This window comes from Phodopus roborovskii, unplaced genomic scaffold, assembly GCF_943737965.1.
Source record: "Phodopus roborovskii unplaced genomic scaffold, PHOROB, whole genome shotgun sequence".
Lineage (NCBI taxonomy): Eukaryota > Metazoa > Chordata > Mammalia > Rodentia > Cricetidae > Phodopus > Phodopus roborovskii.
Window position 1 is genome coordinate 4,684,772 of NW_026126599.1, and position 104,835 is coordinate 4,789,606.

General features: G+C 49.0%; 2 protein-coding genes across 2 annotated transcripts; both read left to right on the forward strand.

Annotated features, from left to right (window-relative positions):
* Positions 1-17,081: 17,081 nt before the first annotated feature.
* On the forward strand, positions 17,082-84,215 carry Foxk1 (forkhead box K1). Its single transcript, XM_051205533.1, has 9 exons — positions 17,082-17,635; positions 57,478-57,663; positions 69,995-70,151; positions 71,630-71,776; positions 73,013-73,206; positions 74,819-74,985; positions 75,069-75,353; positions 76,725-76,949; positions 77,689-84,215. Exons 1-9 carry the CDS (start codon positions 17,118-17,120, stop codon positions 77,967-77,969), a joined length of 2,160 nt encoding a protein of 719 aa, XP_051061490.1. The 5' UTR covers positions 17,082-17,117; the 3' UTR covers positions 77,970-84,215.
* A 2,327-nt stretch (positions 84,216-86,542) lies between these two features.
* Positions 86,543-100,107, forward strand: Ap5z1 (adaptor related protein complex 5 subunit zeta 1). Its single transcript, XM_051205539.1, has 17 exons — positions 86,543-86,651; positions 89,157-89,291; positions 89,414-89,600; positions 89,994-90,138; positions 90,345-90,454; positions 91,301-91,469; positions 92,265-92,405; positions 92,988-93,025; positions 93,096-93,258; positions 93,913-94,094; positions 95,970-96,112; positions 96,441-96,581; positions 96,993-97,104; positions 97,797-97,894; positions 98,795-98,927; positions 98,999-99,213; positions 99,321-100,107. The coding sequence occupies exons 1-17, from the start codon at positions 86,611-86,613 to the stop codon at positions 99,589-99,591; spliced, it is 2,424 nt and encodes an 807-aa protein (XP_051061496.1). The 5' UTR covers positions 86,543-86,610; the 3' UTR covers positions 99,592-100,107.
* Positions 100,108-104,835: the final 4,728 nt, after the last annotated feature.

Consider the following 104,835-nt stretch of genomic DNA (forward strand, 5'->3'; position numbering starts at 1 on the left):
GCCTCTGTCTCCCAAGTGCCGGGATTAAAGGCATGTACCACCTCTACCAGGCAAGAAAATAAATCTTAAATTAAAAAAAAAAATGTAAAAGTTCTCCTTAGGAAGCCAGGGCTGCCCTCAAATTTACTGTGTAGCCTAGGCTGGCCTGGCACTTACTCTGCATCCCAAACTGACCTTGACCTTTTTGTTTCCCCCTACTAAATCCTTCCAGGTGCTGGAAACTCAGGTGTACACCACCACACCTGGGATGGGACAAACATTTGCTCTTTTTAAATAGTTTTAGTTTATTACATTTTATTTGTTTACGGAGGCTTTGTGACATGCTTTGCCCATCTCCATGGGACAACTTTAGGGAAGCAGTTTTCTTCTTCCAGCATGTGGGTCCAGGTGATCAAAACCATGTCATTAGACTTCCCAGCAAGCACCTTTACCCATTGAGCCATCTTGCTGGCCCAAACATTTGCTCTTATTCCATGCCCTTCCTCAGTACATAAATAAAAGACATGGTGGATATAAGAACAGAAAGATGTTGCTAGCCAGACAGTGGTGGTTCATGCCTTTTATCCCAGCACTTGGGAGGAAGGGGTGGGTGGATCTCTGAGTTTGAGGCCAGCCTGTCTACAGAACTAGTTCCAGGATGGCTAGGGCTACACACACACACACACACACACACACACACTGTCTCAAAAAGCCAATATATATGTTGAAATAGAGATCCATGAATAACCTGTGGGACAAATACGTGACACAGAGGATGTGGATTTTGCTTGGGTTTGTAGCCCAGGCTGGTTTGAAAGTCGGCATGTAGCAGAGGATGACTTTGAACCCCTGATCTTCCTGCATCTATCTCCCCAGCGGAAAGGATTCCAGGATCCCACTAACAGACAAAGTTCATCTTGTTTTCATATTATGGACAATGAATCTGGTTGTGGAGACTTTCCCTCCTTTGTTTGGGCTCAGAACTGTAAGAGCTGGATTTGTCTGGAGGCATCGGGGGTTATGTTTTGTGCTGATTTTATCCACAGATTAATTCTAGTGTTTTCAGTCATTATTTACAAGTTATCCAATTTCCTTTTACCAAGTCGACTTTTATTTTGTTGCGTGCATAGGTCTGAGCAAGTTACCACAGACCTTTTTTTGTGTGTATGTAGCTTAGCTGAACTCAGACATTGTGACATAACACCAAAGTCAGACTGTGGGAACCTCTTAATGAACAAATGACCCAGTTTCTTAAATAAATTGAAAAAGGGGGGTGGAAAATGGAAGAGAAACAGACTCAAAGGGATTAAGAGAATGTCGGCCCTCCATGGCTGAGAATGTCACAGCTTGCAGCCACTCGGGAAGACAGTCGGGTTATTTCTTTCATGTTAAGCATACACTTTGCATGTAACCTAGCAATCCCACCCTGAGGAGTCTGCTAGAGAGAAACGAAAACACATGTGGAAGGCTCCACAGAGTGACTCACAAAGTCAACGTTGGAAAAGCAACCCGTGTGTTTATCAACTGTGGGTGGATGGTTTAGAAATCTGTGGAAGGCCAGGGAGATTGTTCAGCAGCTGAAAGCACTAGTGTAAGTCAGGGGATCTGAGTGTGATGCCCAGAGCCCACCTAACAAGCTCGATGTGATGGTGTGCATCCATAATTCCAGAGGCAGAGACAGGAGACTCACCAGGAAGCTCCAGAGCCAGATCGCCTGGAGCTTGCATTGCATTGCAGCAGCCGAGGAGAGCTGTGAAACAGTCTTCTGCTCATGATGAGTGCACAGTAAACTCACAGCAGCTGTGATTCCTTGCGCAAGGCCTGAACAAGATTGGAGAAGGGCTTGAGAGGTCCATTCTTCCCTCAGGGGCAATTGACACTCAATGCTATTGGCACTGGGTTGTTGGGGGTGGGGGGACCTATATAGCCATATTCCTCTCTGGTGTAGTCATGATAAGTTGCCCTTTGCTGAAGCCAGTAGCCTCCCCTCCAAGGCCAGCTCACACTTACGTCAGCAGTCCTAACTAAACACAGTGAGCCAAAATGAAATCAGAAAGTAGAAAGGAGAGAGATTTGGGGAGATGAGTGGTTAGTGGAAGCGGGGGGTGGGGGGTGGAGGGGGGGGGACAGGAAGAGAAGCTAATGGGAGGTAAGATTAAAGTGCATTGTGTATGGATGAAATTATGAAAAGCACCAATTTAAATCTGTGGAATATTCACCCAGTAAAGTATTCTCAGCCATACAATGGATTAATTGCTAACACATGCAACATGAGTGAGCTCCCAGAACTTGTTCTTAGAAAGCAGCCGATAGGGACTGGGGAAATGGCTTGCTGGGTAGAGTGTTAGCACACAAGCATGAGGAACTGAGTTCAATCCCCAGGGCACATGTAAAAACCAGACAAGGTGGCACACATCTGTAACCCCAGCATTAGGGTGCAGCTGGAGGCAGGTGGATCCCAGCTACTCTCTGGCCAGCCCATCTAGCTGTTTAGTGAACTTCAGGTTCAGTGGGAGATGTTGTTTCAAGTGAAGTAGAGGGGTTAGGCCATTAAAAGCAATACTGTTCTTTCTTTCTCTTAAGATTTATTTCTTTATTATGTATACAGTGTTCTGCCTTCATGTATACCAAAAGAGGGCATCAGACCCCATTATAGATGATTGTGAGCCACCATGTGGTTGCTGGGAATTAAATTCAAGACCTCTGAAAGAGCAGCCAATGCTCTTAACCACTGAGCCATCTCTCCAGGCCCCTGCAGTACTGTTCTTAAAGAGGCCACCTGTCCTCCTACTGTTATGTGAGTTGTGGGGATGGAATTCAGGTCATGAGGCTTGCACAGCAAGTGCCTGTACCCACTGAGCCATCTTGTTAGCCCTCTAGCATATAATGTGTAACGTCTATGTCTTGTGTGTGTCCATGACCGGTGTGGAGGCCACAGATAAGTATCAAGTGTCTTCCTCATTCACTTCCTCACTCCCCCTGAGTTTTTGTTGTTGTTTGTTTGATACACAGTTACTCTCTGAGCCCCGGTCTGAAAAGGATGCTGGCCAGTGAACTCCAGGGATCTACCAGCCCCTTCCTGGAGTGCTGGATACAGACACACACCACACATACTTGGCTTTCCTCAGTGCTGGGAGTCGAACTCAGATCCTCAGGGGTACATGGCAATCACTTAATCGACTGAATCCTTACTGCTTTGGTTTGTTACTTGTTTGAGACAAGGTCTCATGTAGCACAGGCTGGCCTTGGATTGGCTGTGTAGCCAAAGGAAACCTTGAATTCCCGACGCCCCTGCCTCCACGTCTCCAGTCTTAAAAGTCTGTAGTCTTAACGCTGTAATCCTGAGCCATCTTGCCTGGCTCTTTTGTGTGTTTTAAATGTTCCCACCACTAAAGGTTCTAAGAGATGAAGTTGAAAGTCTTAGACACGAAGACAAAAGATGTACTGCTGCAGCTCTCCACAGATTACCAAGGGAATCGAGTCAGAACAAGGCCGTGGGCAGCCTTTGCTTTTGCCTGCTCAGCATCCCCTCCTCCTTCAGCTAACAGCAACCAGACTTTGCTTTGAGCCTGGGCCAGCCCTCTGCATGTAGCCCGGAGGGGCTTCGTGCCAAGGCGCCTGTCCACTTCCCACCTTTGGAGGGGTCTGGGCTCAGAACCTCCGCTGAGACAAGGGGCCTCTCTCCCCTAGAGACTGATGCAAGGGACGGAAACCTCGGAGCTGATTAATCCCAGAAGGGCATCCTCAGTGGCCAGCTGTGGGAATTGCTGTTAAAAAATCTCACAGCAACCCTGGCTCCTGCCTCTTCCAGAGCCTGGATCTTGGCTTTTCTGTGCTGTGACTACCCATCATCGAGCCAATGAATTTCCTTTTTGTTTAAGTTGGCCGCATTTGATGTCCATGGCTCAAAACCAAAGCACCCATCAGCCATCCACAGTTCCATGTTGTCTTCCCTGTCTGGGACTCTCTGAGCTGGTATAAACTCAGTATCTCTGGGGGCATTCACAAAATGGCAGGGAAACTGGGAATGTGACTTGGTTGGTAGGGCACTTAGCATGCTTGCCTGCATCCTCGAGTTCAGTCCCCAGCACCTATGGATCAGCCATGCTGACAGAGGCTTCTTGTAATCCTGGAGACAGGAAGATCCGAAGCTCATCCTCAAGCTATTAAAAAAAAGAAAGAAAGAAAGAAAAGAAAGAAATCCTGCCTATCCCAAAAAAAAAAATCCTGCCCCCCAACCAAAAAGAGAGAGAGAGAGAGAGAGAGAGAAAACAAAATACAGAATAAAACAGACATAAATCAATCTGATTCGCCTAAAAGTGGAAACATAGACAATGGGAGGAAGCAAGCAGACGCCTCTTAGACCCCACTCTAACAAAACACAAACCAAGAGGTGAACCAGACAGAAGCTTGGATCAGCACAGAGAACTCCCATTGATTTATACCAGCACTGCCCATTAGAGACAGGCTGGACTGGAGAAATGGCTCAGTGGTTAAGAGCACTGGCTGCTCTTCCAGAGGACTAGGGTTCAATTCCTGGCACCCACATGGCAGCTCACAACTGTCTAAAGCTCTGATTCCAGAGGATCCGACACCCTCACACAGACATACGTGCAGGCAAAGCATCAGTGCACATAAAAATAAAGAAATATTTAAAAAAGAAAGAGTAGGGTAACAATCACATTTGGATGCCTCTGACATTTTCATATTGTACTTCTTTACTTTTTTCTTAGTTTTACTTTTTATTTAGTGTGTGTGTGCACATGAGCTCGTGTGTGTGTGTGTGTGTGTGCGCGCGCGTGCGTGCGTGTGTGTGTGTGTGTGTGTGTGTGTGTGTGTGTGTGTGTGTGTGGGTTTATGCTCATCACGTGCACACTGGAATCCACAAAGCCCCACAAGGGCATCAGATCTCCTGGAACTACTGATGGCTTCCAGTCCTTGCTTCTGAAACTTCTAGATAAGCAGCGCTGAGAGCCACTCTGTAGCTCAGCCCTTCTCATTGCACCACTGTGCTATGAGACTTGTACCAACCCGAGAAGCCCAGGGTACTCTGCTTCCCATCTCCATCTAAGCTGAGTACAGACTTCCTCCGGTTGCTTTCACTATTACACCAGTAGATTGCCATCTGGGTGCTGAGCAAGTGCATGGGATGTTAACCCTGAACTGACTCCCCTCAGGCATCCACATGTCCTCCCACAATGAGTTGTGCTGGCCTCCATAACTACTATGGTTGGCAGAGTCCAATTTCTACATGTCCCTCCCTCCCTGAGACAGGATCTCACTGCCTGAAACTCCCAGATTCCTGGGTGACCTTCTAGCTTGAGCAGCCCGAGTGCATTTTAAAATGACAGGAGCAAGCCAGTATGCTCAGTACAGAACCTGACTTCTGAGGCTATGTCATAAAAGCCTGTGGCTGCTCTTCACTCTTCTTAAATCTCTCTCTCTGAACGTGTGTGTGTGTGTGTGTATGTGTGTGTATGTGTGTGCGTGTGTGTGTGTTATGTATGTAGCTGTTTGTGTATGAGGGTGGGCACACATGTGGCATGGCATAGTTGTGGAGGTCCTCACCTTCCACCTTGTTTGAGACAGTCTCTTTGCTGTTCACTAGTACATACGAGCCATTTCTGCAGTCTCCCTCTTTACTCTTGCTTGCATTTCTCACTCTGGAGTCAGCAGCCAGCTGCCACAGTGAAGCTTGATTGATCAATTAGAGAAATCACATGGCCTCCTTCATAAAACAACACAGCCTGCAGACAAAGCCTCCAAGTTCAGGCAAACTCATTGCCAGACCCACCTACCAAGGTCATTCCTAAATCCCTGACCAACAGGGGCAGGGACAAGCAATATTTACTGTTTAAGAATTTTGGAGCTAGCCAGGTGGTGGTGGCATATGCTTTTAGTCCCAGGCAGAGTCAAGTAGATCTCTGTGAATTTGAGGTCAGCCTGGTTTATAAAGTGAGTTCCAAGACAGCTAGACCTGTAACACAGAGAAACCCTGTCTTGGGGTGGGGAGAATTTTGGAGCTGAATGAGGTGTTGCATGCTTATAATCTTGATACTTGGGAGGTGGAGGCAGGAGAGGACTTAAGGACAGCCATGGCTCCACGAGACCCCTTCTTGAAGAAAGGGAAGGAAGGGGGAGAGGATGAGAAGGAAAGAAAGTATTGTTATTGCTACTATTATTTTTAGACTCACTGTGTAACCACCTTTGCTGGTCTGAGCTAACTATATAGATCGAGCTAACATCAAACTCACAGAGATCTGCCTGTCTCTGCCTCCTGAGTGGAGTTAAAGGCCTGTGCTACCATACCTGGCAAGCTCGGTATGGTGCCCTATACCTACTCACCCACAACTCAGGATACAAAGGCAGGTGCATTGAGAGTTTCAGGCTAGCCTAGGCTACAGATCAAGACCCAGTCTCAAAAAGAAAAGAAAAAGGAGGGCTGGAGAGATGGCTCAGTGGTTAAGAGCAAGGTCTGCTTTTTCAGGGGACTCAAGTTCCTAGCCAGTGTCAGATGCTTCACAACAGCTTGTAACTCCAGCTGCATGGGATCCAAGGCCAAGAGCACATGCATAAACACACACACACACACACACACACACACACACACACACACGCACACACGCACACGGGAGGAGGAGAGGAGAAGAGTAAGATTTTTTAATGAAGCCTTGTGTGGTCTTGGAGGGGTTGAAGTAGGAGGGTTGAGAATTTGAAGCTAAAAAGCAGAAGAAAGGAAAAACAATTTTGGAGAGAACTATCACACAAAAACATTGAAGCACAGCTCTTTCTCTGAGTTCTAACACATTCTGGCAAGGGTATTTTCCCTTCAGTTTGAACACATGCCCTGTGGTGTTGGAGTCAGACATCTCCTCTTGAGCAAGTGTTCAAAAATCCATTTGAGTTCTAAATGCAGGGTAACTGTAAAGAAAAACAAGTGAGCAACAATGAGGAAACAAGCCGAATAGAAAAATCTTCCAGCTGTTCTCTAGTAGGTAAGGAGTGTTTCTGTGCCGAGTTATTCTGTGCCTTACACACAGGGGTGGGGGATGCCACACACATTGTGGCGGGGACGCATGCACACACACACACACACACAGACACACACACACACACTCAGTGCTCTTAACTGTCAATCATAAAAGGAGGAGGAGAAGAAGAAAGAAAAGAAAGAAAGAAAGAAAGAAAGGAAGGAAGGAAGAAAGGAAAGAAAGAAAGAAAGAAAGAAAGAAAGAAAGAAAGAAAGAAAAAGAGGGGCTGGTGTGATCCCTAGCACCATGTCAAAACCATGGCAGGCATGCCTGCCAGCTCAACACTTAAGAGGTGGAAACAAGAGGATCAGAGGTTCAAGACTATCCTCTGCTACATAGCAAGCTAGGGCCTAGCCTGGGCTAGATAAGACTTTGTCTGAAAAATGAAAACATAGAAATAAAGGACGGGGATAGAGAGGAAAGGAGGGGAAGGAAGGGCACATGGAAGGAGAGGATCACACAGTCCCGAGGGACTTCACACAGTGACAGAATCTTCTTGATTTGCACTGACCACTAGTCACAGGTGTCTGCTCATGCCATGGAAAAATGGACTGTGCTTTGTGGCTAGGGACATCTGAACTTGACAGCATAGCTCTTAAGCCTTATGTGGGATCTATCAACACAAACGCTCCAGCTCCTTTAAAAAATATTCATTAAATGAAGGTGAGATGTAAGTCAAGCTATTGTGTTGTGTGTGAGAGTTTTTTGTTTTCTCATTTTCCTCCCTTTCTCCTTCCTCCTGCCCCCCCTTTCTTCCAGACAAGATATCATATAGCCGATTCTCCTGTCCCCACCTCCCCAGTGCGCAGCTACACCTGGTTTATGCTACTCTGGGGGAGGAACTCAGGACTTCATGCATGCCAGGCAAACTGCTACCCACTGAGTGGCATCCTCCAGCCCCAGTAAAATTCCTTTTAGTGCAAAGCTCTGTGTGTGTGAGGTTGGGCTAGTCCTGGTACTTGAACTTAGGACCTTGTGCATGCCTGGTAAACATTCTACCATGAAGCTACATCTCCAACCCAATTCTCCTTTTGATGACTATACACAGACATATAATTATCACCATAATTACCTCTCTACCCCCACCTGCCGGTTCCTGCGTGTCATTTTGTGGTCAGCTTGTCCCTAGACCTCCAGCTGCTGCTGCCTACCATTCCTTTATGTCCCTGCTGTCTTGCTTCCTCCAGAAAGTCACAGAAACACACAGGGTGCCTGTGGGATATTCATCCATGTGGCTCTGTGAACCCATATTTGCTACAGTGTACTCCATTGCATAATACAGTGCTACACTTTGTTAATCCATTCCCCTGTTCAGATGCGGTTGGGTTGCTTCCTGTTTGGGGTGATTATGAATTAATAGTAATTGCAATATTTGCCTACAAGCTGTTGTGTCAACCTCTCTCTCTCTCTCTCTCTCTGTGTGTGTGTGTGTGTGTGTGTGAGTGGTATGTGGCCACATGGATGAAGGTACGTGTGCCTGCAAAGGAGGCCAGAGAAGGATGCTGGGTGTTTGCTCCATCACTCTCCACCTTATTCCCTTGAGACAAGGTCTCTCAATGAACCTGGGGCCAGACTGGCAGGCACCAATCTCCAGGATCCTCCTAACTCTATCCTGGCAGCACTGGGGTTATGGGTGTAAACATGGTCACACCCAACTTTTTAAATGAGTACTAGGGATTCAAACTCAGATCTTCAGGCTTGCACAGAAAACATTCTTATTCACAATCTCCTCAATCTTTGACTGTTGTTGGAAGAAACTGCCAAGCTGCATTCAAAGTGCATTTTGAATAATTTTGTTTAGATTTTACTTTTTTTTTTTTTCTTATTTTATGTGTGTGAGCAGTTTGCCTCCATGTGTGTATGTGCACCATGTGCATGCAGTGCCTGTAAAGGCCAGAAAGATGGCGCCCGATCCTCTGGGCCTGGAGTTAGAATACCAGTGCTGGAAATTAAACCCAGGTCCTCTGGAGGAACAGCAGTGTTCTTAACCATGGAGCCACTCCAAGAATCTTTTCAGGTGATGTTTGTATTGTTATTGTAGTCATTTCTTTGGAAAAAGTGTGTGTGTGTGTGTGTTTCCTGTGTGCATGCAGGTACACATGCTATAGCACACACATGGACCTCAGAGGACAATTTTTCAGCAGTCAGTTCTCACGTATACTGGGAAGGAAGTTTTTCTATTGTTTCTTCTGCTTCCTGGCTGGTCTGCAAACTGCTGGCTAGCTTTCCTACCTCTCTCTGCCTTGCCTCCCATCTCACTAGGAACGCTGGGATTAAAGACCAGGCTTTTCAATGTGGCCCTTAGGGGGTCAAACTCAGGTGGCCAGGCTTGCATAGCTTTTACCTGCTCCCTCATATGCCTGCTTGCTACCCAAATACTTCCTCAAAGACATGCCTGTCATAGTCTTTGTTGGTTTTGTTGTTGCTGCTGGAGTTTTGTTTTTATAATTTTTCTGGCTATTTTACTATCTCTTTGACCCAGCCTCAAAACATTTCCCTAGGCTGGGGGTGTATAGCTCTGTTGGTAGAGTGCTTGATTAGTATGCACAGAGCCCCAGGTTCCACCATAGCTCTTCATGAATTGGGTGTGGCACAGCACGCTTGCAATCCCAGCACTGAGGTGGTGGGGGCAGGAAGATCAAGAGTTCAGAGTTCTTCTTGGCTACATAGTGAGTTTGAAGCCAGCCCGGGCTAAATGAAACCCTGTCTCAAAGAAGTATACACAATAAACAAATATCATCTGGCAATGTAGTACGGTTTTCTTGTGGATGGCTCTGTGGTTGGACTTAGGTCTGCTTCTTTTGGATCCTGCTGTGAGCTTTGAAGGTAAGGTGCTGGGTATTGTGGGGCTCTTTTATTGGCAGCAGGCCTTTTCTCTTTTCTTTGTGAGACGACTTAAGCAGGTTCTCTAGACCCAAAGGGATCCAAAGAAGAATTCAGCTTCCCACATTTTCATTGTTCAAGGACCCTTTTTAAAACGGGCTCTTTTCTTGCCCTCTCTATGGTAGCTGTCAATATAGCCAATGAATCACTGTTTAAGGAAAAAAGAAATCGCAGACAATTAAATAGATGTCTAGACTTGCCAAGGTCAGGGTGAGCTGGCTCTGCAAGCCCTTGATATCATTACTATACAGTTTCTTCCTCCTCTGTAGAGGAGGGGGGGGAGGGGAGGGGAGGGAGGGAGGGAGGGAGAGAAGGAGGGCGAGGAGGGAAAGAAAAAAAGAAAGAAAATTATCTTTTTTCTCCTACTTCAGCCCCTTCTGTGTTCAGAATCAGTCCCTGTAACTTGTCTTGTGTGCCAGGCCACATTGGCCTTGAACCTCTGGCCATCCTCCTGCCTCTGCCTCCCGAATACTAGGATAGTTGGCATATACCATTACATCCAGTTCCTAAATCCTCATAGGACCCACCACACTCTCCTGTCCCCTTTAACCTTGTCTGGTTCAGCTATATTGATGTAAAATATACAAAAATATGTCATATTAGCCACATCTAAGTGTGTGGTTCAGTGGCTCTGAAATATTCACATTAGGACTAGGGAGATGGTTCGGTGGGTAAGAACATTTGCTATACAAGCATGAGGTCCTGAGTTCAAATCCCCAGCACCAAATCTAGGCATGGCTGGACACACACTTGTCACCCCAGTACTATGGGGGCTGGGGCAGGAGATGGCTGGGGCTCGCTAGCCACCAAAACGGCTCCAGTTTCAATGTCTCAAGGAACAACATCAGACAGTAATAGAGTAGGACCCCAGTGTCCTTCTTTGGCTTCTTCCCATGGATGGGGTGGGGTGCATGCCTACACACACAGGTGTACCTACATCACCCCCCCCACACACACACACACAAACTAAAACTTTTAAATTAACATTATGGTGCAACCATCAGGCACATCAGGCACAGTGGCCAGTAATTCCAGCACTGGGGAGGCTGAGGCAGAAGGATTACCATGAATTCAAGGCCAGTTTGAGCTACATGAGGAATTCCAGATTAGTGTAAGAGCCTGTCTAAGGAAAGTCAGATAGCAAGCAAACAACAACAAACCACTGAACAGCCACCAACACTATCTATCTCAACTCTCTAGCCTTCTAAACAGAAGTTCTGTCCCTACTGAAGCACCACCCCCCTGTCCCAAGCCCTTGCCTCCCACCATTCTGTTTTTATCCTTAGTGAACATGACCAGTCTTTGGGCTTCATATAAGTCGAAAGGTAGGAGCTTGGGATGTGGCTAAGTTGGTAGAGTTCTTTGGTATAGGTATGAATACTTTGCCTTGGAATGGATTTTCATTTGATACAATTTAAGTTCAATTTTGTGATATGTATATATTTCTCCTCTTGTTTAGGTATTGTGTTTATATAACTCATTTTAAAATGTATAACTTAGTACAGATTATAGATCGTTACCTATAATAGTCAAAACCTCTAGTTAAGTTACTTAGGATTTCTAGATATACAGAGATGTATTTGAGATAAATAGTCATTCTTCAAACCTTTTAAAGACCTACAGAATATGACATTTAAAATGGTTTAGGGTTTTTCTTGACAATGAGACATAACTGCTTCTGGCAACACTACCTGCATCAGAAAGAAAAAAGGACCTTAAAGAAATGTGTTATGGAGTTTGCTTCCAATATTGCAAGACTAGCCATTTGGACAAGATACTGCTCTTGTCTGGACTGTTTGACTTTATGCTGTATAAACTGGACATGCAGGACCCCAGGAAAGTGACTGCTGATTCAAGATGGACATTGCTACAGAGTTCCTGCTTCATGGAAGAGTCTGCCAGACAGTCTGCAGGACACAGAGAAAAGTGACTGACAAACTGCCAATACCAGAAGACAGCTTAAAGTTTCCTGCTTTGCTGAAGAGTCTGCCAGACACACTATGGCCTATGAGCTCAAGATGGAAGATTGCAGAAGAACTTTGGATGACTGACCAGGCAGTGAGTTGTCTCTGTCATTTCTAGAGTTTATATACTAACCTTCTGTGGTCTTTGAAGGAGTTGAAGACAGATAGTTATGGTTATAGTTTTCCTTAGTTAGGATTAAAGATAAGTTACATATAGGATTTTAGACTCACAAAGATAGAATAGATGGTGGAATATTTTCTTAAATCTTACTAAATGTTAATGGACTAAATATTGTTAACTGTGATTCTTATTTGATAACTATTATGTGATATATTTTGCTATGTTAAGGTTAAAACCCTTCTTTTTATTTAGACAGAAAAGAGGAGATGATGGGAGATGTCATTCTGTAAACATGTTTCTCATACTGGTTAATGAATAAAGCACTGTTGGCCAATAGGAAAGCAAGATAGGCAGGACTAGGAGACAAGGAGGATTTGAGGAAGTAGTAGGGAGGAGTCAGCATGTAGAGATTGGAAGAGCAGATGCCAGCCCCACTCTCTGGTAAGATGAGACCACATGGAAATACTTAGATTAATAGAAATAGGTTAATACTAAAGACAGAGCTAGCCGATGAGAAACAAGTAACTGGCCAACAGCGTTATATCAAATACAGAGTCTCTGTGTGTTAACTGGGGCTGGCGCCGCAGTGGGTCCAGGCTGGCAGGGAAAACCTACTTGTAACAGTTCTTGCCTAACATGCACGAGGTCCTGGGTTCGATCCCCAACACTGTATTAACTGGATGTGATGACACATACCTGCAATCTTAGCACTCAGAGGTGGAGGCAGGAGGACCAGAAGTTTAAGGTCATCCTCAGCTACATAGTTAAGTTCCAGGCCAGCCTGAGCTACATGAGGCGCTATGTCAGATCTGGCATATTTCACTCAACATTGTGTCATCAAGATTCATTTGTGTTGCAGCAGGTTATCACATTTTCCTTCCTTTTTCAGGCAAATATTCCTTTAGATATATGTAAAACGTGTGTGAATTCTTTTTTGTTTGTTTGTTTGCTTATTTGTTTATTGAGACAGGGTTTCTCTGTGTAGTCCTGCTTGTTCTGGAACTTGGTCTGTAGACCAGGCTGGCATTGAACTCAGAGATCCACCTGCTTATGCCTCCTAAGTGCTGAGATTAAAGGCATGCACCACAAACGCCCGGCTTGAAGTCTAGACTTCGTTCCACGTTCTAGCTATTGTGAGTAAATCTGTCAGGAACACAGCTTTACTCCCTCACAACTTGCTTTCAGTTTTTTTGGATATGCTCAGAAATGGAATTTGGTATCCTATGGTAATACTACATTGGAGTTTTCATGCAAGTGAGCACAGGTACATTATGTATGTATATATGCATGTATGAGTGTATGTGTGTGCACATGCGTCTCTCTAGGCTAGATTGGCCAACAAGCTCCAGGCATCCCCCAGTCTCCATCATCCCAGAGGTTGGATTACAAGCACATACCACCATGTAGTCTCTTTTCTCTCTCCTGGGTTCTAGGAATCAAACTCCAGTCTTCGTGCATTCACAGAAAGCAGTTTACTGACTATGCCATCTCCTGAGCACTACATGGTTGTGACAGGCTCTCACTATGTAGCTTGGGCTGACTTTGTACTCTTGGGAGATTCCCCTGCCTCCACTTACTGAGCAATGGGATTACAGGTGTGTGCCATGGTTACAAGCCGTTTTCCCACCAGCAGCAGCCCCGAATAACAGAGACACTATTAGATATAAAGCTGTTGGCCAGTTATTGGCATTTCTTATTGGCTAGCTCTGTCTTAAATATTAACCCATTTTTTATTACTCTAAGTGTTTCCACTTGGTTTTATCTTACTGGAGAGGGGGTCTGGACATCTTCTCTCAAGTCCCTACATCTTGAATCTCCCACTGCATCCCCCAGAATCCCCTTGTCTCCTAGTCCTGCCTATTTTTCTTTCCTATTGACCAATAGGGCTTTATTCATTAACCAATAAGAGAAACATATTTATAGAATGACATCTCCCATCATGTCACCAACCTGGTGTGTGTGTGTGTGTGTGTGTGTGTGTGTGTTCACTATTTCTGGGACCCTTGGCTTTCCCCCATCTTTCTCCTTAAACCTGGTTTACCTAGTCTAGCAGTTTCCTAATCAGCTTCCCACAGCCACTTTGACCCCCATTTTAGTCAAACTCCATGGCATCCAGGGTGACTCCATTAGTAGCACATGGGTGTGTTTTCCAGGGCTCTGGAGGGGGGTCCTACATAGATCCTCAAGACTCCAGCACAGTCCTTCACTCTTCTAGTTCAGATGAATTGGTTGCTCTTTCCCTGCCACAGTGACCTTCTGTCCATCCCCCCTGGGCACAGGACTTCCAGTGTTTAGCATGTACATTCCTTGGCTGGAAGCTGTCCTCCCACACTTAGCCTCCAGCCCCAGCCAGGGTTAGCTCATCCTCTGAACTCTGCTTCAAGAATCCTCGTCTGGGGAAGAGGCTCCTAGCCTCTCTCACTGTGCTCCCCCTCGATCAGGTTCTTTCACCACAGTTCCTCAGACAGTTTGTCTCTGAGCCAGGTCTAGTGGCTCAGGCATGTAATCCTACCTAGCTACCGTGAAGGCTGAGGCAGGAGGGTCTCAGGTTCAAGGTCTGTCTGAGTTACAGCATAAGAATAAAGCCAGTGTGGAGAACTAGGTGAAACCCAGCTGAAAATGGAAGCTGTAAGAAGTGGCGGCAGGCAGGCAAGATGGCGGGGTGGGTAAAGGGGCTTGCCACCAAGGCTGAGGACCCAGGTTTTATTCCTCAGGTCCCACATGGTGGAAGGAGAGCTGCCCCCTGACCACACATAACTAATAGCTAGATAGATATTGTGTTAAAGGGGTGGGGCACTTACAGCTCGGTATCAAAGCACGTGCATGCACGAGGCCCTGGACTCAACCCCAGTACTGAAAAAAAAAATGAAATGAAAACCTGAGCAGGGCATGATGGTACCCACCTGTAATTCTAGCTATTGGAGGGGTTGGCAGGAGGACCAGGAATTCAACTTTAGCTATAGAGCAAGTTTCAGACCAGCCTGAACTACAAGAAACTTGATCTCAAACAAACAAACAAACAGACAAACAAACCCAAAAGACCAAGGTAATACAAAACCAAACCTACATCAAAACCAAAAGCTCTGTCCCATGCCTCTCAAAAATGCTTAGCTCTAGGTGTAGCCGTTCTTAAACTCTGAGCCATTTCTCCAGCTCCTTAGTTTTAGCCTAACAGTGGTTCTCAACCTGTGGGTCCTCTTGAGCTTACATATTAGATATTTACATTATGATTCATAACAGTAGCACAATTACAGTTATGAAGTAGCAACGAAATAATGTTTTTGGTGGAGTCACCACAACATGAGGAACTGTGTTAAAGGGGCACAGCATTAGGAGGGCTGAGAACCACTGCTTTATAACTGGGTGATTGCTCTCCTGTTTAGGTCCAGAATGGGACTTTGGTAGGCAGGGAAAACTGATCGTAAGTAAGCCAAATCTCCCTTCTAGCTGTCCCTCCCCACGCACTCTGGCACACACCCCACACTTGCACCCTGTCAACACATACCTTGTATGGCTGTGAGCATTATGCTGGATATTATGGGTCTTATTTCATATCTGTATCTTCATTAGTCCTGAAGTTCACTGAGGGCAGGACCTCTGTCTCTATTTTCATGATCATTGTTTTCAAAAATTCTTTTGTGTGTGTACATATGAATGTTTGCGTGCCTGCATATGTGTGTGTATGTATACGCACGCGAACGCTGGAACGCGATCGGGCGTGTCCGTGTGCACTTGTGCATATGAGTGCACAAGTATGTTTTTTATTACTTGTTTGGTATTTCAAGACAGGGTTTCTCTAACAGCCTTGGCTGTCCTGGAACTCGATTTGTATATCAGGCTGGCCTCAGATTCGGAGAGATCCGCCTGCCTCTGCCTCCCAAATCCTGGGATTAAAGGTGTGCATCTCCACAGACCTGCTCTACCTTTTTTGTTGTTCTTGTTGGCTCGGCTTTGTTTTTGTTTTTGTTTTTGTTTTGAGACAGTGTTTCTACTATGAACGTGGAGCTCACTGATTGGCTAGGCAGGCTGGCCAATGAACTTCAGCGATCTGTCTGTCTCCACCCTAAAGCACTGGGATTGTAGAAGCTCTCAATGGCTTTTGAAGTCGGTGCTGGGGAATGAACTCCAATCCTGGAGGATGAATGAATCATGTACTTTAGCAGCTCAGCCAGCTCCTTCCCAGGCTCGCTCACGTGTGTTCCTGGAGGAAGACTTGGCTGGATTAGTATCCCAGTGCAGGACTGTGAAATTGCTGCCAAATTCACCATTTAAATGTTTTCAACTACAGTCCATCTCCAAGGTGTCCACAGTCTCTAGGATCCTGCATAGCTGTTCACCTTAAAAGGAACGGAAATCAGGTGTGGTGGTGTACACTTGGGACTCCAGCAAGAATCTGGGAGCTTAAACCAGGAGGGTCGCCAGTGGAAACCAGTCTGAGCTACATAGCAAGAGACTCTGTATGAAAAATGAATTAATTAAAAGGGTTAGGTTTGATGGCACACACTTGTAATAGTCTCTCTCAGGAGGATGGAGCAGAAAAATCATGAATTTGTGGCCAGCCTAGTCTAGGCAGACAAACCAGGCCATCTTGGGAATGAGACAGTATCTCAAACAACAACAAAACAAGGACCAGCAAGAAGGATCAGTAAGTTAAAGGAGCTTGTCACCAAGCTCGACCTGAATTCCATTCTCAGAATAGGCAGGGCAGGAGAAAGAGAATAGACTCCCGAAAGCTGTCCCCTCTAACCCCCCCACACACACACACAGGTATGGGGAAGAATCACAAGTAAATACATGAATGAGTAAAATGTAATTTGCAACGATATATAAAAAAAAGCAAAACATAAAAAGAACAGCCGTGCAGAAGCAATCGGCGATGAGCTAAGACATCACATGCATCCTTGGGCAACTTTGACCTGCAGAACACCATCGCACGCACTTCGGGGCAGGAGAAGGGGGCTCTTTGCCTCCCTGCCTCGGCCCCCAAGGTGGAAGCTGCGCGCGCAGCGACAGGGGTCCCGCAGCGCTCCGGCTCCGTTCCGCGCCGTGATCCACTCCAGGTTTCCGCGCGTGCCGCCCCGCCCCGCCCCGCCCCGCGCCGCCTCGGCCGCCGCCGGAGCCGCTCGGAGCTGCGCGAACATGGCCGAAGTCGGCGAGGACAGCGGCGCCCGCGCCTTGCTGGCGCTGCGCTCGGCTCCCTGCAGCCCCGTGCTGTGTGCCGCGGCCGCGGCCGCCGCCTTCCCGGCCACCGCGTCCCCGCCGCCGCCGACACAGCCTCCGCCCGGGCCGCCCGCCCTGCCCGCTGTGCCCGGCCCCGGCCCGGTGCCCTCCACCGCCGCCACTGCCACCACTGCCGCGCCCGCCTTGGTGGCCGCGGCCGCCGCCTCCGTGCGCCAGAGCCCTGGGCCGGCTCTAGCGCGCCTGGAGGGCCGGGAGTTCGAGTTTCTGATGCGACAGCCCAGCGTCACCATCGGCCGCAACTCGTCGCAGGGCTCGGTGGACCTGAGCATGGGCCTGTCGAGCTTCATCTCCCGGCGCCACCTGCAGCTCAGCTTCCAGGAGCCTCACTTCTATCTGCGCTGCCTGGGCAAGAACGGTGTCTTCGTGGACGGAGCCTTCCAGAGGCGGGGAGCACCAGCCCTTCAGCTGCCCCAACAGTGAGTGCGGCTCCACCCCCGATCACCCCTCTCCGGATCTGGCCTGACTCTCCTGGCCACCCGCTGATCTCGACCCCACCCAGCCAGGTCCCTTGTCACCCGCTGATCTCGACCCTGTCCGGCTTCAACCCCTTGGTCACCACCCCCTGAGCTTGACTCCTCCTGGCCTGGCCTCTGTTTGTGTCCCCCCCCCCCCCCATCCCATCTCGTTTTTGCTGGGTCCTAGCCCCTGGTCCCACCCCCATCTCGACCCCTCCAATCTCGACTCCACCCGGCTCTGATTACCTAGTCATCTCCCAGTCTTGACCCCACCTAGCTCTAACCCCCTGTTTACACTGTTCTTGATCCCACCTAGCTCCGGCCCCCTGGTTACTCGGTTTCTCCACCCATCTAAGCCTGACTCTAAGTTACCAGTGATCTCGACCTTCACCTGGCTCTGACCCCGTGATTACTTGATGTTAATCGCGACTCAACTAAGCCTGATCTCCCTGTTACCTCACTGGGCTCTGATCCTGGGTGGGCTCTGACTGACTGGTAGGGCCAATCCAGACCCACTCAGCCTGAAACTCTCTGTCACCTCGAACCTGGACAGGCCTAAACACGGGTTCACTTTAACCCCCTTCCTCTGTCTGTTTCTCTCCCCTACTCTATCTGGCCCCCACCCCTCCCATGCTGGAGTTGGTTGCCTGTGATCTCCACCCTTTATTTTCTGAACCCAGGTCACCACTAAACCCACCTGTCCTCAATACCTGGGGTTGCTCTTGACCCTTATCTTACCAACTAGGAGCCGTTACCCCTGACTTTACTTAACCTGAAAGCCCTAGGGCCACCTCTAACCCTTTGTCACCCTGCCTAAACCTCACTCTGACCTCCATCTTCACCAGTCTGGACTCTGGGTCACCCCAGACTCTTCCAACCCTGAAACACTCCCCAACTCCCCGCTTCAGGATCACCCCCTGCCTAAGTCCATGGCAGCCATGAGATCTCACTCAGCCTGGTTGACCGTAACTCCTTCCCCCACGCATAGCCCTCAACCCTGATTCCATTTAGTCAGAACCACCAGGACTACTTCTGACCCTGTGATCTGAATAGTCTAGGTACACTCCTGTCCTTGACTCCCATAGGTCAGGACCCCAGTGTTCATTCCCTTGGCCTGGACTCGGAAGGACTGATGAGCTGCCCTACCCCTGCCTGGGAGGTGTTACCTGGGAGATTAGGTCCAGGGAGCTGCCTTGGGATTTGGGGTACAATCCATGCCTTAAGAGCATGTCTGGAAGCAGAGGCTTTAACACCATGCCTACTTTACCCTCTTCCAAGCTCCCATTATTCCCAGTCCTCTGCCACCAAGAGGTCTCAGACCTAAAGATCTTGTGTACGAGGAGAAAGCCATGTTAATTACTTCCTTCCCAGCACTTTCTTTTTCTGTCCAGTAATTGCTTCTAACTGTCACTAGTGTTCCATTGACAAGGTTCACGCCAGGTGTGAGTATCTCGTTACTTACATTTATGAGCACCCTGAGTGTGGAGTTTTTGCTAGGGTCATTCCCAAGTCTGGAGTACTCTTGTCTGCCTTCCAAGGGTCCACATGTGTTATAGATTCCATACCGAGTAACTTTGAATGCCAGCAGTGACTCATCTTATTAGGCTGTGGGAGGGAATGTCACCTTCTTTTCCCAAACCTGAAAGCTATGCCCCTGTAGAGTGTACAAGGGCTGGACTGTAGCTGGGAGGTAGGACAATTCCCTAGCTCCATGCAAGACTCTGGGTTCCATCCCCATCACTGAAAGAAAATAAAGCCAGATTGCCTGGAGGGACAGTTGTTCAGGCAATGGGTTATTGAAGGCATTCATGGGCCTGAGAAATTGACAGGTGGCCATTCTTTCCACCTTCCTAGCACTCTTTCCTGTAGCTCAGATTCTGGGAACACCTCAACCCACAGTCATCATCATAGGGTCCTTGTCCCAACTACCCCTACCAGTATCTAGCTTACTTACTGTATTGTAGGGATGGGGCTACCCGTGCAGAAATCAGAGGAAGAGGCCACTGGATATCTTGCTCTGTCACTCTCCACCTTATTTCCCCAGGAAGAGTCTCCAGCTGAACCTGGATCTAGATTGGCAGCCAGTGATTCCCTGTCTCCATCCCCACAGCACTGGGGTTGCAGCATTGCAGGAAACAACACCTGTCTTTTTATATAGATGTTGGGGATTCAAACCTCAACACCCTGTGTAGCAAGTGCAAGTCTTACTCACTGCCTTTTGAATAAAAGGCTTTACTTCACACAGGATTGTCTTCTCCACTGTGGGCAAACTTTCAAACCACAGGGTCCTGCTCATCTACTGAATAAACCAAAGCTGGTATTTTTGAAATTATGTTGGTGTGTGCAGTGCCTGGAAATGTGTCTCTCAGAAGCTGGCATGTGTAGTGGGTACGTGTCTGAGCATGGTGGCTTTAGCTGGCTGGGAAGTGATTTACCACTGAGCCCTGCAGCCCTTTTGATGGGCGCAGAGTGCCCTGTGCTCTGTGTGTGTGTGTGTGTTCATGTGTGGAGGCCAGAAGTTGACTTTGGATGTCTTCATTTACCCTTCACCTTCTTTATTGTGACAGGGCGTTTCACCTAATCTAAATGTCTAGGTTGGCTAGCTGGTAAATCCCAAGGTTATCCTTCTTCCTGCCTCCTCAGTGCTGGGATTATGATCCCTCATCAACATGGTTTTGTTTTGTTTTTTGTTTTTTTAATGTGACTTTGTTTGTTTGTTTTGTTTTTCAAGACAGGGTTTTTCTGGCTGTCTTGGAACTCACTCTGTAGACCAAGCTGCCCCCGAATTCACAGAGATCTGTCTCTGTCTCATGAGTGCTAGGATTAAAGACATGTGCCACCGCCATGTGGCTTTATGTGACTTCTAAGAATCGAACTTGGGTCTCAGGCCTGTGTGGCAAACACCAGCTGAGCCATTTCTCCAGGCCACCTGTGCATATTTGACTTGAGGGTTGTCTCTGAACACAGTCATTGTCAGCAGAGGCCATAACCAGCTTGTGTAAGGAAAACTGGCAAATGAATGTCCTATCTGTACTGCTTCAGAAAAGTCTGTCAGCAGACCAGCTGAGCAATTCCAAGGGTCTCCTGTTGTTTTTGACTATAGGAAACTCCAAAAGAAATGGTCTCATGCATAGGACAGGATGTTGTCAAGTTGTGGGTTAGAGTGGTGTTTAAGCATGTTGACATTGGAAATAATCCGATATTCCAGTGAGTTCAGACCAAGACAGTTGTAGGTACAGTGTGTGTGTGCGTGCGTGCGTGTGCGCGCGCACGCGACATGCATGCGTGCATGTTGGGATCAGAGGTGGCCTCTAGTATCACAGTACCATGCTTTGTCACTCTCCATCCTATATTTTGAGAAAGGGTCTCTTATTGAACCTGGAGCCTGCTAGCTTGGCTAGACTGACAGCCAGCAAGCCCTGAAAACCTCTTACCTCTGCATCACTGGGGTTACTGGAGTGTGACACTGCAATCATCTTTTGCTTAGGTGCTGGTGATATGAAGTCAGGCCCTCATGCTTGCTGACACTTTGCCACCACAGCCCTCTCTCCAGCCCCAAGGCTCCCTTTTTTACCCTCCAATTATTATCTTGAAATGAAAAAATTCAGTAGTGATTTGGAAATAATAGCAATTTTTTCTGTGCTCGTTTTTTGTTTTGTTAGTCGGTTTTGCATCAGTTTGCCTGCCTTCAGCAAGCTCCAGTAGTTCCAGGCTTGGCAGTTTTGTCCCTTGTGGACGCCCACACTGATTCCCAAAGCAGCCCCATCCTCAGCTGCCTTCTACTCCACTCTTAGGGTAGATGACAGTGACAGCCATATGGGTGACATTTGCACACACCACACACTCTCCTAGGCATCTCCCACACAGGAGGGAAACCAGAATCCAGCCCTGATGGTTACTAGAAGTATGTCTTCAAACCTTCAATACTTTCAGTTATCCTTGTTGGGAAAGTGTCTGCTCACATAGCTGGTCTTGATATGTTGTGTTTGATCCTTGGGTGGAGAACCACCCAGAGCTGCCAGGCATGCAGGCAGAGGGAGTGTACCTCTGTGGTACCAGGGATCAAACCTAGGGCTTTGTACTTGCTAAGTAAGCACTCTACCACTGAGTCACACCCCAGCCCCTCACTGGGGGATTCTAGGCAGATGCTCTATCACTGAGCCACACTCCTCAGCCCCCTCACTTGGGAATTCTGGGTAGGTGCTCTACCACTGAGTCACACCTTCTAGCCTCTTTTCGTTTTTTATTTTGAGCCAAGTTCTTACTAAGTTGCCCACAGTTGCCTTGAACTTTCAATTTCCTCGCTCTGTCTGCAGAGTAGCTGGGATAACAGGCTTACATTGCTAGGTCATATTTGTCCCTGGGGTTTGACTCAGCCTCTTATTTGGTTGGGCTTCAGTGCATGTGCACTCAGTATATGAGCATGTGTGTCTGTGTTGGTGATGGTTTCTGTATGTTTCTTTTTACTGTTTACTTTGGAATTGATATTGAACTTGAAAGATGTATTTATCCCTTCCTAGCTTTTCCTGCTCCTCTGCCACAGCAGATCACTTGCCTGGAGTCCCTGGTTGGGCTCAGTAAAGGATCAAATTTGAACCCCAGTACTGAAGAAACCAAGTAAAAATAAAAACACTTGAGTACTGAGCTCCCATGTGTTCAGCACCCAGCATCCATAGTTGCTGTCTTATGGCCATTCCATATTTTCCTCCCTAGTTATGCTTAACCTAGCAAATCACAGGCATTATGTTGCCCAGTGAAAGCTAAGGATCCTTTAAAAGGAGTCACCACAGTGGCTCATCTCACCTACAAAATAAATAGTAAGTTCTCTTGTTGGCAGTGTCCACTCAGAACCCCACTGCCTCACAATGTTCTGATTTCTCACCCAGGATTTACTAGAATCACAGTCCAAAGAAGATCCAGGCATGGGGCTGCTGTCTTCTGTCTTTTGTGTGCTCTTGTGGCTATGTAACTATGTGGGGGGTACATTTACATATGTGTATGAGTAGATATAGGGGACAGAGATAAATTTGGGTGTTATTTCTTGGGAGTTCTCTCTCTCTTTCTCTTTTTGAGACAGGGTTTCTCATAGGAGCTGGAGCTCATCAATTAGGCTAGCCTGACTGCCATTGGTCCTGGGGACCGTCCTCTCTCTGCCTTCCTTGCTCTGAGATTACAAGCCCACTCTGACTTTTAGGTGGAACTCAGGCCCTCATGCTCAGACAATGGGCACTTTCCCACTCGTCTACCTCCTCAGCCCTGAAGGATGTGTGTCATCCATCACATAACCCACCGGCTCCATAGGTCTCACTTGCTCCCTTGCTGGGTGAAGCCCTGAAGGACCAGGGCCATTTGTCCCCAGCGGGTCCCACAGCTCCTCTTAAGATTGACTTCGAGAGACACGAGCAGACCTTCCCTTTCTCGTACCTGCAAATGGGTATTGGATCAAACCCAGAGATTGGATCGCGTTCCAGTTTGATCTTTATCTTTTCTTTTTTGGTCAAAACTGCTGCATAACTGGTTTTTGGTAAGGCAATCAGGAGATAAACTGTCTTCTTGATCAGATTAGATTGTTTGTGCTGTGCGCTCTGGAGCGTGTGTGTGTGTGTGTGTGTGTGTGTGTGTGTGTGTGTGTGTGTGTGTGTGTGTGTGTGTGTGTGTAGGTCAGAGGACAGCCTCCTGCATCATTCATCAGGAGTGTTTAGAGGCATGGTCTCTCATTGAACCTAGTAGTTACCAAGTAGTGTAGGCCAGCTGACCAAGGAACCTTGGGGATTGTCCTTTTCTTCACCTCCCTAAGTGCTGGGATCTTAAGCCTTTGCACCAAGCCTGGCTTTTATACATGGATTCTGGGGAGGAGACTCAGGTCCTCATGCTGTTTTGGCTGTACTGACTGAGCTCTCCCCATCTCCCACTCCCCACCCCTTTACGTTGGCTAGCCCCGAACTCACCATGTGACTCAGGCTGGCCTCAAACTCCTGATCTTCCTGCCTCCAACTCCAAGTGCTGGGGTGACAGGCGTGTGGCACTGTGTTAGCAGCTTTTGTCAGTCACTAATCAAGTTCATTCTCACTAGGACTTTTCATGGTTTATTTGGATGCCAGCATCTGGTAAGTCAGAGGGACTGAGGGGCTTTGCCTCGAGGCAGGATGGATGGTCAATGTTACAGATCACAGCCATCAGACTTGCATCCTGGTAAAATACAACCAATTGTAATGGCCATTTTGCTACCCAAGGAATTGCTTCAGACCTAATGAAAAGATACATGACCATTCTTTGCTGTTTCCAGCTGGTCACTTGACAGTAGCCAATTAGTTGTGACTCATTGAGCAACTAGTTAGCAGCTGGGTGTTATGTTGAAATCCATTTGAAAATGCTTGGCTTAGTTAAGACGTACAGTTCCTCTGACTTCTTCCCATCCACAAGCATCTTTAAGGCTGCTTATAGCATTACTCTTCTCCTGGATCTCCCTCCCAATTCCCCCTCCCCCTTCCTCCCTCACTCCCCAGGATTGGTCAGGAATGGGTATTGGCACACAGCTTCATCTTGCCCATTAGCATAGGAGAGGGTATCAGGTCAGCCCATCCTGGAGTCAAAGCTAGAAGATGCAGGAGCTGGCATAGCACAGAAGAAAGGAGATTGGGAAGGACAGACTCTTATTGTTGGGAGAGCTGCAGATGCCACCTGGAAGAGGAGACAGTCACACTGGTCCTAGGGCCTTGGAGTGGGGAAGATTCTAAAGAAAGACCTGAGAACAGGTGTGGGGTGGAGTGATTGTTGGGTTCATGGAAGAGGGCTGGAGTGCAGCATGCTGGGAGGTGCTGGGAGAGAGCTGTTGCCTGGGCAGTTCTGAGGTCAGGACAGAAATACAGCCCCTCTACAGAAGGGCTTCCTTCTATTTGTTGGGAAGCACCTGCTGTTGCATGTCAGGCTTGTCAGCTTTACTGTGGTCTGGTTACAAAGTTGCTTTCAAAAGGTGTGTGGGGGCCTGGGACTGCAACTCTGAGTAGAGTGCTTGCCGGCATGTGCAAAGCCCTGTGCTCTGTTCCAGGACTGCATAATGGTGTAATGGTGCACACCTGTAATTCCAGCATCTAGTGGGTGGAGGCAGGAGGAACAGAAATTTACAGCCAGCATTGGTCACATAGTGAGTTCAAGGCCAGCTAAGACTATGGCATACCCTGTCTAAAAATCAAACAAACAAACAAACAAACAAACAAACAAACAAAAAACCCAAGAAAGTGGGAATGTAGTGAATTGGGTACTGGCATAACAATTCTTCATTAAAAATGTAATTCATTCAGTTTGTACTAAGAGCTCAGGGTCTGTGGCCTAAGGAACAATGTTTTTATAGATTCTCTCTCTTTTTTTATTGCTGAGAATGGGATCTTATGGAACCTAGGCTGGCCTTCAGTTTTCACTGTAGCTAAAGATGACCGAATTGATCCTCCACCTCCCCTCTGCCGAGATCACAGATGTGCATCACCACAGCCAGCATTTCATGTCTGTCTGTCTGTCTATCGGACATATATAGTAATTACCTAATATGTAATTTTGAAGGACAGTCCATAGGAAAGATATTGTTGGTCATGTAGCACATCCTGAGTTTTACCAAGCTTATGGAAGCCGTTTTGAGCTGATATGGACCATGTAGAAAGGTAACGGGGGTCTGACATGATGCTTTAGAAGAAGACCCAGCTCCACTTTAAAAGTGGGAATGAAAGCAGAGGAGCTAGGGTTTGCAGACCGAGTGATTTGCAGTTTGTTTTTGCATCTTGTGAATGTCGGGGATAAACTTGCTAAATTAATGACAACTCAAATTGCAGCCATGCCTCATTTCCATAATTACCCTACATTTAAAGTATTTCATATTGAAATGAGAGGATTGTAGAAAAAAATGCTTTTACTTTGATCCCTGGAAATGGGCCCTGTTTATAACTGGCTTAAAGAGTCTGTACTTGGTTTTCAAAGTGTCCTTTCTCCCAAGTTTCTAACTTCCTGGTAAAATGTTGCTGGTTAATGTGGTGTGTGTGTGTGGGGGGTGAGAGAGAGAGAGAGAGAGAGAGAGAGAGAGAGAGAGCAGGAAGCTAGGGATAGAGCAGCAGGAGCCTGAGTCCCAGCCCTGGAGAGGTAGAGGTAAGCAGAACAGAAGTTCTAGAACATCCCTGGCTACATAGCAAGTCTGAGGCTGAAAAGTTACCCAAGACCTCAAAGAGAAAAACATACAAAAACCAAAAGGACCTTTCCTATGAAAAAAAAACCCAAAGCCTGTATTTGGTCAGATGTGATGGAACATGGCCGTTGCTTCATCATTTGGGGAGCTGGAGGAGGATCTTGAGTTGTAGGCAGCCTGGGCTTCATAGGAGCCTGTCTCAAAGAAACCCCCAATTTAAACAAGATGTGTTTATGTTTGGTTGTGTTGTCACTTTTGGGGTTTTATATTTTATTTATTACTAGTGTGTGTGTACATACAGTTTTTTTTTTTTGGTGTGTGTGTATGTTTGTGTTTGTGTGTGTGTGTGTGTGCATGTGTATGTACAGGTGTGCACACCACCGCACATGTATGGAGGACAGAGGGCAGTTTCCAGCCATTGCTTCTCTCCTTCTCTTATGGGCCCTGGCAATAGAACTCAGGTAGAGAGGCTTGGACGGTGAGTGTATTTTACCTGCAGAGCCATCTCACCAACCCAGTTATTTGAGTTTATCGTAAGCCTCTTGAGTGTCTACCATAACAAGCCAGCTAGACTCCCCGCTGCCTCTACCCTCAGTCTGTTGCATTATGTTATTTTGGCTGAAGGACATGGGGAAGATTTGGCTACATAGCACCATAACTGGAAACCAGAGGAGCATTCAAGTGGCTTGCCAGATAGTTGTGCCTGCCTGGCACAGTTTGACAAGTAGCTTCTTTAGAGTTGGTTGCAGTGCAGAACCTGAGCTGCATCTATGAGCTGGTGTTCAGTGCTCACTTTATGCTTGAACCCTCACTGTGTCTCATATTGAGAATCAGTCTCTCCCTCACCTACACTCGGGGTTTTATAACACCATACATTGGCGTTGGGAGACATTTTGAACTGAGTCATGCAGTGTGGTGAGATCCTGGTTCATCCTCCAATCTTCAGGCAGGCTTTATTTGTACAAGCAAGGCATCACCACAATGCAGTCTTTGCAGGTTTCTGCACATGTCACTGAATAAAGAAAAGGCTATTTACCCTTAGGTTCCTTGCATAAACTTGGTTACAGACACTTGTGAGCTGCCATGTGGATTCCGGGAACTGAACCTGGGTCCTCTGAAAGAGCAGCCAGTGTTCTTAACCACTGAGCCATCTCTCTAGTCCCAGTGTTTGTTTGTTTGTTTTTTAACATAGATCTTAATAGGAACCAGCTCTTTGATACAACTTAGTTTTGTTGTTCTTCTTTCTGAGACATGGTCTCTTGTTGTCTGAGCTGGCCTCAAATTCACTGTGTAGTTGAGTCTGACCTGGGGGCTGGAGTGTGGCTCAGTAGTAGAGTGCCTAGAATCCCCCAGTGAGGGGCTGGGGTGTGACTCAGTGGTAGTGAATGTGCCTACCATATAGAAAGAAGATGCTAGATTTAGTCTTTAACACTGAAATTATTTTTTAAGAAAATGTGTTGACTTCCTTATGTATAGTTGAAGCTGTGTACAGCCTCCTGTATAGGAGGCTATGTAGTCCTGCATGGTGATGGGCAGCAGGTAAGCCAGGCTCATAGGCAATACAGGGTGCTGGGACCAGAAAGCCTCTCAGAAGTGCCACTCCACCATGTGATTGGCAATGGCTTTGTGACACACAGGGAGCCTCCTTGTGTTACCAAGAGGCCTTGGCTGTAAGGCACTGATTGAGAGTGACTGGTAAACTTAGCAGCACTTGGGGATGTCTGTAGAAGGAGTAGGGCTGGAAGCCACCTGCCAGCCACCTTGGCCTTAGGTTGCAGAAAAGGGAATCCTCAGAGGTGAGGGGGCTCCTCCCTGGGAGGCGCACACCCAGTCTGCCTCACAGGTAGGGCCCTGCTCTGGGAATGAAGAATGACTCATAGAAGCTGGAAGAAAACATCCTTCCCCCAGGAATACCCAGGAATATCCAGCCGCCTCTGGTTTCAGCCACATCAGCCAAGAAATGCTGGCTCCTTCCTTGGTTTAGTCCCAGCACATAGAAGACTGCTCGATGCCCAGCTTCCCTTTCCTGAGCGGTTTTCTCTGTAAATCATAACGTAGGCACATTTCCCCCATTCACTTACCCTTAGATTGACTAGCCAGTGATTCCATAGAGAATCTAGATCTTTCTCCAGCTGCATTGAGCTAAAATAAGGCACTGGGGTTTTTTGTTTGTTTGTTTGTTTGTTTGTTTGCTTGCTTGCTTGCTTGCTTGCTTGCTTGCTTGCTTTTTTATTTTTTCTTGAGCAGTCACAGGTGCAGGCTGGTCCCCTGTGTCCTTGATGTAGCTCCAGGGCCACGTGTCTCCTGGCTAGTAAACACACAGCCATTGTATCAGTTTATCCATATTACAGCAGAGGTTTTCTTTAGTGTGAGGATTCTTTTGTCTTGATCTCCTATTTCCCTATAGGAGCTCTGGAATTAGAGGTGCATTCTAGACTCTTTGACAGGGTAGATAGCTGTTGTGTGTCTGCCTGTCTCTTTCAGCTTGCCATGCCAGGTACATTTACCTAACAAGCTGTTGTTGCTGCTGTTATGTGTGTGCTTGCTTTTTAGGTAGGTCTCTTTCTAGATCGGGCTGGTCTTGAACTTAGGATTCTCCGTTATCAGTCTTCCAAGTGCTGGATTATAGGTGTGTACCTCCACGCCCAGATGCCTGACAAGCTCTCACGGTGCCCTTGCCCTGCTATGGCAGGTGAGTAGGTGTTGGGATGAGTATTGGCCATTGCACAAGAGTCTCTTGAGGTCAGAAGCTTGCTGCATCTGGAGGTTGCACCAGCCCCAGCTTGCCCTGTGCAGTTCATCGGAATCTGCATGGCTGGTGACAGACAGAGGGAAGAGAGCGGCCGATCTCACTTCCACTCATGACTGTGAGCAGAGTTCAGTTCCTGGCCTCTCCAGGGAAGGGCAGCATGCCCAGACAGACGGAAACAGCAGCTCACTGACTGAGCAACTGGCCAGTCTATCTGAGATCAGTGTGGCCAGCTGCAGCCTGGGTTCCAAAGCCTGCCAACTGCCTATGTTTGTAAATAAAGTTTTAAAGACAGGCATGGTAGCACCTGCCTGTAATCCTGGTACTTGGAAAGCAGAGGTGGGAGGATGTGAATTTGAGGCTAGCCTGGGCTACAAAGTGAGACCCTGTTTAAAACAAATAGATAATTTTATAAGTGCATACTGCCACCTCTGAACTGGTGGTTGTTGCTTATCTGAGAGGGCTCTATAGCCTTGGAGACACAGCTATTTAGGCTCTGCTTTTGGCTCCACCCCCAATTGCTCTTGACTCCACCCCTATCACAATTCATTCCCTTCAGGCCAGGACATTATACTGAAACTCAAAAGCCTGGAAAGTACCAGCTTTCTTTATACACGGCTCCCAATTTTCTTGTCACACTTGAAACCAGATGTTTTATGCATTGGTTTGGGGATACGAATGGTTTTTTTTTTCCCCTGTTGTTTTCTGTTTTGTTGTTGTTTTATTAAAAACATACTTTTCTCATGATTACACTTAGTTTAGCGTGTGTCAGCAGAGAAACATGTGCCTGGAAATCAGAAGACAGCTTTTAGGAGTCAGTTTTCTCCTTCCATCTTATGGGCGCCAGGCTTGGCTGCAGGCACCTGGACCCTCTCACTGAGCCATCTTGCTGACACATTTTTTCATTGTCTTATAGATGATTTATGTTCCTGTGTAGAAAAGGTAGGCATTTGGATGTTTGTGCCTTTCTGCGGTATGTTATAATACTAGTTTATTTTCAAAGTTTTGAGTTTGAAAACACTGGAGCTTACACACAGACAGTTGTAGGGTGAGTGCTGATCCCTCCCTGAGTCATCTGCCAGGATTTTTCCATGTGGGGCTTCTGCTTTGTGTCCTCAAGCATTTCCTGTATATGCAGAGTGAGGTATTCTGTAGCCAGTGCCTCCCCGCCCCCTTAATATTGCAACATACATTTTTCTTTGAGTAAGAATTTTTATAGAATTTCAATTTCCAGAAATTGAATATTGATAGGAAACTGACCCAGTAGTCTGTATAGCAATCTTTTAAGCTGTTTTATTAGCACATATCAACTATACATGTTAATGGGTAATATTATGATGGCTTCATACATGCATATAATGAATTTTGGTCATATTGACTCTCCATTCTCCTCTTTCCCCTTCCACTTCTCTGGCTCCCCCTTTCTCTTCCAAGTTAGTCTGCCTTCTGCTTTTGTGCCTTTATTTATTTATTTATTTATTTATTTATTTATTTATTTATTTATTTAATTTGTAGTGACCCAGTGCATTTCATTAGTGTTTTCTCTGTGAGTGTGGATGAGGGATTGATTACAAGAACATGGGCACCTTGCCTGTGGCTGTACCACTGAAGAAAATGTGTTCCCCACAAGCAACCAGTAATGTGTAGATCTCAAGGAGGAGCAGAGCCTATGAGCCCCCCCCATACCTTTTTTTTTTTTTTCCAGCTGTTCCAATAGCATCTTTTAGAGTGTTCTGACTAGATCTCTGTCTCCCTGTCTCTCTGTTTCTCTCTATGAATTGATTCATTTGTACTAATAGGGATTGAGGCCCAGGACCTCCCAAACCCTAGCCAGGAGATATACTTCTCAGTGGCCCCTCTTGTGCTCCTGTGATGGTAGGCATGCATCACTTTGTTGTCATGTACTTCAGTTCCTGTAACCCACAACAGATCCTCAGCCTTTTAATCTTTATTGACCATGACATTTAAAAAAAAAAAAAGAAAGAAAGAAAGAAAGAAAACAGGCCAGGTATTTTATAGGATTGCCCTCCGTTTCAATTTTTTCTGAGTTGATAAAAATGCCAATTAGAATCAGTATAAGCATCTTCAGCTTGCACACCTCCTCAGGATATGGCTGATAACACTGGAGTGTGTTCCCTGGCTGCCAAGTTACTGTGTCTTCTTTTGTAGTTAGTAAGTTAGTAATGTTTGGGCATTAGCTCAGTGCAGAATATTTTGTATCTGTCTAGTCACATTTACCTGCTTCTAGTAACAGTTTTACAGTCTCCTGCATGTGTTTCCTAGTCTTTATCTGCAAACTGTGATATTTTGTCTCTTTCTTCCACTGTTCCTTTTGGTTGTTCTGGTTGAATGAGCTGGACCTCCAAAACCCTTTTGGGTAAACAGCATGAGAGAAGGGACTCCTTTCTTGCAGCTAGCTGGAAAAGGAATGCATGAAGGCATTCCACAGTCAATGCAGATTTCATGGCTTAAATTCTGCTTCCTGCACTGGGGTGCTTACTGCACCCACCAACACCTGGGTTCAGAACCCCACAGCTCATGTAGAAAGTTAGATGCAATAGTGGATCTGTAACCCCAGCACATCTGTGGGACGCTGCAGGCAGACACGGGACAATCTCCAGAAGCTCATGGGCCAGCATGGCTTGTACAGTGCTGAAGAGACTCCTGGGTAGAACGGAAAGGGCTGATACCCCAAGATTGTCCTTGGACCCCCACATCGAATGGATCTTCACAACTAACCCCCCCACACACACACACATATACAATTAGTTAATTATATAAAATAGACATTCCAAATTGGGCTTGGTGGCAATTGCAAGTGATAGCCCAGCACATGGAATGTGAAAGCAGAAGGATAAGGAATTCAAGGTTACCCTTAGCTACAAAGTGGATTGAGGCCAGCCTGGTCTAAAAAAAAAAAAAAAAAAAAAAAGGAAAGGAAAAAGAAAACAAAGGAAGACAAACCAACAAATAAAAAGCTTGCTTCCTAGAAAGTTACAATATAACACATCTAATGTCCTAGCTACTCACAATGAAAAGGCAGGAGGATTGCTTGAGCCCAGGGATTTGAGGCCAGCCAGGACTATTTATTATACAGCAAAATCCCATCTTGGTAATAACTAGCTGCTTTGTTCAGGATGCCCTTGGTTAGGTCCCTCAACACCTACCAACCTGGTGATGCCTTGCAATTACATGTATCTGATGCGCATTTCAGCTTGGGTGCTGTTAAAGGACCACAGTGTTCTTGTCCACTGGGGTAGTGCCTGGCACACAGCCTGTTAATACTTTACCAATTCTCTTTGGCAGGGAGAGCTCACCACAGAGGCTATCTGGAAAGTGGTGTGAGGTTCATTCACTTTCCTTCTTTCCTTTAGATATGGTCTCCATAGCCTAGGCTCCCTTCAAACCTTGATGTTATAGCCCAGGCAACCCTTGATTTCCTGATCCTCCTGACTCCATCTACCAAGTTCTGACGTTACAGGCATTCATAACCACACCTGGCTTCCCTTAGTGTTTGCAAGGTCCAGTTGATGAAGGAGAGAAAGGGGCCAGGAGTTGCTGACCCAGTGTCTGTAAGACCTGGTAGAGCCATAAGCAACAAGACCCTGTCTCAAAAGATTCAAGTTACAGCCAGGTGTGATGGGAGTACATGCCCACAATCCCAACATTACAGAGACAGAGGCGAAGCCTGGGCAGGTATGAAGACCTTGTCCAAAAAAACTGAAAAATGAAAAAACATCTATGGTTCAGTTGGCAGAGTACCTGTCTAGTATGTGTTAAGTTCAGGGTTCAATCCCCAGCACTTCATTCACTGGGCAGAGTGTGCCTCTGTAGTCCCAGCACTCAATGGAGACAGGAGGATCAGGTCATCTTCTGCTACATAGTTCAAGACCAACCTGGCCCATGGGACACCTTGTCATAAAAGAGAAGGAAGGAATGGAGGAGGAAGGGAAGGGCGGTGGGAGAAAGGAGGAAGGGAGGGAGGGTCGATTAAAGATTTGGCTTAGTTGGGTGAACTCGGGTGTCCTTGGGCAAGTATCTTTCCCTCAGAACCTCTATTTCCCTGTCTGAGGAATGGGCACACTGCCTACTGTTAAGAGGATTACAAGAACTGCAAGAGGTATTTTAGACATATTCTTGTGGGTGTTTGGTATGTAGAAAGTACAACACTCCCTCCCCACATCACCACCACCTTGTTCTAATGCACCAAGAACAGTGACCTGGGTATGCATGCTAAGGTCTGGAGTGAGGGACGTATAGCCATACTCAGTGTGCCACCACGGGAGACCACCAGTCTGCTGGCAGGGTGTCTGTCCTGGGGTCAGGTCAAATTCTTGGATTGCCTGGAGGAGGGGCTGAGCTTCTTCTAGCTCCCTGCTGGCCTGGAAGCCTGAAGGTTCTGGAGCAGTTTATATGGAAGTGGGGCCTGGAGTACAGTGGGTTTGAAAAGACAATGACAGTTTACCCTGAGTTAGTTGGAAGGGCTTTTCAAAGGTTCTGGAACTTTTCAAAGGTTGGGGCCTGGGTGGTGCTGAGTCGGCCAAGACGTCCTAGAAGGTTCTGATAGGTGTTTTGTGAAGGAAAAGTTGTGCTAGTGAGTCAGAGACAGAAACAAACTTGACTCAACCATTCATGTTTGAAGGCATTTTAAAGCCAGCAGCACGATGGCTTAAGAAGTTTTGATTCCTCACTGGAGAGCTTATGCTGCTTTATGTGTGTGCACATTTATCAAGCCTTTATTTTTGGTGTGTGTGTGTGTGTGTGTGTGTGAGAGAGAGAGAGAGAGAGAGAGAGAGAGAATATGTGTGGTTTCTGTGAGATGCACATGTGTCTATATATATATATATATATATATATACGCGCACACACACACACACACACATATATATATATATATGGAGATCAGAGGATAATCTTGAAATGGTTTTTCCTTCCACCTTTATGTGGGTTCCACGGAGCCAATGTAAGTCGCATAGCAAGTGCCCTTATCTGCTGAGCCATCTCAGTGGCCCAGGCCTGCTATCCTGGGTGCTCTAGGATGGAGACTCTGCCCTTTTCCAGGTCAGATCCAGAGTCCTTTGCCCACTCCAGGGCTCTGTCTCCACCTTCTTTCTGAGTGTGGTGGCTCTCAGGCACCTCTCTGGAAACTTAGCAGTCTCTGATACCATCCTGTGCTCCTTCCCTCTCCCCTGCCAAGGATGCAGCTGAGCCCACCCCAGCACGTGCTTCTGGGACAGGAAACGAGGGCCCTGTCAGCTCTTCATGGGGATTTCAGGGTGGGTGGGGTAAGCATCTTTGAGGAAGTGACACTTCAACTGAGATTTTAATCACCAGGCCCAAACTCTTGGTGCACCAGAATATGATGCCAAGGTTAGGGACACAGGTCAGTTGGTAGAATACTTCCCTAGCATACACAAAGCCCTGAGTTCCATCCCCTTTACTGCATAAACTGGGTGTCAGGGTGCAGACCTCTAATCCCAGCACTCTGGTGGTGGAGGCAGAAGGATCAAAAATTAAAGCTTGTCCTGGGCAACATAGTATGCCATTCAAAGACATCCAGAACTACCTGAGACCATACCATAAACAGCTGCATAAAAATGGGAATAAGCAGGCATGATGATGTAGGCATGCCTGGACCACACAGGGAGACCCTTCCTTAACAAACCAAATGTGGGGTTTCATGACCTAGGGTTTAGCCAAGCAGGGGGAAGTGGCAGTCGAAGAGCAGTAAGCACGTGAGGAAGATACACTTGGGCTCTGTGAGCTCATAGCATGGAAACACTGTAGGAAGGCCGGGTGGGCACACACATAGACTAGCTCAGGTCCAGCTGCTCAACCCCTGGCAGGTGCATTACCTCCCTGGCAGAATCACGGATTTCACCCTGCTGTGAATTACTCCTTTATTCCAGAGACTGGGAGGCTGGCTCACGTGGCAGAGACCTGGCTGTCCAGCCCTGAGAGAGGCTGGCCTAGGTCTTCATCTACACCCACCCATTCTCCTCTGTCCAGCGCATTTGTGAGTCCTGTAGGATGTACAGAGGAATGCCTGGGGTTCCTGAGACTGTTCACATGGGGGTGGTTTGGGGTCCTGTGGCCGAATCCTAGGAGCACAGCCATCCCCACTCTGACAGCTCCACGTGTGGGCACTAACAAAGTCAAAAAAAATGTGCCTTGAAGCTGGGTGCAGTGGTATAGGCTCGTAAATCCCAACACTTGGAAAGCTGAGGCTGGAGGATGTCAAGTTCTAGGCTAGTGTGGGGTTCATAGTGAGACCATGTCCAAGAAAGGGGGGGGGGGGAGAGACTGAAAGACTGACTAGCTAAGAGCCGTCCTCTACAGTGACAGCTGGTAGCCATTGTCCTCTAAAACTAAGGGAGATAGGGTCCCTGTGATGCTCAGTCAAGCAGGAGTATATGCAAAGGCTAGCAGAGGTATGCAGACTAGGGTTGCTGACCTTGGATTGGGCTGGGGGCCTCGCAGAGAAGGGCACTGTTGCCAGAAGGTGAACATGCGGCACGTGAGTTTTGGCTGAGTTTTCCTGTCTCATCCTTCCATCTCACAATAGATGTGATGGTGTGTGTGTGTTGTATGCTCACTACACCTGGGAGGCCAGAGGTTGTCATCATGTATTCCTTAGTGACTCTGTAGGTGGAGTTTCCCCATCCCAGTAGCCGCTTGCAAATAACTACTCTGAAGCTTATATTATTTGCAAATGCTTGGCCAATAACTCAGGCTTATTGCTAGCTAGTTCTTATTTTTTAGCTTAATCCATATTCCTTATTTACGCTTTGCACATGGTGGTACCTTTATTAGCATGGCACATTTATCTCCTGCTCCCTCTGCGTCTGCCGGTGACTTCTCTGACTCCTCCCTTCCTCATCCCATCATATTCAGTTGGCTTTCCTGCCTAACTCTATCCTAGTTCAGCTATTAGCCAGTCAGCCTGCTTATTAAACCAATCACAGCAACATATATTCATACAGTGTAAAGGATGTAAAGGAATATTTCATTGCAGATCTCCATCTTACTTTTTGAGTCAGGGTCTCTCACTGAACCTGGAACTCATCTGTTTGGCTAGACTGACTGGTTATGACCTCCTTGGCACTGCCATTACAGATGTGTGATGCCATCTTCTGCATGGGTTCCAGGTTTTTGGGTTTTTTGTTTGTTTGTTTGTTTTTGGGTTTTTTTGTTTGTTTAGGTTTTTTTGTTTTGTTTGTTTTTCGAGACAGGGTTTCTCTGTATTGCTTTGGAGCCTGTCCTGGAACTCGCTCTGTGTAGACCAGGCTGGCCTTGAACTCACAGAGATATGCCTACCTCTGCCTCTGGAGTGCTGGGATTAAAGGCAAGTGCCACCAATACCCTAAGATGAGACTCTTTGTTATCTTTTGTTCTTCTGTTTTTTTTGAGACAGTTTCTGGTTCCCAGTATTGAACTCAGATTGAATTTGTGTGTCAAGCATGTTACTAACAAGACATCTCCCCTACCCTTTTCTTTCTTTTTAAGTGTTGGTAAAATTTGTGATGCATGTCTTTGGGTAGTGTGAGCCTAACTGTCCCAGTTCAGATCTAGCATCTGCTAGTGAAGGCCTGGGTGTGGCTCATCGGTAAAAGATTTGCATAGAATCCCCCAGTGAGGTGCTAGGGTGTGGCTTGGTGGTAAAGTACCTGTCTGGAGTCCCCCAGTGAGGGGCTATGGTGTGGCTCAGTGGTAGAGCCCCTGCCTAGAATCCCCCAGTGAGGGGCTGGGCTGTGGCTTAGGGGTAGAGTGGTAGAGTGCCTACCTAGCATGCATGCATGCAGCTTTGGGTTCAAATCACTCCATCACATACATACATACACACACACACACACACACACACACACACCAACCTACCCGTTTGTGCAATCCCTTCTGGCCAACTACAAACACTCACTGACTCAGCTAATGCTCATCAGAAGACAGTAGGTCTTTCTGAGTTGGCTTCACAGTGGTGCTGGAGGGTTACCTACTCACCATGTGGATAGAAGTAACTGGAGTGCTAGGCTGGGGCCTTATATCCTCTTGGGAATGTCCACTCAAGCATCCTTGACCCCCATAAGCCATTGACTCTCCCTGGTCAGTCTGAGTGTGACTGGGTCTGATTCCCTTGTGCTTTTTTGTTTTTGTTATTGTTTTACATTTATTTGCTTTCCTTTGTGAGCAGAGAGAGGTGAGTGTGTAGAGGTCAGAGGACAATGGACTGGTGGCAGTTCTCTCCTTCCACCTTGTGAGTTCCAGGGTTCAAACTCAAGTTCTGAGGTTTGGTATCAGACACCTTTTACCCACTGAGTCATAACAACATTTTAGTGGTTTGTGTGTGTGTGTGTGTGTGTGTGTGTGTGTGTGTGTGTGTGTGTGTTGTTAGTGACTGAATCTAGTGCTAAACACACATTCTACCTCTGAGCCATATCACTCTACCCTCCTTTTGCTCAACAGGGACTCCTTATGTAGCCCAGGCTGGCCTTGATCACCTCATGATCCTTCTGCCTCAGTTCCCCCCAAACGTGCCTTCATACCTGGTCTCCTGTCCTCCTGCTGCTTTCTGGAAGGAAGGCTATGCCCAGTTCTATAGTGAATGTCCTCTGTGTTTCAGTGCTCATGGGGAAAAGTTGTTGAGACCATAACTCAAGCTGCTTTAGAGGCCAGAAAACTATTGCCATTGCCACTTGACATTGAAAACACAAACTCATTGGCTTTCTGCTTCAGTCCATGGAGATGCTATGTGAATACCCAGGGTCTCCAATAGATGTAATACTAGGAGATTGGAGCAAGTTAAAGGAAAAATCATGATTTCTGGGCTGTGATATCCAGGTACAGGACTGTGATGTACAGGACCACCTAGTGAGGAGGGGAACAGATACTAAGGACAGGAGGCTCCTCAGGTATATTGAGTATTTGGGTGGGCACTGATAGCCAGTCTCTGGCTAGGGTTTCCCCCCCCCCCCCAGTATTATGGGTGGAAATCAGAGTGCTTCACTGGGGGATTCTAGGCAGGTGCTCTCCCACTGAGCCACACCCGAGCCCCTCACTGGGGAATTCTAAGCAAAGGTTCTACCAATGACCTGTGTTCCTAGCTCATATTTTTTTTTTTTTCTTATTTGGAGTTAAGATTTTATTAAATTGTCCAGGCTGGCCTTGAACTCTTGATCCTTAGCCCTCAGCCCCCTAAGTAGCTGATATTACAGACCTTCAGGCTTCTGGAGCTGTTTTTATTGCAGAGCAAACCATGCTGACTAATGGGCCATCAGGGATAAATCACAGGACCAAGGATGCGATTTACATAACGGTTAAACCAGTTTAGTGCATCCTGAGAAGCTGGAGCCAGCTTCTCCCCAAGCAATTATTCAGCGTTATTAATCTGCTTTATGGCCCGGTTTCCCCAAATGGGTAATTGCTCCTTCATAGTATTCAAATCTATTTAGAAACCTGGGTATCTATCTGCAGAAGAGGAAGATGACTTGACAGCTGTTGCAAAAGGATTTTCTCCCCTGATGCAAGCTCTCTCATTTAGTCCAGGTTAGCTTCAAAGTCACTGCAATCCTCCTGCCTCAGCCTCCCAACTGCTGGAATTATAAGCATAGGCCACTGTACCCTGTGTATTTGTTTATTCCTTGTGCCTCTCCTTGCCAGTTTATCTTTTCTGATTCTTCCCTTTCAAAATAAAGTTTTCCGTTGACTTTATTTATTTATTTATTTATTTATTTATTTCTTGTCTGGGAAGGGGATAAGTACTTTGAGGAATCATGGGAGTTCTAGAAATCTAACTTAGATCTTTAGGCTTTCTTGTAATATCCTACCTGCATGGAGCCATTCCGTCCTCCCAGGATCTTTCTAGGCCTTGTGGGTCTGGGTGGCATCATGTCTTGCTGAGGTTGCAGAACTGTGGCTTAGTGCTGGTTCTCAGGCTCCGGGAGCTTGAGAATTGGGTACCAGGAAACTAGCGGAGGGCCAAGCAGACCTAGTTCCACGTGGGACCGCCTGTGATTCCCAGGAGTGAGTTGCCTGTGCTGTAAGAGGTTTAAACCAAATAAAAGCTCTTTCAAATTCCCTAGTGCAGGCCGATAAGAGGCTCCTTTGTTTTGTTTGGGTTTTTAATCTGGGCTGGTGTAGCGGTCTCTAAACTGGAGCTCCTCCCTCCCCCCCCCCCACTGCTTTGTAAACAACTCGGGCTGCCAGCTGCTGTCTCTTCCCTCTGGAGAACTGGAGGCTTCCTTCGCCTTTGATCAGATCTTATCAATGGCTGCTAGTGTGGGCCCTTAGCCCACAGGCCAAACAGACCAGGAAGAAAAGAGCTCCCTCAGGGGGGAGGCTGGGTTAAACTAACCCTGACTCTCTTACTAGGTTACATTGGGGCAGGTCTGTAATCCCGGCATGGAGGAGGCTGAAGAGTATCAAAAATTTGAGATCAGCCTGAGTTACATAGTAACTTTGAGACCAGCTGGTAATTCCATAGTAAACTGTTTCATAACACAAAAAAAGAGAAAGCAGCAAATGTTTAGAAATCTTTGTTTCCTAGTAGGAGGAGTTAAGAGGTTACAGTTCTGAAATGTGTCAAGGGCTGCGGTTGACTGCTGTTTTGGGACCACAGCTTTGTCACCCTAAATTTGATCCCTCTGAGAAAAAGGCAGCTGCTGCTCCTCAGAGAGCCTGGGATCTGCAGGTTGCCTGGCTCCTGTCCCTTTGAGTTATGGATGGCTGTTTGATTTTTTTTAAAATTCCATTTGTTTATTGTGTGCATTTTTGTGCACACATTGGGGCATGTGCAAATCAAGACACATGTGTGTAGATCAGAGGGCAACGTATGGGAGTTGGTTCTCTCCTTTCACCACATGAGTCCTGGGGACAGAACTTGAGTCTTCAGTTTTGACAGCAGGAACCATTACTCACCAAATCGTCTCACTGCATCTCCTTGGATTCCAAAGAAATCAGTGCTGCTGGGGCCCTGCTGTGTGTTCTTTGTGGTATGGCAGATGCACCGGCACTGCTTCTGGAAGGAGGAAATGGAGGGGCTGAGGGCTGAACCTCTTCAAAGCAGTGTGGGAGGCACAGGTTGCAGGTCACCGTGACAGGTGACTGAACGCTGGAGGAGCCCCGACGTCCACACATGAGGTCACAGCAGGTCCACAGCTTAGGTTCTTTTCTACATGTTGGTGGCATACTTGTAGGACTATTGCTCATGCTATTTTCTGGCTCCATGTAGCTCCTGGTTGGTTTGCTTGTTTCTGTCTGTCTATCTATCTATCATTCATTCATTGTGTGTTGGGGAGGGTGAAAGTGTGTTCATGAGTGGGCCAAAAGTGTGCCATGGCACCCGTGCACATGACAGGAAAACTCTCAGAATTCAGTTCTCTCCTTCCACCGTGTAGGCTAGGGGATTGAACTCAGGTTGTCAGGCTTGATAGCAGGCATCTTTCCCCCACTGAGTCATCACACACACACACACACACACACACACACACACACACACACACACACACTTATTTTTGGATCTGGCCTCAAACTCACAGTGTAGCCAAGGATAACCTTGAATTGATCCTCCTGCCTCCACCTCCCAAATGCTGTCATCACTGGTGTGAGCCACCATGCCCAATTTGTACAGTGCAGGGGATGGAGCCCAGGACTTGGTGCCTGCCATGCCAGCACTTTACCAGCTGATCTGCATCCACACTCTGGGCCTTGAACTTGTATCCTCCTGCTTTGAACTCTTGAATGGTTGAGTAGAGAGAATTATCAGCCCTCCTAGGAGACACCCATTTAAGTCTGCTTCCAGAGTCCCTGTGTTTATTGCTATGCTCTTGAGAATGCCCTAATCACTGCTTGCTATAGATGTGCTGTCCATCTCCCTTTCTAGCCCCAGGGCCTGCTACCTACCCTTTCACTTTGCTGATCTCTCATGTTAGGGACTTCGCTCTGTTTATACTTCCAAGAACCTTCAGATCCATTGATGATTAAACCCTGTATAAACAGCTGGGGTCGGATTACCAAGAGCCGCATGGGTGAGGCTGCTGCAGGTTTGAGAGTGAGGCATGTGGCTCCTGCCCGTCTGTTCTATTTATTTCCAGGGGATGAGAAATGTTATTTAGAGACAGGTTTGCAGGCACATGCCTCTCGTCCCAGCACTCAGAAGACTGAGGCAGGATGGCTGTAGGTACAATGCAGCCTGTCTACAGAGACCCTGCCTCAGAAAACAAAACACAGCATTTTAGGATGGACCTGAGTTGGTGGAGTGCTTGCCTAGCATGTATAAAGCCCTGGGTCCCATCCAGTATTGCATTAATAGCAGCACTCGAGTGGTCCTCCGTGTGTGTGTGTGTGTGTGTGTGTGTGTGTGTGTGTGTGTGTGTGTGTGTATGCAAGTGCCAAAGAGCCTCTTACTAAATCTGGAGCTTGCTGGGTAAGCTAGACTAGCTGGCCAGTGAGCCCCAAGGAGCCTCCTGTCTCTGCCTCCAGCACTGGGATCACAGGCACATACTGCCACACCTGGCTTTTGACTTGGATTCCGAGGACCCGAACTAATGCTTGTGTGGTATTCGCTTTACATGCTGTGCCATTACCCCTCCCCTCCAACTGGCCCCCACCCTAGGGACAGAGAAAAGTATAACTATCACACAGTTCATTATATAATTTTAAAGTAATGAAAGCAAAGATTCTTGTTGGTTTTATTTTATATTTCACTTTATTTCTCTGAGGTGTATGTGTACATGTGTGTATACATGTATATGTGAGTATGTGTGAGTGAATATGTGTGTGTGTTCATAGAGGCCAAAGAAGGACCTTGGGTGCCCTGCTCTATTTATTTAATATATATGTATATATATGTATGTATGTATATATTATGATTCTATATGTATACATACATATATACATACATATCTCTTTGAGCCAGGGTCTCTCACTAGGCTGGTGCTCAGGAAGTCCAGGTATCCTCCTGTCTCTGCCTCCCATAGTGCTGGGGTCTCAGCCACGTGTGAATGGCCATGCCCAGTGCTTTATATGGATGCATGAATACAGATTCAGGTCCTCCTGCTTGTCTAGCAAAGTGAATCCTACACTGACCATCTCTTTAGCCCTTTGGGGCTTTTAAAATGCATTTATTTGTTTTGTTGTATGTTTATGGATTTAGTTGTTTTTTGTGAGACAGGGTTTCTCTATGTAGCCCTCTCTATCCTGGAACTCAATCTAGAGACCAGGCTAGCCTTGAACTCAGATTTGCCTGCCTTTCCCTCCCAAGTGCTAGGATTAAAGGTGTGAGACACCCCCACTCCCCTCACTGTCTATGTGTGTTTATGTGATGAGAGTGTGCATACCATGATATGGATAGAGATTAGAATACAGCTTTCTCCTTCCACCCTGTGGGACCTGGAAATGAAGCCCAGTCATCAGGTTGGGCAGCAAGTGCCTTTACCATCCCACTGGACGTCCAGCCCCCTTTTTTGTTTTTGAGACAAAGTCTCATTCTGTAGCCTGGGCTACCCTGGAATTCACTATGTAGCCCAGGCTGGCCTCAGGTTCACTTCAGTCTTCCTGTCTCAGCCTCCCAATGCTGGGATTATAGGCATGTGTTATCACACCCAGTGAAAAATGTTCCTCATCTGTAGTTAATTCTGTGGTGGTGTGCGCTGGCCCTCAGTCCTTATGAAAAAACTAAGACAGAAAAGAACCAGAACACAGAGCCAGGCACTGTGACACATGCTTGTCCCCTCAGTATTTGACCAAGAAAACTGAGGCAGGAGATTGTGATTTTGAAGCCAGCCTGGGCTAGGCCAGCCCCGAACTCCCATCTCCACCCACCCATCCACACACAGCTTTTAGAGGCACCACCAGGGTTAGCCAGCTACCTAGAGAAGCAGAGTTTCATAGCCACTGTCCTTCCTTCTGAAGCTTTGCCCACCCCCTGTGTGTGGTTGTCTAGCCTGCATGTATGTCCGTGCCTGGTGCCCATGGAGGCCAGAAGAGGTTGTGAGATTCCCCCAAAGCTGTAATTACAGGTGGTTGTGAGCCACCTGACCTGGGTACCAGGAGTACTTGGGTCACCAGTCCCCTCAAGAGCATTGAGTACTCCCACTGTTGGGACATCAGACCCTCTGCCTTTTTTTTTTTTTTTTTTTTTTTTTTTTTTAGGGTAAGTGTTTCAGTAAACCCGGGGCTCACAGGTCCAGCTCGGCTGGCTGGCCAGCAAGTCCAGGGACCCTCAGGTCTCTCTCCATTGCTAGCATGACAGGCATGAGCTGGCTTCCTCCAGTTTTGTTTTGTTTTTAATAGAAGTTCTGATGGTCTTAGGTCTTCATGCTCATGTGACTGACAGAAACGTCTCCCGTGCTTTGGTTTTGAGGGGTGTATTTATTATTTATTATCATTATTATTACTGTGGGGAATCAGGACAACTTTCTGGAGTCAGCTCTTTCCTCCCCAGTTCCAGGGCATCAGGCTTGTAGAGCAGGTGCTTTTACATTGCAAGCCGCCTTGAGGGCCCCATTTTGTTTTGAGAGGAGGTCACACCCTGGACCCTGGTTGGCCATAGAGTCTTTACAAGGTAGGCCTTATATGAAGCGACTGGAACACTCTGACTCCACCAGCCATTCCCAGAATTCTAAAGTCCTGTCTACAAGACAGGTTTGTTCACCTTACGTCGCTTTCCTTCCTCAGAGTCAGATTCCCACTGCCCTTCTCCCTGGAGAGCCAAGTCATGGCCAGCTTCACACCTGCAGGAGGTATAAATGGGTGTGGAGATGGCCTTGGGGTGGGTAGGGCCAGACCAGGCAGGCGTAGGGTCTGTAAGTGTCTGGAGTGTGTGGTGTTTAATCTTGGTGTCAGTTTAATGGGTTTTAGAGACCCTGGAGGGCTCAGTTGGTAGGACTTGCCTGGAATGCAGTCCCTCACCACGCAAACCCTGTGTAGTGGATCTGGGCCCGTCATCGAAGTACCTGGGAAGTGGAGGCAGGAGGATCAGGATTTCAAAGTTAGGCTAGGCTGCATGAAACCCTGTCTGAAAAAGAAAAACAAAACAAACAAACAAATAAAACCAGTAGAATCACCATGGAAACCTGTCGTGTCCACAAAGGAGTTCCCACAGTGGGTTAACTGAGACCCACCCTGGTGGATGACATCATTCCACAGGGGGCACAGAGCCCAGTGGCAGCATTCAGCTCCCTCTGATGTCTGAGAGCACCTCCTAAGCCACATCCTGGTCCTGGGGACACTCCTGCCTGGGTCATTTGGGGTTTATCTACTCATAATCTTCGGTCTTAGGCCAGTCTTTTCTGTTGCTGTCAGCTGTGGAAAGCTGTGTAGCCACCATTTCTTTGACTGCTCTTCACCCCCATCTTCTGTCTGCTGAGGGCTGACTGTGGGCAGTGAGTACTCCGGCTCACTTTCAGTTTCTTTATTCTGTTGTTGTACTAGCTTCACACTCGTTGCTTCTTTTACTTCCTTCTTCTTTTTTAACGCTTGTTTCTTGGGCATACACATGCTTCAGTGTACACATACGTGGAATCAGGACAGCTTGAGGGTATCGGCTCTCTCCTTCCTTTAGGGATCGAGTTCAGGTCATCAGGCCCAGCCCAAGTGCCCTTAGGTGCTCAGACATCTCACCAGCCATTTTTGTTTTGTTTTTTAGTGCCAAGGCCTCTCCCATGCCAGGCAAGTACTCTTACCATTGAGCCACACTCTCAGCTCTCTTCTGGGCTGTTCATTCTTGAGGCCATATTTCAAGTTACCATAATTTAAATTTTTTATTATAAGATTTCCCTTCAGATCTTCTTTACAGCTTCTACTTCTTCACTGAGATTTTAAAAAGTTTTTTGTTTTTGTTTTTTAATTCTGTGTGGATGAGTGTTGTGCTCACATGCCTGTATCTGTGCCTGGTACCCTTGGAGATCTCCTGAAAGTAGGGTTATAGACAGTTGTGAGCTGTCACAGGAGTGCTGGGAATTGAATGATGGCCTTCTGAAAGAAGAGCCATCTCTTAGATTTTTAATCTTCAAGTAGCTCTTTGCAGAGTTCACAGTGTCTGCTTTGAGGTCCTGTCCTCTGCCCTGCCAGCCATGGTCTTAGGGCAGAATGTACTGGCAACCCCTCTTGTTTGTCTGAGCTCTCTCTTCCTCCTTGGTAGGATACAGGCTGATGCCCAAGCCCTTGGACCCTGTTAAGTGTTGTGCTCCAGCAGTCTTTGGTCACCTTCATCCTGCCACTGCTCACATGGAACTTCACTGCTCCACAGCTGTTCTCTGCTCCTGTACTGTGCTCGTGATCCAGAGGAACAGCTACACCTGGGATGTCCCCTGGGACTCCACACAGTACAAGACCCTTGCTCCCTGACTCCTGTTTCTTTCTGTGTTGTTTGTCCCCCAAACCACCCCCCTCCAGGGTTTCTTTGTATAGTCTTAGTTTTCCTGGAGCCCTGTATACAAAGATCCACTATGCCTCTGCCTGAGTGCTGGGACTAAAGGCGTACACCACCACCCACAGGCAACACTGAGTAGTCTAAAGCTTCCTAAATGGCCACACCTTCCCAGCCTGCTGGTGTTTGGGAGGGGCTTGTTTGTTTACAATCCTAAGAGCTGAACCCAGGGCCCCCTGCAGGCTGGGCAAGCTACTCTGCTATTGTGAGTTATACCCCCAGCGTTCTTCTTTCTTTTCATCTTGAACCTGCACCGGAGCCAAAGCAGGCCTTGAACTTTCAATCCTCCTGCATCAGCTTCCTGGGTCACTGGGATGATAGGCGTGTGCCCCAAGCTCAGCTTGGGCTGCTGTGACGGGATAGGAGAGGTGGGCAGCCCCACATGTCTGCAGCTGTGGTTACTTGGCTGGCTGTTACTTCTACCCTCTGTGCACACTGGTGCTTCTGGCCACTGCTGTAAAATGTGTCTGTGTCTACTGTGTGTGATTTGTTGTTGCCTGAGTCGTCTTACATGTCATTGCTGCCATAGCAAGTCCCAAAGCTGACAGCCTCACCAGAATCTGTCAGATTCCCCTGCGTGGCCCATGAGGAGGCATGGGCTCTCAGACACTTCCTGGCCTGTTTACTGGTGTACATACACTGTCCTAGTCTTTAACTGATGGCTTTAGTCCTATTCTTAAACTTTCAGCTGTCATTAACACTTAAGTGACACAATGAACTTTTCTTAAATTTTTATCCACTGTTGGTGGAGGTATAATTAGTACAACCATTATGGAAATTAATTTGGAGACTTCTTACAAAATGAGTGCCCAGCTATTTCACTCCTGGGCTTATACCCAGAGAATTGTATACCCTATGATAGAGGCATTTGCAACCCCATGTTTAAGACTGTTCTACCTATTCACTATAGCAAAGAACCTGAATCTGTCTGTCAGCAGATGAATGGATAATGAAACTTGGTGGACACACACACACACACACACACACACACACACACACACACACACACAGGAATACTACTCCACTCTAAAGAAAAATGGAGTTAAGCCAGGCAGCAGTGGTGAATGCCTTTAATCCCAGCACTCAGGAAGAGGCGGGTGAATCTCTGAGTATAAGGCCAGGCCAGCCTGGCCTACAGAGCAAGTTCCAGAACAACCAGGGCTACACAGAGAAACCCTGTCTCCATACACATACACACACACACACACACACACACACACACACACACACACACACGAAAGAAAGAGAGAGAGAGGAAGGAAGGAAGGAAGGGTTAAAAATGTTTGCAGGGAGATGACTGGACTTAGAATGTGTACTATTGCCAGGCATTGGTGGTGCATGCCTTTAGTCCCAGCACTTGGGAGGCAGAGGCAGGAGGATCTCTGTGAATTCAAGGCCAGCCTGGTCTACAGAGCTAGTTTCAGGACAGGCTCCAAAGCAATACAGAGAAACCCTGTCTCAAAAAAAAAAAAAAAAAAAAAAAAAAAAAAAAAAAAGAATGTGTACTATTAAGCAAGGTCATAGAATTTCAGAGAGAAAAGTACTGCTTGCTCTCTGTCATCTACCTTATCTCATCAGCATATTTACATATGTAAATTAATGTACACATGGGCGCTGTATATCATGAAGAAAAGAGAACAAGAAAGGCTGAGTATAAAGGATGAGGAAGGACCAGATGGCAATAGACAGGAGTTATGAAAGAGGGTGTGAAGCTAACTGTTTTTCTGGTTCTAATTCTGACACAGATTGTTTGGTTTAGGTGGTAGATAAGTACATAAAATATATTTGATACTGAAAGCATAAGATTTAATGTTAAGCACCACAGCTTTCGTTCTGAATCCCTTCCTAACTGTATAGAAATTAGCTGAGTTGCATAGACCTTGGGTCTGGTTGCTTGGTTAATTTTGGTGTACAATGTTTTTATTTATTTGTAAGGGTTTTTAAAATAAAATTGATGAAGCTACAAAACATCGACTCTTAACAGTTTACTTTTAATATTTGTTAGTGCTGTGGGTGTGAGGTCAGAGGACAATTTGTGGAGTTGGTTCCCTCCTTCCATATTTATGTGGTTCTGAAGCTCAAACTCAGGTCATCAGACTAGCAGAGCAAGCGCCTTTCACTACAGAGCTGTCTCTCTTGGGTATTAAGTATGTGAGCAATTCCAGCCTTGCATCCAGAAGAGTGTGTGCCTGGACCTGGGATAAGGACAGTAGTGATGGGAGCAGGAACCAGCCCTTGGGCTAGTGGAGGGCCAAGGTCAGAAGGCAAGATGGAGACAGAAGGATGCACAGTGTCCAGGGAAAGTGATACCAACCTCAGGATGGACAGGTGCCGGGAGAAATAGTCCAGGGGACCTGTTAGGGCCATGGTCAAAAGTGTGTGACACCGACAGATGTGGGGAAACACAGAGGACACCTGGAGAGGGTGTTTGTTTGGCGAGTAGTAGTTCACTGTCACACAAGACTTTCCAGTTTGTGTTTTCAGATAGGGTATCATGTAGCCCAAGCTGGCCTTGAACTTGCTATGTTGCCAGTCTAACTCCCTCCACCTCCCAAGTGCTGTGGTCACAGTCGTATGGACAGCTAGCTTTTCATTGGCTTTTCTGTAAACATTTGCCTCTCTACTCCAGCCATGTGGGGAGTGGAAACAGGATTGCTGGCTGCCAGCATAGCTCCAGATTCAATGAGAGACCCTGTCTCCAGGGAATAAGATGGTGAGTGATGGAGCAGAACACCCATTATCCCCTTCTCGTCTCTTTTGGACACATACACATGTGCACACACCACAGATATGTATATGTATGTGCACATACACGCATGGACCTTGGCAGCCTCAGCTCTCCAAGAACTGCTGGAGTGCAGTGCACGGATGAGATTTGTTTCCACAAAATGAAACCCGTTTCCTTATTGCCAGTGGACCTCTGCCAACAGGGCGATGCTGCCTCCCAGGAACACATTTGCTTTCTTTTCTTCCTGGCCCCAACTTCTTCCATGCTGGTGGACTCAGCCAACTGCCCCTACTGATGCCAGATAGGACTGGGTGGGGCTGTAGGTAGAGACTGGGAGCTGCCTGCAGCAGCCGGTCCTGTCCCACCCACCTGGTTCCAGCTCCTGGGCTGGGCTGGGCTAAGTCTGGGCTCTGGGCAGTTTGTTGGGCCTGGCTGTCCTTTCCATATTAGGAAGACAACCCTGGCTGGCCCATGGCTACAGAGAAGAAGCTCCCTGTGTGCACTGAGTTGGGCTCTGCCTCGTTTGGACCCATGGAGCTGCTATTTTTTTTTTTTTTTTTTTTTTAAATAGTGAAGCCTTCTTGCTCTTTAGGTGGTACATCAGGAGAGCAAGGGTCTCCAGCAAAAAAATTTGTCTGGCCTATGATGCTGAGGTAAGAGCTGAAGGCATCACGTGGCTTGCCTGGAACATTACTGTTCCAGGAAACACTTCTTTCATTCCAGACTGACAGGCTCTGCCACTGGCCACCCTCTGGGCTGCTTGTGTGAAGATGCCTGGCCCTTTCCGGGAGGCTCTTCCTGGCTCGTCATTCAGCTCCCAAAAGGGTTTCCTGAGCCAAGTTGGACAGATTGGTCCGGGGCCTGTGGAAGTTGCCAGAATGGAGAGATTGAGTGGAGAGCCTGTTCCTGCTCTAGCTCCTCCATCCGAGGTTTCAGTGATGCTTCATCCTGATCCCATCTTTGGTGGCCTGGCATTTTAAGAGTGGTGGCTTTTTCTGCAGTATTCTGAAATACATGTTTACCTAGGAAATACAGCCAAGGGATTCAGAGAACTAGAAGGTTTAACTGTTTAGGGTGTTAATAAGTTCAAAGTGCTCACTGTGTGTGTGTGTGTGTATGGAGTGTGTGTATGTGTGGTATGTGTATGTGGAGTGTGTGTGTTTGTGTGTCTGTGTATGTGTGGTGTGTATGGAGTGTGTGTATGTGTGGTATGTGGAGTGTGTGTGTGTGTATGTGTGTGTGCTATGTATGTGGGGTGTGTGTCGTCACAGCAGATATGGTATTCAAATAATAGCAAATACTAGTACTACAGATTGAACTCAAAGCTTCACAAATGCTAAATAAGCTTTTTCCCTCTCCCTTTCTCTCTCTCCCTCTCCCTTTCTCTCTCTCTCTCCCTCACCCCTTTTTCTCTCTCTCTCTCTCTCTCTCTCTCTCTCTCTCTCTCTCTCTCTCTCTCAAACACACACACACATGCACACACCCATGCAGACACACACTCACCTTCTTTTGTTTTGAGATAGGATCTCATTAGTTGCACAGGTTACACAGGCTGCCCTTAACAGCTATCAGCCCAGGTCATCCCCCTCTTCAGCATCTCAAGTACTGGAATGATAGACCTACACCATGAGGCCCAACAGCTAAATGCTAACTTTTAACTATTATCATTACATGAAATTCAAGATCTGGGCAAAAGATCCTTGCTATAGCTCATTATCTTCCTTAGTGGAGCGGGAAGGAGGGTGCACTTCAGTGAGGTGATGTCAGCTGGAGCGCTCTGGCCGTCTGTGGTTTTTCGAGCCCTCCTGATTCCCAGTTTGCATGGAGATAAGCTGCCCACAATATACCTGGGGGACCAGCTTCTTCCTGTCTGCCAAATGTTCCTGATTATCCACTGAGTCTATTAAACATGCCCATATTCGTTCTAGGTTAGCCTGGATTTGTGTGTGTCAGGGGTTGGCTTAGATTTCTTAGTATTATCCATATGATGCCAGGCATGGTTGAACATACCTTTGATCTTAGCGCTAGGGAGTCAGAGGCAGGCGAGTCTCAGGGAGTTTGAGGCCAGGCTGTTGCAGTGAGTTCCTGGACAGCCAAGGCTGCATAGGATAATTCTATATATTTGCATATGAGTGTTTTGCCTGTGTGTATGGTTTTTGTTGTTGTTGTTTTTCCAAGGGTCTTGTTGGATCCCCTGGAACTGGAATTACAGACAGTTGTGAGCTGCCATGTGGGTGCTGGGAATTGAACCCAGGTCCTCTGGAAGAGCAGTCAGTGTTCTTAACCCCTGAGCCATCTTTACAGCCCTCTCCTGTACGTATGCGTTACATGTGTGCCTAGTACTCTTGGAGGTCAGAATAGGGCACATCCCCACTGCATTGGGGTTACAGAGGTCGTGAGCCACAGTGCTAGAGCTGGTAATCAAACCCAGGTCCTCTGGAAAAGAACAAATGTTCTTGATCCAGCCCCATTCTTTCTGTTTTAAGTCCCAGAAGGCGTCAGGTATAGCCAGCACCCCTTCTACATGTTGTCATGGCTGTGGTTCCTCCTTAGCTGGGTTTCTACAGTGCTGGTTTTAGAGCCCAGGGCTTCATACATGCTAGGCAGCATGCTTCCAGCTGAGCCACATCTTAACCCTGGCCTGGCTTTGAATCTTTGTAGTTATTTTGAGCTATGGTCTCAAGCCTAAGCGGGCCTCAAACTCATGACAATCCTGCCTCAACTTTCTGAGTGCTGGGATTGCAGTAGGCATAGATCACCGTGCCAGGCTTTTACCTTCTGTGTGCCACCACCTCTGGCTGTTTTGTAAATGTTCCTGAAAGCATGCTCTTTGGTTGTGGGGCAGACCTACTAAAAATGCAGATCCCCGGGCCAGCCTGGGTATCAAGAGGGATGCTACAGGTGTGATCACAAATCCCCCAGGAATACAGTACAAGACACTGCATGCCAGAGCTGAACTTAGCCAGTGACCGGCCAGTATGTGCACTTTTGAAATGCTGGGCTAATGTGTGATCTCCACCCCAACCTCCGTGTGTGTGTGTACGTGTGTGTGTGTGTGTGTGTGTGTGTGTGTGTGTGTCTGTCTGTCTGTGTCTGTGTGTCTCTGTGGGTGGTGGATTTTAGGAACTGATCTTAGGCTGTCAGGTTTGCTTAGTAAGCACTGTCGCCCACAGATGCTCTCTTTGCCTGCCTTTGGCCAGCCAGTATAGTTTTCTGGGGAAGGGTGATGTATACTTCCGTTACTGTCTCACCCTTATAGAGCCAGCTGCTGACCAATGGACACCAATGGTTGGGACAGTGACACCATCTCAGGGCATGGGCCCCCCAGGGCTCTTGTGTTGATCTTAGAGTATTTTGTCATCACTCCTGATGCAGAGGTCCCTCTGCTTTTAGTCTTCCTGTGCCCTTCTGTATTGTGACTCAGCACCATGATAGGTACCCACAGCCACAGCCACCTTGACTCATCTTGTGGTGTTCTGGGAAAACGATTGCCTTTTGTATGCACATATGTCTGCACAAGTGTGAAGGCTGCACATGTGTGTGTACATGTATAGAGATTATAGGTTAACACCAGGTATCCTCCTCTGTACCCTCCACTCTAAATGTTTGAGACAGGTTCTTTTATTAGGACCTGGGCTGGCCAAGTTGCCCTCTCATCTCTACCTACCCAGTGCTGGGATCCCAGGAGCATGCTGTGTGTCTGGCCTTTCTGTAAGTTCTGGAGGATTTGAACTCAGGTCCTCAAGCTTGCCTAACAAGTACTACCCACTGAGCCACCTTCCAGCCTCAGCTGAATGAAGAAATTTTACCCTAAATACATTTGAAATTGTGAGAACTCTTTGCTTTGGGCCTTGGTGGGCGAGCAGTGCTATGCAGCTATAGGCTGGGGATTTGACTCCATTGGGGATACTTGCCTAGCATGCCCAGAAGCCTGGATTCCAACCCCAGTGTTCATAAGCTGTGTGTGAAGGCCTGCACTTGTAATCCCAACACTCAAGAAGGTAGATGCAGGAGGATCAGGCATCCAAGTTGTCCTCAGCTCCTGGGCAGGGCACTGCGGCGTGTGGAGTGTAGAATAAAGGGAATGGAGAGACTTCTTGTGTTGTCATGGTCACTGTGTCCAGTCCCCTGCAGACTTCCTGGCTCTCTTCATGAAGCCTAGGCCCTGGGAGACTCCCTCCTCTTTAAGTTGTTCCCACACAGAACAGGCTGACCCAGTACTTCACTCGGTCAAAAGGCACGTGGCCCCATGAGGACTCTGAGAGCTCTTATTACCAAGCGTGTGGTAGCGTTTCCCCTTCCAGAGTCATTTGTTCCTTACAGGAAATGGCCTTTAGAAGGCAGGCTGTAGCAGTGGAGGCCACTGGGAAGCCCACATTGCAAGCCATTGCCATGTTCCCTGTGATTGTCATTTCATGAGAATAATTGAAATGAATGTTCCATGGTGGAGACTTAAGCTCATATTTGTAGTTAGGGGACCTATAGCTACACAAAGATCCAATGACCTGGGAGGGGCCTCGGGTTTCTCAACATATTTAACCAGGGTGTGTGAGTATGTGTGTGTGTGTCTAAGCGATGGCCTGAATGAACTATATATAGCTGAAGATGACTTTAACTTTTTATCCTCCTGCTTTTACCTCTGCACTGAGATTCCCAACATGCACTACGCGCCCTGTTTATGCAGTGCCAGTGAGGGGACCAAGGGCTCCAGCTCCTTTTCAAACAAGATTTACCTGATGTCAGATCCTGCCTGTCAGCAGCTGCCTAGCCATTGATCCTATGGCAAATAGTTCGAGTATTCATTGAGTCTGGTTATCTTTCACATTTACAGGTGCTTTGTAAGGTGCTCATGTGGTTAACCTAACTGCTGGAAGATGTCAGGCATCCTTTAACATGACATGGAGACATCACTGTAGAAAATGGTGTTTTTGGCCACCTCCCTCCCACAGGGGTGTCTAAACGTAGAGTTCTTTCAACCATTTGTATGGTATTGACTTTTCAGTAACATTGTTTGTTTAGCTGTGTGTCTGTGCCTGTGTCACAGAGGTCACAAAGAGGACAGAGAACAGTCTTGAGAATGGGTATTCTCCCTCCACAGATGGGTTTCAGGAACCAAACTCAGGTTATCAGGCTTGGCAGCAAGTGCCCTTACCTACCAGGCCATGTCAGTGTCCACTTTGTTGGGTTTTGTTTGTTTGTTTTGTTTTTGGAGACAGGGTCTCATGCAGCTGAGGCTGATCTTGAACGTTTGATCGCCTGCCTCCACCTCCCAAGTGCTGGGATCACAGTTGTGCACCACCAGTTCCCGCCCAGTTTGTGTTTGAAGGGTGTTCTGAAAATCCACCAAACAAGGTAGATCTTGGTTTAGTTCCAGAGGCCTCATTTGTTCCTCACTAATCCATTATTACCTGGACAGGTTGATGCTATAAGGCCTTCTCAAATGGTTGTTTTAGAAAATTCATGTGTCAATTACTACATTTTCCCTTATTTAAAAAGAAAATTTAAGGCCAGACCTGGTGGTGCACACCTTTAATCCCAGCACTCAAGGAGGCAGAGGCCGCCAGTTCCAGGACAGCCTGGTCTCCACTGAGAAAACTTATCTCAAAAACAAAACAAAAATGGGGGGGGGGTAGAGGTAGGAGAAATGGCACAGTAAACAGCTTTGGCTGTTCTTCCAGAGAACCTGGGTTCAATTCCCAGCACCAATATGGCGGCTCACAACCACTTACAATTCTGGTTCCAGGGAATCTGATGCCCTCCTCTGGCCTCCAGAGGTACCAGACACACTGTTAGTGCCCAAACATGTGCAAAATACCCATACACATAAGATTTTAAAAAGCAGTAAAACAAAAAGGAAAATTTAATTTTGTTTTGTTTTTTGAGAGAGTCTTACGTAGCCCAGCCCAACCTTGAATTCTGTCTGCAGTCCAGGTTAGCCCAGAGCTCACTATGCTTCCCCCTGCCTCAGCTTTCTGAGTACCAAGATAATGTCAGGAATGCACTGCTCCCTCCTGCCACAAAATCTGACCTTTCTGGGGTGTTCACACTAAAGAGTAGGGTGCTTGAGCCCTTGCTCTCATGGGTGAGCAGTGAACATAACCCCCCCCCAAGTCTGCAACATCCGTCCAACATGGGAAGTCATCACACGGAGTGGTCTCACTGTCTGCAGAATCGCAGGCCAGAAGTAGTGAGACATTCTCCCTAGTGCCTGTGCATTGTCCCTGCAGGTCCCACCTCCCCCACCACCCCCTCCAGAAAGTGAAGTTCTGGTTCCGCTGGGATGGAGGGGTGGAAATGGGAGCAGCTGTGTAACAACAGAGAGATGTGTTAATTTTTTAAAAACTTTGCCAGAAGCTTTTTCATGTACTTCCTTGCCTCTGTGACCAAGAGGACGTTAATACTCTCAAGTCAGTAAGAACTCAGTATTCCATCCTTACTTTCCAGCAGTTTGGCAGCTCCCCTGAGTGGGAGGGGGCAGGTTACCAGATTGCTCCTTCAAAGATGGAGTAGCCAGGCTGTGGGCTGAATGAAGCAAGAAGACGGAATAAAGTTCAAGTTCTGCCTGGGTTGCAGAGAACTTGGTGCCCCAGTCAACTAGGGCTGTTTCTGTTTTGTTTTGTTTTGTTTTTTAACCTTTGTGTGCATGTCCTCATGCATGTGTGTGTGTTGCTGTGAGTGCAGGCACATGTGTAGCATGCCACATATGTGGAGATCAGAAAACAACCTCAGATGTCAATCATCTCCTTCCACTTTGTCTGGTCATTTATGAGTGCCAGTTGGCCAGTAGGCTACTCCTGGCCCCCAGTTCTCCGTGGGAACACTGGATCTTACAGACATGCTGTGGCTCCAGCTTTTATGTGGGTTCTAGAAATTCAAACTCTGGTTCTTGTACTTTCTGTGCAAGTACCTTTCTTTATGAGCCATCTTGCCAGCTCCAACCGAGGCTATAATGGTCAAGCCAACTGTGTACTGAGATCTGATGTTAGGGACAGTATGCTCACCTCCATCCCATTAGCCCAGCCCCTGGCCTCTAGACAGGGTGGGACTCAGTGGTCAACTTGTGAGCCTTCAGGCAAGAACTTTGGTGTAATTTACCTGCCACATAGCCAGTCATTTAAATCTTCCCATTGAGTGGCTAGTGTTAGAATACAGTTCTTGTTCATGCCCAAGAAGCCTCACCTCTCAGCGACCATGCCAACCGATCCAATCCCAAGCAGCTGTCTGTCTCCTCTGCATTGGGAGGACAGCTTATAGGCTTGCTTCTCCTTCACCATGGGCTTGTGAGCAAGCAGGGTTGGGTTTCATTTTTTTGTGGGTTTTTGTTTTTTGTTTTTTGGCCACAAGAGAGACCCCGTTTTTAAAACAAACATCAAACAAGCAAAAAACAAACAAACAAACAAAACAAAACAGTAGAATTCCCCCTTAGGTAGACAGGCTGCCTTGAGAGCCTGTTTCCATGGTAGGCTCCATGATGGATAGAGAGGGGTCCCTGTCTGGTAGGCACCTTGACCTCAGCCGGCATTGTGAAATGGCAGGTTGGGACAATGTGTGGCACCTTCTTGAAGATTCTTTAATTGCAAACAGCTCTCCCAAACTCCAAGCTAGGAGCCAGGTATGTTGGCTCACATCTTTACATCCCAGCTACATGGAAGACTGTAACGGAGATCGCCAAGAAGTTCAGGCCAGTTCCAAAAACAAAAACAGAAAACAAAAATGTGTGGTGAGGAGGGATAAGCTGGGCATGATGGCACGTTCCTGTAGTCCTAGCACTTTGGGGCCTGAAGTAGGAGGATGAGGAGGAGTTCAAAGTCAGCCTGAGGTACAGATAAACATCAGAAAAAGAAACTAAGACTGTAGCTAAGACCCCTGCATCTAAGTGGGTATGTTACAGGGAGAGGTGTGATGGAAGACAGTCAGTGTCCTGGGGAGGCACCTCTGCCAAGCCAAGGAGCTGCCAGGCACTTTGTTCTCACAGTTCCTGGGGGCAGGGCAGCTAGCTGCCTTGGGTTGAATTTTGGGAGAGTGACTTGGGAGCTGTCCCAGCAGGCACCCTGAAGATGCTTATCGCTGAATGTGTTTCTTTGGGTTGCCATCGCAGTGGGGTGTGGCACCGCAAAGGACCTCAGTTAGTAATGGGTAAGATTTTTAGTAAGGCAGCATTTTCTCCCCTCCCTTGGTGCTGCAGATTCAATCGGATGTTTCTAACATGGGGACACATGATCCTCAGCACCGTGAATGGAAGGGAGGGGAAGAAACCTGTTTTACTAAAAGTCTTAGTCGACATGTACACATTCATCTTAGGCTTTGTTTTGTTTGGCAGTGCTGGAGATAGAATCTGGGACCTCCGTGGTACACAGCTGTTCTCTCTGAGGCACTACCTTAGCTGCTCAATGGGGGACTGAGGCAGGGGCTGTACCACTCAGCTGTGTCTCCAGCTCTTAGAATCTTGGCTTTTGGAGCTGGAGAGATGCCTCGGGTTAAAGAGCACACACATACTACTCTTCAAGAGGATCACAGTTCAGTTCCCAGCACCCACATCAGGCAGCTGACAGCTAGCTCCAGGGGATCCGAGCATCACACACCAAACCCTTTTTAAAGGGATCTTGGTTTCAGCTGGCAGGCCCTTTGGAGATGGCTGTTGTTCAATCCCTCAATTTAGTTGGTGCAGAGGAAGGAAGAACAAAGAGGCTGGAAGGGCTGCTGCCCTGTGTTCTCGGGTGGTCCCCATCTGCATATCAAACCAGGCTACCATCTTTCTATCACTTGTGCCCCAATTATTCAGGGTGATGAGCAGAGGAAGTATGGCTTCGGAGCCCTTCAGGCTCTCCAGAATAAGGCTGGAGTTCTTCAGCTGGAGCTCAGCCAGGCCCGGGTCCACAGGCCTACTCTTTTCACCCCCAAGCCATGCACTGGAGGACCCCAGTCTGCCTTGATGATTCTAAGGTGACAGGCTCTTGTTCGATGTTGGGCTCCTTGGACCCTCCTAGAAGAGTGAGATGTAGCATGTTGTCTTCCCTGTTCCCTGTGGGTAGAAAGGGAGGAAGAAATGCATGGCAAAAGAACCAGAGGAAATTTGTTGCCATGACAACCTTCCTGTTAACATAGGTTGACCAGGTATATCACATGCATGCACACATGTACCCTGGCTAAATGTCATTAGAGCATAAGCTGGACAAGGTGGTGCAGGCTTATTATCCCAGCACTCAGGAGACAGAGACAGGAGGATCTCAAGTTCCAGGCCAGTCTGGCTCACATAGTAAGATGCTGTCTTCTAATGAGTGAGTGAGTGAATGAGTGAGTGAGTGAGTGAGTGAGTGAGTGAGTGAGTGATTGAGTGAGTGAGTGAAATCAGCTTTCAAATGGGGCAGGGTCCTTTTAGCTATTGCTGGAAGAGTAAATGAATGAATGAGTGAATGAATGAGTGAGTGATGAATGAATGAGATCTGTGCATAAATGGGCAGGATCCATTTAGCTATTTGCCCCTGAGGGTCAGAAATCACACTCACTCATTGTCACTGTTACTGTCCTGGTACATGGAGGCTCCATGGGTTTGTCCTCATGGCACCTGTCTGGGGATATTTTTATCTTTTGTTCACAAGCAGAGTATAGCCAAAGCCAGAGTAAGCCAAAGTTTGTGTTCCCAGGGCTCATGCTGCTCCTGCCATGTGGGTGGTGGGTTCTCAGCTTCTGTACCCATTGACCTTGTACTTGACCAGCCACTGTCCTTCCTTTGCAGATGCACCTTCCGGTTCCCCAGCACAGCCATCAAGATCCAGTTCACATCCCTGTACCATAAGGAGGAAGCCCCAGCATCTCCCCTGCGGCCACTCTACCCTCAGATCTCTCCACTGAAGATCCACATTCCGGAGCCGGACCTCCGGAGCCTCGTCAGCCCCATCCCTTCCCCGACCGGCACCATAAGGTGAGCAGCCTCTTGTGCCCAGGGCTCTGAAGGCACCAGGTATCTCGAGATGGAGCTAGACTCTAGGAAGTACTGCGAGGGAGGCACCCTCAAGTCACCCCCTGTCTAGGTTGTAGATTTATGAGTTCGGGCCTCCTACATCAAGTAGGAGAATAGGTGTGTGGTCCAGTCCTGTAACCCCAGCACTCCAAAGGCTGAGGCAGGAGGATCTCCAGTGCATAGCCAGCCATGGCTACGTGAACATTCAGGGACATCATGGCCACTTAATGAGAGAGACCTTGTCTCAAGAGCAAACAGGCTGGGATGTAGCTCAGTTGCTAGAGTGTGTGGGTCCTGGGTTCAGTCCCCAGTACATCATAAACTGGGCATTGTGGTATATGCTTATGGTCCTGGATAGGGGTATAAGGAGTTCATAGTCATCTTACTTACTGCATAGTAAGTTTAAGGCTAGCCTGGTTTACTTGAGACCCTGTCTCTAGAGAGGGGAAGGGGACCCCGGTTCTGGCAGCTGTTTCCAGTGAAGCAGATTTCCCTCTCACTGCCTGTCATGTTCATCATGCTTCTAAAAGTGTCATGCCACCATCTGGTGCTGGAGCCGTGTTTCCCCTGAGCCCTGTGGCTTCCACCTCAGCTCATGGTACAGGCCAGCCCTGTAGAGATGACAGATAGTGACTGGTACTCTTGTGACTGTGGCACAAGTGTGGCCTATTCCTTGGGGGCACGATTTTGGGGACCCATAAAACCCTGAGAACTATTCTCCAGAAGAGCCATGATTGTGCTATCCCTGAGCCCTGGCCATGGCTCACTGCTATGGGCAACCTCACTAGATCCCCAAAGTTGTACCTTCTACTTCTCTGGGGTTATGTTTAATGCTGTCTATTTAAAAACTTATTTTCCCCTAGTGATAGGAATCAAACCCAGACTTTTGTACATACTAGATGTGTTAGTTACTGTTCTATTGCTGTGAAGAGACACCAAGACCAAGGCAACTTATAAAAGAAAGTATTTAATGGGGGGCTTGTTTACAGCCTCAGAGGGTGACTCTGTGGCTAACATGCTGGGAGGCTTGACATGCAGGCAGGCATGACACAGTAGCTAGATCTGCAGGCAGGGGTCGATGGGCAGAAAGAGACTGGGCCTGATAGGGACTTTGAAATCTATGGGCCCACCCCCAGTGACACACCTCCTAACCTGCCCTAAACATTTTATCAACTGGGACCAACCATTCAAACACTGGAACCCACAGGAGCCATTCTTACTTAAATCAACTCGCTGGATAAGGGAATTTAAGGCCGCTGCCACTGAGCCACATCCCTAGCTCTTGGTTGATAGACATGGACGATTCCTGATGCTCAGGCTGGCCTGGAACTCTTGATCCTTGGGCCTCTGTCACCAGCTGGGATTACAGGTGTGCACCACCACACCTGGCTGGCATTTGCCCACTTTTTAAGTTTATATATAAGAGAAAATTTTGATTCTCAGTTCTAGAGGTTCATGATCAGGGAGCCACATTTGAGGAGTCACATCTGAGGATGTCCTTCCTCTTGGTGGAAACCCAAGATGCTTAAGAGTATCACCATAAGCATGAGCACACTGTGTGTGTGTGGGGGGGGTGTGTGGGTGTGGCGGTGTGGGTGTGGGGGGGGGCGTTAACCCTTGGTTTGCCTTTGTGAATTTATTTTGTTTCATTCCATGCAATGTATGCACACTGGTCCCTTGTCTGGAGTAGGTGGCCTCTTTCCTGACAAGAGCGAGAGGTACAGCCTGGGAACTAGCAAGCCCAGCGTGCAGGCATAGAACCCTAGTGTGGTCCTGGCCATGTGGGTGATGGGTTGTGTCTTTTTGGGTAGGTCACATCCCAGCAGCTTCCCAGGCCCATGGTTCTCCCATCCGTGAAGCCTGCAGTAACACCTCAGGAAGGTGGTGGTGAGAGATGACAGCCCTCCTATGCTCAGCACCTGCCACTTGTCATGCAGCCTTGTCACTTCACCAAAGATTGCTTTCCCCAGCCTCATTTCAGGCTGAGCACAGCCCTGTTCTAACATCCAAATTCCATGTGTGTGACCCATTGATGGGGCGGCAACACAAGCCCGCCTTAGAGTTCTCTCGGCTAGTCAGGGCAGTAGGGGTGTGCTCTGTGTGTGATTTGTTTTGATTTCATTGCATTTTTTAAAATTATATTGACTTACTTATGTATCTGTTGGGAAAGGCATGTAAAGGTCAGAGGACAACTTTTGGGGTCATTTCTCTTCCCATCATGTAGATCCTGGGGCTCAATCAAACTCAGGTGGTAAGGGTTAATGGCAAGCATCTTTACCCCCTTATCTGAGCCCTGGATTTGGTGTTTTTGAGACAGGGTCTCTTACTGTAGTTAGGCTGGACCAGAACTCAGTATGTAATCTAGCCTGGGCTGAATTGTGAAGTAATCCCCCTGCCTCAGCCTCCCAAGTGCTGGGATCGCAGGAGTGAATGTCTGACTAGTAAATTGATCTGGTCCCTCTATAAAGTCCCTCTGCCCCAGTGGCTCCTGTCATGTCACTCACTCCAGTACTCATGAACAGTTAAGAAAGCTATAGCCTGTTAGTTAGACAGGAAATCACTAAAAGGCACAAGATGCCTTCGTGTGGGACAGGTGGAGCAACCTTGAAAGTGTGATGCTAGGAAAAGCTTGTGATCAAGGCCAGCCCGAGCTACTGAGTAGGGTCAAAGCCGGCCTGGGAGATTTAGTGGTACCCCATGTTATAATAAAGAGGAGTGGGATGAGTTGGGTGGTGGGACACTTAAAACTTCCTTACCCTGGAAGGGGCCCAGAGTTTGGTCCGGCATGATGGCATATGCCTGAAATCCCAGCACTTGAGGGCAGAAGCTGGCTGAAGAATCGCATAGAGCCTACATAGTGAGACCTCACCTCAAAAGGAAGAGAGAGAGAGAGAGGCTCTAGGCTCAATATCCAGTATTAGGGTACAAGATTATGGGATTGAATAGGATTATTTTTAGCATTGTTTGTTTTTGAGACAGGATCTCACTGTGTGGCCCTGGCTGACCTGGAACTCACTAAGTAGACTAGGCTGGCCTCAAACAAAGAGATTGTACTGCCTCTCTCCAGATAAAAACAGTGGTGGGGTTTGGGGGATTGCTGGGTTGGTAGAGTGCCTGTCCCTGTGTTTATCCACAGCACTGTGTAACATCAGGCAGTGTTTGGTGCATGCCGATCCCAGCTCTGGGGAAGTAGCGGCAGGAGGAAACTGTCATCCTCAGCTATGTAGAGAGCTTGAAGCCAGCGTGGATTACAAGAGACTGTCTCAAAAACAAAACGACGTTGGGTGAAGGTTGGAGTGTGGTATGGCCTTTGGTCAGGTAGGACAGTGGCTACAAGAGATGGTGGCTTGGGACCTGCCCTAGACTCCTGGGCCTTTAAGTGTCACAACAAAAGATCTCTGTTGACATCTGTTTATCTCTGCAGTGTGGAATTTCATTGAGCGTTTGTAAAGCTCAGAGGCCTGAGGTTCGTGCCTGCCAAGACTTTTTCAGTCTGAGTTTCTGTGTAGAGGTGGAACCCTCATGTTTACAAACACGCCCTGGCCTTCCCCTCCCAAGCCGCGGGAGCCAGGGCGGGGCTGGCTTGGGGAAAGGGCCTGACTTTCCAGCCAGCAGCCCTGGGTCCCGCCCTGTGCAGTCAGCTTGCCTAATTTGGTGAGCTTTGCTAGCGGGTCCCTATTGGCCGACCTGGGCACTGGGGTCCCTCCCTTCTGGGGCTCCTCCCTCCATGGAGCGGATCCCAAGGCTTGGTACCTGCCCTGTGTCCCCTTGCCTTCACTCCACCCCCACCCGACCCTGGCTCTGCTTTGCTGGTCAGCCTGGGCGGCTCCGTGTTTCCCAGGGCGGGTTGTTCCGCTGTGGTTTTGAGTGGTGTGTACATCGGGGGTTTTTGGCGGAGGTAGGGTGGGGGGGGGGTCGGGGGTGAGCCCTTTTCCCTGCCTGTAGGACTCCGCCCAGCAAATGAATGAGCTCTTTGAAAGAAACTGCGGCTTTGACAGTGTTTTGACCTTTATATCTGTGAAGAGCAAGTGATTTTAGGAAATTAAGGAGCTAGTCCTTTGCTGAGGTTACTCAGGCTAAACCAGGCTCCTTGGGGTACACTTAAGCAAACTGCTAACAGCAGCCAGGAAAATACTTGTGGATCCAGGCATGGGGCACTTGTCTGTAATCCCTACACTCTGGAGGCTGAGGCAGGAAGATCGCAAGTTTGAGGTCAGCTTGGGCTACATGGGGAGGTCTTGTCTTAAACAAACAAAAAGGGCTGTGGAGATAGCTCCATGGGTAAAGTGCTTGCTTGTGTTTGTGCCCAAGTAAAAACCAAGCCAGCATCACATCTGTGACCTGTGCTGTGGAGCCCCCTATCAGGCAGTCTAGCTGAAACTGGAAACTCTAGCTAGGTTCAGTGGGAGACCCTGTCTCAAAAGTAAAGATGGAAAGGCCGGCAAAATGGTTTGGCTGCCAAGCCTGGAGGTGGAGTTCCTGGAATCTACATGGCTGAGTCGGGAAAGTTAACCCATCAGTGCAGTGCCTAACCTCCCTCCACATATAAACAAATAGAAAAGGTTAGCATGGTGAGATGAAAGAAGGAAATGTAAGCATTGTCTGCAGAGTCCTGGCCCCTCTAGTCATGTATCTTTAACACAGTTCAACCTTATTGCTGGCTAACTCCAGCCCCTTGCTCTGAGATCTTTTGAGTGTGGAGGGCATCCCGTCTGCTTTAGTAGTCTAGTGCCCAGCCCCGCCCCGCCTCGCCCAGCCCCACCCCCAGCCTTGGTTTCACTTGCTTGTGGTTTCAGTTACTCACAGTCCAAAAATATCAAGTGGAAAATTGTAGAAAATTAACAACTTACACGTTTTCAATTGAGTGCTGCCCTGAGTAGCTCCGCCCTCAGGTGTGACCCCGCCCAGCATATCCAGTGAATGACTTGATCACCAGATCTGCACTAGGGACTGGGGATGTCGTCCTGGGCTAGAGCACCAAGCATCACAAGGCCCTGGAGCCCATCAGTACTAAAGGCAACAGAGATCAATCTTGTTTTACTTAGCTGGAAATTTGAACATGCTAAAGCCCAGCTGTGCATGCTCTGCTGTTACTGGAAGAGGCGGCATGTGATCGTGGGCACATGATTGTGGAAGTGTGACTGTAGGGCAGGGGGACAGGATTCTGTGCTGTCCGAAGCTCAGCCACCCATGGAGGGCTCCGCCCATGTACCTCTGGAAAAGGAGCCCCCCCCCCCCTTGTGCTCGTCTTCTTGGCAAACTTTGGTTCCTCCTTAAGGATGTTTAACTTTCCTTGTGTTTTCAGTAGAGCTTCAAGATGACTTTGAGTGTTTGGGTCTTGGCATATGTGGACACTGAGGTCTCCTGCTTCCTGTCCTGTTCCTGTCTGTACCTACAGGCTTCACCTTGTTTCCTGTCCCATCTGAGAACTTGGGGGAAATTGGTTCCTTTCCACCAGAACATTTGGGACCTTCCATGTTCCTTTGGCCTTACCCACTGTCTGCATCTCCTCTGGGACCATCTGGGGTGCTGCAATATTGAGTCTGAATCAAAGCTTGGTGGGGACCCCCAGTTCTCCTGAGATCTCAGTGGTGCGGCTCAGGCCTGCCTGTGCGGTGTCACCTTTGCTGTGTTTGATAAGCCTGCTGTGTACTTTTGTGCAGTCACTTGTGTATACAGTGTGTGTACTGGACAGCATTCCCACCCTACACCTCTCACTGGTGGGAAGACTTTGCAAAGCACAGAACTGGCTTAGCAGAGGCCAGAGAGGCGGAATCCAGCATCATACCCCACGAAACTGTGGAGTGGTTGCTCGCCTCTCCTATGTTACGTCTGCCTAAAAGTAGCTAATATTGAGCTACGCAGATGGGTCAGTGGTGAGGGTCTGTTTGGATTTCCAGAATTCATGTAAAGATTGATACTATATGGACCAGCCAGCCTGTATGTAATATATGTAACAAGGACCAATAACTGAGGCAATCCTCTGACTTCCATGTATGTGCACACACATGCACACTTGCCCACGAGCACACGTCAATTATACACATTTTTTTTTTCCCAAGGAACCTAATGTTTCTAATGTTTTGGTGTTTTCTACCTTGGGTAAGATGCTTTTTCAGAAGCAAAGTTAATCTTTTCAAGTAGCTCCCAGGACTTAAGTAGTAGCATGGCACTTATCTTAGGAGAACATGATCTTTTTTAAACATTCGTGTGTGTGAGTTGGTTCTCTCCTTCTGCCATGTGGGTTCTGGGAATTGGACCTGGGTTGTCAGGCTTGCCTGCAAGCACCTTTATCCACTGAGCCATTTCACCTGCACAAAGCATAAACATTCTCTAATAAATGTCCAAAATGTTCACCTCTGGAAATGTTCCTTTCCTGTTCTTTTGTTTTGTTCAGAATTAGCATTAGACTGAGGGTGTTGTGACATTCTCACGGTAGAGGGACTCCCCCAGGACCCCCCTGACTTGTAACCTCTTCGTCTGCCCTTTGCCGGCATCCTTCTGAGTCATGGGTGTGGGTGATTGTCTCTTCTTTGGTTTTAGATCTCATATTTGGACTTCCTACAGGGACATGCAGGATTTCACTTTCCTCCCTCTGCCCAATAAAATTACATCATCTTTGGTCCTGCGCATGCCAGCATCTTCGTATTGTAACTGTGTCTTAATTATGGAGCTCAGCCACTTCCTTCCTTGTACTTTGGCTCAATTTTCCCCTTCTTAGAGTTTGTAATTCCTCTTTTCTGTTTGGTTCAGTGCACTCTGTGTCCTGCGCCCTTCTTGGCAGCCTCTGCCTCCTCCATCCTGGATCTGGCTCTAGGCCTTTCTGACACTGGGAGTCATCTTCGTCATCATCTGGGGACTTCTCGAAGAAAAGGGTATCCTTCCTGACTCAGATGGCTTCTCTTTCCTGTCTTACTCCTTTGTTTTATTAAGGAATATTCTTCATTTACTTCCTAAGAGTCCAGGAGAGATTTAAAAAAAAAAAAAAAAAAAGACAACCTAGCCAGCATGGTGACTCAGGTCCCATCCCCGTGTGTGTCCACCCCTCCCCCTTTTTAATTTTTGAGGTACTAGAAATTGACCCCAGGACTTAGCAACATGTTTAGCAAACACTTTATCCTTGTTACAGACCTTTGTTTTTTATGTTTTAAATTTATTTAATTTGGTTAATTTTATTTTTGAGACATCTCATTCATTCATATGTATGTTTGTATGTCTTGAACTCACTGTACCATCTAATAGGCCTTCAACCTCAGCCTCCTTAGTAGCTGGTATGAAAAGCCTATGCCCAAACTCATGTGTGTTGTGGCGGGGAGAGGAGAGCAGGGTGCATATTCTTACATACGTGTGTGGAAATCAGAGTTCAACCTCAGGTACCATTGCCCCAGTGCTCATAGGGTCTCTTCTTTGCCTATAAATTCAACAGTGAGACTAGGCCGACTTGCCAGTGAGTCCCAGGAATCCTCCTGTCTCTGTAACCCCAGAGCTGGGATTACAAGTGCCAGTCACCACGGCCAGCTTTTTGACATGGTTCTGGATATCAAATTCAGACCCTCATACTTTTGTGGTCAGTGCTGTGCCAACCATGCCACCTCCACAGCCCTGGCCCTGGCAGCTCCTACAGACTGTAACCTCACCTTTATTTTGACAGTACTGTTCCTCTAAGCACAGGAATTCTAGGGTCTCTACTTTGGCCATGGGGCTGGCACTGGAGGAAAGTTATGAGATGGTCCCTGCTACCTTGCATTGCCAGGGTGTTGACTGGAGAGTGTCTGCAGGAGCGGCAATGGCCCTGTGACCAGGAGATGGCTTATCTAGAACAGTGGCTGGGTTGGGGTGTTCAGATTTTTTTTTTTTCCTCAGCTTGAGATCTGCTCACAGTAATATGCAGAAGTACAGCAGGGCGGAGGCAGGAAAATCAGACCTTCAGGGTCTCCTTCAAATGCATAGCAAGTGTAAGGCCACCTAGAGAAACAAAGTACATTTGCTAAAATTGGAATTATACAGAGAAGATGAACGTGCTCCCCACCCCATATAAATGAGGGAAAGAAAAGAAGGAGAAATAAAATAAGGAAGAGTGAGTCTGCCTCTCTGCGGGCTGCCCACGCCTACAGGGGGCCCTGGGCTCCTGCACCAGGCAGGAGTTTCTTGGCATGTCTGAGGAGCCAAGAGAAGCAACTTCTGAGCCCTGCTCCAGGGTGTGGCCCAGGCTGTCACAGGGCCAGCATGTGATTATCAAGGTTGTTGCTGGAACAGGCCAGGGCCAGGCCAGTCCCCAGGAGCCGACTGACGCTCAGAGCCTTCACACTTTCTCACTGACTCCAAGGTGCGCACAGCCCCTAGCCCACTGTGTACCTTCTGTGTGTGGAGATAGAACAACTTGGAGTCATTTCTCTGGGGCTGTCCTTGTTTTTTCTGTTTGGGGTTTGTTTGAGGCAGGGGCTCTCACTGGCCGACAACAACCTACTAGGCAGTGACAGTCCCCAAGTTCAGATGCCAACACACACACACACACACACACACACACACACACACACACACACACACACACACACACACACACACCCCAAGCCTGCCCTTCACCATGTACCGGGTCTGCCCTTCCAGGGTGGAGCCAGTCGGTCTGTCTTGGAATACATCCCAGCTTGGGTTCCCACAGGGAGGGTTCTGCCCCTGTCTGGGAGCAGAAAGCATCATCTGAAGGTTCAGTGTGTGCTTATCCCAGTGTCTTGGGAATTTTTCCGAATTGTACCATCATCTCTGGATCAGGACAACCTTGCAGGTCCATTCACAGCTTTTCTTTGTTTCTTTGAGGACAGACAGTTTTTAAGGGCAGGTTTGTTTAGGCTCTGTTTGTTTCTGTTGCTTCTAAAGGCAGAGTCTTGCTGCAATAGGCTGGTTTGCAATCCCTACCCTCTTGCTTTGGCCTCCCAAACACAAGTAAACTGGTGTAAATTTTCTCTTTCCTAGGTGGCTTTCCCAAATCCCTGTATGTCAGTGGTTCTCAACCTTTGGGGATCGAATGACCATATCACAGGAGTCGCATATCAGATACTTAGATTACGATTCATAACAGAAGCAAAATTACAGTTATGATGTGGCAATGAAATAATTGTATGGTTGGGGGTCACCACAACATGAGGAATTGTATTAAAGGGTCACAGCATTAGGAAGGTTGAGAACCACTGTACCGTGTGTTCTCAGAGACTAGGAAGCTCTGCTCAGGGTCTGGGATTCACCTGACTTGCAGTGGCCCCAATGGGCCATTTTTCAGCTCTGAGACCTGAGCTCCAGCAGCAGGGTGGCCCTGTCTCAGGCGCAGCTCTCTCCTTGGCAGCCTGCTTGCAAGGATGGTTCATTGGGCTGGATTGAGAAACAGGCTGCTCAGAGGTGGGGTGCAGACAAGTGATGAAAGGCACGCGAGCTCTGGAGGTGCTGCTGGGAAACTGTCATCACAGGCTGCAAGTCTGAGCCATTCACTGCACATCCCGGCTGTGGCTGCACAGAGGCCACTGGCGTGAGCTGGGCTGAAGAAGTAGAGGTTGCTTCCTGGGAGTGGGGGTAGGGGTCGGGGCAGTGCATAATGAACATGTGATCTAGAATCTTGAATGTGCTAAACAAGCATCCTGCCACTGAACTACACCCCAAGCCCCTCACTGGGGGATTCTAGGCAGGTGCTCTACTACTGAATCACACCCCCAGCCCCTCACTGAACTACTGTTGTCACCTGTTTTGATTTTTTTATTTTGGGACTGAGTCTCACTAAGTTTCCCAGACTAGATTTGAACTCATTCCTCTTGCCTCAGCTTCCCCAGTAGCTGGGATGACAGGCATACAACCATCAGGTCTGGCCCTTGACTCTTTTCCTGTTTCTCAGATGGACTTTGCTAAACCCTGTTTGTCAGTTCATCTAACCTTCCTGTGGGCTCTGAAGACCTCAACTTTGGATTTTGCATTTGTGATGGATTTTGCACTTCTATATCATACAAGATGTAGAAACAGACAGCATGGCCCCACCATCACGCTGTGCCCTCAGAACTGGCAGGATGCACGCTCTGCAACCTCCATGGCCTCACACAAGATTTTCAGTTTCCTGAAATGAGCCCCCCTTCGCTCACTCCCACCTAAGCAGGGTGTCCATGGCCTGTCACTAGGAGGTGTGCTGTGATCTTGGTGACTTCCCAGCCCCATGGTCACTAGTGAGACATGATGTCTCCTGTTATTAAGGTAAACTCTGAGGGCATTGATGGGCCCAGGCTTGGGGCAGGGTACCAAATGCACTGCAGAGGCCTGCACTGCTTGATGAGGCCCTGCTGGCAGCTCTCACCTCCAAGCCACATTCCCCATGACCATGTCTCTGCTCTAAGTCTGGTTTTGAAACCTTGTCTTTAAAACTTAATTTATTTGATTGTAGACCAGGATGGCTATTTCTGCCTCCTAAGAACTGGGGATGAAAGGCATGCTACTCCATGCCCAGTGAAATCTGACTTTTGAGTGTATAGATGTTGAAGATTTATCCACTCCCAGTCTCCCCACCCTGTACTTGGATTTATATTTTAGATTCAGAATTAAATCCAGCCTAGTGTGGTGTCATGCTTGGGAATCCCCACATTGGCCCCATAGGAAGTTCCAGGCCATAATGAGACCCCCATCTCAGGGAGAAGAATGACAGAATTAAATCCAAGCCAGCTGTAGTGGTTCATGCCTATATTTCTAGCACTCAGAAAAATGAGGCAAGAGGATGATGAGTTTGAGACCAGCCTGAGCTACATAATGAGGACCCCCTCTACCTTTTAAAGAGACCTCAGGGAAAGTTTCTTTTTGTTTCCCTCCTTTTGGGGTCTCAGTTTACTTACTGAACTTGATATATCAAGGCTTCAGCTGGGTCGTAAGGACATAGGGAAGGGAAGAGGCCGAGGTGTGCATACCAGTTCTACAAGCACAGAAATTACCAAAATTTGAGGTGGTCAAAGGAGAAGAGAATGTGAATTCTCAAACTAAAGGTTTCAAGATTCTGTGTGGCATGTACCCCTCTTTCCTGCATGACCCTGGGAGGGATGCATCCTCCCACTATGCCTGAGCGAGCTTTCGCTGGCCCCTTGCTCAGTCCTGAATAGCTCCCAGAAAGAGGGAGATGGGCCAGTGGCCACCCATGGGGTCATATCCCAGGGACACAGTCTGTGCAGGTGAGTTTGGGAAGCACGAGACATCCCTACAGAAGAAATAGCTCCAAGATGAGGCAGGGTCCAGGCATGCTAGAGAGCAGTGACCTTCTGTGTGTTTCCCACAGTTGGAGGAGCTGCAGGCAGTGGAAGAGAGCCATGTCCTGACACTTATCCTCCTGCAGCCACAGGTTTTGACAGGGATGATGTCAGAGGCTGTCTGCAATGAGGGTGGAGGCAGCATGCAGGATGCTGACAGGAGCAACCCCCCCCCCTTCAGTGTTAGCTACTTCTTCCTGTTTGAAGCGTTTTGGTTTTCAACTTTTACATTTCATTGTATTTATGTGCGTGCACACCTCTGTGTGTGTGTGTGTGTGTGTGTGCGCGCGCGCGCGCGCGCGCGCGCGTGCGCCTGCCTGTGTGTGTCGTGTGTCATGTGGAGGCCAGAGGGCAACCTGTGGCAGTCATTACATTCTTCCACCATGTGGGTCCTGGGGATTGAACTCAGGTGGTCTTTGTTGGCAGCAAGCATCTTCACATGCTGAGCCAGCTCACTGGCCTACTAGACCCTGTCTTAATCCATTAACTCGATGATCAGCCAACCAACGTCAGCCCTGGGATCCAGGTGGGACTGGCCAGGTCCTGTCCTGCACAGCCCACAGCTGTGCTGGCCTCCCCAGGGGTAGTTCACTGCTGAGCTGATGGCTTGGGCCAGAGAACTCTGTGTGCCTCCTTCTCTGCCTGCCAGCAGGCCCCTGCCACCTCCTGCAGTTTCCTCCTGTGTGGAGTTACTCGCTATCCAAGCCCGTTCTTAGGGTGCCATCTTGTGGTCACCTTCTCATTAGCTGTCTCTTTACAGCTCGCTTTTGCTGGAGCAATCCAGGCTAAAGCTTTCCTGCTTAGGAACCATGGCCTGGGGGCTTGACTTCCTGCAGCTTTATTTAGTCTTAGCTTTAGAGGAGAGAGCAATGCATATTTGTTGTCTCTTGAGTTCTTTGGTTGTATTTCTCCATTTCTCTGAAACTGGTCACCCAGTGATCTTGCCAGTAAGGCAGAAGTGTCACCTCCTTCCATCATGGTCCAGAAGCAGTGTCCCCTCCCAGAGTCTCATGTGTTTTTCTTCTCTGCAGTGTTCCTAACTCCTGTCCAGCCAGTCCTCGAGGAGCTGGGTCGTCCAGTTACCGCTTCGTCCAGAACGTGACATCAGACCTTCAGCTGGCCGCAGAGTTCGCAGCAAAGGCAGCCTCTGAGCAGCAAGCAGACACGTCTGGTGGGGACAGCCCCAAGGTCTGAGCCTCAAACGTGTTGTCATGGTGACCAAGACCCCACCCACAGTATGGGTCCTGAGGGTGGCTCAGACTGGGTACTCCAGGGTGCAGCACATGGCTGCCTTAAAGGATCTGCCCGTGCCATTCCCAAATGATGTGCTTGAGCATTTGTGGTGAGCTGGAACCCTGTCGCCCACCCAGTTCCAACCACTACTGGTGACAGTTTCAGAGTTAGTAATAGTCTTTAAGACAAATGACACATTTTTCTTTCTTTTCTACACCTTCTCTCTCTCTCTCTCTCTCTCTCTCTCTCTCTCTCTCTCTCTCTCTCTCCCCCCCCCCCCATATAGGGTTTCTCTGTAGCTTTGGAACCCGTTCTGGAACTTGCTGTGTAGACCAGGCTGGCCTTGAACTCACAGAGAGCCATCTGCCTCTGCCTCCTGAGTGCTGGGATTAAAGGTGTATGCTGCTACTACCTGGCTTTATCTACCCCCTATTGACAGTTCCAGGAATTGAACTCAGGAGCATTTTGCTACCTACTAACCCCTATTTTACTTTTTATTTTGGGACAAAGTCTCACTAAGTAGCCCAGGTGGTTTTGAACTTGTGACCTTCCTGCGTCAACCTTCTGAGTAGCCTCTATGCCAGGTCTGCACCCCCAGGCCAGCCACGTGTGCCTTTGTTCCTGTTCATTTGGTCCCTGACCATGTGCTGGGGAATAAGAGCTTCAGAGTTGTGCCTCAGGCCGGTTTTCTCTCCTGTGAATTGGGACTTGGTATTTCTGTTCTGTCTTTTTCTTGTCTGTAGTGACTGCACGTACATAGACACGTATAGCTGTGCTGGCCTATGCCATGTCTTTCTCAGCCCTCTCCGCTTTATTTTTTTTTTTTTTTATTTTTTTTTTTTTTTGAGATCGAGTCTTTTACTGAACACGTGCTCACCTTTTAGTTTAGGCTGGGCAGTCAAGGAATCATTGGGATCACATGTGTGGCACCATGTCTGGCATTTTGCCTGGGTACTGAGGATCCGAATTTGGGTCTTAATGGTTGCATGGTGAGCTCTTTATACACTCAGCCGCTTCTGCAGGTCCTCTTCATTTTGTCTTGTCTTTTTTTTGAGAGACTTGTGTGGCTGAGGCTGGCCTAAAACTCAAGTGCTGGTACTATAGTATGCATCACACCTGGCCAAAGGGTTCTCAAGTCTTTCCATTGTTGTTATTTGGGTTTTTGAGACAAGGTCTCAGCCATAATCTAGGCTAACCTCAGAATCAAGGCAATCCTCCTGCCTCAACCTTCCAATTTCAAGGAGCAGGTGCAGTCCACCATATGCCATTGTTCAGAGTTTAATACAAGCATGCTAATGGATGAGGCAGGCCTCCGGGTGTGACTTATCCAGACTCCTGTGTCAGGAGTGGGTGGCCTGGCTTGGGGAGAGTCTATCCTACCCTCTCCCTCCACTGCCCCCATAACTCTGTTGTCTGTGAACCTTGCCCTCTAGGACGAGTCGAAGCCACCATACTCCTATGCGCAGCTGATCGTGCAAGCCATCTCCTCGGCACAGGACAGGCAGCTAACACTAAGTGGCATCTACGCCCACATCACCAAACATTACCCTTACTACAGGACTGCTGACAAGGGCTGGCAGGTGAGGCCCTGGGGGCCTGGGCTGTGCTTGGAGGTTCAGATACTGACTCGGTACTTCATGTGAACAAACAGCGACGAGATACCTGGGTGTTTTCCCAGGTGACGCTCGGGACCTTCTGTGGTATGCAAGAGCCAATGTAGAACTCCTTTTGTTTTGTTGCTGTGAAAAGGTCTCATGTAGCCCAGGTTGGCCTCAAACTTCTTATGTAGCCAAGGATGACCTCCTGGTCATGAAGTGCTGGGACTGCAGGCATGTACCACCATGCCCATTTGTGCAGTGCTAGGAATGAAACCCAGGGTTTCATGCGTGCTAAGCACACACACCAACTGAGCCACACCCCAGCCCTAAAAGGATGCGTTTTTACTACTTTCCATTTATGCCTAGCTGCAACATTTTTCTTTTTAGTTGTTTTGAGACAGTGTCTCACACTGTAGCCCAGGCTAGCCTTGAAATCATGGCAGTCCTCCTGCTTCAGCCTCCTGAGTGCTGGGATCAATCTTGAGCCACCACCACACCTGCTACCAATGGCATCTATTCTTACTGGGCATTCATTCTAACCCCCTGTGACTTTAGCAGTACACTGCCCCCATCATTTAGTGCAGTGGTCCACTTGCTTGAGTTTTGTGCACTTTATCCTTCTTGGAGACTATGAGACCTCTGCATTACACACAATGAACACAGATTATGCCGTTTTATTCTTTTCTCTATAATTAGCATTTTCCATTGGCTAGCTTCTCCAGAAAAATCTTTTTGTTGTTGTTGTTTTTCTTTTGAGGCAAGGTCTCATGTATCCCAGGCTGGCTTTGCACTTTCTTTGTAGCCCACATTGACCTTAAACTTCTGGTCCTCCTGCCTCCACTTCCTTAGTGCTGAGATTACAGCTGTGCACACACCATGCTGGCACCGTTTGAACTACAACCCCAGCTCCACAAGGAGCTTTGCTGAGTCAATGGCTCAGATGACAGGCATGAGCTCCCACACCCAGCAATCAAGATGTGCCTGGTCAGCCTCATCTTTTCTCCATTCCCAACGAGATCCTGCACCCTTGTTCATCTGTGTCTTCCAAAAGAACAGGGGTGGATTTTACCGTGTGGAGATTGCACAGGAGGGCCTACCCCGTGCCCCACCTATTCCCCAGGAGGGGACACATGCCTGTCATCAGTTCCTGCTGCAGCTGTTGTGAGGTCTGCCCTTTGGTGGCTGTGACCCACAGCTGTCTCTCTCTGTCTCCTACAGAACTCTATCCGACACAACCTCTCTCTTAACCGTTACTTTATCAAAGTCCCTCGGTCCCAGGAGGAGCCTGGGAAGGGCTCTTTTTGGCGAATAGACCCTGCCTCTGAAGCCAAACTTGTGGAACAAGCATTCCGAAAGCGGAGACAGAGAGGTGTCTCCTGCTTCCGCACCCCCTTCGGGCCTCTGTCCTCACGGTAAGCACCCCTCCACTGGCCCCCCACCCCCACCCCGCCCCATAACTCCTCTGAGAATCTAGATTCTCCAGATCACAGCAGTGGGAGGGACTTAGCACTTGAAGACTTCTTGATCTGTTTTTTTTTTTTTTTTTTTTTTTTTTTTTGGGTTCTTAGACCATTAAGCTTCTATCTTTGCTGCTTTTTAGTTTCCAGACAAAGTCTCCCTTTGTGGGCAGATTGGCCTTGAACTCAAGGTAGCCCTGCTGAGCTTGGAGGTGTGTACTACGTGTCCAGTTCTCAGGCTCCTGTGCTGGTTGGAACAGTTAGCAAGGTGGTTACTGGCTACTTCTGTAGTGTGTACAGGAAGTTGAGGCAGCCATAACCAGGTCAAAGGACAAGAGACCCCTGCTGATTGAGGAACCTGGAGCTCCCTCTACCATTAATGTTGTCAGGTTGGGAGTGTAACTCGTCTGCTGGCAGGCAGGATTGGAATGGATGGACTCTCCACCATCAGCAGCACCATTGGGCATTGCACTTGCCTGGCAAGTAAAGGCCATTTGGACAGCTCTCTGGCCATGTATGGTTCATAGGAGCCAACATTTCTATAATAGCATTGAGTCTGCCTATAGTCACTCTCAGATGAGAGACTCCTGACCAGCAGAGGTCAGGTGACCAGCAAGTGGTGGGTACTCTCAGGAAAGCAGAGCTTAGTGCTTTCTGTCCCGGGGAGGGGTTTCTCAGGGATAGGAATGCCTGCATCGGCACTGGCCTCTTGTGTGTCTAAGATATCACAGTCATTGTGGTCATGCAGTAGCAATTTGGCAGTTTGGGTTTTTGTTTATGTTTGTTGTTTGTTTGTTTGGGTTTTTTGTTTTTGTATTTTTTGTTCTTGTTTTTGTTTTTTGTAGTACTGGGGATTCAACCAAGGGCCTCATCCTGCTAGCCAGGGCTTTACCACTGAGCCACACCTCAGCCCCTCACTGGGGGATTCTAGGCAGGGGCTCTACCGTTGAACTGCATCCCCATCCATGTTTGTTTCACTTTTCATTTTGAGTCAGGGTCTTGCTAAGTTAAACAGGCTGGCCTTGAAACTCCCCCTATAGTCCAGGCAGGCCTTGTGCTTAAGATCCTCCTGCCTCTGCCTTCTAAGTAGCAAGGACAACAGGCTTGCATTGCTATACCTGGCTACTAGTTTTTTCTTTTGACATAGGCCTGAGCTTCTCCTGGAGGTTAGTAGGACCTTTTAGGCAGGCAGTGCATGCTACAAGATGTGCAGTTGCTAGGAGGCAATCCATCCTTTATCTCTTCAGCCCTGTTTAATGGAGCACCTATCCACCCAGCTACCCACTGAGTGGAAATGGCAATGCTGGGTCTTGGTCAGCAAGGAACATTAGATCTGGGAAAACCTTAGAAGAGAAGAGAGAAGAAGCTCCTAGAATTGTGGGTCAGAGACATGAGGAGATGGGGTGGATCCCTGAAAGTCTGGGGTTGGGCCGTATTCCAGGAATCATTGAGTTAGATGTAGGGGTGGACATGGGGCATATCTTAGGAATTGTTGAACAGAGGTATAGGGGTGGGGATTGTCTTTGTATTTTACTTTTATTGTGAAGTAGCTTTCTCTTCATTTCAGGAGTGCTCCAGCTTCACCCACCCACCCTGGACTTATGTCCCCTCGTTCCAGTGGCCTGCAGACCCCAGAGTGCCTGTCGCGGGAGGGCTCCCCCATTCCACATGATCCCGACTTGGGGTCAAAGTTAGCCTCTGTTCCAGAGTATCGCTATTCCCAGAGCGCCCCGGGTAAGACACAGGTTCATCCTCTTCCTGGATGTGACAGACTGAATGGCACCCACCAAGTCACTATCCTCTGTGTCATCCCACAGGATCCCCTGTCAGCGCCCAGCCGGTGATTATGGCTGTCCCTCCCCGACCTTCCAACTTAGTGGCTAAGCCTGTGGCCTACATGCCAGCTTCCATAGTGACCTCACAGCAGCCCCCAGGCCATGCTATCCATGTGGTACAGCAGGCCCCCACCGTCACCATGGTGAGGGTGGTAACCACCTCTGCCAACTCAGCCAATGGGTACATCCTCGCTAGCCAGGGCTCAGCCGGGGCCTCCCACGACACAGCAGGCACAGCCGTGTTGGACCTGGGCAATGAGACAAGAGGTAATGTGGCCATACCTGTGTTCCTAGCAGGGTCCCAGCACAGTTGTTACTGTTGGGCAGTGTAAGCCTGGGCCGTACACTCAGAGTCCACTAAGTGGGCGGTGGGTGAAGGGAAGTGGGTCTTGGGTTATTGTCTTCTTTTTAAGTCATTTTCAGGTAATATGGATTGTCCCTGGGTACTTCTTCCTTGGTTGACAGAGCTTTCTGATGCACAAGCTGTTTGCTTGAATTTTGTTTCCATTCAAGGTGACATTTGGGTTGCAGTCCTTATTCATTTATTCATTTATTTGATCTGTTTTCAATTATTATTTGGTGTGGTTGGGTGTTTGTCCACAGTGCCTATAACATGTGTGCAGTGCCAAAGGAGGCCAGAAGAGGGCACCAGATACCCTCGAACTGGAGCTGACACTTGTGAACCACTATGTGGGTGTGCTTAGCCACCGGACCATCTCTCCAGCCCCTACTTAATTGATTTCTTTGACAGTGTTGCAATATGTATCCTGGCTGGCCTGGCCTCAGACTCCCTGCCATCTCACCCCAGCAGTGCTGAGGTTACCGGCATGCACCCATGCCCACTTCCAAAAGAAACCTGGTCCCAGAGGGTTTGGGGGGTAGATGTTGGCAGTGTGCCCAGTTTCTGAAAGGCAGCCCCAAAACTTTCTAGAAAGCATCTTCTCTTGGTTGTTATTTACACTGGGAACTCAGTTTCAGTGTTAACTTTGTGTTTTATTGTTGTCATTATGGAAACAAGCTTGGCCTGGTGGCAGAGACCTGTCTTCCCAGCTACTGGGAGGCGGAGGCCAGCTTGGGCTGTACAACAAGCCCAAGGCCACCCTGAGTAACTTAACTAATTAAAGGGGGGGGGTCAGAGGATGTAGCTCAGTGGCAGAGACCCAGCATGCATGTGACCTTAGATAGGATCCCCATCCACTAGCAATGACAAGGTGATAATAAATTATAATCATAGAAGTGGCATCCTGGTGAAAGAGATAGTCACAGCACTAAAAGCAATCTGTCTCATTCCAAATGATACATTTTGCCCCACAGATTAAATTTGAATTGGTTACAGTTAAAGGTATATATATTTCATTTACTTTTATTTTGTTTTTGGTGTTTGAGGCAGTCTTGTGAAGCCCAATACTGACCTTGAATTCTGTGTAACCAAGGGTGACTTTGAATTCTTGATCCTCCTACACCCAGCATGTTCTTAAAGCCCTGTTAATTTAAACATATCTGCAAGGATTCTTTTGGGACGCCCGCTCTTCTAGTGGCATCCCATTCCCCAGCCCCTTAGCCAACTTCATGCTGAAGCCTTGGTGGGACTCAGTGGTTGGGGCCTTGTGTGGTTCTGACTGGCTGCCTGCCCCACAGGTTTGGAAGAGAAACCTACCATAGCATTTGCCACAATCCCTGCAGCCAGCCGAGTTATCCAGACGGTCGCCAGCCAGATGGCTCCAGGAGTCCCTGGGCACACAGTCACCATCCTGCAGCCAGCCACACCAGTGACCATCGGGCAGCACCATCTTCCAGTCCGGGCTGTCACTCAGAACGGGAAACATGCTGTGCCCACGAATAGCTTAACTGGCAACGCTTATGGTGAGGCCCCAGCCTACCCTTAGCCTGAACCCTGGGTGCCAGGGACCTGCCCACAGTCAGTGCAGCTCGGGAGAGCACTTGCTTTTCCCCTCCGAGAGCACCTAGAGACCAGATGTCCCCTAGCGTGACGGGAGGTCAGAAGCAGAAATCAGGCAGGGGTCGGGGTGCTAGTGGCTAGGTCTCTGTGTGCTGGAGTATGATAGTTACTTTTCTTGTGCTATAATAAAATGCCTGAAAGGAACTTAAGAAAGAAAGGGTTTCTTTTTGTTCACTTTGAAGGTATAGCCCATCGTGGCTGGGAAGTCGGGCAGCTGAGGGAGAGGAAGCTGCGCCTCAGCTCACTCTCTACTTCGTTTATTTTTGGAGCCCAGAGTAGGAAGGGGTCACCACCTCCAGGACAGGTCTCCCCTCTGTGTGACCCCCAGTCTAGAAAGCCCCTCACAGACATGCCCAGAGGTTTGTTCCCTTGGCACTTGTAAATCCCACTGAGGTGATAATCAAGAGTAGGTATCACAGAGGGGCTTTAGAGGGAGGGAGAGATGTCCTCAGGGTGACAGGAGCAGCAAATGAGAGGGGCCCTGAGTCGGGTGTCAGGTGTTGAATGTCTGACCCAGATTTGCCGTGGGCAGGGAAAGGAAAGGAAGCCCATGTGAGGAGTGGCAGGACCACCATGGCTCTGCCTTTACTGCTCAGATCAATGAGTGGTGGCTCTTAAGTAACCTCTTCTTCTTGCTACCAGCCCTCACCAGCCCCCTGCAGCTCCTGGCCGCCCAGGCGAGTTCATCCACGCCAGTAGTCATCACCCGAGTGTGCGAGGTAGGGCCTGAGGAGCCAACAGCAGCTGTCTCGGCGGCCACTAATGCCACGCCGACCCCAGCAACCTCCACTACCACACCTGCCTCTTCCAGTGGGGAGCCTGAGGTCAAGAGGTCCCGGGTAGAGGAGCCCAGTGGGACAGCCACCACACAGCCCACAGCAATGGCAGCCACTGGCCCACAGGGCCCAGGTACCGGCGAGTGAAGTCACCTACAGGAAGGTGGAGTGGGACTCACGCCGCAGGTGCCCAGGTGGCTAGCAGCTGCACTCAAGGACGGAGTCGAGAACCTCACCGCTGTCTGCAGCACATGCGCCATGAGCGTGGCCACCACACCTGAACAATTTCCTTTTTATCTCCTGTCCTCCCATGGTTTGAAACAAAACACATAAACACGTTCAGACAACTTGATTGTATGAATCTGGGGGTTCTGTGTGTTTATTTCCCCCTCCCTCATGCCATCACCTCTCCCCAGTTCTGTGGGACAAGGTCTAGCCCAGCTCCTCAGGAACCAATCCCAGCCAGCACCCTCAAGAAGAATGAGCCCCACGAGTGGACAGAGGTGCAGCACAAACCCAGGCTGCTCTCCTTGGGAGCCAATCCACAGACTTCCTGTTTGTAACTGAGTGGGAACTGACCAGAGAACAGAGCGGCGGGAACATCCCAGCCTGTGGCTGGGATGCACAATCCTCTCCCCAAAAGTGACATAGGTTTCGGCATTAACTGGGGTCAGGAGGTCTACCTTGGCTTTGGACCCTAAAATATTTCCTACAGTTAAACATGGAATGTTGGAATGTGGGCTCATCTCAAAAGTGAGACACACGGAAGGGTTCACATGTCTTTGGAGTTCCCTCTGGTAGCCAGGTGAGCAGCTGCAGGCGCGGGCACTTGCCCACACCAGCCCGTTGAACATGCCGCTCTCCCAGATAACTCCAAGAAGGATCAGCGGCTCCCACATTAATGCTGTAAAGTGCTTTGGGTGGAAAAATCAGCCCAGGGCCAGCACCCGTGGCATCCATTTCCACAGCGCTGCCTGAGCCGAGAGCTGCAAGCTACAGCGGATATCCAGGGAAACCAGGGAAGCTTCAGGGGATGTCAGCCAGCCCCTTGCTCAGCAGGGAGGATATTGGCACGTGCCAGTGGAAGATGGCAGGGAATGTGTCCTGTGTTTCTGGCAGCTGGAGGATCTGTGCAACGCTGTGCTCATACTGTCTTTTCCTCACACATTCCAGTTTCTTGGGCACCCCAAGACATGTCCAGTTTGCAAATGGAAACCCTCTCTTCTACCTGAAGCTGGGGGTCCCTGGCCATTATCCACCGGAAAGGAAACTACCTCTCCGGACAGCAGTTGGTGCCAAGTTTGATTATAGTGTGGCAAGAACCAAAGTATGGGGACCAGCCCAGGACTTGGGTCCCCAGCGAAGGTCCCTTTGCATGCCCTGACAAGCTACCAGCAGCACCTTTCGACATACACCAAGTCACAGAACTAGGAGCCTTTGAACGTTTCCTGGCTGCATGACAGGGCACTTCAAGGCAGTCAGAAGCTCAGTGTTGGTCCTCCTGGAGGGTGAGCCATAAGCAACAGCAGCAGCTTGGGCAGAGAGCCCCATAAGAGTCTACTTATCCTTTGCATCAGCCTCCCACCATCCTTCTGCCTCTGCATGGGCCAGAAGAGCAAAGAGCCAATGAGCAAAAAGCAGGCAATCCCAGGGAAGGAAGGGGCCGCAGCTGTACAAGCTGCCTTTGCTGGAAGGGATGCCAGTCAATGACCTGGAGGCTGTGGTCACACCAAAGCAGATAATCCAGTTGGATGAACCCAAGCTCCACCCCATAGCTGCCACCATTGGAGCCACCAATTCCCCACATACATCAGGGACCAGTGTGGAGTGCCTGTCCGGCCCTCTTGAGCTATCTTCCAAGCTCCCCAGCCAGTCGTTTCTGTAGTACTAAACTTCAAGCTGGAAGTAAGCTGTGTTTTGAAGGCTTCCTGTCTGTTGTCTGGGAGGTTTCAGAGAGGTGGGGCTGAGGTGGCTGTGGCTGGGGGAGGGTTTTCCAGGTGGAACTGCTCCTTGGAGCAGACAGAGGGCTCTATCCCACATCTCTTTGTGCCTGGCATGAACTTGTCGTCTCTGTGTGCCTGGTGTGAGCATGGAGTTAGGGAAAGCGGGAATGGGCTGAGGCCACAAGGGACATTAGTGCCACCTACTGATCTTCCCCTCCATCACCATTTACTCCAAGGCTGTGCAGGGTCACCCTGCAAGGCAGATTAAGATTATGTGTGGATTGTCATTGTAGGCACTGTGCAACCTCCACATGGAACTATGGGTCACCATCTGCCACATCTGTCATCAGGTCTCAGAATGGCCCTGACCTGTTTGCTCTCCAGGCTGCTAAAACACCATGGTCTCCATCCTCTGCAGCAGATCCTGTCACCATTAACACAGGCGTGGAAGGATGTGGAGGGAGAGAGTGGAATACACTGTCCCAGTGTCCTACAGGACCTTAAGGCAGAGGGTCCTGTGCCTCTAGTTGGGCAGCCTGAGCTAGAAAGGAGAAGGCTAGCCTGGTGCTGCTGCTCTGGAAATGGATTTGGTCATCTACCAGGCAGTATCCCTGACTTGTACCAGCTTCTGCCCACAAGAGCCACAGACCCAGAATAGCCAGTGCTCAGAGCAGGAATGGATAGCCAGCTGAAACCTGCTCCCATGAACTCTGGGACACCAAGTGGAGTTCATCTAAACTATCTGTGGAAACCAGAGCCTGGGCCAGGGGCCAGAAAGACCATGACCATCGACTGTGTAGACCATGGCTGGGGAACTGGCACACTGGGGTCCCCATCTCTGGTACTGAGCTTGCCCTGTTGTGGTAAGTGTTGCCTGGCAGATCAGGTGCCTGGCTGTCCACACATCTACTGTCTTCTGCTTTGTATCTGGGACTTGCCAGACTCAAGATGCTGCAAGCATAGGAAGTTACCATGGTGACTGGAAGCAAAGAGACCCTGCCTGCTTGCACTCTCGCTCTGTTCCTCCTCCCCTGCCAATCTCTTCCTTTTCCTCCTCTTCCCTCCCCTTATCTTCCCCCTCCTATTCCTATCTTCTCTCCCTCCTCCTTGCCTCTTCTGTCTTCTCCCCTACCTCAGCTTGGCGGCCAGGGCATGCTAAACATGTCTGTCATCAGCTCACAGAGCCTTGCCATTGTGCAAGGTGGGGTATCTGACTCACTGTCCCCTTCCCACTTTCTACACCAAATAAGCTACAGATCTACCACCTCCCGCTCCCGCCTCCGCCCCCGCCCCAGGCTCTCCGGGGTCTGAGATAATAGGTACCACTCATTTTTCCTCTGAAAGAAGGAATGGCCTTCCACCGTAATCTGGGATAGCTAGAAATGGGTACAGCCAGGTGATGGGGTCAGTGTCTTCCTTTACAGAAATGAGGGGACCCCTTTGGGCAGTGGTAAAAGAGTTAAAAGCAAGAAATGTTTCCCATGGGAAAGAAACGGTGGTGGAATGGAATGTTAAGTGCTTTTTTCCTCAAAAACCTCAAATCCCACATTGCACCCATGTGACGTTGCCCGCTCTGGAGTGGGCACCCCTACCTTGCTGACCAAGCCCTTCCCTCCCCATCTGAATAGCTCAGTGCCTGCCCTAAAGTAAGTCAGGAAGTGAGTGAGTCTCTGTTCTGGTGAAAGATCCCTTGTGTAGGGAGCAGCGCATCCCGATCACTAGTGGTAAAATCTCCACAGGGTAGCCACTTGTTTTGGCTCAGGGTGACAAAGTGGTGGCCTGTGTCGCCTCACCTCCGGTCTCTCAGAATACCTCTGCTTAAGAAGCAATATTACAAAGGGTAAGTCAAGTTGTCCCAAAGATCACAGCTGCTGACTCCAGCTTCCCTGGGGAGCAGGGTCTCCAACATGCACTTAGGCTTGGGGGAGGCAGGTGAGGGCTGGGAACAGACGATAGCCAAGGCCTCCTCTGACTCCCACCTGCCACTGCAGGCCTGTTCCCAGTCCCCTTTCATCTTGTGAGCCCCCTTGACTTCAGAGTGGTTCTGGCATCACCTACTTGTTGGGCTCTGGGTTTTTGTTTTCTTCCGTTCTTGGGGTTTGTTTTGTCTTGTTTCTTGTGGTGCTGGAGATTAAATGCAGGGCCTCAAATGCACTAGGTAAAGCCTCTAGGCAAGGGCTCCTTGCCACTGAGCCACACACCCAGCCCAGCCCTATTGATTTTTTTAAACTTGAGACAGGGTCTCACAAAACTGCCCAGGCTGGCCTTGAACTTGCAACCCTCTCGTCTCAGCTTCCTGAATTGCTAGGGTAATGGGCCTATGTGTCACTGTGGCCCAGTGCTCCTTGTGTTTTTTGGTTTGGGTTTCTTTTTCTTTTTTCTGTACCAAAAGCTGCTATGTTGGTAACAGAGGAGGGTGTGGCCTAGATGCCCCTACAGACCAGCACATGGCACCCACTTCCCACAGCCTGTGGTTTGAACAATTTGGAACTATCCAATGGACTGTTCTTGGGGTTACCTCTTCCCTCCCTCTGGCCTCCCCATTGCTAACCCCTGAAGGCCCACCAGCTTGGCAAGTGGAGTTCTGAGAGTCAACCACAGGCATCTCCTTTGAAGTAACACAGACCCATTTCACTGACGGTTTTCAGGGAAAATAGTTTTCTACTTGTGTTAAAAAAACAAAAACAAAAACAAAAAACAAAAAACAAAAAAAAAAAACAAAGCTACTTGAGTGACCCTGGCTGGTCCTACCTGCTCCTCTTCTCTCTTCTCCAGCACTGTGAGCTTCTCTCTGGCAGGCTTCAGCTCTGCTGCTGTAGGGAACATTCTAGAACTACCATCCAGGTGGTCAGAGTCAAACACCCTGGCACATCCCATGGATGAGACCAGCTACATGCCTTATCCGGAAGTACCACCTGGGTGTGAGGCAAGACAGAGGGTCCCCTGAAGTTCTGGGTGAGAGGGAGTGGCCATCCAGAGGGCAGCATGGCAGGAGCTAGGGGAAGGTGAGCCGGGGGAACTGCATGCTAAGGGTTGCCTTCACCTCTGTCTTAGCCCTCAAAGCTGGTGCATCAGTGGCAAAGGGAGCAGATCCCTTAACCGTGGGCATCTCTCTCCAAGAGGAAACTTCACGAGGAGGGCTTCACTCTCGGAGAAAAGCAGTATACTTGGGCTCAGCTTGCAAACACAGGCTGCCCAGGACCCCCAGAACCCTCTCCTCTAGCCATCATCTGTCCCCTAAGCCCTACCTCTTGAGAGTTAGAGGATCAAAAGAGCTTGATGCTTTACCTCCCGAATCCTTGCTCCTTTGACTACTCACAAAATGAACAGAAGGTGTGGAGGAACCTGGGCCCCAGGAGTAGAGACGAAGCTTGAAGGTAGACAGTGCCCAGGCTTTGTCCATGCCCTCTGCATCTGAGCACTTGCCGCCATCAGAGCAACCTCAGCACTGTACCCTGAGTCCCTGGGGGCTATGCTAACCTTGTAGAGTGAGCCCCATGATCCACTGAGTATTCATGTTCTCTGTCCTGTATGTATCCAACTAAGTGATGCCCTGGCCTCTTGAGTCCGAATTGGCTGAACTAGAACTTTTCTTTTTAATTAGTAAAATTGGGAATTAAAAAAAAAGTCTAACATTTTCATTTTCAACCCTCTCTCCCATCTTCCCTTCTTAATATCCTTCCTGGGGGGGGGGGATCTGGAATCCCTAATAATACCTTAGCTTGATTCCTGGGCTGGGAAAAAGGTCGTGGGGGCAGGAAGGAGAGGCCCAAACTGTCTTCCAGGTCTCTCCTAGAATTCTGCTGTGTCCGGGGGGAGGGGGCAGCAGCTGTGCACGTGTGAGGGAGGGGCTAAAGCCAATAGTGAGGCTGTTCTTTTTCTTAACTGAATGATAATTCTGTAAAAGTAACTGGGGGGAGGGTGTTCAGGGAGTATGTGTGTGCGCGCTCACATGTGTGGTTTTGTTTTTGTTTTATACAGTGGCTGTCTAAAGTGTTTCCATGATATGTTTAACACATAGTGCTTTAAAAGCAGTGGTATCCTATGCGCTGGGAATCCCAGTTCCAGATATGGGACATGCCCCACCTCAGTGGGTGAAGGTCCCACCCAGGAGGTAGAGTTAAGGGCTGGGATCAGAAAGGCCTGTGGACCCACATCCCAAGCAGCATCACCTGGGCATTCATTTCAAACGGGATACAGTATTTTTTTTATAACAGAACCATCCTTTTTTTAAAAAAAGAGTTTGACACCTGAATGTGATTTCTAACTTTTATTAGACGTTAATGTTTTAAATCTATAACAAAGTGGAAAATTTCTACTTTTCTTTTTCATCCATTTGAACTGTTCTTTTATCTATTCGATTGTTGTATGTGGGCGGGGAAGCTCTGTTTTCTCCTCTTAGTGTTTGTTTCTATAACCAGAAATAAAAATTATATATTAAAGAGATGTACCCAAGGGTGTGAATGGTCCCTGTGAGTGGGTGACTGTGGAGGGCAGACAGGCTGACAGGTGGCCTGGACACACACCCCTGCACCTGGGAGTGAGAGACTTGACTCCCAGGTGCTTCAGAGGTGGGAGGGAAATGCCTGGGGGGGGTCTCTGCTTGCTCCAGATTCTCCTGGGTGTCCAGTCAAAGAAGAGATGGGACCTGGGAGAGTCCTGCAGGTGTCTGTCATCTGAGGACTTTCGGGTTCCCTGTGAGTCATTTGAGCTCTGAGGCTATGAAGATGGTTCACAGATGGTAAGGGAGGAGCTAGCGGGTCTCCCTGACTTGTGACACAAGTCCCCAGCTGGGCCAGAGTGTGTCTGCAGGTGTCTGTGTGTCTTGTTACTACTTGTCTGTTGCCGTGAGGAGACACCATGACCAAAGCACCTGACTAAAAACAAAAGAAGGCATTTAATCTGTGGCTCACAGTTCAGGGGGTTAGAGTCTGTGAGCATCGTGGCAGGCGGCATGGTAGTTGACAGGAAGGCATGGTGTCGCAGCGGTAGCTGAGAGCTCACATGGTGAAACAAGAAGACAGAGCTTGCTATCGGGTAAGTGCTGTGGGCTCTTGAAACCTTGAAGCCTGACCACAGTGACACACCTTCCAACAAGGCCATGCCTCCTAGTCCTTCCCAAACACTTCTGCCAGCTGGGAACAACGCATTCAAGTATATAAGCCACTGGGAGCCATTCTCTGTCAAACCACCACCCATGCTGCCTCAGTGGTCCTGGCAGACATCTGACACTCAGCCAGGTGAGAAACTCCATTTCTCCTGTCCCAGGTGTGGCTGACGTGTGCACACCTGTGTGTATATTTGTATGGAGGCGGAGGACAGCCTCGGCTGTTGTTCCACAGGTGGTGTGTAAACGTGTTTTCACGTGTGGAGACACAGGCGTGCACTGGCCACAGGAGACATGTGGGCACGTCAGAGGATAGCCTTCAGGTGCCCGCTCTTACCTTTCTACCTTGTTTGACACAGAGTTTTTGCCATTGAATAAACCAGGCTAGCAAGCCTACTAATTTCAGGAGATTCTCCTACCTACTATCTCCTGTAGGTGTGCTGGAATTACAAATTACACTATTGCGCATAGCTTTTATGTGGGTTCCAGGGACCCAAACCCAGCTTGTCAGGCTTGTGTGGCAGTCACTTCATGCACTGAGTCATTTTTCTTGCCCCAGCTTGTTCTTTGAGACAGGGTCTCTCCCTGGCCTGGGTCTTGCCAAGTAAGCTAGGCTGGCCAGCCAGCAAACCCAGGAATCCTCCTATCTCCCCTTGCCCAGTGCTGGGATTACAAGTGTGTGCTTTATTTTTACATGGCCACCTAGGGATGGTGCTCAGGTTCTTGCGCTTGCAAGGAAAGCCCTTTACCAATTAAGCCACCCCTGCTTCTGCCGTTTCTCAGACACCTTGGTTATTTCTAGGCCATAGGCACTAGGCATTGACAAGAGCCAGAAAGATGTGGGTTCAGGTCCCCACCATCACAGCTCCTCGGTCTACAGTTAGCTTAGTTTTTCTGCATGTGAAACAGGCACCCACCTCTCAATACAAATGAATGAGCGGTGCAGGGGCCTCCTCATCTGAGAACCCCAGGCTGTCAAGACACTGGATGTTTCTGTAGCAGAGTGCCTCTGACAGAATTTTTTAAATGTCTGTCATCTGGCTAAATTTTGTGTGTGTGTGTGTGTGTGTGTGCTGCTAGGAACTCAAACTTTAGTCCTCATGTTTGCTTAGCAAGCATTCATTGGCTGAGCCATTTCACTAGCCCTAATATATTTTTTCCACGTAAACTATTTTCCACTAATGAGACCTTCAAATAGCTTGCTACAGATCGTAAAAAAAAAAAAAGATCAGATATCATCCATGGAAATATTGTTTACTGGGTGTGCATTTATGTGTAGAGAAAGGGAAAATGATCAACCCTCGGCACACCGGTTTGTCTTGCTTAGGATGGAGCCCATGGCTAAACTATGCGTCTAGTCTTTGCTCCAGGCTCAGAATCTACCATTAGCAGTTCCGGGATCAGAGGGAGCTGTTCCGGGGCCAAGAGCGCTGGGCTCCAAGCAGCATGGTTCCAGGGATCCCTGGTTGACAACTGGCGTGGTTAGATGCTACGGAGCTGTCCCGGAACCGGCTTTCTCACTGCAACTCATTGGCCCATGGTCTCCGCCCCGCCCACCTGACGCATTACCGGAAGTCGGTCTTTAGCTAGTCGGGTCCTCCCACGTGATGTGGCACCGGAAGCCGGTAACTGGGCTCTCCAGGTTCTCCCACGTGACGCAGGGGTGACATATCATGTGACGCGACCCGGAAGTCTGCGACAACGTTTCGGAAGCGGGTGGCCTCCGAGCTGCGGCAGGATGTTCTCGGCGGGAGCGGAGAGTCTGCTGCACCAGGCCAGGTCTGCGGATCTGGGGCCGGGACCACGGGGCATGAGACAAAGCTAGGGAGGAGCGGGGAGGCGGTGGTCCCGCTGCGTGGCTCGGGTCCCCGTGAGGCGATGGATCCCAGGTTCGGGACGGCCTGTGTGGAGTGTGAGGTGCACGACCCAACTAAGAAGTCCTCCCCATCGTGTCTGATGCCAGGCTATGCTGGTCCTACACTGAGCGCCTAGGTCGCCCCTTCTTTCCCAACTAGCCGGTCCAAGACTTGATGGCACTTGATCAGACGAAGGAAATAGCTGCCAGAAGCCCAGACCTGATGCATTTGGTAAACTTAAAAAGCAAAGGAACAAATCTGGACTCGGAGTTTGGGCCACTTGTGTGGAACGATTAGAATGGATAAGGTCTCTGGAATCTCAGGGAACAAGAGCCTGAAAGAGCGTTAAAGTCTGGAGTCTGCGAACAAGACAGTACTCCGAAGAGGGCTCAATGGGTAAAAAACGCCCTTGCAACCAAGTCTGAGCCTCGGTTTGACCCCAGGGACTCAAGTGGAGGAAAGAGAAAATCAACTCCCTCAAGTTGTCTTCTGATCTCCACTGAGCGCCCCCACATGCACATAAATAAATAAATAAATGTGATAAATTAAAAGAACAATTCCCAAGATAATTCTCTAAGATCTACTAGGAAAGTTTTAGGTGACCACAGTCTGCCCACCAACCCACCGCCCTCCTTGTCTTCAGTAGAGGGGATAATTTTCACTTTAAACAGTGTGTTACACAGCATGTGACCTCATGCCATAACGAAAATCACATTTCCCACTGAGATTCTGCTCATGGTCATGCAGCAGAGGACAAAAGGCAAAGGGACTCATTGAAATTCTTTTTGGCCTGGGAAAGGTCCCCAGGAGCAGGGAACTGTGGGTTTTAAAGCTGTGTTGAAACTGTAACCACACAATGCAGAGCATCTCTATTTTGGTCATTTCATCCTCTGTCTCTTAGTGTATATGGTTTATCACTGTGTCCCGCTTAGGCACAATCCTGGACCAGTTTGTGTCTCCCTTTCCTCACTCAGCCTCTTCTCTCGGTGCCTTGAAATGACTCTGGGCGGAGGATGTAGAAAACTAAGTAGGCTGAGGTGGTGAGAGAAGTATTGGAGGTCACCCCACAGCCTCCAAAGAGGATGCTACCTGTCTTCCCTTTGGTCCCCAGATGCCAAATTCAAGCAGCTGCCCGGCAGGTCCAAAATGGGGCAGTGTACAAACTGTCATCTCTTTCTGGAGACCACAGAGGGGCATGATTTAGGAAGTTGGGGGTCCTTCTCAGTGCCCACAGGCACCTCATCCAGTAATGTGTGTGTGTGTGTGTGTGTGTGTGTGTGTGTGTGTGAGAAATAGTTGAGAAAGCCTCACTGTGTGGCCACAGGAACTTGCTCTGTAGACTAGGCTGGCCTCAAACTCAACAGAGCCACTTGACTCTGCCTCCCAAGTGCTGGGACTGAAGGTGTGCGCCACCAGCTACCACATCAGGCAATTCCTTCGTGGGCCTTTACCTTTATTTTGTGGTGTTGGGGGTGGAGCCCAGGGCTGCATGCATCTAGGCAAGCCCCCATCTGCTGAGCTGCAGTCCCAGCCCTTTTCCTGGCTTGGAATAGAAGCTGAGAAACTGGGTTCCACACTGAGTTTATTTCTCTGAGTTAAGCCAGCAGTATACTATATCAGGCTCATCTTACACTCGGCTGTAATCTTTGCTCTTCAATATAGAAGCCTTTATATTCCCTCCTCAAAGGTGGGTGGCTCACTAAAACATGTTTGAAAGGCAACTTGGGAGTGCTGGCAATGGCACTCCAAGGCACAGTGCTTCCTTAGTACATGTAAGGCCCTGGTGTCAAACTCCATCACTGCCAATAAAGGCAGGGACCAGGGGAGGCGGGGCAGGGTCGTGCACACCTGTACATCTTGGGAGGGTGATGAGTTTGAGTCTTGGCTATATGTAAGTTCAGCCTGGTCTATATAGCAAGACTGTGGGGGGAGGGGAGAAGCGACTGAGACTAAATATTCCTGACCTTTTTTTATTTTTCTTGGAGAATGAAGTTGGAATATTCCTGACTTTGAAAGAATCATAAAAGCTTTTGTTGAGTGTGTTATCTCACTCTTGTAATGTCAGCACTTGGAAGCAGAGGCAGGAGGATTGCTGCAAGCTCCAGGCTAGCCATAAGATAGTGTTGTTTTTTGTATTGCTTTTTTTTTTTTTTTTTTTTTTTTTTTTTTTTGCCATTGAAACAACCGAATAAGATCAGGTGCATCACCTTCTTTAAAGGGTGTCACTAGGAAACTGGGGTGCTGCCCCTCAGTTCCAGGGGAGGAACCTCTCTGCACTTCAGTTCCTATCATCACACACACACACACTCCAGGCACTGTGAGCCTGGATGGCTGTTCCCTGCTTTTTCTGTGCTGGTTAGGGATAGTCCCCCAGTGAAAGACATGCCTGTGGCTTAGGACAGCACTGTGGTCCCTCTTCCTCCCTTAGGGAGATACAGGATGAGGAGCTACAGCGATTCTGCACCCGGGTCACCAAGCTGCTCCAGGAACCCCCGGGGCCAGCCACCATGGATGCTCTGCAGAGGCTTTTCCTCATCGTCTCAGCCACCAAGTACCCCCGGAGGTGAGTGGACAGCACTACCATGGATGCCTGTGCATCCGCCAGACAGGTCCCAGCCAGCTTCCCTGGGGTGTCTGTACTTGACACAGGCTCAACATGTCACCTGTTGGGGTCTCGCCCTCTAGGCTGGAGAAGATGTGTGTGGACCTGTTGCAGACTACCCTCTGTTTGCCCACAAGCCCTGAGCAGCTTCAGGTCCTCTGTGCTGCTATCTTGAGAGAGATGTCACCTTTTGATGGCCTAGCCCTGTCCTGTGATCACACTCAAAACATCCGGCAGCTCAGCCTTGTGGCCTCTGTGCTCTTGGCCCAGGTAACACAATTGCCACCGCTGAGAATGAAGGTGGGTGGCGGCAGCATCTGTTTCTGGTGGTTCCGGAATCTCCGGAATACAGCAAACTAGTCTATGCTCCTCAATGTATCATGTGCCACAGAGATCTGCCCTGCCTGGAGCCCATTCCCTTGGATGGTCTAATGACTGTCTCAAGTGTGCATAGTCCCCCATGCACACACCCCAGGACTCTGCTGATTAGCTAAGTCAGACTTCAGGGCCTGGCCTGCCAGTGTGATGTTCCTGAACATATGATCCTGTACTTAAAGAGCGACTGCAGTGTGCTTCCCAGGGATCGAACTCAGGTCCTTGTACTGCTGAGACGCTTGCTTTGCCAGCCAAACCATGACCTCAGCTCCCTGTCCTGCTTTGAAGGGAGACAGAAAAGGAGAGATCAGACAAGTGAGCCAGCGCATCTTCAAGATCCTTGAGAACCGGCAGCCCGAGGGGCCCAGTGTCAGGCACCTCCTCCCTGTCCTGTCCAAGGTCATTGGCCTGGCCCCAGGCACCCTTGTGGAAGGTACTAGACACTTGTTCCCAAAAGGCTTTCTTGGCTCCTTTCCCAACTGTAGTCTAGGGTGTGGTGGAAGGAAAGTTGAGCTGTTGGAGAACCCTGCTTAACTTCCCAGGTTGTACCCCTGGGTGGGGTTCTCTTGAGCAAACTCAACACCACCAGGAATATGGAGGCTTTACTTGACCTCCCTGCACCCTTTCCTTTCCCTACAGACCAGAGCAACCTGCTCAGCAAGAGGCTAGTGGACTGGCTGCGCTACGCCAGCATCCAACAGGGCCTTCCATCCTCAGCGGGTTTCTTCTCTACACCCAGGACCCGGCAGGTGAGTCCCAACTGTTTCAGGTCCCCCAGGAGCTGAAATCACAAAAGCTCTGTCACAGGCTGGGGATGTGGCTCAATTGGCAGAGTATTTGCCTAGTATGCAATAAGCCTTGGGTTCAAGTCCCAGAACCACGTAATCAGAGTGTGGTGGTGTACACCTACAACCCCAGAGCCTAGGAGGCAGATGCAAGAATCAGGATTTCAGAGGATTCCTCAGCTACATAGCAGTTTTTTTGAGACAGGCTCTCTCTGTGTAACAGTCCTAGCTGTCCTGGAACTCATTTTGTAGACCAGGCTGGCCTTGAACTCACTGAGATACACCGGCTTCTGCCTCTTGAGCGCTGGGATTAAAGGCGCCCCCACCACCTACCTGGTTACATAGCAAGTTTGAGGACAGACTGATGTACAGGAGATACAAACAGTGCTACTCTCTTTGGTAATTGTCCGTTCTCTCTGTCCCATGTATGGATAGATACCACACATAGCCAGTCCCAGCAGGGAGGTTCCAATGGACACTGCATGCCCTTCCTCTTGATTCCAGTAAGGTTGCTCATTGCTGTCTCTACCTCAGAGTGGGGAGCACTCAGGATAGGGAAGTACACTTTGAGTCTGGCCAGCTCCTCAGCTTGTGTGGCTCCTGCTCAATGCCCACAGAGGACACAAGACACACATCTGAGCTGGAGTCATACTATGTGTCTTTAGGGGTGTGGATGCATCCCACAGTACAACCCTGGGAGAGGGCAGGTAGTGCAGGACCCTGGGCCATGCTGGAGCTCATGGTCTCACATGATGTCTGTAGTTTATGAGCCCACCAGGCTCACCCTCAGTCCTGTCCTTCCTCCCACAGCCAGGTCCCATCACTGAGGTGGATGGAGCAGTGGCTTCTGACTTCTTCACGGTTCTTTCCACGGGCCAGCACTTCACAGAGGACCAGTGGCTGAACATGCAGGCCTTCTCCATGCTTCGGAAATGGCTGCTACACAGTGGCTCTGAGGACCCAGGCAGTCCAGATGCAGGTGTGCCCAGGGTGGGACAGATGACACTGAGGGGTAGAGAGCATAAGTACATGGTGGCTTGGGATGGTAGGTAAAGGGTGGTCAGGAGGCAGCTGGGGCCTAGATGGACACCACAGGTGTCTGTGGGCCAAACAAGGTGTGATGAGTTTGGAGGCCAGCAACAGAGGCCCACTGACTGCAGGAAGAACCCAGAACACAGCCCACATCCTTTGTAGGGATACTAATGTCTCCACTAGGTGTTCCCAGAGAGCCAGATGGATCGTCCAAGGCAGCTACTCACAGGTCTGTCTGATCTTGTCCCATCTACAGACTTGGTTTATAGACAGTCAAACTGAGCTGCTCATGGTGGTACATGCCTATGAGCCCAGCACTTGGAAGGTGGAGACAGGAGGATCAGGGAGTTCAAGGCCAGTCTCAGCTACATAGTTTGAAGCAAGCCTGGGCTACAACCCAGGCTGTTTTGAGACCCTGTCTCAAAAACACAAAACTAAGCCAAGTATAGGGATCCACACCTATCATGCCAGCACCTGGGACTCTGAGGCAGGAGGATTATAAGTTTGAGACCAGCCTCAGCTACATAGCAAAACCTTATCTTCCACACTAAAAACAAACAAACAAACAAACAGAAAAACCAACTAGCAGGCAGGACAAATTTTGCATCTACCACCAGGTGACAACAGCGTCAGATTTGATGGCTTGATCAACCTTGAGCACTCCGGGAAGCTGCTGGAGTGTGTCGTCTGCCCAGCCTGCCCGTCCACACAGGGGTAACAGAGGTATCCTTTTCTCCCACAGATGACAAGTCAGAGCTGGAGGGTTCGACCCTGTCTGTGCTCTCTGCCACCTCCACTGCTAGCCGACTGCTGCCCCCTCGGGAGCGGCTGAGAGAGGTGGCCTTCGAGTACTGCCAGCGCTTACTGGAACAGAGTAACCGGAGTAAGTCCCCAGGCTACCAACACCTGGCCCGGGCCCACATCACCCTCCAGGGTGGGGTCCAAGCAGCCAGCCTACCTGAGTATCTGCTTTAGAAGAGCAGGCTGGGGAGCGGGGATGGAGAGATGGCTCAGTGGTTAAGAGCACTTGCTGTTCTTGAGGAGGACCTGGTTTTGGTTCCAAGTACCCACATGGTTTCCCACAGGAACTACAGTTATAGAGGATCTAATTCCCTCTGCTGGCCTCCTCAGACACCGGGCATGCATATGGTGCACATATATAACATGGACAAAACACCCATTCACTTGAAATGAAATTAAAAATAAAATCTTCAACAGAAAAGCCGTGGGTGTCAGATCACTGTGGGTCAGGAGCCTCCTTGTGTCTGAGGGCAGGCCCTACCTGCATGCCTACCACCTTAACCCTGGCATCCAGGGTCCACCCATGCTGTACACATCATATGGGAACCAGTCCCCGCCCCTCCCCCACCTTATCACATGACTGCTCATTGTCCCGGCCTTAAGCGTCTAGTACATAGGCTACCTTGTTATGGGGCTGTTTTGATACAAGTCAACTTTCTTCCAGGAGCCTTGAGGAAGGCGGACTCCAACCTACAGAAAGCTGTAAGTAGCCTGCAGGGTGGCTGGGGCAGGTGCTGCCTGGACTCTCTGACACAGCTCAGTGTCCCTGCAGTGTCTAGTGGAAGCTGTGTTGGTGCTGGATGTGCTGTGCCGGCAGGACCCCTCCTTCCTTTACCGCACCCTCTCCTGCCTGAAGGCCCTGCATAGGAGGCTGGGTGAAGACCCTGGCAGTGAGCGGGCACTGGTGCCCCTTGCCCAGTTCTTCCTGAACCATGGTGAGTCTGGCGCCATGGGAAGTTTCTTCCAGGCACTCAGAGGCTGTCACGCTTACAATTTGGTTTTGCTTGCCTATTGGCAGTTTTGGGCATGGAACCCAGGTCCTTCACATATTAGACAAGTGCTGTACTGCTGAGCCACACCCCAGCCCCTCACTGGGGGAATCTAGGCAGGTGCTCTACCACTGAGTTTAATCCCAGCCTTCTTTTTATTTTGATTACTTGGTTGGTTTGGGTTTTGTTCATGTTTAGAAACAGGCTATTATGTATAGCTCTGGATGAACTCATGGAGATCCACCTGCCTCTGTCTCCCAAGTTCTAGTTTAAAAGAGTATGCCACCACACCTAACCTCTCTATATTTTGGAATTGATTCTCACAAAGTTGCCAAGCTCAGAACTCTGCTCTGCCATGGGCCCATGAAAGTCAGAAGTCAAGGCCTTCTGCCTTCATGACAGTGTTCTCTCCGGGTTGTGTTCTGTGACCTCAGGGAGGCGGCAGCATCTGCAGACAGCTTTTGGTGTTCTGGAGACACATGCAACCCTGAGACTCTGTCACGCTGAGTCCTGGCCAACATCGGAAAAACCTTACCCCAAGTCACTGCAGATGCTACTGCTGTAAAGCCCAATGCCCTGGTGGTCTCTGTTGTCTTTCAGGGGAGGCAGCCGCAGTGGATGCAGAAGCCATCTACCAGCACCTGCTCAGCAGGCTCCCTTCCGAGCGCTTCTACAGCCCAACCCTGGCCTTCGAGGTTATACACTTCTGCACACACAACCTGGCTCTGTTCGACCCCCACTTCCTCGGCCTTCTCAGGTTGAGCTTCCCTAGTCTGTTCAAGGCACGTGTGAGCTTCCTTGGGGGTGGGACCAGGGACTCTCTCCTTTTCAGGCGATCTCAGTTTGGAACACAGGGCAAGGTGTTAGGGCTAGGGATCTACGTGATTCATAACATACAAACAGCATTGTCTCAGACAGCCTCATGCAAATCAGATATGGTGCTTCATACATGCAATCCCTTCACCAGGGAGGCTGAGGCAGGGGGGTCAGAAGTAGGAGTTCAAGGCCTGCTTCAGTTACATAGCAGTTCCCGGGCAGCCTGGGCTACATGATACCCTGTCTCAAAAAAGCAAAAAAAGCTGGATGTGTTGGCACATGTCTTTAATCCCAGCACTCAGAAGGCAGAGGCAGGAGGATCTCTAAGAGGTCAAGGCCAACCTGGTCTACATAGTGAGTTCCAGGATGGCCAGGGCCTTATAGGGACATCTTGTCTCAAAAAAAAAACAAAGAGAAAAAAGAAAAACCTAGGGGCTGGAGCAAATGGCTCAGTGGTTTAAGAGTACTGGCTGCTCTTGCAGAGGACCTGGGTTTGGTACCCAGATTATGGTGGCTCACAACCATCTGTAACTAATTCCAAGGAATCCAGTGCCTTCCTCTGGCTTCAGGCACTTCATGCTCAGTGCCCATACATGCATGCAGGCAAACCATACACAAAAAATAATATCAAAAAACAAAAACAAAAACAAACAAACAAAAAAACCCTAAAGGTCATGCAGAGGCAAGAGATGGCATGACTGGCTTTGAGTTGGCCAGCTTCAGTTTTGAGATACTCTGCTCCAGGAAGCCACGCCTCCTAGGAGGGTGCCGGATCTCAGGTGTGTGCCTGGCTTGGCCCATGGCATTAGTGTGGTGGTGCATTCAGTTCATTAGAAAGAACCTATGATGGATCTGTGAGAGCCAGAGATACACGCATTTGTGTGTGTGTGTGTGTGTGCGTGTGTGTGCATTACTCCATATGTATGATCTAGGTATACATGTGTGGAGATCAAAGCACATGGGTGTTGAGGTTCTCGACTTCCACCTTGTTGTTTGAGATCAGGTTTCCAATTTCTAACCACCCCATACACCTGCCAGTTGGCCTGTGGTCTTCCTGGAATTCTGCTGTTTCTGCCTCCTCCAAGTAGGAGCACTGGAATTATAGTGGGCTCTGGAGATTTGGCTTTAAAGCCACATATTTCACCAAGTAAATCATCTCTCTGCCCTGCCCCCACTCACCCCCACCCCTCCCACCCCACCCCACTTTTTTTTTTTTTTTTTTTTTTTTTTTGTGGAGACAGGATCTTTCAACTTACTAGGAAGTCACGGGTGTGGCTGGGTTAATGACCAGCCAGCCCCAGTAACAGTACTGTCCCCAGCACCGGAATCTGGGGGTACACACGGCTTCTTCCAGGTCCTCATGCCTGTACCGTAAGCACTTTACTGACTGAGCCATCTCCCTACCCCAGCACTCAGTCCTTTTCCTAAAGAAAAGAAGAGAAATTCAGAAATGGCCACCTTCATTGCTGGCACAAAACTGTCTGCACAAGGTGAAATAGAATAGCAGATATGGTTAGAGAGATGACTCCAGCTAGGAAAGACAACCTGCTGCTGGCAGTCGGAGTTCCGTCTCTGGGACCCACGTGGCAAAACAGGAGACCCAACTCCTGCACAGTGTTCTTCAGCTTCCACTCATGTGTATGTGTGCACAGGCTCACATAATAGTACATGAAATCTTCAAAACATAGGCGAAAACAGACAGCCTCATCACAGGCAGTGTGGGGAAGACGAGAGGGGCGGGTCCAGCTGCCCGTATGACTGGGAGGTAGAAGGCCATTAGATGGGGCCATGGCCACCTAGCATCCTCCTGCCCTATCTGAGGCCCTGTGTCTCCCCCACAGTTCCTGGCTTGGAACAGCCCTCCCCTCATAGCCGAGTTTGTGGTACTCCTCCCAGCTCTAGTGGATGCTGGCACCACCGTGGAGATGTTGCATGCACTGCTTGACCTGCCCTGCCTGACCACTGCCCTAGACCTACAGCTCAGGTGGGACCACTCTGCTCTCAGCCTGTTCCCTCCCGTGTAACCAGGCACCAACTCTGCTCTCCTTTCTACTCCCGACTCCCTGGGCTAGGGCCCCTGCAAGGTTCCAGACCACAAACGATACATCTCTGGGCCCTTTGCCACCCACCCAGAGCAGCCCCTGAGCCCCAGGGCTCCTTAGCACATTCATGTTCAGCAAGGGGAGTCTCCCATGTTCTCCAGCCCAGAGTGCTCCCCCACCCTCCAGAGCCTGTGATGCTCCAACAGGTGCCCCTGGCATCGGGCTGGCTTGTGCTGAGAGTATCCTAGCCTAGCCTTTGTCCTCTATTAGGTCCACACAGACCCCATCGGAGAGGCTGCTTTGGGATGTCTCCCTCAGGATTCCCAGCTGCCTGGAGGCCTTCCGGGACCCACAGTTCCAGGGACTCTTCCGCCACCTGCTTCGTACCAAGGCCAGCGGCTCCATAGAGAGGTGGGAGCCCTGGTCTACCCATAGTCCAAGATGTAGGACTGTACCAGAAAAAAGGGCCGTGTTCTTACCCTCAGCGTGGGGAAGTGGCCTTGATCCCATCATAACGGCCCTGGGCTCCACCCACTGACCCACTTTACAGATGGGAAAACAGAGGCCTAGCATGTTCTGGGGAGTGAGAGGACCAGGAGTGGCCTGCAGGCCAATCACTCAGACCTTGCTGACCTATCCCTGCCGTCCTGGGACCCCCTGACGTCTCCTGGCCTCCTTGAGCCCCATAGGGCATGTGATCCCAAGGGGCCGGTGGACGGCGCCTACCTGTGGCTAGCTACAGTGTTCCTTCTGGTTGCTGTGGGGTCACCCAGGAAGGAACAGTGGATGGGTGGGCACTCATTAGCCCCCTTGCGTCCCCAGATTGACACCACTTTACCAGCTGCTGAAGCCCATGGCCAGCTGTGCCCGGGTAACCCAGTGTGCAGAGGCAGTACCCATCCTGCTTCAGGCCTTCTTCTCAGCTGTGACCCAGGTGAGCCCACTGCCCAGGTCCCCTCCCCTTTGGACCTCACACGGTCAGGAGAGACCAGGCCAGAGTGTGGTGCCCCGGCCTTGATTGCACAGGTTTGTCTTGTTGTGCCCTCCATGTCCTCTCTGAGTAAGACAGACAGGGAAGGGGCCACTCACATGTCAGCCCTCAAGTTGGGGCAGGCGTGTGTGCTCCAGGCCCTGGGGCTCCCATAGCCTGATGGTTCCTTCCTGGCTGCATGTTCACGGTTGAATGACTGGAAGCCCATAGAATCCTTTGAGTTAGGCTAGTAACAGTGGGGCCATTCAGGGTCACTCAGCTAGACAAGACAGAACCTTGGCCTCAGGGAACAGGCTTATTCTATTTGTGCTTTAGACACTGCCTCTTTGCATAAACCCACTGGAGCTCACTCACCACGTGGTCAAGTTCTCAGATCCTCCTGCCTCTGTCTCCCAAGTGCTGGGACTAAAGGTGTGCGCCACCACACCCTGCCACAGAGCAGTGTTCTACAGGAAAGATGAAGGGCGGGAGCGGACAGGGGATGCTGGGTCCTCTCTCAGCCCACAACGTACACACTGGAGAACATAGGCAGTGAGTGAGGAGGTGCTCCCCCTTTGTGGATTCACTCCTCCCTGAGTGTGGAAGATAACAGCGCCCAATGCCCAGGACTGAAGCCTTCTTGTTCTTGATCCCAGTTTGCTGACGGGGCCCTCATCAACCAGCTGGCGTTGCTGCTCCTGGACAGAAGTGACTCCCTCTACCAGGTCCCTCAGTATGAGGCCGGCGTGCACAGGTAGCCTCATGGCCCTGGCAGAGTCACCGGCGCCAGTGGTACACACAGACCAGGCCCCTCCCTCGCCTCCCCTGTCCTGCAGGCCCCGTCCCCCCACCCCTCAGCTTGCAGATCATTCCCCATTCAGGAATTCCTAACTGCCCTCCGCCAAGACTCTTTGTGTCTTTTCAGGGTGGACTCGTCTCTATTGTAGGGGTTCCTGTCCTCTGAGGTCCCTTTTTTTTTTTTTTTAGGGCAGTGGATCTCAACCTTCCTAATGCTGCGACCTTTTAATGCAGTCCCTTATATTGTAGTGACCCCCAAGCATAAAATTATTTTCATTGCTGCCTCATAACTATAATTTTGCTATTGTTATGAATTGTAATCGTAATATGAAATGTAAATAATCTGATAAGCAGAATTTTTGATGTGTGACATCAAACAGCCACAACCCACAGATTGAGAACTGCTGCTTTAGATAATTTATTCTCACACACACAAACACAGCTATCCTGGGGATTAAATCTAGGGCCACCTGAATGCTAGACAAGTACTCTACCATTGAATCACACCCCAGCCCCTCACTGGGGGATTCTAGGCAGGTGCTCCACCCACCGATGAGCCACACCCCCAGCCCCTCACTGGTTGATTCTAGGAAAGCCATTTACTCTTCGGTTTTATGATAGGTCTTTCTCCAGTCCAGGCTGTCCTATAACTCACAGCATTCCTCCTGCCTCGCTCTCTCAAGGAGCCTGGATTTCAGACAGTCATATCCCTAGTGGAGTGAAGAGCTCTCAGGGGATGGCAGTTCGTATCTCCCTGACTTCAGCCAGCTGCTGCTAGTTCTCTCCCAACAGACAGGCTGGGGTCAGATCTGTCCTGAGCACTCACAGCTTCACAGGCTTCCTGCTCTCCTGGCAGGGTGCTGAGCTCCCAGTTCCTGGTGCTGTGCAAGCTGAAGCCATCACTGGTGGTGGAGCTGTCACGAGAGCTTCTGGAGTTTGTGGGGAACGTGAGCAGCATCTGCAGCCGCGCCAGCATGTTCACCTGTGTGGTAAGCGCATGCTCACCCTCCCACCATCGGACCTGAAGCCTTGGTGTGCTGAGCCTCTGTTCTGGGCTTAGGTATGGGCCATTGGCGAGTACCTGTCGGTGACCTGTGACAAGAGGTGCACAGTGGAGCAAATCAACAAGTTCTTTGAGGCCCTGGAGGCCCTGCTGTTTGAAGTCACCCAGTCCCGCCCCTCGGCTGACCTGCCCTGCTGTCCACCACAGGTGGTCACTGCACTCATGACCACACTGACCAAGCTGGCCTCCCGGAGCCAAGACCTGATCCCAAGGTATCCAGTTAAGGAGCCCGGAGCAGGAGCCCATGGAGCACGCTATCTGGGCGCTTTAGGGAACTGGTCCTTGGTAGCTAAATAGCTGAGTCCCTCTCTTCCCCCAGGGTGTCACTGTTCCTGTCAAAACTTCGGTCCCTGGCCCAGAACCCAGCCACCAGCTCCGTGTACAGGGAGGAGGATGCAGAAGCCATCCGTACCAGGGCCACAGAGCTACTGACTCTACTGAAGATACCCAGTGTGGCCCAGTTTGTGTTCACACCCACTGCAGGTGTGTGCCAGCCCCGCTACCACCGAGACACCAACACGGCCCTGCCTCTGGCCCTGCGCACCGTCAGCCGGCTGGTGGAGAAGGAGGCTGGCCTCTTGCCAGGTTGAAGGGACAGTCACCACCTAAACACTGGCTATAGCTTAAGAGCCTGGGCGGTCAGACCAATATCAGCGCTGAGCTGAAGGCTGGGTGACTAGAGTGGGGAGGAAGGTGGACATAGCCCCCAAGATGGGGTCACTAGCTGCTGGGGTTGCGTCATCCAGCCTCGTTCCTGTGGCTGGCCAAACTCAACCTTGAGTGGCTGATAAATGACTGAGCACTGTTTCCTAGACTGAGCAGAAGTGGCCTGGTCTGCTCACTGCTCTTAACTCATTTCTAGAGTTGGAGGCATGGAGCAGGGCAAGAATAACAATAAATTTTATAAAAATTGCCTGTGCTGGGCGGTGGTGGTGCATGCCTTTAATCCCGGCCCTTGGAAGCAGAGGCCAGCTGCTACACAGAGAACTTTTGGGAGTCATCTCCTTCATGTGGGCCCTGGCTGGTTGTGTGGCTCGGTGACAAGCAGTTTTACCTACTGAGCCATCTTGTATGTCCCCTAATAAACCTTTAAATACTATGTACAACTGAGATCTCTCTGCCCTCCTCGCTCACACTGAGAGGTAAGCAGGGAGCTTGAGCATGGCCTGGAGCCATTCCCACCCTGCCCTATGTAGAGGGAAATCCCTGGTTTACCTGTTTAGCTTTAGTGTCCTGGATGTGACAGAAGTGACATGCTCAGGAGTTGAGGCTATAGCTCAGCCAATGCAGTGTTACTCAGCCTGCACAAAGCCCAGCGTAGCCCAGGTATTGTAGTGCACACCTGTAATTAGGCAGGAGGATCAGAAGTTCAAGATCATTGACTATGCAGCAATTTGGAGGGCAGCCTAGGCTACAGAAGAAATTGAGCTTGGAAGATGACTGCACATCAAAGGCTTTGACATATAAACCTGATGACCCAAGTTTGACCCCTGGATCCCAGGTGAAGAGCCAGGTGCTGTGATGTGTGCACACCTGCAGTGACAACATCGATTCAAAGCTCACAGGCCTCCTAGCTCGGGGTCTGCAGAGCAGCAGGAGAACAAGGTGGAAGGCAAGAAACAACCCCCAGAAGACATGCTATGCCTTCTTGGGCACACAAGACATTTTAAAAGCTGAGTAAAATCCCCTGCTCATGAGGATGCAGTGTCCCCAGGTGTGGCCTGATTATGCTGCTTCGTGATTTCAGGGTGTGGGGAGGCACAGAGCACCCCGACGTGCTCCTGCAGTCCTGCACAGAAGCACCCAGGCTTCCTGCTGAAGCTCATGGCTGCAGGGCCCTGCTTGAGCCTTTCTGCAGTTTCCCTGCGCCCTCGGCTGGGCTGAGCCCAGAGAACCAACCTCATAGCAGGAGCTGCTCAGATGCTGACAGCACATGGCCACTAGAGGGCGCCCTTGCCTTTAGCCTATTGCTGGGCAGGCCTTTGATCCTTTCCTTTCTGCTTCTGGGCTCTGCTTTATACTCCTCTCCCTATGTCTGCCAGAGCTCTCTACAGAAAAATAGGCTTAGGGCTGCAGCTGAGGTCTGTGGCAATATGGGGTGCTCCTACCCAGGCCACATACCACAGCCCACGTGGGCCCTATATCCAGGTTCATGTTCAGGAAAACCTTTGCTTGTTGCCACTAGACCGGCTGTGCCCTGCTGAAAGCCCCTCCCTAAGCTGGGCTGGGCCTGGACAAATGTGCTCAGGGTGACCCACACTGTGTCTGCCTTGTGCCACCTGTACCCTGTGAGGGCGGCCACCCCTAGAGCAAGGGTAGAAGAAATGGCATTTGCCATGCTCTTTGGTCAGGAACACAGGCGGGTTTTTAAGAATCAACCTTTTATTTTACATGTATCTGGCAAGCATGTATGTCAGTGTACCATGTGCATGCATTGAATGCAGAGGTCAGAGGGCATCAGACCCCTGGAACTGCAGTTACAGAGTTACAGGCCACAGTGTGGGTGCTGGAAATGGAACCCAGGTCCTCTGGAAAGAGCAGCCAGTACTCTAACCACTGAGCCACCTCTCCAGCCCTGCACACTGGCATCCTTCATAGTCAAGAGCAAAGATAGGAAGCCTCCACTGTGTGCTGCACACAGCTGATAAAGCCATGCCATCGTGAACAAGGGCGGAGGCGTTTGAGAACGCACTGCCTTCTTCTTGGTGGGCACCAGCCAAAGCCAAGTGCCTACTCAGATGGCAGGGGCTGGGCCGTCTACTCTGCTCTCATAGGCAAGCCAGTGTGGGTGGGCTCACATGTGAGCAGTGGCTTTTCCCACTTTCACCTGGCTAGAGGGCAGGACTGGCCTGGGCTGCAAGCTCCCAGGCACTCCTGGGGCCGTGAAGCTTTTACATAGTTACATCTGCTTTCAGCACGGTTACAATCAATCTTTCACAGAAATGCTTGACAACACATGTGCACACATACCATGTGTTTTGTGTGTGGTATGATTGTATGTGCACATGTGTGTGCAAGTGTGTGCATGAATGTAGGGTGTTTACTCAGTTATTCTCCAGCTAATTTAAATTTTTTTTCTTATATATTATTTGGGAGGGGTGGTCACATGTGCCACAGCAGAGCATTCGTGATGGTCAGACAACAATTGAGTCAGTCTGTCCTCGAGTCATGAGGCTCTGCAGCCAAGTACTCTTACCTGCTGAGCCTCTCATCAAACCACCCTTTTCAAAAATAATTTTATTTTTTATTGAAGATAGTTGTTTTCATACAGTTTATTCTGATCAGTTTCCACTCTCTATCTCCTCCCACCTCCCTCTCCAACTCCACATAATTTCTTTCCATTAAGAAACTAAACAGGGGGCTGGAAAGATGGTTCAGAGGTCAAAGGCACTGACTGTTCTTCCAGAGGACCTGGGTTCAATTCCCAGGACCCACATGACAGCTCACAACTGTCTGTAACTCCAAGATCTGACACTTTCACACAGACATACATGCAGGCAAAACATAAAAGTACATAAAACAAAATTTAAAAAGAAATTAAACAGGTAGCCTGATGGTGGTGGCCTTTAATCCCAGCACTCAGGAGGCAGAGGTAGGTGGATCTCTATGCGTTTGAGACCAGCCCCGTCAACATAGCAAGTTCCAGAACAGTCAGGGCTACCCAGAGAAACCCTGTCTCAAAACAAGAAGGAAAACAGGCAAATAAAAAGGACAAATAAAAAATACTTTACAGAAAGCAGGGAAACACATGTGCACACACAGAGAAACCGGTAAGAGCAGGGAGGGGGGAGCCCAAGTAAAGCAATATGAAACAAAAAATGTTCAAAATAGTGAGTTGGTGTTAAGCAACTGTGATTTGTATACACAATGAGACTGTCTTGAGAAGCTAATTTTTCCTTTTTGAATGGTTGTTAATTGGAGATAGTTTCTTTTGATTACTAGATAACAATAAGCATGAAGGAGCCCACCATCCTGCATCAGAATGGCCATATTGGTGATACCCAGTCCCCCTGTGCGCCCCTAGTCATCACTTGCCTAAAAGCCACTACTTTTAGGGGCAGGAGACTGAAGAGACGATGGTTCAGTGGTTAAGAGAGCTTATTGCTCTTGCAGAGGACCTGGGTTTGGTTCCCAGCACCACATGGCAACTGACAACTTCATGGAACTCCAGCTGTAGATATGGCACCCTCTTCTAACCTCAATGGGCCCCTGAATGTGCATGCTACATAGAAATTCATGCAAACGTGCACACGCACATGTAAGTCTTTTTTTAATCTTGGACAAAAAAGATTGGGGGGGGGGGGGGAAGCAGCAAGGTGCTGACTCAGCAGGTAAAGGCTCCTATGCCAGGCCTGCAGACCTGAGTTGAAGTCCAGGACCTACCTGGTGCAGAGAACTAACTTCCATAGTTGTCCTCTGACCTCCATATGCACATCATGGTATATACCTGCACATCTCACCAACTCCATTCCGTGCACACAAAATAAACCAATAAAAGCGTAGTAAGGTTTTGTTTGTTTTTTTTTTTAAGTACACTTTATCCCAGCATCTTGGGCACCTTCGAGTTGTGGCTGCCTATCCACGCTGGGTGGAAACATGCAGCAACAGCAGCAGCTGGAAAGGGCCTGCAGCAGATGCTCTGCACCTCTGCAGGACGACCAGGAGGGGGCAGCATGGAGAAGCACGAGAGCAACTTTGTCCCCTGCACAAAGATCCCTTTCATGTGAGGAGGGTCTGCAGCTGACTGGGACTCTCTTGTCCCCACAGTCTCTCTTCCTGTTAAAAATATAAGGACCTTGGGCTGCAGAGAGAGCCCAGTGGGTAAAGCCCCTGCCATACAAGCATTTGGACCTAAGTTCAAGTCCCCAGAACCTACATAAAGCCAGCAACAGTAGCACGTGTCTAATCATCATGTTCCTACAATGAGACAGAAATTCATGCAGCAGCAAACAACAAGAGACCCTGTCTGAAACAAAGTGGAAGGTGAGGGCTGACATCTGAGGTTTTCCCCTCACCTCCATACGTGTGCACACACATGGCCCATTTCCCAAACTCTTAAAAGATGAGGACCTGGCCAAGTCCTCTCACTAGCGTTGTGCACACTGAGGACACGGTAGAGCTGCTGACCCTGCCGGAGGTATCCAGCCAGGCCAAGTTTGTTCACACGCAGTGTGGGTATGTGTCAGCTGCTCCCAGACCCTGGCTGGAGAAGGAGGCTGGCTTCCCAACAGTATAAAGGGATGTGGCCTGGGGAAGAAAATCCTGGGCCTCCAGCTTAGTGTTAGTGTTCAACCTCCTGCCTCTGTGATCAGTGACAAGTGAGGACCAGTAGAGGTCATTCTGAGCAGGGGGAGAAGGCTCAAGGCTGGCTTGGGCCCAAGGAGACGTCGGCTCAATCATCTAGCCTTTCTCCAGGCCTGTAGATCCCTTTCTCTGGGGAGACACTAAGCAATGTGATATTAAATGATGGAGACAGTCACAGGGGTACCACTACAAGCCCACAATTCGGGTGGCTGAAACAAGACTGTAGTGGGTTGGGAGCTGCCCTGTGCTGACTCCTCCATAGTAGATTCCATGCCAGCCTGGACCCAGTCTCAAAGAAAGGACCAAAAGACAGAACCTCACTGACTTGTGTTTCTTATTTCCTGACTGCAAAGGAGATACAGACCTGAAGTAGAGGGCCAATCAAATAATCCCATCCCTAGCCTAGCTTGGGGGGGGGGCAGGCCTGTAATTGCAGTTGCTCAGGAGGCTGAGGCAGGAAGGTAGAAAACTCAGTCTGCTTGGGCTACAGAGCAAGGCCAAGCTGGGCAACTCAGTGAGACTACCGCAAA

Coding starts and splice junctions, on each gene's coding strand:
- Foxk1 (XM_051205533.1), top strand. CDS start 17,118: ATGGCCGAAGTCGGCGAGGACAGCGGCGCCCGCGCCTTGCTGGCGCTG. Junction 70,152..71,629: donor CTGGTGGGGACAGCCCCAAG/GTCTGAGCCTCA, acceptor CTTGCCCTCTAG/GACGAGTCGAAGCCACCATA. Junction 73,207..74,818: donor TTCGGGCCTCTGTCCTCACG/GTAAGCACCCCT, acceptor TCTTCATTTCAG/GAGTGCTCCAGCTTCACCCA.
- Ap5z1 (XM_051205539.1), top strand. CDS start 86,611: ATGTTCTCGGCGGGAGCGGAGAGTCTGCTGCACCAGGCCAG. Junction 89,601..89,993: donor CCTCTGTGCTCTTGGCCCAG/GTAACACAATTG, acceptor CCTGCTTTGAAG/GGAGACAGAAAAGGAGAGAT. Junction 90,455..91,300: donor CTACACCCAGGACCCGGCAG/GTGAGTCCCAAC, acceptor TTCCTCCCACAG/CCAGGTCCCATCACTGAGGT.